At 38.1% G+C, this 144,179-nt stretch overlaps 1 protein-coding gene across 6 annotated transcripts; it reads left to right on the top strand.

The window, feature by feature from the left end:
- The first annotated feature begins 38,082 nt into the window (after positions 1 to 38,082).
- Positions 38,083 to 134,166, top strand: epha3 (eph receptor A3). 6 transcript variants are annotated; one of them, XM_078939809.1, is made up of 18 exons: positions 38,083 to 38,312; positions 47,124 to 47,188; positions 58,561 to 59,221; positions 94,723 to 94,878; positions 97,140 to 97,487; positions 104,265 to 104,389; positions 109,649 to 109,811; positions 110,349 to 110,451; positions 110,904 to 110,968; positions 112,572 to 112,697; positions 115,405 to 115,590; positions 117,683 to 117,744; positions 119,711 to 119,920; positions 121,833 to 121,982; positions 122,332 to 122,525; positions 128,046 to 128,201; positions 130,085 to 130,199; positions 131,751 to 134,166. In XM_078939809.1, exons 1-17 carry the CDS (start codon positions 38,219 to 38,221, stop codon positions 130,161 to 130,163), a joined length of 2,943 nt encoding a protein of 980 aa, XP_078795935.1. In that variant the 5' UTR covers positions 38,083 to 38,218; the 3' UTR covers positions 130,164 to 130,199; positions 131,751 to 134,166. The 6 variants fall into 6 exon arrangements, with proteins under 6 accessions (XP_078795935.1, XP_078795934.1, XP_078795933.1 ...); XM_078939808.1 differs by having other exon boundaries at positions 130,082 to 130,199; XM_078939807.1 differs by having other exon boundaries at positions 110,346 to 110,451.
- The last annotated feature ends 10,013 nt before the right edge of the window (positions 134,167 to 144,179 follow it).

The raw sequence follows: 144,179 nt of genomic DNA, 5'->3' as shown, positions 1-144,179 counted from the left end.
GCTGCGCATGACACTGTGATCAGCGGAATGAACGTGATACTGACGGTGAATGCTTTAGTTTAAATATCAGCAGTAAAGACGTGGCTCATTAGGGCACTTGTTTTAAGTAAAACTAATAAACTTTAAAGTCATTTTAAATGAGATGGAGGAGTCTCTCTCACACACACACACACACACACACACACACAAAAACTCTGTAGTTTAAGCAACCAAAAAAATGCACAGCAGTTAGGGAAACAATTGTTTTAATGGTCAACTTCTTGGCATTTTGAAAGATTTATTGTTGCTATGAATCACAACAAGATGCTTAATGTTTTAGAAGTGCAAAACGAAATAGGAAACAGCTTGGAGCTGCAAATACCAGACACGTTAAAGCCTGGAAGACCTCCAGAGAAATCTTTCAATTATAGAGAGTGAATACTATTGTGCTTCAAGGGAAAGATGGATAAGTTAGAGAATGGGCTGTCAAAGAAGTAAACTACATTATAGATTTAATTAGAGTAACACATCTGGGAGCTTATACTTGCTTTAAGACGTCTGCATCGTAACAGACAGTTGGACGGCAAATCAATGCCATGACAGGAGGGCTTGTGAAAAAGCGTTAAGAGACAAAGTAAGATGGAAGAACACAAAGAAGCTCTGAGGCAAGATTGTTGGTCCACCTAAAAGCTGCTTCATAAAATCACTGCATTACAGCAGTATTTTTAAATGACCATGAATTTGGATGAGATTGATTTTTTTTCTACGCACTACCTATAAATGCTCAATTTCTTGTGAGAGTTTTGTTGAGTCCACGCATAATTCCAGCTGACTCCCAGCTTAAGAACATGATATTGATGCTGCAGAAATTAGAGTTTAAATCTGATTTAAGAATAGAAAAGTGCAATACACAGCACATCTGGGTTTGCTTCATGTCTGGCAAATTAAGTGGAGGCTTGGTCAAAACACTGGTATTTATGTCACTGCACTTTTAAAATGTTTTTAATTACAATAAAGTCATCTCAGGGGTTTATTTTATGTTGTTGCAAATCCTAAATGGTGCACATGTGTGTTTAGTTGTGCATGGGATCCATAAATTGCGCCTATTCACATTCAGCTTGTTTACATGCTGACCAAAACAATCTGTCGGAAGTCATGCAATGACAAAAAAAATGTTCAAAAAATGTTCAAAAAAACGAATTGCATCTGATCAGCAGCTGTAAATGATCAATGTCCCAATGCTATTTATTTGAGCAAAATGGGCCAAGCATGAATCTGCTGCCTTACGTCAGTAAAAATGCCTGGGTGTTTGGCTCTGAAGGCTAGCTCGTCATACAGTGACACATTCTAGATGAACTTTATTTTTAAGTTCTCTAGGAGGTTACTTTAGAGCTTCACTTATTTAAGAGAGATTTAAGACATTTTTGGACTTGAATTCTAGCAAATGACCATCCACAGGGCATATGTGAAATAAATTAATACAAAACAGATAAAAACTAAACTGCGTAATTGTCTTTTACATGAAATACAGGGTTTTCTTGAGCGCGACACCCCTGAGTAATGTCAAAATGGTGATATTGTAACATTTTTTAAAAGCTTTTGTAAAACCAGAATTCATGTTAAAACAGCTGCTCTGGTTTTCGCAGGTTTGCTTAAGAAAATGATTGATGAGCTTATAGCTCTGTCTACTAAATAACAAATACAGGTTTTCCAAATTGAAGTGACTAAGATTATGTTTAGACTGCTCTTTGTGTCCCAATTACAGCAGTGACGACCATTTTGAAGAACAAATAAATCTCCCATGCCACAGATAAACTGTGATTTCTGAATTGCCTTGTGTTACACCTACAAGACTTATGATTATCAGTTTAAATAAACATTTTCTGTAACGCCCTCCAAAATTCTACTGTTTAACACTTTTAAAAACTCAAATTTTTTGCATGTTAGCCAGCATCCCTATCAGGTTGTCCAGCACTTGATTTGTGAAAGAACAGCCTGTGAGTGCACTCTGTGGCACTTTCTGTCAGACATATGGTTCTCATTTCACAGATTAACATAAAAGTGGGAGTGTAACAGTCCTCCCATTCAAAAGCTGGCCTGAGGCGAGAGGAGGAGAGGCCACAGCTGGATTACCTCATTTAGGATCCTTTAGAACACTGTTTACCTTGCAAAGTGTGCATCTCAATGAGGTACAGAAGTGACAGCAGCATAACGGGGTCAGTAGGATTAACAAACAATCTTCTGGAACAGATTATTTTACCTGGCACAAGGAACAACAGCTACATAGCTGGGACTCATTGGATAACTAAGGGTTTTATAAAATGTATATGTAGTTCACCATTCAAACTGGAAACTAAGAGACAAAACTTTAAATCTCATCCTCAGTCACTCCAATGAAAATTGTGTTTTTTGTAACATGTTATTGTACCATATTTAAATAAAATTAGGCTTAAAAAATGCATTTCTGAGTCATTCTTTAATCATATTGGGGTGAATCAGGAGCAGACAAAAAATACTGTTTGAAAAAGAGCATATTTGTTGCACAGAAAACATACTGGACAGGCCACGAGCACCCTGCTCCATTCTGATTCATCTACTTGTAGACAAATAGATCAATTTACGTCTTTGTTTACCTTCTCTGTAACGGGGTGTGAACTAGCAGGAGAGCTTGTAACCCTTGTGCTATCCTAGGCACTTTAACATTGGGAGTTGGGTCATGTAGACCCACTAGACAGTGCGCTGAACCTTTCTTCTTCAATGATTTGTGAACCTCACTGCTGTCCATGGATTACATGAAATCATTCCACCTTTATCCACATTTGTCATAGAAGGGAGAACACGTCAATGTAAGGGTGGGGTCATCTAAGATAGCACAAGGCAGAGAACTCTCAGCAATGGGGAGGGGAAGGGGAGCGGGGGTGCTCCGTGCCAACAGTCCCGCCCTTTAACTAAAAGGGGAATTTCTAATGAACTACTGCTGCTCCAGAAAAACTAATAATTTAAAAAACCACTGGGAATGTCTTTAAAATAGCTCATTTTTATCCTTAAACTTTATGGCCAAAAAAGAACCACATTTACAGATGAGATTCATTTTCCTGCTTTTGTCTTGGTGCAGGGTGGACCTGCACGAGGATCTGCTGACTTGGAGGTAAATCTTCATGTCTATACAAATGTAATGTTTGTTCATAATTTGAAAGCAAAGCAAACATTTATACATGTATGGTTGACTGCGAAACAACAATTTTTGTCCGTAAGGAATTTTGAGTTCTGTTAGAACCACAAATACAGAAGCAGTTGCTTGGATGTGGCTACATCTAAGAAAGTTACATCTAAGAAAGTTTTTACCAATTTGATTGAATGTGTGTTTTCGTGCCACATCAGCCTAGATTATTTGGGAGAGTTGTACTTTCAAAGGTTTAAGCATAAAAGTTGTAGAGGTGATCAAAAAAGACAAACTGGAAATTGTCCAAGAATCAAAGGGGAATCATAGACAAGTAACAGGGCTAATTAGGGTTCTAAAAATTATATAATTTTTGCATGTCATAAATCTATGTAAATACACAAACAACATATTCATCCACATAAAAAAATATATTTATAATTTGTACTAATGACCTTACCAAAATGTCTAAACTGTCCACTAAAATATTTGTCCCTGATGCCTTAAACCAGATGTTTCCACAGGTTGTGCGGTTTCTGTCAGATCTTGCAGCTGTGCACAATTGGGCGTATTGTCAAGTATTGTCAAGTAAACAAACATATTAAAAAAGACAGGGCCACCCAGAGACAAACAGTCCAATTCACTCATGTAAGTCATTTAGTCACGAATCACTTTAGAGCATGCTTTTCATGTTTTTAAACATGGAAATGTGCCTGTCAAGGAAGGTCGATGCCCTGCACAACTGTCATTAATGTTTGCAAGCAGCAAAAAAAGTGCAGTTTTTTGGTAGTTTCTTATGTGTCTTCTCTTTCTTTTAATACTTGCATCATGTCAAGATTTACAGTCCATATTCATAGAAATTCAGACACCCATGAATTTCACAGTTTATTGCCAGTTAAATTAATTTAGTTAATGCTGTCTCTCATTATTGAACCATGCAGTTTGAGATAACATGTTAGAAAAAGGATAATACATGTGTCAGCAATTTATTCATGACAATAGTAGTTACATGACAAAAACTGAATCCTTTTTTTCAAGAAAATATGAAGTCAGACGTCATTGCTATATTTGACCAATTAATTGTTTTACTTATCAAAGACTGATACAACTTCAATAAATATATAATTTTTCAAACCATTAGTTTCTTTGCTGCAGAGTTTCTGAGTCAAGGTGGTACAGATGGACAATAGAAAAAGGCCATGCAAATGGACACCTTTGGGCAGAGGAAATTAATACAATGCCATGATTAAATCATAATGCAGGTAATGAATCTTCACCTTTCCTATTTCATTAGTCACTGCAGTCATGCTATCAAGTCCTAAAAATAGCATCATTATAAATTCAATTTCTTCCCTTTGGATTCAGATGAAATTTACCGTTTTGTATTAGCTTTATATTTCACTTTACTCTCCATGAACTGGAAGACCTCTTCTCTTTCGTTTTTTCCATTCTCTCATTCCATCTCCTTGAGTTATAGCCACCACTCACATCCACTAAGAAGATAAAACGTTCCTTTGGCACTATAATTGGAAATAGAGAGCCAGGTTGAAGCATTTAGATGAAAGCTTCAATTATTTTGATGATTGGTTTCGCGAAATGTTTCTCAATAATGCCCATCTAGTTCCCACAATATTTTCTGCTCTGGCTGCAATTTTAACCTCTTTCCTGGCATGATCTTTTCTAAAATAACATAGCTCCCCTGGTCAATTGAATTTGAAAAGTTTCAATATTTTTAACATTTTTAATTTATTTCAATGCTTCGCTCACGATCCATCTGAAGGCGAATCTCTCCTGCTCAACATAACCCATTCCATTATGCTGGGTCAGTCTGTAATTATGATCACACAGAATGAACTTGAACCCTAAGTAGGGGCAGATGATGTCCTAATCAGAGTCAATGAGCTAATCCATGCTGACAGCAAGGTCAAAGGTCACAGATGAAACTCCGATACCAGACAGGCCTAATGAATAACAATAGATGGATTAACGAAAAGCCAATCCCTTATTGAAAGGAGCGTTGGTCAATAAAGTTCTACAGATTTTCATGGTTAAAATAAAACTAATTGAGTCCTGTAGACTGGAAAAGGTCCTATGTGGGGATTTTCTTTTAAAAAGTATTCATAAAGCCCTATGCTCCAGGCAAGGATTGGCTATTGTTGGTAATCTGTTTTTTTGATTATCTAAGAAAATCGTTACAGAGATGAACATTTCGGTCCATCTTTTTAATTTACCTGCTTTATCCTACTCAGGTTTGAGGGGGCAGGAAGAATCTATTGCAGCTGTCATCCAGAGAGAGACAGAGTATACTCAACACACTAAACTAGTATATCACAGCTAACAATACACTAAAATTATTATATTTTACAGGTGCACACACTAGAGACACCAGGATAATCTAAGGATATTTTTAAAAAGTTGTTTTATTGTCCATTATCACAAAAACTGGATTGAATGTTTGATCTAATTATTGGTTAGACCTGGATTTACTAAAGCTTTAGTTTAAAAAAATCAAATCATGTCTTTTTTTCTTTTGACGATTTAAAGGTTTGTGTTAGATATTGTAAAAGCCAAACTATTGTATTATGTTACTTACACACCGGGCACGTGTGGCGCACTGAAGAATGCTCTGAACGTGGGTTCTTGAATGCTCTTGAATGCATATCGTGTTCACAATGGACTGTCACTACTCGTTACTAACGCATCTACTAACAGTTGGAAGAGGCTTGATGCGAAATGTCGCAGCAGTGCAAATTTTGTGAATCTAGCTCCAGGCTTTTTCTTTCACAGCTCTATTCAGATATATAAAAGACTTGGTGTCATATAAGTCTGACCGGGCACAAACTGCAATTATTCATTTCTCCTTCATAATCTATTTCCAACCTGTTGGCAGCTTCATGTTTTCAATAGAACACTACACAAAGGTCACTACCAAATACGAGTCCTTGATTGGTCAAAGCTCAATTGGTTAACTTTGAGGAGCGATCAATTGTACGTTAAGCCTGCAAACTGACATAAAACTTGTTCAATAGCTTCTGAACAGGAGACTTTTGTAAGTTTCAAAAACCTAAACAACCCAAACCAGTTCCACCTGAGTCGTTAACAGCTGAAAGAGATGACCAGTTTGGGGAAGGAGTCACTGGCTCCCCAACCCCCAGCTGAGGACAAAGGACTCTTAACGACCCGAAACCATGTAGGCTAAGTTGACAATACCATCCAGTTTCAGGTCTGACTCCTCCCCCATGAGCGCATATATACCAGCTCCTCGACCAGCTATTTCAGAATTGACAAAGCCTCTTGGATAAGAGGTGAAACGTCTTCTAACTTTAAAAACTAAGTCCAGATGACAGCCCCTAAACCTACTACAATGGAACCAACCTGGATGAATGAGAGTCTTCTTAGACAGTACAAATGAGCCTCGTTTCCAGTGAGCGGTACAGTACAGTCCGATCCGGTATAGTGTTTCCATTATAAAACAAACCCATTAAACTGGAAAGAATCATACCATTTTGGGGCCCCCATTGGTTGTAGGTCCTGGACAGGTTAGGGCGGAGCTACTTTTGAAATCGTTGATTGGCTGAAGGTCATTACAACAAAAGAAAGCTTCAGGAAAGTGACTGTATTCCTCTTCGCCGCCAGCAATCTTCTCTCAAGCAACATTAAATGCTTTATATGTACGAAGTACCAAAAGTCAAGCAGTCAAGCTGCTGGACGACATCCATGCATGGGGTGAAACTTCCAACTTTGAGTGGAAATGCTCACCTCATTTGCCTGGACCTTTCTAAACCAGACCGGAGCGTACCGGTTAGTGGAAACAAGGCTATATAGTATGTTCAAAACACATTCATGTAAATCGTTGTGGACCCTATCCCACAAGTATAGAAGACCAATGAAATAACGATTGGAAATATATGGATAACTTATTCAAATGAATAAGTCAATTCATATATATTTATTTCATAGTTACTGAACCATAGTGTGTATTTGTGTGACTCTGTCCTTATCTAAAATCCCCCTCGAGGCCTCCTCAGTAAACCTCACTGAAGGTCATTGTGGGGGAGGACACATGCCCTCCTTTAACCCCTTAGAGATGTGAGAGGCCTGTGTGATGGAGATACCGGGAAAGAGTAATAGAATCATAATATAAATATGTGATATATGCACAAATCCCCGCAGTCAAAGTGTTTACACACTTAGAGCAAGCAGGCCATCAAGCCGTTTGTGCGTGCTGTTGTGTTTGCTTTGTCTGGTGGCTTTTGTGTGCAGTAATAGTAATGCTCAGTCCAACAATAAAAGCTGCGCAGTTTGCCAGAAGCCCGGTGGATGTGAAGCAGATAATTGTCTTTCTATCTCCATCTCCACACGTGTCAAAGTAAAGCTTTAAATCCTCAAGCCAAATAGTACTGCCTGTTTATCATATGGTTCATATACGATTAATAATTGGAGATACTTCAGTGTTCGCCATCGGTTAATTTGATGTCACTCTCTATCCAATTGCAATTCGACAAACAGAATGTAAACATTTCTCTATATTTAAAGAAGCAAAGACAACTAAAGGGAGTTGTTGCAGTATTAAGTTAAAGCTTTATGAAACATTAAACCAATGGGAAAACATATAAATAAATATAAGACAACATTCAAAAGTGTTTTTGTGGTTTTGTTTGATTTGAAAACAGAAATGCAAATGTCTAAATGTTTTACTTCCAATAAAGAAGAGAATAAAAAAGAAAAACTTGTAAACATTAGAATACAATATTATGGTGAAAACTAATGAAAATCTCTATAGAAAGAAAAATCTGAATGTGGTGTCACAGAAGTGGCACAGAAGTAATACTTTGTTTTAAAGACTAAAGAAATGAGCCAAAGATCCTCTGAGATATCCTAATGAAACAGTTTTACACTTTTAGATACATTTAGATCTCATCGGCCTGGGTTTTTACTGTCTCTGTACAATTGAATAAATTGAGTTAAGTAAATCTCTTATTTCCATACAATACAATGATCACATGCAGTTTGATTTCTAAAGGGTTGTTGGTTTAAAAAAAAAACCTTTATTATAAAAAATAACACTACAAGTAAACTTAGATTAAAAGTATTTTAAAAGTCCTAGAAGTTAGGTCATCTTCGTAAGCAAGGTCTTCCCTACTGAGCATCCATTAAAGCCCCACTCTGATCATCTTTTGATCTATTGTAAAAGTTTTTTTCTGTGGTCTTTATTATGGTTATAACGTTTTTAGCCAAAATTAAAAACCTGTAGCATTTTCAAGGACATAATTTCTGCAGAGCAGCAGTAGTACATTAGAAATTTTCATCTGAGTTGTGGGCAGGACCATTGGCGTCGATCAAATTGTCCCATCATCCCTTTGTTAACACTCTCTTTCACTAGCTTACAGCCCCTCACATCAATAAAAATGGCAAGTAACACAGGAGCTATCCAGCTCCACAGTTTTGAGCCAAATTCCAGCTCAGAAAAAGGACAGTGAAGACCTACATGGATCTATTCGACTGCAAGTGCATGCATCGGAATGGAGTGTAACTGGGAATTGTTGCCTTCAGACTTTCACTGCCACAAGTTATTTCCAACAGCATTTTTTCATCTGTGTTCACAACTTGAATAAAGCAATTCTCAGAAAGCCACTTTTAATCTTAAATGAGAAAAACTGCTATAAGAACACCAAAAAAAACCCACCAAAATCCCAAATTTCATTTGAGTTGGTCTACAAACAGACTTCTGAGGATACATCTGCTGATGTCTAAAACTGTCACTTTAGGCTAAAAATGCACAAGATTTGTTCTCTTCTAACATTTCATGCATAGTAATATTTCATCTGGGAAACAGAAGAGATTGCATCTGTATCAACTTAAAAACAAGCAAACAAGATGTGTTGAGTTAAAACTAAATCATACCAAGACTGGCAAATTATATACAGTATATTATATGACATGTCACTGGGAGCCGGTTTAGCTCGTGCTAGTTTGCGGCGCCTTACGTCCGTGACACCAGGGTTCGAATCCGGGCTGCTCCCTGTTCCCTTCTCTACTTCTGTGCCGGTCCCAAGCCCAGTTGCTTTGAGAAGGTTGCGTCAGGAAGGGCATTCGGCGTAAAACATTGCCAAGTTTACCATGCGACTTGTTCGCTGTGGCGACCCCTGATGGGAAAAGCCGAAAGAGAAAGAAGATTATATGACAGGGGTCGGGAACCTTTTTGGCCAAGAGAGCCATAAACGCCACATATTTTGAAATGTAATTTCGAAAGAGCCATACAATAATGTAGTGTCCCTTTCCCACACTGAGGCACGGAGACTTAACCTCTTTTAAGGTTCTTTATTCGGGTTACTGCAGACCACAACAAACGCCGTACAATTAATTCAGCAACTCCTGAATCTCTCCCGCCGAGACGAGACGAGAGCGCGTCTCCCAACTTCATATTCCCCTGCTCCCGCTGCAGCCCTCCCATTTCCCTTATTCGGCCCATAGCTGAACCCCATTGGTCCAAACTACCTAACAACAGGCTGAGCGACAGAACTGAGGGCCAATCAGATCTCTGCTTGATCGATGCGTTCCATGAACTCCAGAACTTTTAACGCGGCCCAACAGCCATCCAACTCAGTCCGCGACAATATGTTTAAAACTAAAATACAAGTGAATGTGTGCATTTGATGTAATTTCAACCTTTTTAAAGTACAATAAGTCTGTGGATTCTTTTTAATAACATTGTTATGCTGTTTCTAATAAATGATGAGTATTTCTCGTGGTAGTTTTGCTGATGGTCTAGTCTGGTTTACGTGGTGAGTTTCTGCTTCATGCAGGCGTTGAGACTTTAAACGTGATCTTAGGTTGGTATGAATGTTTTGTAGATGTGAGACAGACTGCTCACATGCGGACCTGGAGCCAAACACACACTCACACGCTGCAGTGAGTGACAGGCAGTGGGTTTTACCTATTTACAATCCCTGCGCGATTCACCTGCTGCCTGTCCCCACAACCCCTCAGCCCCACCCTCTGCTTTCTCCCTCACACATCCCGTCCCCGCAACTGCGCGCTCTTTCTCAGAGACGGGAGCGCGCAGTTTTAGGCACGGCAATTCACAGGTTTCCGGGTGGTACAAACTCTGTGAATTAATAGACAATTTTAAACTTATACTAGTGCTGGTGCAGATTTGTCTCTCTAAGCACCACTACTACTGCGCGCCTCTGCCATCGCATCGCGCACGAGAAGGACTGGTCTAATGAAGAAAAAAAATTTGAATTAAAGATTTGTCTGCGAGCCACATGTGACCATCAAAAGAGCCATATATGGCTCGCGAGCCATAGGTTCCCGACCCCTGTTATATGACATGTCACTCTTGGTATGTAGTCTGAAACTGCAAGCTTAAATATATGTGTTTAGTTCACCTGTAGAAAGCAGTGGAGAAAGAAAAGGTAAAAAGGAAGCTTTGGAATCATTTGCATTAAATGTATACATGCCCCATGAAGGACTGTCCCTTCTTATGTAGAAAAAAAAATAGTTTCCTCTCTAGAGGCACATAGCAAACTATTCAAGTTAAAGGATAAAACCTGCAAAATACTGCTTCCATTCTTCTGGGAGGTACTTTTCTCTGTGGAGTGCTATGACTGTAACTGGAGGAGGCCACCCCTGAGTCAGTTTTCAATATGTAGTGCTTGAACCCTGCTGTCTGTTTATGTATGTAATGCACTGTTTCCACATTAAACTCACTGGGATCCCTTTGCTCTTGGTGGAAAGTGCAGCTGAACTTAATAGATTTAAACTCCAAGAGATTCCAGTGCTGCACCAACTTGACTCATGTTGGACTGCTATACAGTCCACATGTGCACAAGATTTACACATATTTTCTGCATTTACATATAGACAGACAGACAGACAGACAGACAGACAGACAGACAGACAGACAGACAGACAGACAGAGAGATAGATAGATAGATAGATAGATAGATAGATAGATAGATAGATAGATAGATAGATAGATAGATAGATAGATAGATAGATAGATAGATAGATAGATAGATAGATAGATAGATAGATAGATAGATAGATAGATAGATAGATAGATAGATAGATAGATAGATAGATAGATAGATAGATAGATAGATAGATAGACAGATAGATATTGATTTAGATATTTAGCAGCAGTTCTCTCTCCGCTTGGGAACTCTCTCCCTACGCCACAGCCGTTAAAGACATCCCTGTTACAGACAACCAAGTTTGCTTCTCAACTCTTAAATAATGGACACAGGAGACATTTCCCTCTGAACCTGAAGTGACGTTCCCCCACTCACTTCGTCGTCACTATGATGACAGGTTGCGCCTTCCTTTTTATTTTCAACTGCATGTAAGAACATTAGCGCATGCTTACGTAATAATGTAATCAAACAAAGATCGTCCATAGTGACAGACATTGTACTCTAACACTGTGTAAAATACCTAGGGATTACCATCACCAAAAACGAACATAAGAGACGTTCTTCAAGTTTCAGTCCCAAGAAAACTAGAAAACGTTTCAACTCATAGGTTTTAACTTAGGTCTCTTACCTGAGCCTAAAAGGCAGAGTACTGCTATCAAAGGCAGAGGGAATCTCTTGACCTTCTCTCAACTCTCTCGCTCTATCTATCTATCTATCTATCTATCTATCTATCTATCTATCTATCTATCTATCTATCTATCTATCTATCTATCTATCTATCTATCTATCTATCTATCTATCTATCTATCTATCTATCTATCTATCTATCTATCTATCTATCTATCTATCTATCTATCTATCTATCTATCTATCTATCTATCTATCTATCTATCTATCTATCTGTCTGTCTATCTATCTGTCTGTCTGTCTGTCTGTCTGTCTGTCTGTCTGTCTGTCTGTCTGTCTGTCTGCCTGCCTGCCTGCCTGCCTGCCTGCCTGCCTGCCTGCCTGCCTGCCTGCCTGCCTGCCTGCCTGCCTGCCTGCCTGCCTGCCTGCCTGCCTGCCTGCCTGCCTGCCTGCCTGCCTGGACGGACGGACAGAGATTTTTTTTAAGTTCAAAAACCAGAACAAAATCAAACCAAAGGAGTATAACAGACAACCATTGATGTCATGGTAAACAACACACAGGATAATTTTCTGTTTGAACAGGAAAAACATACAATTAAAGTGCAATTGTGTTATAAAACTTTGAAAACATCAGTTTTATGACAAAAGGCACCTATAAAATGCAATAGTCCTCTAATATTTTATTGTTAAAGCCTTACAACCATCACAGATCTATCTGAAGACAGCTTTTAAGCTTCTATCTATCTTTGATGCGCTTAGCAAATGGTATTAGAAAATGGCTTGGCTTTATTTCCCAACCTTAAACAATATGCAGCACCTGCAGCTGACACCCACAGAGTTCGGCATGCATGATGGGTTGCGTAGATTCCAGGAAAGCAGGTGAATAGATGGACTGAGATAGACAAAGAACATGCACCTCATTTATTGAGATGAGGAAGAAAGAGGTGTGTAAAATAAAACGCAATCTGGAAAACGTCCCAGATGGAAAAGTGTGATGAGTACTGAGCAGATGGAATAAATAAACACAGGCAAATGTTGAAGGCATGCTAATTGGGTTGGACAAGCTGAAGTCATACGCAACTGCAGGGAAAGGGACAGGAACCATCCTCCTTTCTGCATGAACCACAGCACCATAAGTAGGTCAAATTCTAAGGATCTTGTTGCTAAAGAATTCCTCTGGTTGCTTCGGAAAAAAAAAAGAAAGAAAGACAAGGACAATGCCAAATCCTCCCAGGTCTGTGTGGTTCATTGTCAGCCCCATGACCCCTAATGTAATTGCCTCCACTGTACTGTTGTAGGAGAGCAGTGAAGCCGAAGCAGAGGGCCCTGTCTGCAGCACGAGAGTATAATGAACAGAAGTGTAATGTAGTCAGCGTGTTTAGAGACTGTCATGAATTTGAACAAGTATCATTGTCTATAAATTCTGGCCTCTGTCAAACACATGGTATAGCTCAAGATTACAACTTTGAAAAACTAAAGAAAGTTGACAAAAATTTTCATGGGAAGCATGAATTTGTTTGGTAAGGGAGCTAAAATTGCCTTGACTGAGTGTATCCTTGGGCAAGAGAGAGTGACCAAGTAAATACCTATCATATGTAAAGACAGCTAAATACAGTTTTCAGCATTGCACATTTGCAAGATGGGTTGTTCCACAGGGTACCGCATACTGACTCAAGCATGGCACTCAGTAAGTGTAACAAAGGATATAAAATTGACAAAAACAACTAGTGCAGTTTATTGCTGCTAGTCATGAAAAAAATTTTTTAGAGAAAACCAGACTGTGTAAATCTAAGTGACTTATTGTATTTAATAGACTGTGCTATTGAGTTTTACAATCCGTATAAGTGCAGTTTACTGCCCATGCTCACAGCTTTCTAAGCTTTTTACTTAAGAGATCAGGGGACTGAGTCAGAGAGTGTCTGAAAGTTACAGCCTTTGTTTTAAAGTGGCACAAAATAAAAAAGCACAGAAAAAGCCTACAGTATTAATCAAAGAATAAAAAAAATTATGAGTGGAGACATAATGAAAGTCATGGAAGGCAGATTTTGTAAGACAGTGGTGAGATGTTAGGTGTGACAGGGGAGATCATGGTGGAGGTTGGACTGCACCAAGGATAAGCTTTAAGCCCCTTCTTGTTTGCAGTGGTGATGCTCAGACTGACAGATGAGGTTAGACAGTAATCTGCATGGACTGTAGTTTTTGGAGACAACACTTTCATCTGTTGTAGGATCAGGGAGCAGATGGAGAAACATCTAGAGAGGTGGAGGTTTGGAAACAAGACAGCCATAATGAGACAGAGTACCCGTTTGTTAATGAGAGGAACTCAAGTGGAACGCTGGGGTCACAGGGAGCAGAGGTGACAAATGTGGAGGACTTTTGGCACTTAGGGTCAACCGTCCAGAACAAAAGAGAATGAGGGAACGAGGTAAAGAGGAATGAGCAAGCAGGTTGTAACAGGTGGAAAAATGTTCAGGTGTGATGTGTGACAACAGAGTGAGAGCAAGAATGAAAGGAAAGGTGTACAATTCTGTGGTGAGAACAGCCATGTTTTTGGTTTAGAGACAGTGCCTTTGAGAAAGTGACAGGAGGCAGAGATGGAGGTAACAAAGATGGAGGTGTTGAAGTTCTCTTTGGAAATGACAAAGACAGAAAAGATCAGGAATGAATACATCAGAGGAACAGCTCAGTTAGATGTTTTGGATAAAAAGACAGATGTCAGATTAAGCTGCTAGAAAGAAGGGACGACCGAAGAAGAGGATCATGGATGTAGTGACACGGGGTAGATGGTGTAAGAGGGATGCAGAGGATAGGGTCAGGGGAGGCAAAGGATTCCGTATTGCGCCCTCTAAAGGGAGCAATACGGAAGGAAAGGCTAAAGGAAAGAATGTGGAATACAGTCATTTTCCCACAAAAACATCAATCCGTTGCTCACATCTGACTATGAATCTATTCCATGAAGTTTAACTTGTAGTCTCACAATCAATCCCCTGTCTGGGGAAAGCTGGTTTAAGGCTGCAGCCATACAGAAAAAGTCACTGACCATTTTAGTCATTCACAAGGAGAGTGTTTTCACTCCATCATCTGAATATTTGTAAAGCACTCTTTCTTTTTTAAGGAAAAAAAAACTTGGTCACTTGGTAAAGTGGTGAAAGTATATGATTTCAGCTGAACTCGACACAATGAGAGCAAAAGCTGAGGAGAATTTGTAAGCAGTTGAAATGAGATACTGATCTCTGTTCACTGAGCGGCATTTCTCTCTCATGCTTTGCACTTACCCCTTCGTTGCAAATACAGACAAGCACAAACTCTGGACTAATGCCAGTCTAATTGCAGCACTGGGCCCCTGAATCATCTCTTTGACAGTTTTTCAGGAAACTCAATCGTGTGGACGGGCAGAGTGAACTAATTATCTGCATGCTGTTTTCCCAGCCAATGCTAGTAATTTAGCAGCAATTGACCTCCTGCAGTTTGCCAGCAAATGAAAACATGTACGCCAGTCTGCTAACGAAGGCTCTGAAGACCCTGGGGTTTGTTCCTGCCCTGCTCGGCACACTGGACACAGAACCCCTCACTTCACTTCCAATTTACCTCTTTACCACCTCAAGGCAAGACATCACCATCCTCACACTGTGTAATCACTTAACATGGCTGCAGCAGACCAAATGCCTGTTGTGAGAATAACTCAATACCACAATTGTAGTTGAAACAGGAAATACTCTCTGACCATGCTAGTGCTCTAACAGCATGTGACTTCCATTCCTTGAGCTACACTTTTTTCCTCAGCAGTTTAGATCGTTAGTAAAATATTGTGACACATTTTTGTTGAGATTAAAGAAAAAAAAAAACGTTTTCCTTATCTCAATTTTGCTTTTACTTGCACATTCCTATTTTTTAATACAAGTCCAACAATCCTAACTCATTGGATTTTATTAAACCTATTGGTGTAACTAATGAACATACAGTGCCAGACTTTTACTTTGTTTTTTTTATAGCTATGTCATTTTAATTTTAGTCACCTCTAACTTAGCTGTTCTTCCCACCGCCTTCCTAAAAGTCAACATGTACTTTAACCACATACTTTGTTTGGTTCAGCCTGAGTCTAAAACCAGCAGAATCAGGTTTTTCCAGTGTAACTGTTTCTGCCGATGCAAGATGTTTTCTGAATACTTCTTTTCTCACGAGGCGCTATTCACCACTTTGCCAAGGTTCACAAAGCCAATTTTTTTAAAAAAAAGCAATGAATACATTATTACAACATTTTTTTTAGATCATCTGTCTTTTTAAGCCAAAGTTAAGAGATGTTGCAAAACTCCTGAAAAAACAAAAATAATCTTTGAGAGCACAAATGGAGACAACAGCAGTCTTTCAGCTTCACAATGCAAAGAAGTGAAACATTTAGGTGACCTGAGTCCATTTTTTTACTCTTTTTTTTCTTCCCATTTTTGATGTAATTTTGGTCATGTTAAATGATCTAGAAAAATCAACTTAGGCTATTTAAAATTACAATGAAATACATTACACAAACAAAACAATTGTTTTTTTTGATAAATACATATGGTAACAAAAGTACAACATAATGGAAACACTCTGATTTTATAAAGGGGAAAAAAAGATTAAATTTAAAATTCTACAATTCCACACCAAGTGTTTTGAAAAAAAATGTAATAGTTTATTGCTAAAAATCATAATTTACAATAAGGTTTTGGAAAAAGTTTTTTGGATGGAAGTCGAGAACAGTCTGGCTTCTCTTTTGTTGTTGTTTTTGTACGTTTTCTTTTTATAATGACACCTATCTTGTTATCACCAAAAAACACGTATTTTTCTTATAACAGATAACAGATCAAGTCCGGAGTAGCACATAGTCCCTTTAGCCTACACCCCTCCTGCATCATTCTGTAACCAAGTAAACAGCCTGATCCCCTCTTCTGGTCACTAATGAAATTGACAACAACCACAGCATCCCTAAACTGCAGCCGCCTGCGCAGCTGCAGTTGGGCCACTCTCTCCTCAAATGAGGATGACTGATTTGGACATTGTTTATGACTAACAACATCAGCTCAATCTCCATCTGAGTAAGACCGTGATTAAAGTAATCAATTACAAAATGATCAGCTCTGCTGGTGTTTGACCTTTTCTCTGACAAACTGCTTTGTTTTGCTGCGGATTCTAGAAAAATGTAAAAAAATAAAAAAGCGTATTGTGGATGAATGAGTAGGGCTGAGTGGTTGTTGGGGTCCTGCTAATGTTCTATGTTTCTGAACTCAGTGAACGCAGATGCGATAGTGCTCAGTTATTGGATAAATAAGGGAAACGAGGGGTGGGAGGTTGCATGAGACAGGGAATTAAGACATTTAGGGAGCATACTTCCACTAATAAATCAAGAATTGACTTTCTTTTCCTTCTGTAAACAGTGGATGGGCAAGCTGTATGGCATTGGTTGTTTCCTACAGTAACCACAAAATGAAGAGACCTAAAAGAGATTATGTATCTGTGTCTTAAGGTACGCAACCAGTTATTCTAAATTTTTTGCTATCTCATTTTCATGAAAAAACGTAATTTGTTTTCACGCAATAATGCAATATGTTATTATTGCAAGGTGGGGTTGGCTTCCGTATGATTGCACAGTCGTAGCTTAGGACTTTCACCTAACACTGAGAGGTCCCTGACTAAAATCACAAAAGAGTCTTTTCTGAGTAGAATTATCATGTTCCCCTTGTGTATCTGTGGGCTGTCTCCGTACAGTCCAGGTTGCGCCCACAGTAAAAAAGAAAAAAGAAAAAAACTTAATTAAATCAGTTAGAACACTTTATTTCTTTTTAAATCATGTGTAACAAAAGTACAAAATAGTGGATTCACACTGAATCTTTCATGACAATGAAAATTGTCGAGTCACACTGAAGGCATCAAAACTGCGAATTAACACACATAGAATTATATACATAACATAAAAGTGTGAAACAAACAGAAAATATGTCATATTCTTCATTATAGCCACCTTTTGATTTGATTACTGCTTTGCACACTCTTGGCATTCTCTTGATGAGCTTCAAGATGTAGTCACCTGAACTGTTTTTTACTCCACAGGTGTACCCTGTCAGGTTTAATAAGTGTGATTTCTTGCCTTATAAATGGGATTGGGACCATCAGTTGTGTTGTGTAGAAGTCAGGTGGATACACAGCTGATAGTCCTACTGAATAGACTGTTAGAATTTGTATTATGCCAAGAAAAAAGCAGCTAAGTACAGAAAAATGAGTGGCCATCATTACTTTAAAAAATGAAGGTCAGTCAGTACAAAAAATTGGGAAAACTTTGAAAGTGTCCCCAAGTGCAGTCACAAAAACCACCAAGCGCTACAAAGAAACTGGCTCACATGCAGACCACCCCCGGAAAGGAAGACCAAGAGTCACCTCTGCTGCGGAGGATAAGTTCATCCGAGTCACCAGCCTCAGAAATGGCAGGTTAACAGCAGCTTAGATCAGAGTGCAGGTCAATGGCACACAGAGTTCTAGCAGCAGACACATCTCTACAACAACTGTTAAGAGGAGACTGTGGGAATCAGGCCTTCATGGTAGAATATCTACTAGGAAACCACTGCTAAAGAAAGGCAAAAAGGCAGAAAAGACTTGTTTGGGCTAAAGAACACAAGGAATGGACATTAGACCAGTGGAAATCTGTGCTTTGGTCTGATGAGTCCAAATTGGAGATTTTTGCTTCCAACCACCGTGTCTTTGTGCAACGCAGAAAAGGTGAACAAATGGACTCTTAATGCCTTCCCACCGTGAAGCATGGAGGAGGAGGTGTGATGGTGTGGGGGTTGCTTTGCTGGTGACACTGTTGGGGATTTATTCCAAATTGTAGGCATACTGAACCAGCAAGGTTACCACAGCATCTTGCAGCGGCATGCTATTCCATCCGGTTTGCGTTGAGTTGGACTATCATTTATTTTTCAACAGGACAGTGACCCCAAACACACCTCCAGGCTGTGTAAGGGCTATTTGACCAAGAAGGAGAGTGATGGGGTGCTGCGCAAGATGACCTGGCCTCCACACTCACCGGGCCTGAACCCAACTGAGATGGTTTGGGGTGAGCTGGACCGTAGACTGAAGGCAAAAGGGCCAACAAGTGCTAAGTATCTCTGGGAACTCCTCCAAGACTGTTGGAAGACCATTTCAGGTGCCTACCTCTTGAAGCTCATCAAGAGAATGCCAAGAGTGTGCAAAGCAGTAATCAAAGCAAAAGGTGGCTACTTTGAACAACCTAGAACAGGGGTGGCGAACAAGTTTGACACCAAGAGCCACATTTTTTCACTGTGAGAGTCAAAGAGCCACACCACATACTGACCTGCCAAGACGTACACACACAAACACGCAATTAAAGCTGTATTACTTTCCATAAAACACTCCTCTCCCTACAACACAACAGCAAGTATTGTACTTGTGTTTATTTCAAAAAAGTGTCCACCCTCAATACACACATCAAACGCAGCTTAGCCAGAGTTAACACAGCGACTACCCTGGAGGTCAGATACCCCCTCCACACACACACACACTCCCTCTCTCTTTCTCACTCTTTTCTCTGCCTTTATTTGACACACACAACTACTCAGTGACGTACAGTGAGGTTGATGGCTGGTGAGGCACCTACTCATCTTAAGTCAGATTCACGAGGATAAAAACGGAATATTTCACCGTTCATCCAACAGCATTTAACTGGTAATTCTTTGTATCTCAACATTTGTCTTTCAATGTAACTTACACAAACAAATACGCAAACATCAGGACAGAACATCCTTCTGGTGTCTGAATAATTTATAATCAAAATAAACACATTAAAAACATTACATTTCAGTTATGTACAGCACAAACTAATTTTTATCCTTCAGTAAAAAAATGTCATAGTTTATTTTTTATTTAAAATGTAATTATTGACTTTTAGCATGTAAAGTTGATAATTGATAAATGAGACAATATTGTAATGACTCAGCTTGATCATCACTGTTGCGGGGAAATAAGCAATGAGCTGCCTACCATCTGACCGTATTGACAAGCTAGCCGTGCTCCTCCCATCCTGTTGTTAAGCCCCTGTGTTTAAAACAACCCACAGACACACAAATAGCATGGACCTGACTTCTGCTCATAGCCCCCTCACTCATAGTTTTACACCCAAGATTCCCCACTTCCCATGGGTCTTAGGGGCTGAAGGCGGGGCTACCCCCCCCCCCCCCCCCCCGGTCGCCACACTATTCACACAATCATGCTCAGTCAGGTGTGTGAGCACTTTGAAAAGCTTTAACTTGTTCATAAAGGAGAATACACTTTGTGTCAGATCAGGAAGAATTTTTAATTTTCTCCGGGATACGTTTTGTTCTTTTCTGCCATGAACAATTTTACTGTTTCCAAAAGCTCATAATAATAAACATAGTGACTTTTCATTCTGTTCAGTAAAAAAGTAAAAATCTTCCCATTCTTCCAGAAACGTCCTGTGTTTATCTTTATACTCTGAATTTCGCAATTTTGACCATGAGGGTAACGGTCTTCACACACATCAACTGTTTAGTAATTTTTTCCGGCATTGGGCGTAACTTGCCCAAATTATTAACGGTCACTTACGTGTCGGGAGTAGAATCAAAACACACACAGTGTTAATTTACTCAAATTTATTTTTTATACCCTCTGATGGATTAGAGTGTAGATCTAAAGGGAAAAAACTAAGAAATGAGGCACATTGTTTAGAAAATAATGTTAAGATGCAGCCACACACCACACAAGTCCGCCCAGTCACAGAAATGGAGAAGCAAATATAAAGGCAAATTTCATACTTTCCTTTCCAACATCAATGCCTATTAATTAGAACAAGATTTCAATTAGCAAAATAGCATGAACCTGACTTCTGCTCATAGCCCCCTCACTCATGGTGAGGAACTTTACACCCACAATTCCCCACTTCCCATGAGTCTTAGGGGCTGAGGGCGGGGCTAACCCCCGGGTCGCCACAACATGATGAGACGCAAAGAGCCATATGCTTATTGGTCAAGGGCTGCGTGTTCGCCACCCTTGACCTAGAATGTGCCATGTTTTCAGTTGTTTCACACTTTTTTGTGATGTATATAGTTCCACATCTGTTAATTCACAGTTTTGATGCCTTCACTGTGAATATGCAGTTTTTATATTAATGAAAATAAAGAAAACTCTATGAATGAGAAGGTGTGTCCAAACATTTGTTCTGTACTGTACTGTTAAAAAAATTAATCACTCTAAAAGTTTAATTTGAAAAAAATCTCGTAAAAATTAGGTTGAGTTCCACTTGGTGACACTCCGAGTGTGTTCAGTGAGTGACAGGGACTTATTTGGTGGGCCTCCTCTGATTTAAGGTCAGTTTCATACAGAGACACATGCAAAGAACGAAAGTTAATTTTGTTTTGTGGCTGCTAAGGTAAACATTGTTGTCTTGTTAGGAGCGAGGAACTGCACCACAGTTGATGTGTTAATGTGTCTGTGTGCGTGTGTAAGCTAACCACAGATCTATGATTAGTGGTGGAGTTACTGTGACTCTATTTGGGAATATTGCAATGCCAGTAACTGACGGAGACAGAAGACATCTGTGGACAACATGTGCAGAATTCAGTGGTACAGAAGAAAGATGAGAACTTGACAGGGTTGCTAGATGAGGATTTCTTTCCCAAATGAGTTTGCGAACGTTGCTGCTAAGACCTCCACACGTGTGGCTTACTACAATTGACCAATTTATGAAATAACTTGACATAGAAAAATAAATGATTTCAGTGTTTTTAAACCTGTCTACCTAAGTAACTGCACACACAGTATAATTTGACCTTTTTGGATGTAATTTCAAAACCAATTCTGGAGTACTAAATGGCAGCAAGATGAGTTTTAACCATGTTATTGCTCTATATTCTGCTGCCTGAAGTAATATCATGTCAACCCCTGTACAATTCTTTACAAAAGGGCTGAACACGGCCTTCTGGTAGAATCAACTTTGCGTCGTAAGACAAAACAACACAACTTAAAATGAAAAAATAAAATGTTCAAACATTTTGTTTGAAATCAAGTTTGTTCTCTGACCACTTGGCATACAGCTGCTTACTCTTGATTAATATCCAACACTTGACAATGATGTTCCTGATCTAAATGTTATGTTTTTAGCCGAGAAAAACAGCAGAAATCAGTCTGGCTGCCTCTACACTGCAAGCCAAAGTGACACAAATACAAATTACATTGAAATGTTTTGGTCATATTCAATCTTTATAGGACAGTCTAACCAGTCCAAGTGACTTGAACCTTATTGTTTCAAGCCCAACTCCATCCCAAGTTAAAACTACATTATACATGTCTCATTAAGCTCTGTGTAGTGCTGCTGTAAGAAGCTTGACGTGCTGCCAACTAGTGGCCAGGGGGTTTAAGAGGGAAACAAAAGTAAGAAGCTGACTTACATTTTTTTTAGAAATATTTAATTAAATATCATCTTGGATACATTTTAAATCAATAGAAGTATGGTCAAATATCGCAATGTTTCACTGTATCATTTTTTTCCCCCTACACTTCTTTGTGGCCCCTGTAGGCCATTGTGAATGCAAACACCAACAACTTTACTGAACACATTTCCCAGTCCCTCATCATAGGAACCCAATAGATGCCCCCTTCCCCCCGCCCAGACCTTTCTACTAATACACAGGTCCAAGTCCTACCAACAAAACCGATTGACAGACTAACAATCAAAAGGAAGTAATAGGAACCTCACCAAAACTCATATTACAGAATTGGAAAAAAAAAAAAAAAAAAACCTCCTGACAATATTGAACACATGAATAAACATATCAGTCAACAAGCTCAGTCAGATACAATATTTTCAAATCTAATGTGAGCAAAAAAAAGTCTTCAAATATCTTCAGTCAATTTAGTAGTCATTATGTGCTGCTTAGATAATAATTTCCACATCAAAAGAATACAGCAGTGAGGCAGATTGTACACAGGATGTGTTGTCGTCACAATAATCAGAATGGTTACCCGAGGACATATTCCATATGTGTTTGAAGAATATCCTACACAGAGCTGTCACATCCAGTTAATTTTGATTGACTTCATTTGTTCTTGTTTTCTCCATCAATCTCAGCACCTCCCTCACTGAATCCTTTTGTGCCAGCAAATTCCCTTCCTCTTCCTAATAATACTGATGATGTTTATGCTCAAATAAGATGTTGATCAAGTAACATGATTAAACAGCACTAGTTTTATGCAAGATAAATTGTTTTTTTATCCTTCAACCCATAACTATTAAATTTATTACAGTACATTTGGCTTTTGAAGAAGTCTAAGTGAAAACCTATACCAGTGTGTTGAGAGAAACCTCATGAAGGAGTGCGTGGACTCAACTTTTGGCATAAAAAGAAGGCAGTCTTCCATGAATGCCTCTGGGGTGATGAGGTTAAGGGTTGGCAGAGAAAGGATAAAGGGAGGAAGAGCATGTTGGAGGGAGATGGCTGACATGTGACTACGTTTCTCAGACCTGGCATGTCTTCCAATGGCCTTGGCTCAGACGAATAGATACCAGATAGGGAGGACTGGAAAATTCAACGGGGGAGACCATAAGTGGAAAAAGAAGACACTGTTATCCCGCTTCTTTTAACCGTAGAGAAATTCTTTGTATTTACAATGACGTTTTGCCGGGAACTGCCTGTGTGATTCAGGCCCAGGCAAACAGTCAACCATGAATAGTTGAGAAGTGAGGAAAGACAGTCGGACAGTGGCCGTCTTGGTGGGTTGTCCAATTGGGAAGAATCTAAACAGTGCTGAAGTACTCTTCCAGACAGAAAGGCACCTCAAGTCACAGTCACTCAATCCTACATTGAAAGCCTAAGCCAACTTTATTACCAAATTGAACCTATGTCTTCCATTTTGTAAGGATTGTGTGTTTTCCAGAGATAAACCTGAGTTTTTTTCCATGGTAACTCTACATCAAAGTTTTTAAAAATTAACTAATTTTACAACAAAACAGTGAAATTCCAAGTTTTAACACCTGGTGAGAAATTTTTATCACCTTTTGAGGACATGGTTAAAGAAGATCAATAGCATTTGTTCTTTTTCTTCAGAGCCATGGTTTAGCACTGCAACAACATGGGCTAAAATGAAACTTGACCTTAAAGTTTTCTAGTTTAAAGTTTCCAGATTTCTAGTTTTTGTTATAACCCTGTCTTCTTATTGAATATTGTTCAAGTAAAAAATATTTTTTAAAGGTAAGAATGACAGCAAATTTGATCAGCATCTGACTTGTGTTCTTGACAGTACATTCTATAAATTTAAGAAGGCTTTATAAGTGTAAGTTTCAAAACAAAAACAGTTTTTACCCTTAACATTATTTTTTGAGGAACCAAAAAAAGGTGTTTTTCTGGGTTTCAAAAGTGAATTTGACTTTCCTTTTTGTCTGTTCATTTAGAGTAGCAGCAATTAACAGTGACCAAAAATGTTAAAAATAGATAAATAAATAGAAAAAAGCAATAAAATAAAATACATAAATAAATAAAAAATAATGGCCAAATGGGGTAATTACATTGTGTTCCACACAAAAAAGAAGAAAAAAATTAATATAAATTATTTGTAAAAGTCAAAGATTTTTTTCTTCAAGTTATAATCTATTCATTAAATGTCGACTTTCTCAGTAAAGCCATGTGACTAGTTAAAGTCCTTTAAATCATTTCTGTATTTTAAATAAAACCTACAAAGAACTCATTTGAAGTTGTGATTGGTGTGAAGTTAATGTGTGTAGTTTTCTTGTGCCACAGTACAGATTTAAAAAAAAATAATGTCCAAAACTTAAAAAACAAAAGGGATCATAAGGGTTAATGAAAGGATGCTATTGAGGAAGAAATGACAACCACTCTGAAACAAATGAAAAATTCCAATGTTTGGCAAATAATGTTGTTTACATTTGGGCATGAAGAGTCTTGATGTTAGGCATTACTGTCAGTGGATCTGTGCCACTGAGACGACATCATAAAGCCTTACACTCAAGCATGCAGGTCTATATTAGATTCATCACACATGCATGTCGGTTTGGCCTCCGGCCAGACGGCAGAGGAAAGTACGTTTTCTTTTCTTCCTTGTAGCGTTATAAAGTCTACGAATTCCAAACCGAAAAGAGATTTAAACTATTTTTACTGTATTTCATGGCACAAAAGCCCTAGGTTTCGTGTGCTGTTTCTTTAAATAAAAAGAACAACAAAAACAAAACTTTGTGCAAGTATGAATGCTTCGGAAACCTTTTATCAAAATATTACCAGTACGCCACCAGCTTAAGTCTGCTGCAGCTCCCTTGTACTCTGTAAAACTCATAGCATCCAAACTCTTTAAAGCCTTGGTGGGGTAATGCCATCTGCTTATCTGAAGAGACAACTACTCATCCATAAAACCTCAGAAAGAAATTAAAAAGTGTTCCTTGATTAGTCCCAGCTTCTTAAAGTTTTAGGATTTTATTCTTTGCAGTAAAAGCGATTTCAGCGATCCACTCGCACTTTAGAGGAAGAGCTGTAAAATCATATGGTTCAACCTTTGAATTACACTGTGCTTGAAACCATCTATGTGTTATAACCAATCAAAACTTTTCCCCATGATCATTTCACATATACAGCAATCATTCTTTGATTCATCTGAATCAATTGCAAAAATCCCTCTTATACAGCTATCTCATGTTTTTATGAAAGGGAAAGTTTTGTGAGGACCCTTTTCATAGAAAACACACATTGCGCAACATGATGTTGTATGACAGAGTTATCCAAGCTGATGAATTCTGATGATGAGATTGAGAAACAGCCGGCTGCTTTGAGTCATTTTCTGGGCTGTTGTCTTTCCGATAGTTCTGGCTCTGCCCTACGGAGTGAAGACATCCACGCTTGCAAAGCAGCAGAGGAAAGCGAGGAACAGGAGAGTCGAGGTGAAGTTCATCTAAAAAATTTCTCTATTACCAAAAAGAGCCCGGTGCTTTACTCTACAGCTATCTTAGCAATTATAGGAGTTTCCCACGGGCTCCAGCAAAGAGCTTGTAGCTAACATACTAATGAAGACAAATGGAGGTAATCCCTCTGTTCTCAGGATGTCTTTGTTGCAGAAAAAAGTGAGCTGAAAAGACCAAGGAAGAGAAATGGTGAAAGCTTAATACAATCAGAGGATAATAAAGGTCTAATATCAGAGTTTATGTACATTTCCAGTCAGCACTAATAAAAGCCAGTGTCTGAGACCTGCCCTCTTTTTACGTGACTTCACAATTGTTTGTAAAAGCAAAGCAATGCTTCATAATAGTGCACTAAAAATGATCAAAATGTTACAGGAAGAGAATCAGACACTCTTTTTGGGAGAAGCAGCTGCAGCAACAAAGACCAATGAGCGATTCGTCACTATGAAGCACTTCAGATGGATGTGGTACAAACAAACAGTTCATTGCGCTGCTGTTTTGTGGACATTGCGTGTCACAAAGCAACGCAGTCTAATAGCACAGGGTCTATTATACATGATGTTTAAAGTCTAAAAAAAACACTGTGGTTTTGTGGTCAGAGTTGTGCTGATGGTAACCATGTGTTCAAGTGGATGTTCATGTGTAGACTGTGCTAAAAAATAATGAGCTAATGGACACTGACATACCTGTGAGATGATGAAGCACCATGTGGCTTTTACTGGAACTGAGTTGGGAGTAATGAAGAATGATTAAATGACTTTTTTGCATTCAGTTCTGCACTGGAAGTATTACATACTTTCCCTAAGTTGAGGCACAAGAATTGACAAATACTTGGAATGGATAAAAAGTTGTCGGGTATGGCAGCTGGGACCTTAAGCCAATGGATATTCCAACGCTAATAGTTGCTTAAGTCATATCTGGTTCGGTTGTTTTAAAATGTAGAATATTTAAAATTGCATGGTCAAACGCTGACGTACATCTCTGACCTTTTAACCCCATACTCTTCGGTTTGCTCCTTGAGGTCTTCCAACCAACATTTCTTAAGCATTCCAAAAATCAGCTTTGAAATTACACGAGATCTCTCCTTTTAAGCGTTCGCTTCTCGTCTTTGGAACTCCCATTCTTTTTGTGTCAGATTCAATCGTTTAAGTGTTTTAAATCCCAGGTCAAGGCATTTTTATTAAGAAGAGGCATTAGCTAATTTTAGTCCTTGTTATAGTATGTTTTTAACTTTTAATATTGGATTTTACTACCTACACAGTGTTTGGTTTTTATTTTTATGCTGTCTTTTGTAAAGCAGTTTATGATTCTTTCTGTTAAAAGTGCTATAGAAATAAAGATATTCTATTCTATTCTATTCTATCTTGTTTTGTTTTGCTTTTCTTTGCATCATTTGGGATAGACTGTGGTAAAACAGAACAATGTCCAATTTATACCTTTTACTAAATTGATAAAGTTTCATGTTCTTTTTTTTTTTTTTTTTTTTTTTTTTTTTAACCTTGTCCTGTCCAATAGCTGGGCAGACAGATGAGAGCTGAGGGCCTCTTGTGTTGGACATATTTTACTTTAACAAGAGGGGTTATTAATCTTCAGACAAACCAAAGGTATGTCTGAATAAACCCCTTTTGTAATTGAGGCCAAACTTTATTAATTTCAAACATGTTTGAAGATCTTTGGTGTTGGACCGGACGGAAAAGGAAAGAGGGGAAGAAGAGAGAGGGACGTTAGAAAGAGGGGGGGAAGGAGGGTGATAGTAGGAGGGGAAGGGGGATAAGACCATGAAGCAGCATAGAGCAACAAGTTTACTGGTTGTTAATCACCATGGTAAGGCTCAAATGCAGTACAAAAAGGGCGGAGCCTGTCCACACACACACCCAAGTGTCAAACACACCTGCTAGTTGCAAAAATGTCCATCTGTCGACATGTACACAAAACAGATAGTGCTCACACGCATACTTATGCCTTAAAACCAACTAGTGTGAAACATTTCAGTCATTCAGTCACGCAAACCGCCAGTGCAAAGGTGAGCCAACACCCGTGCTCAGGTGAGTGCTCATGTTCTTCTAATATGGATGGTGGAATGTGTAAAGAAGGAAGGAGAGCGCCCAGCCATCCCCACCCCAAGACCCCCACCGCAGCAGCAGCGGCAGCCGGAATCCCCCCCACGCCACACGGAAACCGGCAGGGAACAACCGCCGCCCGGGCGACCAAGCCCGCCACCCAGGCCAGGGCCAGCAGGACCGCCGCAAGGCCCCCCAGAGCCAGAGAGCAGGGAGGCACAGAGGGAAAGAGAGGGCCGCCCCAGCCCAACCAGGAGAACAGCCCCCCCGCCGCGCCGGGAGAGCCCAACGCAGGGCCCCACCGGAGAGGGACGCCCACAGCCCCAGACGAGCACCCCACCACCACCCAGGAGTTCCGGGCATCCCCCCGCCCCAACCCCAGGTACGAGCCAGGACCCCCCAAGGGAGACCCGCCCCGCACTCCAGGCAGCCATCCGCCCGGCCCACGGTTGGTCCAGGGAGGAGCAAGGCAGGGGCCCGCCGCCCCCGCCCAGGAGGGGGGAACCCCGGGGAAAAAAGAGGGCCCACAAGGGGTGTTGTAAATATGGCCCGACCAGGCTCGGCCACAGTTGGAAGTTAGGCGGGGCCCAGCGCTCAGGAGCAAGGACCAGAACCCACCCCCCAGGGACACCAACACCCCCGGCTCAGATGTAATGTGAACCCCCCCACCGCGCGGAGAGAGCACCGCCGGGCCCAGGAAGCCGGCACCCCGGGGACACGGCCGCCGCTGCAAAGGGGCCCGTACCCCCCACCAGGGAAGAGGCAGGGGACAGATGGTCCTAGGTCCCACCTTCCTTGCAAAATGTGTGTGCGTATATGTGTGTTTAAGAGGGTGTGTGTGTGCATGTGTGTGTGTTTATGTTGGGATGTATATATTGAGGGGGGAGGGGTGTGTGTACTAAGGGGGGTGCAGTTAAAATTGGCGGGTAGGGCACTAAGGGGACATCTCCTGATTACTCACAGTGATGTCCCCTCACCCTCCCCACCAAGGGGCCCTAAATGTCTAAGGTGCGGTTAAAATTGGCGGGTAGGGTGCTAGGAGGACATCTGCTGCTTGCTGGCAGTGATGTCCAAGCACCCCCCCTACCAAGGGCCCTACATGTCTAAGGTGCAAATAAAACCGAAAGAGGGGGGGACCACTCCATACGGCAACCATAGGAGGGGGGGCCACTGCCTAGTAAACCCCCCCCCCCAAGGCTCATCGCAGGCTAATCCCCCCACCCCCTCACCCTATTATGAGGTTATATGAGGAAGGGGGTAAGTTGGGGACAGCTGGTAGACTGTCCCCCGGTGGTCAAACAGCTGTCCCCCGCCCCCCCCCCCCAGCAAGGGGGCCAGGCCCACCCAGCCCAGGGGCCCCACCCCCGGAGGCGCCGACACCCCAGGCCCAGCACCACCCACCCCACACAGAGGGAGAGGAGCCAGAAAGCGCCGGCCCCCCCCGGAGCAAGCCCAGGCCCCCACAAGTTTCATGTTCTTGTATATATTTGCCATTCTGGGAACCCAAATGCAAAAGTGAATTGAATTAAAATTATCTCATGGCTTTTGAGATTCAAAATGCAATTAAGTAGATATCACTTGTATTAATAGAAATTTCATTTAAATAATATGTAAATATTAACAGGAAATTTTAATAAATGTTAATATAGGAACTTTAAATAAATAAATAAATAAATCCAGTTTAGATGCTATTTTGTAATTGATAAATATTAGACATGAATAGTGAATTTTAAAGTAAATGTTAAATCTAAATCTAAATGTTAAAATAGAGTTGTGTTACTTAGGTCAAACTCATATTTCGGTGGACATCTACAGATTTTGCGCTTAGATATGCATTTACATTTAATATCTAGACATTAGAAAGTAACCTTCAGTTTCTAGATCTCATAGTGAGATATACATATGCTGAGCAGTTACGGTCATACTAAAACTTTCTGCATTTCACTTGCATTTATGGCCCTATTTATTTTATTCAAATTTTTACTTGTGATGAAATGATTATGAATGTGATGAAAATTACGCAGTTGTGAAGGAAGTTGAATCTGATGAAGTTTTGGAATATTCTTACTTTTTTGCAATCAGCCTCCTATAGCACCAGATGTAGCTTTTGTTAGGTTGTTAATATATCCCTGGGGTGGGACGAATTTCGGGTAGTACTGTTAACAAATGAAGTGCTGCTTAAAATTTGTCAGGACATTGTGAAATCAAAAGTTAACTTAGGCTCTTTTGTTTCCTTTTAAATTTATGAGACACCAATGAACAAAACTTTAGAGCTTATGGCTGTGAATTTTCCTTGAGGCCAAAGGGTTTGACTACCTCAGTGAGTAATAAATAACTGTGTGAACGTTCAGTTGTGTTTCTAGTGGGCTTGTAATTTTCAACATTTGCATAGCAGCACACCCGAGTGTAGCCACAAATAAAACAACATTCAAGACAGACTTCCGCTGTGGATTCATCATAGACCGTACCAAAGTCTTAATGCCATTTCTTAATAATGTGCTTGGGATTCAATTTGCAGCTCTGCACCACCACACCCAGAGACTCGGTTTGCACTGTGCTTGCCAAAATGTCCAGAACTGGCAAGAGCAAAAACCAATGACAAAAAAAAAGGAATTATAGAATTTTGTTATTATTTCTGGACTTTAGAAGGTTGATCTTGTTTTGCTGTTTATCCTAAAAGCAGTGGAAGAACAGAGTAGTGGGATGATATGACTTGGATGACTGAGAATTAACACAAAAAAACAACAAAAACCACACAAAATAATTTACAACGTTTTACGAAGACAGAGGCAATTTTCATTGAAGGCCGCCTTGTTGCAACTTCAGCCTCAGACCTCAAATGCTTTACATCCTTCATCTGAGAGCACATTAATCCTCACACAGTTCTGTGTCTACACAACAATTCCATGTCAAACCCTTATCCATTTTTCCCTCACAAATAAACCAGCCATATACCACTAATGAAAACATCATGCTCCAATGGCAGGGATTTAATAAGGTGTTGAAAAAAAGGATATTTATATAATATACTTTAGTAAGTCATAGAACAAAACTGTGTCACTACTTGATTACCTTTTCCCTTTTTTAGACAAAAATATGACATTTACTCATTTATCTATGTGCATTTTATAATAAAGATTATTATAATGTGCCTCTTGTCTTAAAACCACAATTAAACAAAAAGATGCTTTGTCTAAAATGAAAATACATTTTTTGTCAAGTTTACGTTACAAATACGTACACCTTCAGCACAAACACCAATAGACACACGCGCGCCTGTTAGTGGATAAAAATGTACATCCACTGGTAAAACTGTAGCAACAGTCTGAACAGCCAATGAGAGAGAAGGATCCACAGAGCTTTTGGCCAATTAGCTTTATTGTGGAAGCTGTCTCGTGTTTGCAACACACAAGTACGCATAACTCGTGGGCCTGTTCTCCATCATCTGTATAATTAAGATGCTTTTCTTCTGAATATTTTAGATCAAATTTTTTTCACAACAGAAGCCACAGACCTTACTATCTTCCCAATGAAGCCGATTCTCCCTGTTATCCGACTGTTAGAAAACATGGCATAAATGATCAGGGACAAGTAATGCTTTTTGGATGACATTATATTGTTCAAATATACGTGCATTTTCATTCTTTACAATTGATGTTTAATGCATTATTGTGTATATTATTAATAGGGCGCATGGTGACCCCATTCCTGCCAAAAAGAAACTTGTTTTTAAGAGTTTAAAAGCTAATAATGAAATATACTTGGACATCAGGAGCTCTCCTGCTGTGGTCCTGCTTGGCAGACATTGTGTGTTTGTGTGTGCATAGCTGGGTCGGGTGAATGACTTTAATCCAACAGCAGATGGAGGAGGAGGAATACAATCCAACACAACACTGGCAGTAAAAATGGCAAGTTGGGTGGAATGGAAACCTCAGAGACTGTCCTTCAAACATTGATGGCAGCTGATTCGACCACATATTCTCATATTTGGGAAAAACCCCAGCAAAGGAAACCAAATGCTTCCATTCCACTCTTGCTAATTACCTCAGCCGACTTGGCTACAGTTGCAATGTTGCAACACGGTGAAATTAGTTTACAATTACAGTAATAGGGACATTTTATTCTATACCTCCAGAAATTATGTCTCTTGGGTAAAATGATTGTAGTTTTAATTTGTCATAGTTCTTGACACAAAACTGCCCCTTTTTATTGTAGCGGGCCACTTTTTATGACAATGCAAAGCTAAAATGGTTAAAGCTAAAGTTGAGGGATTTCTACGGTGGCCCTGAAGTTTAAATCACATCAACAAATCACTTGACACAAATTAAAGATCACAACAACAATTAAAAAACAAAACAAATGATAGAAAACAAATAACATTTAGAAATCAAAACAGAGTCCCAGAAACCAAAACACAATTACAAAAAAATGAAAAGAAATAAAAATGACATGCTTTGGAAAACATAAGTATCTTTTAGAAATCAATATGCAATGTTAAAAAAACAAAACACAATTGGAAACCAGAAAATAACTTATTTTATAAAGATTTTATGATTAGTACATGGCATATCCACTATCAATTCATGCTAAATAACTTTTGGTTGAAATGATGCACAAAACTCATTATCTAATCAGCAATATCCCATAGTACCTTTAAGCAACTTGGAAAACAAAAGTAATTTCCAGACATCAAAGCAAAATATTAAAAAAAGGAAACAAAAGAAGACACTGGAAAAGGTAGTTATTAAGGGACATCGTTGATTGATTGATGACGTTTTTTCATCATTTCAACAGAAGGTTATTAGGCATAAAGTGATACACAACATGATCATCCAATTAGCAATGTTCCATAGTTCTTACCTTTTCAGGTTTCTTGTTCTCTTTCATTTTTTAACATTTCAATTTGACTTCTGGAAATTACTTTTGTTTTCCCAAATGTTACATAACTATTTTGTTTCATATTTTGGAATTGTGTTTTGCTTTTTTAAATATTGTTGTGGTCTTTAATACGTTTTTCCACTGAGTGATTTGTTGAAGCAATTTGTACTTCAGGGTTTTAGCGATATGCAGGAACGGTTTTTGGTTAAATATTCAAAAAATCTATTCGACTGAGTATCAACACTCTGGGCGTGTGTGACTGCAATGGAGAGGATGCAGATTCCGTCAGCTCGCTTGCATTTTTGTTTGTGCTTTTTAACAAAACCTCACAGCCATCAAAGAAGCCGAATGCAGTCTCCCGCCTCTAATTAACAGCCTCCATGGTTTAGCCATGTTTGCTTTAGTGTGTACAGTAAATGAACCCCTATGCTTAACTGTTCAGTTTCAAGCTTCACTGGATAAATACATTCCCACGTGAAAATCACTTATTTCATTTTTTTGCTCTTTTTTCCGATAAATAAAGAAAGTAGAAGACTGGATGACTCCGATGTGATCATTTTTTTTTTCTTTAACCGGTCCTTCAAACAAAAATATTCATCTTCCTTAACATAGGAAATGTCTGTCTTATTTTGTGGTTCATCACCTCATACTGGTTAACTTGACTATACCATCAATCAGCTGCAACTAATTGAAAAATGTTGTATAGCTGCCTCCCTTCATTTGACCAAAGCAGCTCTGACCATAGGAGTATGACTGCTAGTTCACTGAAAGTGAGCCTTTGAGGTTCTGTTCTTTGAGCTGACACTTTTGACTCCTTTCTGAGCTCTTCCTGTCATTCCTGAGTGGTTTTTGCGGTGTGGTGGGACACTTTATCATTAGGTTGGAGGTTGTTGAGAAGAACTGTCAGTGGGGACGGCCTTGGCCTGCTACTGTGTTCGTGGGAGGTAAGGCCAGAGAACCACCACCACACTAATGATCTCAGTCTATCTGAGAGGTTCATTGTTTTTCTCCCTTTTAGCCTTCAGGATGACTGTCATATGTCCACCACGTAAACACCCTCTGAAGTAGATTTAAATGCATTCGATTAAATTTCCCATTGATGTGTCTTGGAAACACAGATGCTAACATTCAATCTTTTTAGTTGATTGATGAAGCTGAGACATGTGTACGATCAAATTCCATAAACATTTTACCACAAAATTCAATTCCACAGTTTGTGCCATTACTAAACCTGTTTGAAATTGTTTTCTTTTACCAACAGTAGAACCTCAGTAAAGCAAAGAGCCCTCAAAGCGTAACGTAATGTGTCGTGTTTCGCATTTTTGCCAAAAGAATAGTGTTTCAACTGACAAAAAAAACACATTCTCAAACAGAACTTTGGTTGCCTTTGTTTTTACGGCTTCCTGTCAACCGCAAAGCAGTACAAATTTTTTTACAAATGTATTAATTTTGATTTGATTAAAAATCCAAGCCAAGAAAAAACAGATACCTCTGTTTATTTTTCATAAAATATGTAGACGACTTTTAATTTCATTTGGATTTTTTTTTAATATTTCTAACCCACACCTTAACTGAAAACAGAATATTCTCTGAAATTTTACAAGATCTAGAATTCTACAGAAAATAAGCCACTTTTAAGAATCTTAATAAAACCAGTAATTAAAAATTGTAAAGGTTTATATCATTCTTTTTTTTTACTTTTACTCCAATTATATTGAAAGGATACCTTAGGAAATGCCGTTCACTGAATTATTGCTACTTAGATAAAATATATATATATATTTTATCTCCTAAAAAGAGTCACATTTCTGCATTCTGTCAAAAACAATTAAAACAGCTAAACAAAAGTAGAAAAAACGGAAGTCATAATTACTCTCAACAATATGATGGATGTAGTAACTTACTTTTTTTTTTCCAGATTTCCTGATGAGGAGAGTCCACTCTGTCAACAACTAGAAATTATATTTTATACCCCCTCCCTTTTTTTTCCTGTTTATATAAAAATAATCCTATAAACCCCTGATCTACACCCAGCAAGCTTTACACTTTGATCTCTGCCAACGCCTTTCCCACAGATCTGTAACAATATGTGAATGTGGCTGGGGATCGCAAGGCGCTGTGGATGGAGGCCCAGCTCTGTCTCAAACTGTTATGGCTGCTCAGTCAGCTCTATCAGGACCATCTCTCAGTGGGTGAGAGGGGGGATTTGCCTCATGAACCATAACCCAATTAATCATTGGTGCAAATACAGGAAACGGTGGGGCTCTTTGAGATTTTGGTGTAAACAGTATGACACACAGTTGAGCTCATTTTTCAAAAGAAAGACCCCCTCCCTTAAAAAAAAAAAAGAAACTATGAGGCTCATTACATAATTCTGAAATCAAACCATTTTTAGAATTAACCAGAGCACAGTTTCCTTCAATGGAAACATGAAAAGCTTTGTTAACATTGTTTCCTAGGAGAGTGATCCTAATTGCACTTTAATGAGAACAAGGATCAATTCATCCCACTGTTGAAGGCATGCTTTAAGAAAATGAAAGGACTTTAGGATGGGTGAAGAACAGTGGCGCTGGCAAACGTATGAGATTGTCTGTTGTACAATGTTTGGTGTGTGTGTGTGTGTGGGGGGGGTGTATTACAGGCCAGAAGCCTACTGGTTTTTGTCCCTCTCTGCGTAGTGAGTATGGAGGAATGTGCCGCTGAAGAACCACAGGGAGGAAGAAAGGACTGACAGTGAGCAACCCAAGTGTTTGTTTGTTTGCGTCTTACTGTCTAAGAGGACCCAGTCTTGGAAACTATGAAGTTGTTCTTAAATAACATCTGTTCCATGAGTTTGGAGTTTCTCTGTTCAGCCTGGCCGCCTAAAAACTTCTGGCTGGAAATCAATATTTTCCTTCTTTTTGTACTGGATTGTTCCACTGGCAACAGATCAAGATGGACAAGCACCCATTGAGAGGGGAAAAAAAAAGCTTGGAGTGGATGTAGATGGGAGGGGACCATCACATTTTTCCAATTCACCACAATCAGAAACAGATTTTCCACAATTAGTCTCCACTGACTTGCAGTTTATTGACTGAAGCACACAATCACTGTGCTTCTTAGACAAGCAAATGAAAACAATTACTACTTATCATTGTGTCCGACTGTCAGCATGACAATCAGACATATTTTACAATAAAATCAGAAGTCCGTGCATAATATTGGATCCTAATATGTCGTCTGATCATCTTTTTTTATTTTTATTGGGTGGCTTAGAATTAAAAAATTAATATATGTTATATTTCTCACCTTCTAAAGTCCTTGTTTTCAAAAATAAAGGACAGAAATATTCAGTAAAAGGAAGATTTCCCTGACATGCGGATTAATTTCTCCTCTGTATTTAAATGAGAATACCCTCCACAGACATACATCCCATAAAGTACAATCCCACAATGGCCGTCATCTGAATTGATTGCTAGCTGTGGAGCTACTCGTATTAATCTTTTTCAGTGTGTAATAAGTGAATTAGTGGGATGTAGAAGATGATGTATGACAAAGGCTGGCACGGCTAAAACCCGCTGTAAATCCACAGGCCATACTCACTCAATAATGTAGCTTGATGCAGCCTGGCATCGCTCCTTCCTGCCGACAAAACAATGAATCTCTGAGAGCCAATCAGTTATTTGTTCTGGGGGATTTACTATAAATGCAGTGTGGAAAAAAGTAAATAAAATACTTAAAATAATAAAAATCTTTTAAAAATTGGATTTTAACTGAAAACATTGAACTCTACTTACTTCTTTGTTGCCAGGTTTGATAAAATTGAGACATAAAAGAGAAAGTTGAGTAAAATATCAGACATATACAATATTTTAATAGTAAATTTGTTTGCTGGTGTTAATTTTGCAGCACAATCTAGCATTTGCAACAGTTTTGCTACTTTATTCGAATGGCTGAATGATATTAGCTTTATTTTAACTATGTCTGTCCTGCTAAATCCATTTCCATACGACTGAAATTTGCTTGACAGATTAGATCCAACTCAAGAGAAGAACATTCTTTGACATCTTCCACCGTTTAATGTGTAACACTAACTAATCACATGGATATTTGGTCAAGGCTCCATCACACCCCCTGCATTTCTCCAATGTGCAAACACAAAGTAGTTTACGGAGGCATTTCAATTCAAGAGCAGTTCCTCCAAGTCTAAACGGAGCTATGTTGTTGGGCCCAGTGGGCGCTGTGTCCTTTAACTTTTCTCATACATCACATGCCTTCCTAACCTCCAGCCTCCAACCCCCCACCACAACAGCTGGTGTCTCAGTGAGGACCCTGACGTTACTGTGCTGCCACAGTCGTTCAGTTTATATGAAGCGTTGCGGTGTAGGGGGCCTCTAATGGCCCACTCAGAAAAAGCCCACAGTTGGACCAAATGCATGGCATATCACTTGTCCTTCAACATAATGATAAATAAAACTTTGTCCTTCAGTGGGTGATTAGCAAAACATAGAAAAAAGCTTAAACAGATTTTTTTAGAGCGCAAATGAAAGCTATTCATAATAGAAGTGTTGAACTTAAACCTGAAATCATGTAATAAAATTTCAGTTTGTGCAGTAATACTGTTATCAAAACAAAGCACAAGGTTTTCATGCATGCACTCCCTTCTCCTGTGAGGCCTTCAGTGTGCTCTTGTGGCCCGAATAGTATTTTCTTTCCCTGTGGGGGCTCAGAAAGGAGATTGAAACCATGACCGGATATTGTTCATTGTTCCAGTCTCAAACCAGTATAAAGCAGGAGCAAAGTTCTAATAGAGTCAAATCTGAAATAAAAAAAAGAAATAATAAAAATAAGAAGAAATAATAATAATAAGAAGAAATAAGAAAAATAAATAGATTAAATGTTTTGCACATTTGCAGAATTAGTTATAAGACTATTTATCCAGTATTGTAAATTTATTTCTTTTTTTTAATTTATGCTTGTCCAAACATTAAATCCCAGTGGACTCTGTTATTTTCTGTTTATTACCTACATGAAGAGTACCACATAGTAATGAAACAGAATATAAGCACACACCTCTTCATGACAGGAAAGGAGAAAAAGGGATAAAATTCTCATTTTCTGTTTTAGAAGTAAGGACACTGCAGCTGTGACAAAAAAAAATAACTTGTTTATTTATACATTTATTTATTCATTTGTTTGTTTCTTTCTTTATTTACTTATCCTAACTGTGTTTTCAATACAAGAGAAACTGTTATTTTATTCCAGTAAAAACTTTAATTTAAATGTTCCTGTTATATTGTTAAATACCATTTTAATTAAACATAATTTTATGCATTTCTATATATTTTGGGGGGTGGGTGGGGGGTGGCATAGGAAATAAAAAGATGGACTAAAGTGAAGGAAACACATGAAAAGCAACTGGATAAATAAGTAAAGTAATAAGTCAGAGCGTCACGTGGTCCAGGCTGCAGGTTGACCTGTGATGAACTTGAGCGGCTAGCTTTCGCTCGTCGTCAGACTCTGTAGGACCCAGCGGAAAACTGCTCCAGCTGGAGGGAGCCGGAGCAGGAGAGGCAGCGAGCGCCGAGTGGAGAGTAGACGTTCCCAGACTAGTCAGTGGCTTCATGGAGTTATGCACCTCTGATCCGCCGCCATGGATTGCGATCTGCGATCTCCTCTTTTCTTAATACACCTTTTTATGTCCACCTTCCTTCCTGCCCTTTGCGTCATTTACCCCCTCAATGAAGGTAAGAGGAACTCCGGAGCTGCGCGGATTTCTGCTTGGGTTCACGCTTGCTTGTCTGTGCGCGTGGGTTTGTGTGTGTGTGTGTGTTTGGAAAATGTGCGCTTCGGCGCACACCGTGGTGCGCTTTCCTGTTTCACTCACTGGGATAGGAAGAAAAGAAAGATTGCGAGAAGGTGACAAGGTGGCACCACAGAGCACCAAATGAGTAAATTCTCAACCTAGGGACGGATCCCGGCAGGACAGACAGAGACTCATTTAGGACAGTATTTATTTATTTATTTTCTCTAAAAGAGAGGATCATCTTAAACTGGGATGAATTATGTTAAAATGCCAGAACAGCTCGCAGTGAGTTTATTTAGAGATTTGGGGGAACTCTGTGCGTCTCCATCGGTCCACGCTGAGCTGTCCGTCTGCCCCACTTCCCTGCGTAATTGTCAGACGAACTCGATTGGAAGGAAATGTTGAGCACTGACAGAGGGCTGCAGGGAAACGCCGTTTTTTCACCGTATTTAGGCTGTTTAGTGACTTTTGACCTCAAAGTAAGACTTCGCTTCTCTGATCGTGCGCACAGGAAATCCTTAAATGTTCTCCAGTCTTAAAATTTAAATTTAAACTTCATTTTAAACTTAAACTAATTACCTGATCAAAAATAAAGAACGCCTTTTTCCTGCCTTATGCCTTTTCCGTGATTTATTTTAGGTTTTTGTGCGTTTGTTTGCACTTTTATTTTAACCCACACAGCTCCACACGGGACAGCCATCTTCAAAGTAAAAGGTAACAAAAGTTGTTGAATTAAACGTTATTTACTATCTAAATTAATAGTATTCAAAGTGCTACAATTTATTAACTTATCAACACCTGAACGAGGCTATTGTCTCACTTCTAAGTTAAAGTTGAAGATGGAGATGCTCCTGTCTCTAAGCTCCTGCTAAACACAGACAAATGACTTGGTGAAAAAAGGTGGAACTCGGTGGTACTCTAATGAGGCTGCTAAAGAAAAATGCAAGTTAAATTGCTCCTCATAAAAATACAGCAGAAATCAAATCTGTGCTGCATTTATGAATGCATTAGCTGTGGTGCAGAGGCAGGCAATGAGGTGTCAGCTTGTAACTCAGAAAGTGATTAAATGAAAGCAAAGATCCTATATGTTAGAGGCGAGGCACCGGAGGGAAAAATAAAAATAAAACCCGAAACAAAAAAAAAATGACCCCAGTTACACTCCAGTGTGTTAATATGGAATGTTAAAGAAAGGCAATGGGGGGGGGGGGGGGGGGGGGGGGCAGGAGTCCTCCACACAACTCTTTTATTACAAAAACAAAGAAAGAAAGAAACATAAATGAAGGAAAACTTTTGCTTTTAGGAATATGTATTTTCTATAACCCAATTTGAGTTTTCAATATTAGCTTCCTCAGCAAAAAACTTTTTAAACTGAAATTTGAAGAACAATGTGTGTGCGTGTGTATGCGCACCGCAGCAGTTCTAGCCACAAAAAATCAAAACCCCAAACAAATCAGTTTTATCTTAAGCCCGTGGAGTTCATTTAATACAAATAAAAATCAAACAAAAGCAAAATACAATTTATTTAGATTTGACTTTAATTACTTTCACTCTCCACGCTGTGATAATAGACGAACAAGAGGATACGACATTGTAATATCTGATTTCATCGCTTCTCCATCCTGAGCCGAACAGCCGCGGCGCATGGAGGGATAGAGCGGATGTTAGAGGCTGATGGATATCTTTAAAATGCGAGAACACTGAAAAACTCACCCCCATAGTCTAAAATGCTCCGAAGGGTAAGTGAGGGGAGTTTGTGTTGTGTTTGAAAGTTGATGTGAGTGAGGAGGTAGAAAACTGTGGAGCCATGGAGAGAAGGCGCGCGCACATATATACGCACACACACAGGCAGCTTGGAGAGGTAAATCCTCTTAGGAACGGAGTTAAGTATCCAAAATAAAGAACAAATCAGACGATTCAAGTGACATTCTTCACCTGCTAGTCCACCAGAGAGTGTCAGTGTCAGTGTCGCTTTGGAAATCAAACTCTCAACGCTCATTGGATAAACGACGTGCAGTTGCATGTACTTTCTGGAGCCGTTTTGACGCAAACGATGAGCCCTTCTTCTCCTGTCCGCAAGGCGGATGCTGTTCAGCAACCAAGACAAATCCCCTCGCCCCTGCCTTCAAATAGTGCGGACGCACACCATCAGAGCCACAACGGGGCAAATACAAGTGATACAAAGTATTTGCTCAGTCAAAAAATGTCCAGGCCACTTCACAAACATCACTTAAACGAGTTTTGGGAAGTCTATCTGTTCAGGAGAGCATGCGCAAAAGTGACTTTATGTCCCAAATGCGCAAAAACCCCAGATGAACTGTCACGCCAAGCTGTATTTATTTTTCCTTACTAAATGACTTGCGTGTTTGTTTTTTATTTCTTTATTTTTTAAAAAGTTTTTAGAGTCAGGGATGATTACATTTAGGAAATGTGTGCATTTATTGCTGAAGAGGTGTCTGTCTGATCATCAATCTGCGGACAAATATGTACTGGTTTGAAATGAAAGAAAGTTGTTCAAAAATAAAAACGGAACTTTGATCACCGTGATACTTTGAATTTTACTCTAAACTTTACTTTACTGATACTGAAAATAAACCGTTTCATATCAAAAAGCGATTTTCTGATCATCTTGCCCCTTTAATGCTAAAATTCAAGATTACAACCAAAATCAAAATGTTCAAATTAGTTTCTTTTTTTCTGTTATTAGATCATAAGTGGTCAATCATTCAAAAACGTCGGGTGGAAAAACGGCGAAACGGGGGCGCGGTTTTTTAGTGCGTAACAGTTTTAAGTCTATGGAGTGCAGTTCTTTTTTTATTTCATTTTTTTGGGTCATCTGAGATTGTGATCTGGAAAACGTCGCAGGTAGGGATTTGGAGGCCTCGGATATTTAAAACTGGTCGAATTGGAGATCTCACTGGAGCCGCCCAGCTGTGCTGATGAGCCTCCGTGTGCGTTGACAGGCATATTTTACAAAGATTGTGGACCTTGTACGAAAACAAATACATGTTTTGAACCACCCTACTTTGGAAAGGTTTGGTTTCCTACCACCAAACACTGACCTAATGTTGAAGACTCATTATTCATTCACAAAGGGTGTTTAAGGCTCTATTATGGGGCATCCCTGCAAGTTTTTAGGCACAAAGACATAAACCAACAAGGTGCTAAAAGTCTGAATTCATGAGAATGAGGAGTAAGCCTAGAAAGAATGGAAACAGAAAGAAAAAAGAAAGATATATAGAAATAGGGGCAGAGGGGCTGGGCAAGGAACAGCAACATCAGACAGAGCCACTTTGCTCTTGAATAATTCATAATGGGAGGTGAACACTTCACCCTTTAACACAGACACAAGTCGCCGTGCTTTGCCTGCACTGCGGCCTGCCAACCCTCTCATGGAGGATAAGAAGACTTCCACTCTCCTTTTTAGTGCAGTAAATTCTATTCTATTCTATTCTATTCTATTCTATTCTATTCTATTCTATTCTATTCTATTCTATTCTATTCTATTCTATTCTCAGCTGCTGTCTCTTCCTGGTCTTGTTCCACTCATCTTGATTGTGTCTTCTATGTTCATCAGCTGTGAAAGGGTTGTTGGAAGTGAGGGGCCGGTCCAAAATGCGAGCTGGGAAATCAATCGTGTTGGCTCAGTGGTAAATCATGAGAGGATAGTCATCTGAAATGAGTGTCCAGCTCATTTTCTTTCTCTGCTCTGGTGGTCAACATACGATACTAAATATATGATTGTACAGCATGTATAATAACTACATATCCAGTGTTGCTGACGACTTTCATGCGCCAGGTTCAGCTTTCTGCCGTGGGTTTTAGACGATGGTCTCGGTTTGCTTTATTGATTCACCTGTTTCTACCTCTGATGTTTTGCTCTCTCTCAGACAGGCTGACTGCGTTTGCTATTAATACTCCTGTTTAGAGACGCTCCCTGATGGGGTAGGGGCTATCTGCTTAGCTGCTTGGGTTGCTAACTGTGTGTGTTACTGTATGTGTGTGTGTGTGTGTGTGTGTGTGTGTGTGTGTGTTTGACAAAAAATAAAAGAGAGAGACTGAGTGAGGGCTGTCAGCAAATGTTAGTGAATGTTCATATTTTGCACCCGCTTTAATGTGCGTGAGTGAGTATAAGCAGGAAGGAGTTCAAGCATAGATTCAGCTGCATATATGCCTTTATTTTCAAATTGAATCTTACATTTGCATACATGATTTTGACATGATTTTGATTTTGACAAGTCTTTTCATGACTTTACTTCTAATCTAAGTTTTTATGCACATTTTTCAGTGCATCTGGAGGGGCCGTCCCTCCCCATGCGACATGAGAGCTGTCTAATTTTCTGCTCACAAATTCCTTCACTCAGCTCAATTTGAGTGGTGGGCTTGGCTCGTTGAGAAATGTAAATTGGAAGCAATGGCCCTGGACGCCAAGCTGCTATTATCTGACATGAACAGATAGCTTCATTTGACTCTAATAGTGATGTGTCTGCTGCCACTCAGCTACCTGACTGCCCTGCCATCCCACAGATAAAGTTTGCATTCTTTTAAGTGCTCGGAGTTAGAAAATAAGCCATCACTTGTTTTCTGAGACTTTTGTGTTGGATCACCATCGAAAATTTAGCTCATGCGAAAATAAGGGTTATTTAACTCCATCTCTTATTTTGCTCCTTACTTTTAACCCACAAACAGGAGTCAGTTTTTATGCCACAGTGGTGTCATAGCGACCCTTCTTGGCTCACAAAAATCTTTTGACCTGAGATTTGTACACTTTTGTGTAGCTAATCTTTAAACAGGAGAAAGCAAATTTAATATATTTCTAAGAATTTTCACAGCTCCAGGGCTTGATACACTGCTTTACTTTGTTGTGTGTGTGTTTGGACTTGCCTATGTAGAGTTACTTTGCTCCCAGCAGAACAAGGTTCAATAAACATGTAAACTTTTCACATCCTTTTCATTTAAGCCCATGATGTGAAGACACCAAAATATATATATATATTTTTTCTGTACATTTTATTTAATTTTTATTGTTTGTTAAGTATTTAAGGAGAGCTAGCACATCCGCTGAAAGCCTGCATCCCACAAACTGTTACACAAGTGTGTCTTTATATTCGTTTGTCTTTGTCTTAATCTTATTCTAACTTTATTGAAAGATTAAAAACATATAAAAATGTTTCCTTTTTTGGGGTTCTGGGCCTAATGCGCAGCCACAGCCATTTAAAAGGACATGCCTTGTAGGTGTACACAAAACTGCACTCACCTTTGTTCCTTGTGTTTCAATGTGTTTTTATCATTCATTTCATTGCTTGGACTTCCTCTGAAAGACCCACTCCAATGAAAAATGCATTTCTGAGTATTTCCTTTTTCAAATTGGAATAAATCCGGATCAGTTTAAAAAGTGATGTGTGGAAATGCCCTCTTTTGTGAAATGGGCTGGCCAAAGTCTCACTCCTGCGCTCCATTCCGATGCATTGAATGCAGACAAATAGATACATTAACGTCTTAATTTTCCTCGTCTGAGCTGTCTTCTGACTCAAAACTCTATTGCTTGGCTTTTTTTGTTATACTGCTGATGGGATATCAGCGGCGGCTAACTTCAGTGCCAACTCAGAGGCGAATTTCTGATGAACTCCTACTCCTCTGCACAAACTTTGTCCTAGAAAACAACACACAATTCTTTTTCTAATATTATGCCTAAACTGGCATAATCATAATCAAAAGACCACTGGGAATGCTTTTAAATTGATCAAAATGTGTTTAGAGTGGGACTTTTAAGTGTAAGAATTGTCCCAGTTCCTTGCTTAAGCCCATGAAGATGCTTTATGTCAGAGTCTATTTGGCCAACACAGCACAGGGGCTTTTGTACAATAACCCCCAAAATTTGTTTTTGAGTTGGCATACAAGAGCTCTACTTGACAACAGGACGCTATGCCAGCTTTAGTTTTGTAAACATCTTTATGAGAAACCTGTTTCTGTGAAGCCTCAATCTGGAATTTCATCTCATTCAGCTTCTTGTCTTGCTTTTATCTGTCAACTTTTCTGTTTCCTGACATGGCTTTTCTTTCTTTGGTGCCTGAAGTCTGGATATAGTTTTTTTTTTCTTCTTTTTTTCTTGGCAGCATACGCACAACTAACTTTATTGGCATTCTTTGTAAATTAATTTATATTATGGTTGAAGTGTGGCCAATTGAATTTCTGACCACTTCTGAAACAGCTGATTGCATTTGAATTTAGATTTGAAACAGTTGTGCTTTACCTGGTTACAGTCAATTTGTCATGGATGAGTTTGCAGCTGCGTAGAAATGGGCTTTGGGATCAAAAACCAAGTGTCTTTGAAAATAAATGCATGTTTTGGTTTTTGAATGACTGGCTTCATTTTAGTCAGTTTCAGGATATCTTGAGATAAAAAAAAGACCCAGCATCAGCTACAGGATATACAGTGTGTAGATATGGATGGCTGTTTGAATACATTTTTAATTGTTATTTTTGCCAGACAAAACTAAATTTACTGCTGAAGTCTGGCTTTTGTTCCCAGAGGCGTAAATACTCAGTCAATAAAAATAGGAATTATAAGAATTATGATTAGCTTGATGGAAAACCTCAACATTCCCTGTTTACTAACCTTTAGAGGCATTTAGAGTACACCAGCATACAAATAACTTGCAGCATGTTTATACCTGAAGACATCCCATTGTGTTGTTCAGTGTTGTTTCCTGGAGGAACAGGGAAGTATGTCTTCACAGCCCCTAAAGGAACAATGGTAGTTCTAACTCTCGAAATTAGCTACTCTACTTCTGCAGTTTAAAAAAAACATGTGTATCATATTTTTGGACAATAGTTACTCCAAAGTTTAAGTCTTAGTAGCCATAAAATCCACAATAAAGAAGAAAAAAAACACATATAAGTTGTATTTTTGGGAGAAATGTATTTAACAAAATACGAGAACAGGAACAGACATTTCATCTTGAAACAGAAAAAGAGACAGAACCAGTCAACAAACTTATTTATATCACTACAAATGACTGAATCAATTAAATTCTTCCCCGTGTGTTGCTTTGGAACAATTCTGCCAAACCTGGCATAAGACTTAGTTGCGCATCTTCTTCGGTGTTGCTGTCAGTAGCAAATACTGATACACATACCTACACTGCCCTTTAGCGGTTGTTACCATGCATTCTTGAAAAATCACATTCAATGCTGCGTTCACACAGCACACGCGTGAAACGTGTCCTTGAATGCATGTTGTTCACACAGGACTGTCGCTACCCGATACTAGTTCATGTTTGCCACTCATAGTTGGAAGAAACAGTGCAAATTGTGAAAGCGGTGCAAATCTCACGAATTTTGCTCCAGTCTCTTTTTCCCACATTTGTATTTCAATAAATAAAAGACTTGGGCCCCATTTACACTGCATGGTTCAAGTGACCCAATTCCGATTTTTTTCCTCTCATGCGGCACAGATCGGATATGACCGGTGAACGTGTAAGCAGGAAAAAAAAGCGCATGGATTCCGTTTTTCTCAGATCGGATGCAGGCCTCATTCATATGTGAAAATAAATCGGATACGAATCGGATAGGTGCATTTGCGTGTGCCATGTAAGCATTTCAAATCGGATATTCCCCAGTAAATGCGAGTCGTACGTCAGTGACATCAATTCAGGACACCACCAACTGAGATCACATGACTTATTATAGGTGCTTTTGTGCGCTGATTTTGCTGTTCGAGGACAGCTGGACCCCATCAGCGTGTTACCTTTCAGCCTCAGGCTTCAGACCGTAGTCGGAAACCACTATTTCCGGTCCGTACCCGGTCAGGACGCAAACGGTAGCTAATCAAGTGGGACACCTTTGCTCTGGAACAGGCATGAAGCCGTTTGTTTTTTTGCTTGGATCAAACTGTTAGTGCACCAAACGTCTGCAAAGACTTCCTCATTCAAAACTCAGAGAGGGTACACAAGCCTGCCTCATCCAGGAGCAGTCACACAAAAGAAACACAACAAAAAGGGGAGGGGGGGTAAACAAGCTTTTCTTGTGTCTTTTTCGCCATGCTAAACATTTGCCGTTTGGACCAACACGCATCTTCTAAATGTGCTTTTATTACTGCTATGATTATTATTAATCGGATGCTGAAGGACGCTCATAAATAATAAATAAACATTGTCTTGACAACAATTTAAATTGATACAAGCATCACCAAATGGTATATCACAGAATCCAATTGTCTCTGCACCTCTAGTAGCAACACATGTACGCACAAATTTTGAACGCAGAAACCAAAAACACGCATATACACACGTTTACATAGACCTTTTATTAAAAGTAGTCGCTTGAACATGCGGCATGTGAACATAACTTAAGTGGCACCTGTGTTAGGTATGAATCGTACCCCCGGCTAAACTATCCAAAAAACGTGATACATACTCCAAAATACGGTATATCAATTTAATTGAAAGATACTTTTAAAATCTGATATAGAGCTTTTCATTTTTTGAACAGTCAATTCAAGAAAGCTCTGAAATCATTTTTTTTTTGAGAGGGTAGAAGCTGCATAATATGTGAGATTGACAGAGTTAAGGGTTAAATATATGTATTGAACTATCCTTACAGAGACAGTTATCTGAAATTGAGTGTGTGAGTTGCAGCTGAGTAATCAATCTCTAACACTGCTTAAGGTTTATGGTTGTTCAGTTACATGTAAGCAAGTCACCTTGCTAAAACTAAACATTTGTTTCCTGCTTCCTTTTTCATATTTTCACAGTTAACCTGTTAGACTCCAAAGCCAGCCAAGGGGAGTTAGGATGGATTTCCTACCCGTCACATGGAGTGAGTACATTTCACCTCTATGCCTTTATTCTGTTTGACTTTGCTCATTTTATATTAAATAAAAGTTGGTTTTTGCCTTAAAAACCAGGACTTTCACCTTTAAGTGGATCCCACTTTGTCATTAAACCACCGAGTCAAGTGAGGATTAACCTACTTTTTTTTTTCCTTTAGTCGTTTGTCAGTTGTTTGTCTCACAGGTTAAAGGTTAAGTATTCAAAGTGTGCCATATGGTTAACATGTTCAGAGGAAACCATGATGCGTCCATGTGTGGTTCTTTGGTTGTTTGTGTTTATAGACAGATTTAGGAGGTAAATATTTGTAAGATATGCTCAATCCTTCACCTTTAATTATAAATAAACACAATGTCTTTGTAGAAAATGTCATTTTGACAACAGATTTTTTATATGAACTTTTGAATCCCACTGTCTGACATTCCACTTTATAATCCATGTTTTAGCAGCATGCACTGCTTTGTTCTGTCTCTCAAGCCAAACCATTTTCTATTTTGACATCGTAAACACTGACCATTCTTCTGTCAGACCCCAGAAAGGAAACCAAACAGAAACCAAAATACACACACACACAAATGCAAATACACAAAAAATTGTTTTACTGCATCTGTCCGGAGGAAATGCAGTGCAGATTTTCACACGTGCACTAATATTTACTGACATTTACCAAATTGTTACGTCCACATCAGTTTCTGGGATCGTAACACAAAATGTATTATCTAAAATAAAAAAAATTGTGGTGCACTAAAACATTACAAAAATGGTAAAATAAGCAGCAGGCGTACCATTGAAGTTAGATATGTTGCACTTTTTATTCCACAAAATATAATTTAAAAAATAAATCTGATTAAATACTAATTTTTCCCAACCTTTGTGCTATCCTAGGCACTTTACCATTGGGAGTTGGGTCATCTAGACCCACTAGACAGTGCGCTGAACCTTTTTTCTTCAATGATTTGTAATCTTCACTGGTGTCCATGGATTACATGAAATCTTTCCACCTTTATCCACCTTTGTCATGGTAGGAAGAAACACGTCAATGTAAGGGTGGGGTCATAGGAAAGCAAAAGGGTTAAAGTGCCCCAAAATGAAAATCATGTTTTTAGAGTTGTTGCCTTTTCCTATGAAACAAAAAAAAGAATGAATTTCGTTTTTGCATTTCTGAGTATTTCTGATTAAATTGGTGTTACTAGAAATGTTGCAAAAAAGCTCTGTTTGAATTAATGTGACATGATTTCACAATGGCCCAGGAGTGCATGCACAAGCTTCCTGACCTGCCCCATCTAGCGTGCACAAGCTCAGGTTCAGTAGAAGAGAATATGGCAATGTTGCATTGCCCGCACATATTTTAAGTGCGTACAAGGCTTGATTTTGTATTGATTTTCGTATTTAAATTTAAACTTAGAGTCCCATTAGCTTTCACTCGTGAAATGTGTTCTCCACATTTGTGCTCCCTGGCTTGCTGTCCCAGAGTGGGTAAAAATAATAACAAAAAATAAAACAAGAATAAAAATCAGGGGACCTCTTTTATTATTGCCTCGATGAAAATAAGAAAAATATAATAAAGTTCAGGAGGCCAAAGCAGGCTGGCTCACCGTCCTGCAGCGGTTCTCTGTTGGGCCGCCAGCTCGCCTCTCAGGAGCCGGCATAGCAATCCCGATTTCTCCACCTCCATGGGCCCTGTCTTAAAGCCATGGGCCTTAAGACAGGGTGTGCCAGCCTTCAACCAACAATAACCGGGACGGGCTCCGGAAAACCCTGCTGCCCCGAAAGGGATACTGCAGGTTAAGAAAATGGATGGGAGTTATGGAAAACTATCGGGTTGATCCACCAAATTGGATGTGTATTCTAGCAGCTGTCACTGGAAACATCACGTACCCAAAGTTAAGTCCTTGATTGGTTCATGCAGTGCAGCGACCTCACCAGAGTTCAGATCTTTGAACTCTTACCTGTTGCTCGAATTGTGCTGCTGCCAGACCTTCGCGCTGTGCCCGCAGCTCAAATTGCGCCGCAGGACCTCAGATTGCAACTGTACCATTGACTTAAGATTAAAGCATGCTGCCTCTGAATCACGTTCTGCCCCTTTTTGTCAAGCTCTTCACTCATGCAAGACACAGCTGTCATCATCAGAAAGGGGGGCCCAAGGGCGGGGCTACTCAACTCAGCACCAATGGCTTGTAAAGGAGATTTTGGAAACGGAGGCTTCAGCTAAACATGAAATATGGCTTTTTAGGACATTTAGATTGTGAATTTTTGGTTAAAAACTTTGTAAACATAATCACAACACCACTGGGAATGTTTTAATAGAAAACAAATTATTGGGGGAATTTAATGCTTTGTGAAAATTTAGACCTTAGGCCATATTAACGTAGCAAAACTTACTTATATAGTCAAGAAAAAGCTTGAAAAATTACCTATGTATAAAAATGTGCACATATTGAGATATTTTGCACACTTATTTCTCCATTTAGTGATGGAATTTTAATAAAACAAACAAACAAACAAAAGTATGATCCTTGGTAAGGGGTTAGTTTAAACCTTTAGATAAGTTTAGATTTTTCACTTGTACTGGCACTCATTTATAGATACATTGATTCTTAAGGCCCGTACACACCGGGACGAATATTCGCCAGGCGTTATTCGCCAGTGTTTTTCGCCACGTTTTTTGTGTTCACACCCAGGGGATTTTCGCTGACGATGAGCCGAGCAAACATGCAATTTCATTCCCTGACATTAGATGGCGCTTAATGTAAAACAGAAATACTCCTGTACACAAGTTGGCGCTGCGCAACTTTACGCTTCTTAAAGTCACTTTTCACTCAGAAGAAGAGAGCAAGTATTTACGCGCTTGTCAGAATCAAACAAAGAAAACATGAATATTTCAAGCACCAGTAGCTCCAACTGGTGCTTGGTTCGGGGATATTTTAGAATGTCCCTCATTATTTCTTCGCGGCAGTGTAGACTCTACTGGGCGTCTATCTTCTTCGCTGGTATGTGTGCTCAGCAAGGCAGTTTTGTGTTTGAGCGCCCCCAAGTTGTGTTTTACTGTAACTTCAGAAGCTCCAGACACGTGTGCAAAAGCGCCACTCTCATTGGTCGAATAGATTTCGACGCAACGCGTCAAAAAAAAAAAAAACCCGAGGCGTTTTTTTTTTTTGACGCTTTGACGCGTGGCGTTTTTTCGCGTCGGTGTGCACACTCTCATTGGTGCCCTTTGTTTAGTCACGAGGCGTTAAACGTCGGCGAAAATCGCGCGCATAATTTGTCACAGTGTGTACGGGCCTTTATGAATGAATTTGTTTTAAAGCCATAAATAAAATTAAAACTAAAGTTGAAAATTTCTCTCTAAAATAGAACCTTTATGAATATTTTTTATAAAGATAACCATGACAGTAATGATGGACTTATAAAAGCAATTCTGCTCTTCAGTCTCTCTTTGCATCCTAAACCCTGTGATGAATTCTTCTTCACAGTTTATTTGTCTAACCTGCTAGACTCCTGTGCTGAGTCTGTTATCTGTCTTTCTCTTTCTCTGCTGTGCACACACACACACACATTATAGATGCAGATGTTTTCTCTTTATTAAGTGTTAGAATTACTCCTTGGCAGGGGCTTAAGGTAATCCAGTCATTTGTTCCATGAAGCTGTCAAACTTTGTTTCCGTATTTTGCCGTGGCACCATGACGCTAGAGCAAAGAACGCTGTTTCTTCAAGAAGCTGAACCACAGCAAACATATTCAAAGAAAACCTTAAATAGTTACCGGGTGGGGGGTTATAAAGCATTAAGTTGGCAGTTGCAGCTGCTTCACAAAAAGTACATACAGAAGAGGATTAATGGAGATGCAAACCAAAGTCATTCCTTTACGAGGAACTTAAAAAAAAAAATCTCCAATATTAGGTCCTCGATCCAGAAGTGGACATTGGAATGTGTGACAGAGGTTATGCAGTTTGCTCAGAGCAGTCTGCTTTATTTCAAGTTTTTGCTTTGAACTAGCCCGGACAAAGTGTGTGGTTATCCAGTTCATAAAAATGCTGCAGGGATGAGAGCCAAAGCCTTTCTTTACTGAGAGCAAGTCCAGTGAGGAATAGAAGAGAATGGGAGAAGGATCAAAAAGAAGAAGAAGAGAAAGGATAAAAGAGGAAGAGGAAGGCGCGCGCGGGGGGGGGGTGACGAGAGAGTACGCAGAAACAAGCGAAACAGACATATAGATGTATTGCTGTTGATCAAGTCCTCAAGGTGAATCATCTGTAATTACTCACGTCATCCACTGACTGCGCTCCGATAAGCTCCGTGCCCTGGGAGACCGCTGCTCACAAATGATTTCTCATAATGTGGTGGTGGCACCGAGTCCCCTCTCCCAAAGACATGCACACACAAACACTCACACTCACTGATGGCGAGGCCGCAGCTATTGGCCTACTGAGACACAACGGGCTCTGGTCAGAACAAATTAAGAGCTTAGCTTCCCCAAGATGTTCACCCTGGAGCCACCGAATGGACTGATGGGTGTGGGTCTGTGTATTAGAGTGCCTGTAATTCAGATATACTGTTATCGGTCTGGGAGGCAGGCTGATTGCTTTGCAATGTCCAGGGGACTCAGCCCACCACTAAAGACTGTTAAAGATTACATTCTTGCATGCTTTGAAAGCATTCTTCAGCAACAAACCAACACCCTAGACACCAGCTGTGCATGCAGAATAGAATTAATGGGTATATACAACGTGAGCTCGATTCTTCATGGCAACAGGGGATACAAAGTTGCTGTCTTTGCCAGAAACTGTGTACAACTACAGCATTTGGAAACCATCATTTTTGCTGCAATTCATTATCAAAAGATAAATTGATTTTTTTTGACAGGCCTGAGAAACACAAGTTTTGTTGGAAACTGGTCATGTCTTACATTTACATGCGCACATTCTAGGCTTGAACTGTTCTGTTTAAAGAGTTGTAGTTGAGATGACAAACGTTCAACTTAACTGTAATGAGCACCGATCTCAACTGTTATGAAATCTCCTGTTTTTTGGTTTTTTTTTACACAAACACATCACAGTTCATGATATTTTTGTAGCAACAGTCAATGAAAGATTTGTGCTTTTTTATGCATTCTTGACATTTTTTTGCAAAACATTGGCATTTTTTCTGCATACTTTCCGCATCAAGTCATAGATCCTGTGAATAATTTAGGTTTCACACAACAGTTTTCTCAGCAATGACAGTTTGTGTTATCCAAACCTTTTCTTGATACATTTGTGAAACTAGCAACAGCATCTTAAAATTGTAACCTTCATTTAAGGAGAGATCATAAGAATGCAAATAAAGAAAAAAATGTGTGAAACAAAAGATGCACATAAAATAAGTCCATAGTCTTTGGTGGTTAGATTCTAGGCTCATGAGGTCCTGCATGCTGGTGGGATAAGCTCAGACCATAGATGAATAAACTCCAGAGCCTAAACACTGATGGTGGTTTAGGGCCAGATAATGACATCTGATAATGACAAAGCATTGGACGGGGTGGGGGACGGCCAGCAAAAGCATCTAAAATGTAGAGAGATATACATCCATGGATTTAAAATCAAAAATATGATTGTGATTGGAAAAAAGAAGGTAAGGAATTTAGCTATTAGTTTAGAGTAAAAGCTTAATTGATGAATGGCATGCAGATTGAGTGACGGAAAAACCTAGCTTACCATGAAGTAGATCTTTCTTATTGAAAGCTTTACAAAAAAATATGACTTTCTATGTTTTTTGGGAAAAGTTGGGGTGTATTCAGTTTGTGTATCCCTTGTGCTATCCTAGGCACTTTAACGTTGGGAGTTGGGTCATCTAGACCAACTAGACAGTGCTCTGAACCTTTTTTCTTCAATGATTTGTGAACCTCACTGGTGTCCATGGATTACATGAAATCTTTCCACCTTTATCCACCTTTGTCATGGTAGGGAGAACACGTCACTGCAAGGGTGTGGGGTCATCTAGGATAGCACAAGGGTTATAGTGAACTACAGTTCATTTCCCCCGATTATCCGGAACAAATTTACAGTTTGAATGCAGCCGAGCAAACCCTGGTCCAGGACCAGGAACCATTCTAGGACCCATCTTTCAAGGTGGTCTCGATTCATTTCCATTCGCATTGAGCTCCGGTTCACTCTTCTTCTCCTCAGTCTGAATGGGCTCCGTGCTCGGAGGGGAACAACAGGATCAAATTGGCCCCATAGCCAGGCGTTACGGGATGTGAACAGAGCTGTGGACAAAAGTGGACCTTGTAATTCCTGGCCAGTGACAGAGGAGATCTTCAGTCATGTGCTTTTGTTTACAAGCTTTGGTTCAAAACTGAAAAGTCCGGTTGAAGGAAGTCTGAATCCAAACCAAACGTAAGGTTCAGGACTCGATCCAGACCAATTTAGGTTACAAAATTAAGTCCAACAGACTTTTCCATTCTGGATGCACCTTTAGATGAAGGCTTAGATTATTTATTTTAAATCTGTACATAAAACAAAATTTCCCAAAGAATTAAAACCAGCCATTAAAAGGGTTATCAAGCAATATTAATTTGCCTAGAAAATATTAAACCAAACTTACAAAACAGAGTAGAAACAAGAACAACAAATTTCAGAATTACATCGGCTGAACTTTATTGCTCCTATAAACAAAAAAAAAGAAAAAACACAGACACACAAAAAATACATGTCTTTTTAAAATCCTAGATAGAGAAAAAAAAAGAAGACTTTGAATTAATTAGTAAAGAAAACAAGAGCCTCCCGCTGGAAAAGTCCTGCGGTGATTAGTATGTTGTGTCTTACCTGCTACAGACTGTGGTCAGCGCGTGCTCTGGTTGGAGAAGCAGGGAGGAATTCTAACCGCTAACAGGCTAACAGCCACTCAAAGTGGGAGCCAAGCAAGCAAAATTTAACCATTAATTGCTGTTGAAATGAAAACATTCTCTTGTTACCCTATTTTGGCACTTAATATTCTTTTGCTGTGTCATTACATTTTGTAACTGTAGAATATACTTTCAACGTGACAAAACACTTAGAACTGCAGTATGGAAGATATATCCTTTTTGAACGAACATATTACCAAACATATCTATTTTAAGTAATAAATTCAAACAAAAATTTTTACAAATTGTTTTGCATTATATTTCTGAGTCCTCTATTTTCAGAACTGATTCCATTGCCACACTATCAACAGTCCTTCCAGCATCGCAGGGTGATTGCTTTTGAGGTATCCAGCACTGGAACATAAAACATAGGCTGCTTATAGAAGCTCAAAGCTGTCCACAGAGAAGAAAAGTGAAGTATGAGGTGTGCATTCACTTTTCTTTTGGTAAGCCCTGCTGATGAAATGTCCTTTAATGTGCTGCAATTGCCTGTTAGCCCACAGATCTCTTTGGATCCCACAAGCCAGCTGGATCTTTATTTATTGTAGACGTTCCAGCTTTTAAAAGTAGTTTTCTGACACTGAAAGTCATAAAGAAAGAAAAAAAATTGCTTTGCACCATTACATTTAAGTAAATAATAGACAGCAATCATCTTTATGAATTCTTATAAATTAAATTAAATGGTTGCATGAACCTCTAGATGAAGTATCACTAAAAAAAATATTCGATACCATTAGATTCTCATTATTTAAATGGTCATGATTTAGCTTTATACAATGCCAAACTCTTACTTTACTTAAAGTTCTCTTTCATTTTGTTCTACAGAAAATAAATGAAAATGATCTGAGGTGTATTTATAACATCAGCAATCTTTTAAGCCTTTTTAGCAGCACAAAGAAAATATCTCCCACCAATTGTTGGACACTTTAGATACCAGTGAGATGAAATCATTAACTCATAAAATTGAGAGTTATTTGTCTGTGAAAGAAAAGTAAGCAAACATCAGGAAGGTTCCAATCAGTTTACCAAGTGATAATAAAAGATTCTTTACAAATAAGTTCACGAACAGCCATCAACTGACCCTACATTAGAGTTCCCCAAATACATGTTAGCAGAAAACATAGTAATTTAGATTTCCTTAGAGCTTTATATTCTAGAAAATTGTACAAAATATGAAAGACCAAGACATATGCTTTAAAAAAAACAGAACTGGACTGAACTTTTCACCCTTCCACTGGTCTATGTCCACCGACCTCAGTATCTTTGAGGTGTGTGATCTACTGTGCTGACTCAGAGACTCTGAGCAGCTCAAGTTAACACACATCATTTTACTGTCCCTGTAGCTGCTTCACCTACAGCGCAGATCAAAGTCACAAGGGCAGTATCACACAAACCTGTGCCCCAGCCGTGACCATCAGAGGTCAGGGTCAGAGGTCAAAAGTACTCCTGTAGAGTCCCTGTGTTATTATATATCAATTAGAGAACAGAGGGAGGGGAGTTACGTCCCTCTGGAGAAAACCCTTGGGGTAGCTGCTCACTTTAGACCTTTATTTATCCCTGCTGACGTTCAGTTCAACACATTCCCAATGGGGGTTGTCTCAGTTGGTGGCAAAACTTTCCTGTGGAGCAGAAGTGGGAGATGTTGAGATTGTAAGGTCAGAGTAGAAAAATGTCAAAGTTTAGTTCTGGTACTAAGGAGTTTGCCTGTGGTGGACAGCTTCTTTCCATTTGCCTGTTGGATTGTCAGATATATTTACCTTTATTATTTATTATTTCTACTACTCTACTCTAAGTTTATTTAATTGCAATGTTACTAACTGTACATGTAAGGTTTATTATCAAAACTCAGCGTAATTAAATTTTTATGCTTTTTCTTTAATTTTTTAGTCTAAAACAAGGGCTTTTCTTATGTTAAAAGAAAAAAGAAAGTACAGTAGTTTAGTATCTTTTCACTAACTGGTGGATCAAATAGCATTTATCCACTTTATGGTTGATTTGCAACTTAATAAGTTTGACGTTTCAGTTTCAATCCTGTAGATGTAACCTTAACTCCATATTTATTTTCATTTTGAAATAAAAACATTTTTTGAAAAACTGTTAAAATGCACTTTGTATTGTAGATGAACTCTGAAATTAAATTATTTCTATGTGAACTAAACAAATAACAAGAGTCTTAATTAAATAATTGAAATCTGAACTGAAGTGTAAGGAATACGTGACAAAATTAAAAAAAATCATATTTCTTTCCACATTACTTCATAATTCAAAAGTCAGCCACCCAGTAACAGACCTTTACAAGATTAAGTGCTCACAAGTGCTAAAAAAAACAACACGTTTCTAGCTTTTACTATTGTATTCCAGCATATATATTGACACATCAATGTCAACAGAGCCACTTATTTCAGTGGCAGATCCTCTCTCCAAGTGGCTGTAAATTGTGCTAAATTCTGTCATCAAACATTTTTGTGTGTCATCACATCATTCCATGTTTAAAGTTGAGCTTTTAAACTTCTGAATCAAGTCATGTGAAACATAAAGTTTAGCCCAAAAGCTCCATATTTAGCCCTTCTGAGTCCTGTAGTCATTTCCTTGTTATGGTTAGACCTGCCGGGAGCTTCAGCTGCTTCCCTGATGAATACGGTGACGCCAGAGAAAATTTGATGGGGAGACTAAACACAAAGTGAGTCTTTCCCTTCAGTTGTCTTCCCATTTTCCCCATTCATACTTCCCTTTTTTTTTTTTTAGCTCTGTGTCTTTTAGTTCTTCTGGTTTTTCTCTTTTGCTCTCAAGCACATGCCTTTCACTTCATTATGGGACTGAAAGAGGCCATCCTTCAGCTCAAAAGCTAAAATGCACACACACACACACACTGACAGACATGAAGATGTAGCAACGTTCTTAGCTAGTCGTTGATTGAAGTAAATGTGAAGTATTTTGAACGTTTGAACATGATTCTTATGTGAGAGTATGTTTCTGTTTGTGTTGAAGCATAGGTTTTTTTGTGAAATGAGAGAGTTCTTTAAAGACCCACTCCGATCATCTTTTGAGCTATTTTTAAGAGCGTTCCCAGCGCTGTTTTTAGCCAAAAATAATTAAATAAAAACTGCTGTTTTCTAGGACATAGTTTCTGTCGAGCAGCAGTTGTTCATTGGAAATTTGTCCGCCTCCACTTCCCATCATCCGTCTGTTTACTGGCTCTCTAGCTTACAGGCCTCACAACCCTAACCTAGCATTACTCAGAAATGGAATTTTAAACTTAATTTTCTTAAGATATGTCCTCCATCGTCAGAAAAATGCCACAAGAACATTTTGAAAACACTAAAAACATGATTTTTATCAGAGTGGGTCTTTAAATCTGATCAATGAAGACCGTCTTTATATGTACATGTCTGTTTTAAAAAAAAAAAAAAAGTGTCATCAGCCACAATTCCATTTAAAATAGAAAAGCCTCCATTAACAGGTTTATTTGCTTAAAAAAAAATAAGCATAAATTTAACCACTATGAGTCCACTGTTTCAGGTGTTTGTCTTTTCCTCATGGCTGTGAGTCAGTGTTCCCTTTCCGGGACTGCAAAGCCGGAGTGCATGACCAATGAGTCTTCCTGCAGTGTTGAATTCAAAAGGAATGACCCAGCTCTCTTTCTGTTTTTTTTTTCCCTCTCTTCTCCTCTCTCTTTGCTTTCTCCCAGTGGAGGGAAAATGTAAGATAGACACGAACGTTCCTGGTATTCACTCACATCTGTCTATAAACGTCGTAGCTTCTTCTGTGTCATAGTGGATTCAGCACGTTTCCTTTTTCGTAGAAGTAGTGTTGTGATGCAAATAACCATGACTGCAGCTTGAAAGTCCTCACTTTTAGAAAAAAGAAAATGTTAGAAAAAAGGGTGGGGAAATGAAAACACTACAAGATTTTTCTTTTTGTGTAACATTCATTAAGCATTCTGGCATCCATTTTTACAATAAAAACCTAGAATAAAAGAACTAATTGCAATTTTTCTCACGGATATTGTCATCGTAATCAAGGAATTTTAGCGATGGCAGCAAATTTGCTTCTAATTAATTAGAGCAATATATCTAAGATCTTGTAGTGTAATTTTGTTCACCCTTAAGATTTTATTAGATACTTAGAATCATGCAACAGTGACTCTGGATCTGAATAATTCATCTCTAAATGCTTACAGGGTAGAGATAACTTTGTTTTTCTCTGCTCTTCCCCCCTTCCTTTTATTTCTCCAACCCTTAATTTTCCAAATCTTCAACCCTCTTTAAATCTTTTAACACCTGCTGTCCTGACTTCTTATTTATTTCTATCCAACCTTGTAATAACCCCATCGTTTTCTTCACACAACCACTATTTTCTGTACAATTTTTCTCCATCTCATCTACTTTTCTTTAATCCGGCTTCATTTTCCTCATGTTTGCTCCTCTCCTGCCACCTTCCTCTGTTTCTCCTTTCGACCTCTCCTTCCCTATTTCTTTTCCAGTGGGAGGAGATCAGTGGGGTGGATGAGCACTACACTCCCATACGAACCTTCCAGGTCTGCAATGTGATGGAGTACAGCCAGAACAACTGGCTTCGCACCAACTGGATCCCTCGGCAGTCGGCGCAGAAGATCTACGTGGAGCTGAAGTTCACTCTGAGGGACTGCAATTCCATCCCTTTGGTCCTGGGGACATGCAAGGAGACCTTCAACCTTCTGTACCTGGAGACAGATGATGACCAGGGAAGCCATTTTAGAGAGCATCAGTACCTCAAGATTGACACCATCGCTGCTGATGAAAGTTTTACCCAAACGGATCTTGGGGATCGCATTCTCAAACTGAACATTGAGGTGCGTGAGGTGGGGCCCTTGACCAAGAAGGGTTTCTACCTCGCGTTCCAGGACGTGGGGGCCTGTGTTGCTTTAGTTTCCGTGAGGGTTTACTTTAAAAAGTGCCCATACACTGTGAGGAATCTGGCTTCCTTCCCTGACACGGTGCCCATGGACTCCCAATCTCTGGTTGAGGTCAAAGGTTCGTGTGTGAATCACTCCAAAGAGGAGGAACCTCCAAGAATGTACTGCAGCACAGAGGGGGAGTGGCTTGTGCCCATCGGGAAGTGTCTCTGTAACCAAGGATACGAGGAGAGAAGCAGCACCTGCCAAAGTAAGAACTTTAAAAAAATATTTCCCATCATGAATTTCAGTTTTTGAGACAAAATAACCCAACTTTTTCTTTACCCATCATCCATTGTTTTATGTTTATGCCTGTCATACCTATATCTATTTACCTCTTTTGGTCTACAGATTTAGACTGTTTGATGTTGAGGACCATAGTTCCTATCTGTCAACTCAAGAGCTTTAATGTGGAAAAAAAACCACAGTGTGTGTATGTGTTTTTCTGTTAGCATGCATTCTGTATGTGAGACGTTCAAACAAACCCATGGATCCCTGAGTGTCTCTGGATGGGTTGTGTGCTTGAAAATGATGTTTCATCCAGCAAAAGGATGCTGTGTAGAGTGCTTGAACAGCAATCTTCTCTGTGACACATCATTACCTCTGGAAAGATCTTAACCAGAGCTGCAGAGATGGGTCTGATAAGGCAGAACAAAAGAGCGGCTTGGAGTGTATGGTGAATCATGAAGCAATGGCGGTGATGGTTGTGGGTGCTGGTGAAAGTATGAGTGGGGAGTTCTTTAAGATGGTCACAGATGTGTTTGTCTTTCATTGTCTGATCCCATGGCTGCTCTGTTTGAGAGGCAGTGTCTTCTTGCTGTTGATTGTTGGAAGGCAAGGAAATGCAAGCTGAACTACAGTGTTCACTTTGTTTTTGACTTTTGGCGCTGAATTGCTGAATTGTTGAGATAACTTCCAGTGAAAAATGTCTGTTTTTTATGTCAGTCATTTCAACCAACACTGATTAAATGAGCCTCCAGTAGGAGGTTTAAGCCTCCCTTTGGATTTAGACGACCAGTGAGGTCAAAGGCTAAGCAGAAGTTGAAATCTTTTTCTAGCTACTCAAGTTTCCCCTGTTTTTTCCTTTAAGATCTTTTTTTGTTTTTGTTGTTTAACTTTGGTTTCACAAAAGCACTGAATAACAAATTTGAATACATGGCATTTACAAAACGCTTAAGAATCCAAGTTTTTATTTGAACACAAATAATAATTTCCATTATAAGTAGAAAAAAAGACAAAGAGATTTTTCTTTTCTGCCAGAAAACTTTTTTTTGCTGAATGAAAAAATGAAAAAAACAAGCAAAAAATCAAATCAAAACTGCACACTGGAGTGATAGCAATATTTGTCAAAAAGGATGCCTTTGCTTTTGCTCACTACTCTGTATGTCTTGAGAGTGATCTAGCTCAAGATGAAGCTGCGCCGTCTTGACAGCAGCCAAGGTCTCACATTGAAACTGGTGTAAAAGTTTTGCAAAAGGGTGGATTTTTACCATTTTCAATTATTGCAGCTTGTTCCACATGGTCCCTTGTTCCTCAACTCTCTCCTCTCCAGAGGCATGCCCAGTGTTAATTAAAGATCAAAGGCGCTTTACCGGGTCAAGCCCCTGCTGTCAGGGCCGGGGGAGGCTCTTTTTCTGGAGCTGTGGACTCCAGACGAGCCCGTCTCATTGTCCCAATCACAGGATAAACATAGAGCTGTCAGATGAAAACCGTGTGCGCCAAATTCAAACCGCAACAAAAATAAATATAAATGTGAAAGGGAGTTTATTTCGCCACACATTAAAGTGCCCCATTTTTCTCTTAGGTAAATAAAAAAGGAGGGAAGGGTTACCGTTGATCATCACTTGTATATTATTACACATCCGGCTGGGTTTCTGGATTTTCCGTCAAATCGAAAAGAGGGCAGTTAAAAAGAATAGAATGACAATATCCAGACAAATGGCAGACACCCTTCCACCACCCTCCTTTCACTTCCTGCCTCTTGGTAAATTGTGTGAATGTTTGGATGTATTTGACAATCTCTTATTAGTTTCAGAGTGCTCTAATGGACTCTAATAAGGTCTTATGTTACCATGGAGTGGGACAGCTGCACCAACAGGCCCCCACAGCCCCTGTATGCAGCCGTCAAGGGCCCCACCATGCAGCTTGTTCTGCAGGCCCCCTGTGTTAACAGATAGATGGCTGAATGTGGCGTGCTCCCCACACACACACCAGCAGTGTGAGATGAAAACCTATATACGGTGCCACGGCCAACTAAAACGGATAGAAACAGATGCTTGAGCAATGTTTTCTTGAGTATTTACATGTCGCTGACCTTCAACGCACACATATGGGCCTTCAAATGTGTTAAGGGAAGCTGCGTTGCGTAAATAATTAGCTTATTGGATCGTTTATGAAGAGAAAAGTTTTTGTTTTAAAACTAGAATCCATTTTATCTTAGTATGCAACTGTAGGTTCTATTGTAATGTAGTCTATATTTCTCACATGAATCTATTTTTCTTGTGCATTTCTTTGAGTTTGAGAGCAGTTGTGTTTGTTTATACAGGCTTCATGGTGTACAAGGGCTTCAACAGAGTGCATTCTTATATTAGACTACCACTGTTCCTTGCTGTGCTGTTTGAGTGTGTTTTCCTGAAATATTGCTGAAAGGGAGAAAGCTGTTTAAAAATAAATAAACAAATGAAATTTGTCTGTCGTAGACAGTGAGACGTCAAGAGTGCGATGCACTTTCCTGGTTGTGTTTCTGTATCTGGTGTGAATGACCGATGAATCACACAAACAGTAAGTGTGTATTAATATAAATACATGTTGTTGTTGTTTTTTTTTGGTTCTCCTAGTTACAGGGAATGCCTTTATAAATGTCACTGAAAGGAGTTGATATGGAGCTCCGCTAAAATTTGAAAGGTATCGTCAGTCATCATCTGGATTACTGTAGGTTTTGTGAGCAGCCTTCATCCTTTCCACACCGAATGTGAGGCCAGATCTAATCTCTCTAAGTCGGTCTTTCATCTGTCATTACAACAGGCTGGAGCAGGTGAAACCAGCTCCTATCTACCATCAGTGTGAAATTCTTGCAACCCTTAATTTGATCCTAAAACAGCAAACGGATGCCTGTTTTTGAAATGTGTGTGGTGTGTGTGTGTGTGTGTTGCACCTATAAGCAGCTGCTTCGTTGTATGCCGAGGAGAGACGCAGGTTTACATTCTTGCTGGATTTATCAAGACACACAATCCTCAAACTTGCCAGGCCAGTAATGCCTATTATAAAAAGTGTACAGAAAAAAATCTTTATGCACAACACAGAGAAACACATGACAATGTCACTTTATACTTTTTATTTCCTTTTGAATGCTTGTTTTCTTTTTTTTAATTTGGAATAGGAGACAGGAAACATTTGAGGTTTTATTTATTGTAAATCAAGGTTTTGGATTTTCATTTCCAGAAAATGACCTATTTCACTTGAGTAAACACAAAACACCCAAAGGCCAAATGTTCAGCCCTTCAGCTGCACTGGATATCAATGCAATGAAGTAGTATGTTTATTTATTTATTTTTAAATTGGCAGTCCTATGAAAAAGTGGGAATAGAATGATATGGGTAATTAGAGTTTTTTTAGGTGCAAACAAATATTATTTTAGTTCTAGTTTCAGAAAACTAGATTTTAACCAAATAAATAAAGCATAGTTTTATCTTGCTGCATTATGTGAAAATTAAAACATTTAAGGTATGATGATATACTGAAAAACATGTTTTTTATTGCCTCGGTTTCAGTAAATAAAAGTTGCTCTTTTTGTTTCTTGTTTGCTACTGTCCTCTCATCCCAGCTTCTTTGTTCATCCTATGCTATACTGCTTGTCTCGGCTGCTTGTTCAAAGCCATTCGTCCATTTCATGTCAAATGTTTTATATCACTCTTCACCCTCCAGCTTAAGCGATTTAACTGCCGCCCTCGTGCACAGAGTTGCTTGGCTTCCTAGCAGACATTTTGAACCGGAATTATACATCTTCCATTTAGGCTGTCACGCAAACCTCCATCATCCAATCAAACAACACAGGCTTGGTTTGAACTGGGTCAGCAACTATTTTGGCTTTAGATTGTAATTAAATTCCCTGTTATTAATGTTTTACATGCACACTACGGATAAAAGGGCCTCTGGTGGTGGAGTTGCATGTCTCAATGCCATTTATTCAGACCACACATCAGTTGGACTCTATTTGGTATATTTTTTTATTAGTTTGTGTTTGAGGCCCTTCCCGTGTGGTCAGAAAGTTTTATCTGCAGCTAATTTCTTCCTTAAGTTGATGTTTATTTGTGATTTATTAAAGCTCATTTAAATCTTTACATAAACAATAAGAATGCATGAAGATCTTTAAAGAATAAAAAAGTTTTTCAACATGTAAAATAATTGGTTAAACAAAATTAAAAAAAAAAGAAAATCGTTAACAACGTTTTTCTGTAAATAATTTCATGAATTTACAATCCTAATATTTACATTAGGCGTGCTGAACTTTAATTTTGTGAAGCCAACATTTGCTTCTGATTTCCTGCAGAAAACCCCCATTATATCACATCCTTGCTCTCACAAAAAAAAAGGTTAAGCACACTCTGGCAAACACACTGAAATGCACAGATCACCACAAAAAATGAGATCTGTGTCCCATTCATTGACATTGTTTGGGCCTTTGTGCCTTCTTTCCCATCAGAACCCTGCTGTGATAAGACATTGTGTATACTGTAGCTGCACACGCTTACACCAGGAGCAGCATGGTATAGTGCAGAATAACAATAGCCTGCTACTGTTGGGTGTTCCTCTCTGAAGGGCACCTCTACCTTTAGTGCATGAACAGCACAGATTCCCCAACACACACATTTGCAAACCAAATCCGAGCAGTCAGATCAGTTAAATGCATCCAGTGTGTGTTTTCCTGCGTATACTCATTATACTGTACATGGCTGGGTGGTAACACTAGTGTTCTGTTGCTCAAGTCTCCTCTTCTCTTGTCAGTTTAGTTTAGTGTAGAGGCTTCTGTTGGGCCTTTTGAGTTGTGTGCTCCCTGGCATTTAGCCCCTTTGGACCTGGAGAGGAGTAGAGGAGCTGGAAGTAAAGAACAAGCCCTGGATCAAGAGCTCCATGGAGTAAGCTCTTGAATCAAGATGCTAATGCTGCACTTTAGTGGCCTGATAAAAAAAAAAAAAAGAATCTATGACCCTTTATGCATCAGAAATCCACATCAAAATAATTGTTTACAAATTAAACTGAAACTTTTTCCTTAAACAAAAGCAACTGAGGAGTCACGTTGTAATACTTGTTAGGTATCACTTCCTTAAAACTTTACCAAATGTGAGCAGAACTAAAGGCAATCTTTTTTGTCATTTTTCAATTTTTCTGTGCAAGGCTTTTCTCAAAAATAATTTTTAAATAAATAAAAATATCATTTTTAATTTTAATGGTGTCTAGGTAAAAAAAAAAAAAAATATATATATATATATATATATATATATATATATATATATATATATATATATATATATATATATATATATATATATATATATATATATATGTGTGTGTGTATTTGATTTATTTTACATAAATAAAATGTTCATTTGTTTTTGATATATAGTAAATGTATATTAACACAAAATTCCATTATTTTATGTCGTGCAGGTGGAACTTTTGCAACAACAAAAAAAACAAAGTTTTAAATCGGTGTGTTAATTATTTACTGTCCTGATGCAAAATGTGTATTTTTTCATGTTTGTTAAGACTTTGCTTAAGAAAGGGGTTTTAGCTCATGCAAGTCTTCTATTGTATTGAAAAATACTGCATGACCATACATAGTCAATAAAGTTTTTGAGGCTTATCTATTATTTTACTTTTATTCGGCCAAAGTTTCTTGGAGTCAATGAAAATGTGTGAAGCAAAGTATTTTTCTAAAGTTGTTTTTTATTTTCTTTTGCTTTTTCTTTCTGTCATTTCAAAATCAGTATTGCCCAATGAGCCTTTTTAGGATTTAGAGTCTGTTTTTGCATAAGTCTGAAGTCCAAAAATTTTTTTGATTGGTTTTAATTATAGTTTTTTTTTTTTTTTTTTTGCATCATCTTTCTTTGGGAAAGATGAGTAGAATCTGCCAAAAAACAACAACAATATTTTATTTTTATTTTATATTTCACAAGAACATTACATTATTTTAAGAAAAGAAAATGCATTCAGAGAAAAAATAAATGCTTAAGGTTTGCACGTCTGAAATGACTTTCTGCCTTAAACCAGGATCTATACAGATTTTGTTGATTTAGTTGTGTGTATGCGTGTGCGGATGCCTATATGCCAGCGCGCGTGTGTGCATTTCTGGCGTGCACAACCAAAGAAGCATTAGCCAAGGATGCCGAAAAGGTTCGCTCATTCCGGGTATTATTGCCTGTTTGCTTTTCTCTTTATGGGCTTCCAATGCAGACTGGGGGTAGTGGGTAGGCCTGTCACCCCGGGGCCCTGGTACTGTTGAGACTTCAAAGCTATTGGTAACCACAGGCTCAGGAATTCAACTGAACACACACACATGCACACAGAGGAGAGCCTATATCAGAGTGCTGCAGAGAAAGAATATCTCTTGCAAACTCTCTCTTCTCGTCAAAATTATTTCTATACAGACGTATCTTTACATAAAGTCTGATGTGTGCATGCATATATATATATACATATACATATCTTGTATATGAATATGCACACATGCATAAGCAGAAACACACAACTAAATAAGGATTACTAGTTTCTAGTAGAACTGGAAATGGTTAAAAAGGGACGCAAACTATTTTGTCAGTTTATAAAATGTTTTTATAAAAAGCAATTTTCTTGTAATCAAAGCTATTTTATCCCAATTTTACATTGAAATTTTATTTTTAGCTTCAGTTCATTTACTTTCTGTACTTGTCAATTTTTTTGCCTCTTTACAAAATGTGTGTTTGATATCAAGAAAACAAAATTTTACTAAAAAAAAGAAAATGTCTGAAGTAGTTTTGCTTGACAAAAAAAAAAAAAAAGCAATGAAAAAAATGTTTTTGTGGTCATTGAATGCCAGGCTTTTAGCTTCATGCTTTTTTTTTCTGTGAGTGCAGTCTGGAACACATGTGCCAGTTGACATCCAAAGACACAAGGATGGAAGCACGGCAGGAAACGTGCTGTTTGACAGACAGAGCGTGTTTGGAAACACATGTAATGTGACAGAGCAGAGAACCATTGGAGTGGCGCACAAGACTCACCCCATCATTTCTCCAAGATGAGAAGGAAATAGTTGGGAAGAGAGGCCAAGGAGGAGAAGGGTGAGATAAATGCAGCAGAAAGTAATAGAAACAGTTTGTCTTTGGGATAGAGACTCCAGCTGGAAGCACTGGAGGCACACATTCCCCTTTAGAAACATTTGTAGACATTGACATCTGTTGTCAAGTCATCATCAGCTTTCTCCTTTTTAGATGAAACCTGAAAATGGATTCTTTAATTATGTTCTTGTTGTTTTGCAGCTCGTTTATCTGTCACTACTTCTCAATGTAATACAAATTCCTCCAAAATAGCAGCATAAAACAACAGAAAAAGTCAAATGTTTTCCTCATCATTTATAAATTCGACATTGCTGGATGAGCAAAGCAGCCCATAAATACAGTATAAAGTAACCTGCAGTTTCCTGCTTGATTCTGCTGCCCTTGTGCTGAAGATGTGTCGGCATTCCTTTGATACTTTCAGAAGCTGCGGCTGTCAAGTGCCTCACTTATGGAGGCACGCGGTTGTACGGCGACGCCGTGAGTACTTGTCAGCTGCATCATCTCTTTGTGGTGATGTGTTGATTTCAGCTGAGAGACCTCTCATTGTCGTTTCAACCTGAAAAACCCAAGTGTCGCTACGTAAGCGTCAGCGCCGCGGCATCTGTCTGATCTTCCATTTTGCAACGCAACACACATCGACACACATGAACCTAAGCATTTTTAACAAACACAACATTTCTCTAATAAAAGCAAGCACTGGGAGTTACAGCGCAGCGTGGAAATGTTACACAATTTGACAGATGTTTGTCGAGGAACTTTGCTGGGTTTCCCTTGTAACTCACCACCGGATCATATCTGAATTGTTGCATTCACTTGTGCACTGGTGACCTTGCAGAGGTAACCTTTGTGTTAATGTTTTTAGTGTCTTTCATTTCAATAAGGTTGTCAAGAGTTGAAGCATCTGAGTTCCTTTGGGAGTCTTTTTGTATTTTTACACGTGTTTATAAAAATAAGACAGGAAGTAATTAGGGCACAAAAGAAATTTTAGTAGCACATTTGACAATATATACAAGTCATTAGAAAGCCAGAGGTGAGAAGATTAAAGGGGAAGATTACAATGACAGATTACAAAATGTTAACTAGGACAGGCCTAAATTTTTCTCAGCTCTACATACTTTTAACCCTGCATAACCATACATATAATTTTTGATAGACGCATTTCTAAGACCCCTATTTCATTAGCATGATCCAAATTTTCCTTAAAAACCCATTGTATATTAATTGGTTCAGATTTTCTGCCCTCTAGTTTACTGTCATTCCACTAGAGGCAGTAGTAGGGCTTTTACTGGTTGTTCTAGATTGGCTGCTTCCATCAAATCCCAAAAATCCTTTTGGTGGGAAAAGTTAAGCTCATTTTCAAAACTATATTGGAGCTCATCTATTGTTTTTATTATTATTATTATTATTTTTAATGACTACTTGCTGTGTTGAAAGAATGCTAAATTTGTTGAAAATATATTTCTTTACAATACAGCTACGCCATAGCTGCGTTTCCATTACACATATGTGGACAACTTCATCAGATTTTTAGAAATGTCAAAAAAAAAAAATTTGATTACACTGTTAAATCATAATTATGTGAAGAAACACAAACCAACTTATGCGAAAAGTCATTTAAAAACAGGATGACAGATGTGAACAATACTTTGATTTACAGCAGATACATTCACTAGCGCTCATCATCATCCATCAAAGGAGACGTCTGCATCCGTCTTATGCAGGTCATGGAGCAGCAAGCTCCTTACAGGTGCACGTGACTATGGAGGAATCACTAACCACGATTTTGGAAACTCATGGTTAGTGATTCTACAGGGGAGCTGTTCGATCCAACAATTTGCTGCATGACACGCTCAACTTTTGAAAAGCTGTGTGATGCTGTGGGGCCTCTTGCGACATCCACTGTGCAGTGTCCAAGGCGGCCAGTTCCTACCAAGGAAGCGTATTGTCATCCGGTTGTGGTTCACATGACACATTTAATTTGAAAAAAAGTGTTTCCATTGCGGTTTTGCAAAATATTTCAATTTTGATTCGCCTCAAAAACCACCTCCAAGTGCAGAAACTTTTTTTCCAAAAATGCAAGTTTTTTCGAATGCAAGAGAATGTTTTATTGCAAATCCAATTTGCAAGATTTCATAGGTAAAGGAAATGCAACTCGTGTTAAAAATGTGAGAATCAAATTTGAGAAAGTGGGTAAATAAAGTACTTTTTCCTGAACATTCATGTCAATATTTTTTCTACTGAAATGCATTTTTTACCTTTATTACTAGCTTGCATAATTTAAGGAGCAAAATTAGATGGAGGAGATGTTTTTGGTGAATCTACAAATCCAGAATAACATTTTATTTTACATTAAGATTTCTAAGGCTCAGATTTCATGGCCTAATATTGTTTTGTTTACACTTCCGTTTATGAAAGACCCACTCCGATCATGTTTGACCTATTTTAAAAACATTCCCAGTAGTCCTTGTTTAAATTATGATTATGTTTGTAGCCCAAATAAATATATAAAAATTGTCATTATCTAGGGCATAGATCATACAGAGCTGCAATAGTTCATTAGAAATTTGCCTCAGAGTTGTGGGTGGGACGGTTGAGTCGGAGTGAAGCAGGGAGCTTGTGGCCTGTCCAGCTTATTTTTTACAGAAAAAAAAAATCCATTTTATGTTTTCGTCTGCTACTGATTTACAATTATTTGAATATTGAAATACTCCGAAATGCAAGTTTGAGCTTAATCTTCTTTTTATATGCCTTCCATCATCAAAAAGAAAACATTTTAAAGTAAGCAAAAACATAATTTTCATCAGAGTGTTACTTTAACCCTTGTGCTATCCTAGGCACTTTAACATTGGGAGTTGGGTCATCTAGACCCACTAGACAGTGCTCTGAACCTTTTTTCTTCAATGATTTGTGAACCTCACTGGTGTCCATGGATTACATGAAATCTTTCCATCTTTATCCACCTTTGTCATAGTAGGGAGAACACGTCAATGTAAGGGTCTAAGATAATACAAGGGTTACAGAATACATGATTTCTAGTTATACCATTCTAAAAGTAAAACGTTAACTTGTTTTATTTTTATTGTAAAGTTTACTAGTTTTTCAGAAGCTGTGATAACTCAGAAAAAAAAAAGACAAAAAAATTGTTTACATGGAAGTGTACACAAAAGGGATTTCTTCTAGCAGAGATGTTCACATGCACATTCCTTATTGTGTGGGGACTCTGTAGCCTGCTCAAATTACAGATATTCCAGTCGGCAAAGTTTCCCATCTTTCAGAAATGATCAATGGATTCCCTGCGTCCTTAAATTTTGTGCTCCAACTATTGATGAAGGTAAAAAAGAGGTCTCCGCACTCATTTATGCCACACTCCAGCCATCTCTATCCATCCACAAGAACCCGAGCGATGACATTTCATCTTCATCAATCGCAGTTAACTTGGAAATGATGTCAGATGAAACATTGTGCATGAGTGCATGTGTGGATGCGCACATCTGGGAGAAAGGAATTACCTTTTGTGCACGCTAGTGAGCGTGTGTTGATTAAAGGCGGTCAGGCTTCAGTGGTCAGGCCTTTAACTGTCCCTTCACTCTGAATGCCAAACACAACTGTGCAATCCACAATGCAGCCAAGTGTGGACATTTCAGCACTTTGGACGACCTCAGAGAGCCTGTGCGTGCATCTTTTTCTATTTAGGTTTCAGATTCTCTCAAATACTGTGAAACAGTAGGGAAGCATGTGTTTTTGAGGCTGCTTATGATGTTCTGGATTCCCTTGCCTTGCTGTGGACAATGACCTTTTTTAAATGCACAGCTGCATTTTTTTTTTATTTTAGTCAAAATTTTGGTTTAAAAAGAGGCTGCCAAACTAACATTGTAAAAGCAAATCAGTAAAAGAGTGTTAGAGGTTTTATTTTCTAAAAACACTGACCATGAAGGATTGTGGGGGAAAAAAATACATTGACATCATTTGGAAATGAGTGAATTTTAAATCTGTACTTTCTAACATCTAACATCAAAATACTTGTTTTCTATAAAGATGGAAGTCATGGTGTGTGAGCGCAGAGAAGTAGTTTAAAAGAATCTAGGATAATTTAGCATCAAAAGCACACATTGTTTTTAAAAATTTGACTAAATGATAAGGAAAGTAACACTGAATTTATTGATTTGATATATTTGGTAAAAACAAAATAAAAGAAAAAAAAGGGGAAAAAAAAGCTGAAATGAATTAAAATTTAGTTGGAAAAAAATGTAGGATAAATATTTGTCTTTAGGCACATGGTCATAGATTTGAAAATATGCATTTATAACCACTTTTTGAATCCCTGATGCTGAAACTTTTAACTAAGGAATCTGAAGATGAACGAAAAAAATAATTAAATTTAGAAATATTACTTTGATTTCAACTTGCATAAGGCTGTATTGGCTGATCTATGTAAAGAAAAAAATGCTGAAGCTGCAGCTTTATAAAATTTGTCAACAAGACATTATTTTTAACACCACTAATTAAAAAGAAAGTAGAACTTTGCTGAATTTGTCATTGCTCTTCTCATTCATTTTCTATCAAATATATCTCATATTGTGTACCATGGTAGATATTTTTTTTTTTACTTATCATTATTCTATGCTCCGAATGCTAGTATGTTTTCTTTTTTCTCACCAGCGTAAGTGTTAACAGGCATTTAAACTGGCAAGAGATGTTTCTTTGTGTGCCTCTGTGTCATCTTGTAGTGCCTTGAATGAAGTGTCATCCATGCAAGGACAAAGGATTCAACCTTTAAAGGTTGAAAAGTGCTTTAAAGATGAGCACTGACCTTTCCTGTGGACTACACACACACACATACATGTATTTGCTCATTCAAAAATTCATAGGTTAGGAGCAGTGTGAAGATTAACAGAGCAAAATGGCAGAAAGCAGTGTCCAACAAGATTACTATACTCATCATCAACAGATTTCCCACCCCCACTATTTCATTTCCCTCCACCTCTGTCTGTTAGAATGGATGGCACCAGACATTTGTCAAGGTGAAGGTTGCACGGCCCACGGCCTGAGATACAACCAACCAATTTTTCCATTTCTTCTGCTCTGCTACTCTTTGACTGTTCACAAGTCGTACTGATTAATGCAGGACCTCTGCAAGGACACATAACATGTTTTTCCTTAGCTTCTTCCACAACCATCTTTTCATTTCTACTATGTTGTTGCGATTCTGCAATTCGGAATATTTATCTATTGTGTTTTTGTTCTTTTTTTCATCCTACTATTCCAAAGCATATTAGTGCTTTAGCCACTTAAATGTCACTTTAGGCCTCTCCATTTGAAAACGAATGCAAGGTAAAAAAAAAATAAGAGGATAAAAATATAAGTATTTCTGAAAATAGTTGATTTCCTTTGGGATATTATAGATAAAAATGGGAGCAAAACTACTTTTAACAGAATTATTAATCAAAGCCTTTCATGTGTTTCTGTCAGTGCATGTGCATCTGTGGGGGGTCTGCCTGAAGATGACATCTCAGTGGCAGGGGTAATTGAGATGCGCAGTATTGATGAGACCTCAGCTGTAATGAACTTTAGCCAATTAATCCATCAATTTCCCTGTAAATGATTCGTGAAAGGTTACTAGCTTCGGTTGCCATCTGCATGTACTTATCATGCTAATGCGGCGTTGAGTGACACGTTGACATGCGCCCAGAAATTCATTGGCTGGGACATGGAAATTGTGGGAAATAGTGGCCTGACTGTTTGAAAGATTGCACTGAATAGCATTATCGCCCAAATACGGTGCTGCTTAGAGTGAACCGCAGGTGATCACACCTTTTAATTAGGAGGAAAAATCTCCTCAAACAGCATGTCTCACATCCCCTACATCTCTGCATGAGTGCTGTTTTGGGATCTCTTTTTGGAAAAATAATTGATTATTTTCTTCCTCACAGATTCTCTTTTCTTTCTCTAAATAAAACAGGTTAAAAATACATTTGAACTTGTTATTAAGTTGTTTAGAGGACCAGATAGTTGAAGAGGAAAGTAAAAACAACCCAGATAGTGATTGTTTTTTTTTCTTTTCTGATTCCTCCAAAGTCTAAGGTGGGGGCAGCTCCCTTTCTCTTCCATGTTAGACAAGGAGAGAAACAGCAAAGCTGCCCTTGTACAAAAGTGAACAAGCATCAATATGACAGACCTACTGCTTGTATCACATTCAGCATTTTTCATTAAAATCATTGGTGGTGAGTCCACCCAGACAGAGCCTGGGGGCTTGTGGGATTGATTCCATGATCAGGCCTTGTCATGAACTCAGTCCCTCTCTGTCGGCACTCAGGAACAAGACTTAGATTGACTTTTATTTTAGAAGTTGAACCAAAACTGGTTTTTGAGCACAGCTGTGGCTGCTCCTCACCTCTCCTTCAGGAGGTGGTGAATCATGAAAAAAAAAAATATAAATCTTTAGGCGTGTGACTTTAGCTTTTTAGGGAGGGTTGCATGAAGAAGCAGATTGGTGAAGAGCCTGCAGGAGGAAAGAGCAAGGGTTTAGTCAGCACAAACAAGCTGACCTACTTGAGATTTACCAGTTGAAGACATAGTCCTAGAAAATTTGTTTTTTTGTTGTTGTATTTTTAATCTGTTGGCATTTATTTGATGATGGAGGACATATATATACAAAATTAAGCCTAAAATTGCATTTCTGAGTATTTCTTTATTGAAATTGTTGTTAATCAGGTATTTATGAAAAAGATTGAACTTGTGATGTGGAAGCCAGAATCAGAAGGCCACTAGCTCCCTGCACCACTCCATTCTGATGCAGCCACTTGCAGACATAGATCCATGGAGGTTTTGGTTTTTCCTTGTCTGAGCTGCCATCAGGTCCAAAACTGTATGGCTGGATAGCTTTAATACTGCTCACCAGTTTTGTTGCTCCGCCAATGTTAGGTTAGGGGTGTGAGGGGTTGTAAGATAGCGAGCTTATTCTACAACAACAGTGGAGGTCTTTTGATTTTGGTTAAAAACTGCATAATCTTAATTAATTCAATTCAATTCAATTTTATTTGTATAGCCCAAAATCACAACAACAGTCGTCTCGATGGGCTTCGAAGTAAAACATGAAATCAAAAGGATCACGAATACAAAGAGTTCAATAGGAAAATACTAAAATGAACTAACAAACTGACTAAGCTATACTGGCATCCCTGCCCTTAGACCCCCCTTCGCGGTAAGGAAAAACTCCCAAAAAAACCGGATTCCGGAAAAAACGAAGAAACCTCAGGGGTGCCCACATGAAGGAGGGATCCTCCCCCAGGACGGACAGGCGATTTACCAGAAATCTTAGAGAAGAATTAACTTATCTAAATCTACAACTACATATATAAAAGTCCAGCAGACGAGCTTCATCCAGCCGTGGTTGTGGGGACAGTCAAAGGCGCGAGTCGAGCCGGAGACAGGAACCACAGCCAGGTGTAGGAGCAGGAGCAGAGGCGAGGTACTCGGTCAGGTACAGAGCAGAGACGAGCCAGAGATGAGCCAGAGGCAGGATCCACAGCCAGGTGTAGGAGCAGGAGCAAAGGCGAGGTAAACGGTCAGGAACTGGAGCACGGATGAGCCAACTGGAGTCTGGAAGCACTCCCACTCCCCAGGAGGGGAGAGGAAAAGAGGGACAATACATGAATCGCACTGTACCAAACAGAGGCATGGAGAACTAAATGATAAATTATGATCAAGAATAGAGGAGAGGAAGGGTAGAAGTAAAAACAGGAAAGAGGACAGAACCCCAGTGCACCATAGTTACCCCAGCTTCAACTTCTAGCAGCCTTTTAAAAGAAATAGTTATTATTAAGTTTAATTTAAACAAATTAACATTAAGTTAAATAATCTCTGAATACTAACTAGTCTGTTAATAAGCCTGTCCAAAGAGGAATGTTTTCAGTCTAGCTTTGAATGTAGAAACTGAGTCGGCCTCTCTTACATGAGCTGGGAGTTTATTCCATAAAACAGGGGCTTGGTGGCTAAACGCTCTACCTCCAACCGTACTTTTACTAATTCTAGGAACCACAAGCAGTCCTGCATTTTGCGAGCGAAGTGTTCTCATTGGATGGTAAGGGACTATGAGGTCCTTAATATAGGATGGGGCCATTCCATGTAAGGCCTTATAGGTTAAAACACCACTGGGAACACTTTTACAATAGATTAAAAGATAATTGGAGTGTGACTTTAAATGAAAGGTTGTTCAGCTGGACTGGCTTTGCATCAGGCAACTGACAGCAGGAGATCTGAGCCTGACTCAGTGACAGGTCACAACCACCGCTTCGATCACTAATCTGGCCAGCAGCTCCTGAGTGTCAGCAAGCCACTTGTTTCATACCACTGTGTATTCCCTCTGGTTAAGACTTTTGTTAGAATGAATGTCATGTTGCATACATTAACCTTTAAGTGGACAAAGTGTTTAAAGAGAATCTGTCTTTTTTTCTCCAAGTATTGATTGAGTCATGTGATCAGAGAGCCAAACAACACGGAAAACTTCTTGGATTGATTTCCATAATGTAGTCTTGTTTTCCTTTCTAAAGAAGCTGCAGTGAAATATAGCTGCTTCTAGTTCAAAGGCAACACAGGACCGAAAGAAAAAAAAAGTATTTTCCTAAAACAATGTGCTATGGCAGATATGTGCTATCAGCCAGCCAGGCTGAGGTTCAGTGTTAATTACCAGAGCTCTCAGCTTAACTGAAAAACTCAATGCATTGTTCCCATGTGGCAAAAGAATGGGCTGCAGCTTTTTCGTTTTCATATGACCATAATTGAGCAAATGATGATGATGAATATGATGGGTTTGGATTTTTTCTTCCTTAATATTTGTTATCGTTGTATGCATACAGCGCCTTGATTAGCTCGACTGAGCTTTGTCTGTCCATGTGTGCATGTGAATGCATGTTTGCACGTTCCTGTGCGGCAAAACCGTTGGCACGCGCAGAGACACGCAACTTCCAAAGCCAACAGTTACTTTTAAGTGAGATGTGCTTTGTCCTAATGATGCCATCGATCATGCCTTTCATGTCTTCATTCCTAAATCCCCTCACTTCTCCATCATTGTCTCGGTGGCCTCATTAATTTAGCTTGCACTATTTATGGGCCTATAAAAACAATAAGGGAAGAGGAGAAAGGTTGTGCTGGCACTGAAGATACTTTTCATTCATGGGAGACTTGAAGAACTTTGCTTAATTAGAGGGTCCATACCAAGCCACTTTGCAGTTAATTGAACATCTATTTATTATTGGGGCAGAGTATTTTTATGCTAAATATATGTGCTTTGGACCAACATCAAGTTTGCTTCATTTTTAATATTCTAAATGAAATTGAAAAATAAGTATAATACTTTTCTAAAGTAAAGCCCACTTCATGGGCTGCTTTAATTCAAAAGTTTTTTTTTTTTTATCTGTTAATTACTTCCATGGCATTTATATACCGGTAAATATCTTTAATTTGAGTTAAAGATATGTAACTTGTTGTGGTTTTGTTATTTTCTTTTTTATCCATGCCATTTTTGTGGCGGATTTTTGTCAAGTCACTGTGTTTTCTGTTCAGTTTTTTTGTGTGTGCCTATTTTCCCATGAATCTACCTTCAGTCTTCCATCCAAGCATAACACTGACTTATGCCATTAAAACAAATCCATCTGTGCTAACCTAAGCAAAAATGTTTAATTCTAAATGTTTTTGGTAGATTGAAGGATTACAGAACAAATACAGCCTAATTAATCTCTGCCACTGTCTGGATTTTTCTTTTGTGTAGGGAAAACGGGGTCTAAAAAAATATTTTTAAGCTATTTTTTAATGTTTACTTATATATATATATATATATATATATATATATATATATATATATATATATATATATATACATAAATCTCACTTATATTAAATGTATCTCTGTCTCAGCATCCTCGACTGCAATCATTAATTTTTGGATAGTGATTTTTGAACCTCTCTGCTACAAAAACACTTTGATTTAATATTTTCCTTAATCTAGCTACATTGTTTTGTCTATTGGGCTACAAGACCAAAGAATGGGTGGTAAACTGCCAGCAAAAGAAAGAAAACTGATACCAGTAAAAATGCTCCTACTATAGATAAGCCAGTAAGACATGTAAAATTGCTAGGAAAATATTTTAAAATCGTAATACAGCTAAACTCTGAGCTATAGCTAAGGTGGACCCTCATATAATCGGAAAATTAAGATAAAGTGCCAATCAAACCAGAACAAATTTTGATTGGCATTTCTATTTTGATTGGTTTGCTTAGTAACCCAACTTACTGGTCCAAAACCTCCAAAAGTAACACTATTAAGGAAGTGCTTATTTTATCTGTGTTTTTTATTTTGTGAGATGAACATGTTGTTGTAAACTTCAGTTGTTTTGAGGTTGTATAAAGTTTTCTTCAATTGAATAAAGTGCAATTTAATCCAGTAACTTTTGTTTGCACTTGCCTAAGAGGATCCCCAACGAGGCCAACAAATGAGGCTGCAAAAAGATTCTTCTATTCAGTTTGATTTTGTTTGTGTGTTTTCAGTTTTGTGTTTTCTGTCAGGTTCTCTTTTGTGTTTTTCTTTGTGTTTTCCCCAGTCATCAGCCATCTTACCTGCTCATTTGCCTCCATAGTTTTCTTCAGCTAGTTAATTATCCCACAGTATATTTATGAGTCTGATTTTCAGTCAATCTTGGTCAAGTCATCTTTTGTCACTTTTTTATTCCCTACTCCCATTCTCATTTTATAGTTGAGCTTTGTCATATTTGAGTTAAGTTGATTATGTCAAGCTTACGTTTATTGAGTAAAGTTGTAGTTTGCTCCCAAACCTGGTCTCCTGCATTTTGAGACCACCACCAATTCAAGACTAAAGCAGGTTTAAATGCTTCGATGAACCATATTATCTGCACTATAGGTTTCTCTGGAGTAGAAGTTGCAATAGCAAAGAAATGTGCAAAAAAGAAGAAACATTGCTATATTAGTTAGACTTCTGAAGTTAATGTATTTAATAAAATACAAGCCAGAGAATGGATATTTCATCTTGAAAGGCAAATCATAATAATGTAATAGATAATATTAATAGACTGAACGTATGCACGCTTCACTACCGTAACACATTGATGCTTATTTAGCTTAATGAAACACAGGAGGAATCTAGTATATTAGCACAGCATATGAACACTTATTCAGATAACCATAGTGTAAAGAACATGCTAATGAGTCAACTAAACTCTTTATAACACTTTAAATCATTAAATCCATTGAATTCTGCCTCCTTTGTCGATTCTTCTGAATCTTCAGGCTTTTTCGTTCACAGCTCTAATCCGATACATGAAAGACTTGGTGTTGTATAATTCCAGCCGGGCACAGACCACAACTGTTAATTTTTTTCTTCATGATTCATTTTCGAACGACTGGCACTTCTGTGAATAAAAATTGACGCTTTTCATACGTCACTATCAAATCCGAGTTCAACTGCTTTAACTTTTGACAATGTACTCAATGGCTTCACGTTTTCTACATAAAGCCCAAAAACAAACCTAGAAACTTTCGCAGTGATGTGTAAAAGTGAGAGTTTTGAACACGGATAAAAGTCGTTTTGTTTTTTTAAATCATATAAGTTGTACCGCAGGCCAAACTTTGCAAAAAACTCATGACGGTACATTAATTATTTAGTTTGGCTACTCTTAGTTTGCCGCACAAAGAATTATAAATAAGTTTATACCACTGTTATTTTACTGGCTTCAGCAGATGAAAGCTAAGCGCTTGGGTCCAGTTTTTTTTTTGCTTGTTTTTTTTGTTTTTTTGTTTTCTCGTGTCCTGTCCGCAAATTTTTACAGAAATCTGTAATCATTAAATATGGCGTGGAGCAAGGGTTAAGCATAAGTATACACAGCTTCCAGTTCTTGAACCCCAACCTTTTAGACTTAAACTTTCATTGTACTTCCTTTGACTCTCAACCTCTAACTCTCACATATCTTAGTCTTCCGAAATGCAGTAAGACTTGAAATGAGAGATCACGTAAGCCTGCATCAAACCCAAGTTCCTCTGGAAAAGGAGGCCACTCACTCACACACACATCATCATTCTGCAGAGGAGAAGCTGCAGCTGCATCATAAGCTAAGGTGTTGCTATGATCTTTCTGCAGATGTTTTTTTTTTTTTATTATTTAGTTATTTGGCTGAAGAAGTGTGAAGGAGATTTATCTGTGCTGCTCTGAGTGATGATAAAGAAAACTGTAGAGCTGAAAGGTTGAGTTCAGTGGAAGCAAAAGTGTTTACTGAGCAGAAGAACCTGCAAAGATCATCACATCTGCAGAGCTGTCCTGTATGTTTTCATGCAACTGTCCCGTATCGTTCATCCCAACAAGCACTTTTCACCAGGTTGCTTTTTAATGATGGAGTAGCAGTTATTTGGATGAGTGAGGGTTATCACCCTTCTTCAGAGTGAAATGCCATGTGTTTGCTCAGCGGGAGAAAATTCCTGCTCGCCCCATGATTTCCTCGGGTCATTCATGCAGTCCTCGTCACCACTGTAAAGGCATTGTGTTGGGGCTCAGCTGCCCTGCCAGGCCCCCCACGCTTCAGCCTTTGGCCTCCCTGACAGCATCGCCCCTCAGCTGCCTGTCATCCACACCAACGCTGCAGTGGTTGATGGGAGAGTGCGAGGGAATGGGGCCAGGGATGGGGCTGCCACTGCTTTCAGATGAAACAATTGCACAGACAGTTTTCATTTCTTACTTCATATTTTTTGTCAAGTTTTAACGGAGTAGTGTGAAGTCCAACAGACGAACAGACAACCTACAAGAAAACATTTATAGATTTGCTAAAGACCTGAACCACAAATTTGTTTGCCAGTTTGGGTTTCACACCTTGAGAGCGTGATGTATGCATTCACACCCTGCTGTTGCATCACATTTTCTCCTCAGGCAACACATTTTTGTTGGCCAAGCAGCAGTTTTGCAACAAGCGGATTTAAGAAGCTCTTGTTCTCCGTTCGTCACTTTTATTTATTGTTCACCATTATAAATAAATAAATACACAAACGCTGCTTGTAGAGCTAACCCGAAGTGACAAAAATGGACCAAGAATGACATCTGCTACTGGTTATGAATTTGACAAAGAGTGCTCAGCACAGAGCTCTCCTTTCTCTCTTCATTCAGTGTGTGAAAAAGGGACTGTTCATCATTATTCAAGGACGGAGCTGATTAAAGGTGATTAAGGCCTGCCCATCGATCACTCTCCTTTCAGCCTGTCACTAGCCTCTGTGTGAAGGGGGGACTCCAACTTATGTTTATGTGTGTCTCTTTTTGCAGAAGACAAAGGAAAGAGACCTTCCGTCCAACTGTGGAGTTTCGCAAATATTCTTTATTTCACTAATTGCGAAGAATTTCTCCAAAAGGAAGAAGCAATATTGTTGAGTTCTAAAAATATGGCTTCATGCTAAAATAATACGCAAGGGTATTCAAATGGTGGTTTGAGCCTAAATGGGCCGTGGCAGCTCGCTCTTTCACTCTTTGGTAACCCTATGATGAATGTCCACTTTCTCGCTTGATGAATGACGACAGCATGTGCTTTTCTTACTCTCACCGTTCTTTAAGATAATGGACCAAAGTGATGCTAACCAGTCTTTTCGGAAAAAAAAAAAAAAAAAAAAACCTGGACGTTTTCCATGAATAGATCGTAATTGGCTTGATGTTTTGGTGTCTGCTTCTTATGGACAGTTGAGCAGTTTAAAACTGCAACAACATCAACAAGCTGCGGACTGTGGGAAAACCATATCAATGCAGCCAACATGGGCAGCTGGCCCTTTCTGCCTTCACTGACTTATCGAGAGATTTTAAAAATACTTTTTTTTTTTAGTCCCAGGACTTGCTTAATAATGACAATTCAAACAATAGCTAAATAATAGAGACAAAGTGAAGCTATGAAAAATATTTATCTCTTTGTCTCAACACACAGACAGCACTCCTGAGACAGAATGTGCTTTGGCATGAGTATCATAGGACACTATAACTCCTGAGGGGTTATAAAAATGGGATGAGGGGAAGTTTCATTGGAACTTTTACAGAGTGTTGAGTTAGGTTTCACTAGCTGTGGTCAGGGAGGAAGCTGGGGATAACGCAGACTAGCCAGGATCAGATTTAAATGATGTGACCACTGTCCTTCTCCTATCTTTGCTTTGGAAGGGGGAATTTCTTTCTACCACAAAAATATATTGTGAAGTATAACCCTTGGTGAAACAGCCCCACCCAGAATAGAGTGTTTTTTGTCATCTTTCAGTCTCTGTCTTAAGAGCACGGGAAGGGCTATAGATGGAATAATAGATGCAAATTGTTTGAATGAGTTGCTCTGCAGTTAGTAAAACTTTCTGTTGACTGACACACTTTCTTATTGATGATGGCTACAAAAACAATAAAATGACACATCCCCCTTCTTTCTCTGGTGTTTATGTGACTTGTCAAGTCAAGAGAAATCATGAAGGCAAAGGAAATTTGCCTTATTTTTAATTACATTTATTTCAATTAAATAATAAAAACAGTTTATGTTTAGTCTTTGTTTGACAAAAGCATCACAAAAGTGACCATGTTTCAAGATGACACACATTTGCACATAGTTTCAGAGTCTAGGAAACCCAGGAGCCTGCTCTTGTGAAAAGTGGAATTGTTGCTTAAGCAGGACTACAATCAAGTATTTGTCTTCCACTGCAGTGAGCTGGGGTTTTTCCCCACAAGCATCAGCTGCACAGGAGTGGGGAGGGACGCACTCAAAATACACTTTTTTGCTGATCCTGCAGTTTTCCAAGACTCAACTTAACTACCCAACATCAACTTTCCTGAAAAAAAGGAGTTTGTCAAAGCCAAAGTTTTCTTTTAAGACAACAATAAACAAACAAGCAAACATTTATCTTTTATTTTTATAGTTTTACACACTCAAAACGAGTGTCTAACATATTGGTTTGTTTGTCTTTTGCTGTCTCTGATAGTTCCTAGCATTTTACACTCTTTTTGAATGAGATTCTTATCCTTTTCTTGCAGTAAGCCTGCAGAAAATATTTAACTATTTGCCTAAAACTACCCTAAAATACAATAACAGCTTAGCAATCCATGGCACCAAAATGATGCATGAGCCCACATTCCCCTTGGTGTTTTAAACCTGCCAGTTGTTGCAGCAATATTTCAACTATGTCAGTGTAGCTTTTCTTATTCTATATTTATAACATCCCTTTAGAGTGTTTTTCATCATGAATAGTTTTCATGGCTTTAATGTTTCTTCTTTCAGACGTTTAGACTCCTCTATTTTAATTTATTGCATCTAGTTTAAAAAAGCTTATGGTGATCTCGGGTGAGTTTTCTGATTAGTCAAGGAAAGGACCCATGTGAGCACTATCCTGTGTCATCAGTGATAACTAAATGTGCCCCACATGTTGTTTACAGAGGGATTCTTCAGTCATTTTCCTGAAGTGTTCTTGGGCTCTCATGTGGATTAAGAGTAACAAATAGCCCCACATGCTTCATGTACAAAACAAAAACAGGGAACTTAGTGTCTATTAACATGATTTATTGTGAGCACACCTTGTTTGTGTGTACGCTGCAGCTGCTGAGGGCGATAGTAGTCTGAGAGGAGAAATAAGAAGGAAGGTAGGGGGTAAGGCGAGAGTCTGGACTCGTATTTGGATCGTGCCGGGATGTCTGGCCCTGTCTGTGGCTCACCTGCGCTGGTCTGTCATTCATACACACACCCGCAGCCACACAAATGCATTTACGCATACACAAACTGAAAGGCAGTCGCATGCACACAATTAAAGGGAAAATTATATTATATACCTGCTATATGTGTAACTAAAATGACAAAATGCGTGTTTCCTGGCCCAAAACAATATTCGTTTTCCTCAGTTACTGCATGAAAGAGTTACTGAGGGCTCCTCTCTCAGCAGCAACACATGGCAGGACACCCGTTGTGAGGTGTGTCATTCACAGAGTGATTTAGTACCGTTTTGCCCAAACCACTGCTGAGACACCTGCCCCAGGAATCCTGCAGCACTTACACACACACACATTGATGCACACAGATGAATGCACATGATGGACACATTCTCATAAAGTAGTTTAGCAGTTCTATAACTACTTCATGCAGCAGTGCCAACAGCCTGATGAGCCTCATTTAGCTATTCCTGTACTTTATGCATCATAAACTAAACACTCAGGCATGGATTCTTGAACTTTCACCATGCATTAAATCCCTTTGCGAACAAGAGTTAACAACAAGCCAGTTGAGAACCTCTCTACTGTTGTCATATCTCATGTGATGAAGCCCTGTCTCATTGCTAGTTTGAACTTATAACAAAAATAGAAAATTACCATAAAAAACATAGGACAAAGCTTTTACGAAATTAACCTGTTAAAGCCGAAAATTGTGTAAACTGGGAGTCAAAGTAAATGTTTTAACAGATCCAGATGCTTCGAGGAAGACAGCTGTTATTATAAATTATGAGCAAAAATAGGAATCAATAGGTTGTATCTTCTTACCCTTTTAGTGCAGGATTGTTTAATATCAAGTCACCTTGGAAAAGACAGACAATGTTCAATAGGAGTCTCATAACAGAAGAGTTTGATTGATCTGCCTAGATAGAACACAAAAGTATAAAAAAAACATTATTTCTGCAGAGATGATTTGTGTTTTCACACATAAATTTACCAGAAAAAATATTCCAGATTAGGCAATAGATGACTCATTTTGACTCAAAAGTATCAATTTATTAAAGATATTACATGTTCCCCTTTTTTGTAAAATCTCTTTGAGCCTTAATAATTCAGATCAAAAGGAAAAGGCTTCAAATGAGGTATGAAGCTGTGAATTCTGTTGTTATTCATTGTTGATCAAATGTTCTCTCAATTGATCTCCATTGGCATCCGAGGAAATTTGCATGTGTTCTACACGTCCACATAAGTCAGATGAAGACATTTTTCTGTACAGATTCAAAATATTACCTAATACTAAAAAGATGGATTATTTAGTGTGATATAAAATGAACTGTACTTGTATAATCTGAATATGAAATTATAACTATAGATACAAACAAATGCTCTTGTTTTGCTTTATAGGGTTTCTTTGATCTGGACTAATAGTGGAAAAAATTACCTTAAAAACATCTTGTAAAAAGTATGTTTTTTATAGGAGTGTGGTAAATACAGCCATGTGTTTTATGGTTTTTATATTACACCTGTTTTTTCTTTAATTAAACATTTTTAAAAACTGGATTTTTAATGACTGATGCCCCCTTACAGCATTTTTGTCTCTACTGATTAACATCTTATGTTTGTTATCTAAAGATTCTGCCCTTTTTTTCACCAACATATTCAGAATTGTTGTTTTTTCTTTTTTTGGGACTCAACAATAACAAAATAAAATAAAAATCAATGAACTATGTCAGTGTCTTATAGTGTGAACTGGGTCACATTATATGCTACCAAACCAAAAAATGAACTATGGAGGTTGCAACATCTTTTTTTGTTTTGCTTTTGGTTAAATAACTCATTTAAAAAGTTAAAAACCACTTTTTATCTAAGGTTGTACGTGGACTATAATAAAAACACTAAGGAGGCATCAATATATTTATTGTGTTGACTGTGTACATTATTTTGTTGTTGTTGCTAACTTCCTTTTGACCTGTTAAGGTTTCGGTTTTTGGCATAATTTTAAAGTAACATATAGATTCTATGCTGGCTTTAGGCAAACTATGCAAATTTGTTTTTTGCCTCCCATCCATTCTCCAATACCATTGTGGAAATGGTGATGCAGTTGCCTATGGTTACCATTGTCACTCATGGGATCATGAGACAATGGTCTAGCCAGCTCAATCTTCAAGATGACGACGTCTAATGTCTTTGTGTGAAAGGGTATCTGGTGTATGTGGCTGGTTAACTGTCAAGTGAAAAGAAACATAATAGGATGAGTGGTGGCAAATGGGTTTAAACACTGGTTTGTGTGCTGTGTTTCCAGGGACAGTGGAATGTCAGTGTGTGTGTGGGTATGTGTGTGTGTCTGTGCGTGTTTTGGAAAGTGAGAGGCCAATAAGAGGTCAGTGTCTTTTTCAGACTCAGTGGCTGCTTACGGTCAGATGTACACACATGCTTTAGATTTATAGAAATAGACAGTGCGGACCTGGTGTGATGAATCAAAATATATATGCTTAATGTGTGTGTGTGCGTGTATCAGTGGTGTATTTTTTGTTTGCTACCAATACCACGTACTATTTAGAAGTGGAGTTAAAATTATTGGTTCAATGGATTTGAGAACTGTTTCAGTTTCGATTGTTTTGTTGGATATCCTGGATATTCTGATCTGACCTGGCTAATCTCTCGAGTGTGGAGTTTGAAGGAAACAGTAAGTGTGACCTTGATGGAGACAGTAGGTCCAGGTCTCAGTATGTTCCTGCAGTACTTGCCTTGTTTCGTCCTAGTTTTCTGACCTTCATGGCGGCTAAGCACACAGGAAGTCACATCATACGTCTCATTGGGCTGTTTTATTTTTACGGCAGCAGGGTAGTAAATGAAATGTTTAAAAACTGTACAAAATCTAGAGAGAAAAATATTTCTGAGGTGGACCAGAAGCAGTGGTGGGGGCTGCTACTCTAAAGCTTAACCTGGAAAATATGTAATTATTCTGCAATGAATAAAAAAGATTAAGAAAACTGAGGACACAGGAAGAGAACACATAGGGCAGAAAGTGTGTTTGATTTTAGAAACAAACACACGTTAAATAAGTGTATAAAAGTATACCTTCAAGTGGAAAGTGCTTGGAAACATTCTAAGTTTGTTCAACTTACACACAGAATAGAAATCATGGTACAGTATATATCTGCACCCTAGAGTGTGACACAATTATGTTGCAAAATCTGGCAGCACTCTGTGACAAAATAAAGAAAAAAAGAAAAATAATCTTTTATATATATTTTTAGTCTCATTTTAAGGGGGGGGGGGGGGATTTGAATTAAAGCATTTCTTGTCACGACTGCCAGCTCAGTCAGTCCTTTGGCTATCTATCAAAAAAGAGTGATCACACTAGAAAGGAAAAAATATGCAATCTCTGTAAACATGACACATGTGATGCAGTCATTACCCATGCTCATTTATCTCGTTTTAATTTTTATTGGGAAACTTAAAAAAAGACTGTTTTGTGTGAAATAATCCATAAATATGAGTTTCAAATTAGATTCAGTTGTCTCCATGGGCCTCCCCTACTTGATGGATCGTCTGATGCTTCACCACAGCAACCCAGTAAACAGTGTATTTTAATGAGCATCAGCTGTGTTGACTCTGCTAATTTTCCCTTGAACTGCACAGAGCTTTTGTGCATTTTAGAGCAGAGTGAATTAAAAAAAAAAGCTATGCAGCAAGAACTGAAATATGGAAGTCAGTATTAGCTGCTATTAAAATGTCATATTGTGTAGTTAGCACTTTGTGGCCACCACGTAAATATTGTGTATTGTTATAACGCTCATGATTGCAATCATCAGCATCATTTTGGTTTCATGGAAGCAATTAAGGGTGGATTTAAGGAGGAACACTGCACCATGATACACATTAACTAGTAACAAAATGCACATTTTTGGTTAATCTAAAAGAAAGAGAGCCCCTTTCATCAACCATTAAAGATGAAACGAGATTGTTTCTTTGTTTTTTTATTTTATGCTTTCAACTCATTCCATTTCCCTCCTCTGTCCTTTTCATCTTTTTCATTTCTTTTTCTTTTTCCTTTACATCAGGAGGCTTTATAAGGGAAATCCATGTTGGAGCCGATTACATTAATAATCCTTGTGCTACTTTGCTTTTCCAGTTACACAATTGTTTACCCACTAATGGAAACTTTCCCTCACACAGAAAAATCCATTAGTGGTTGTGCTGTAAGGTGATTGGCAAAAGGTTCCTTAAAGGCGTGTACATACATGTACACAGGCCCAATTTAACAAGTTGTAAGATAATGTGTCATAGATTGCAAAATGTCACAAATAAAATATTTTCTTTTTTTGTTACAAGAGCTTCAAGCTATCACTTATTTAATAATAATCTAGAATTGAAGCACAACAGATAATCAAATATTGTTAGATAAGTTTAGAGTTTAAAAATCAGTATACAAATGCTTTTTATTGAGTTGATTTTTCCACATGGAAATATAATGGACTGAGGAGGTGTGGTGCAAACAAGGTTTGTTAGGGAGCAGAAGCATCTTTTTTTCCATGGATAAATATGAAAACGCTTAATAAATAGATTCTCTCTGGGTCATTAGCCTCGAGCACTCCCCTGTGCTGACCTTGCACTCTTAAAAGCAAGTCCTGCTTTTCAGTGGCCTCTGAAAACACAGCTTTTGAAGTCATGGCATGGAGCTGAGTGTCAGAATCAAATTAATAATGTCATTTTGGGGTTTTGTGGGTTTGAGTGCATGTGAGTTTGGATGATTGAGGGCAAAAATGATCTTATAATTTTGCATTCATTGAGTCAGAAAAGATATTTTTTAAAAAAGACCAAATTAGAAAAATGATTAAAATATGTTTAAATATTTATAGCACGAGTCCCAGACTGTTTAATACAAGTAAACTCATGAACTACATAATAAGTTACAAGTTAATATAATAAAAAAGGAAAAAAAATCCCAATTACAATTCAAGGAGATTTTGGTAAGGTTTTGTTCATGCCCAGCATTTTCTTTCTTAAGTAATCTCAGAAGGAGTCAGTTTGGATCAAAAATGAAACACTTTAAACTATATACAGTCCTGTCTTCAATGTTTGTCATTTATACAAATTTGACACTAATCTAAGATTTGGAGATTGTTAAAATCTTAAATTTAGTTGGGGAAAAAGAAGCAATTTACTTTACTTTAAAGAGATTGTTAATGAAAATGCCAGTCAGATTTGATCTGGTTAGAGGTTGATCTCATTTCAAAGGACTAAACAATCCTGTCATTAGATAAAAGGATTACTGAAACTAGATATTTAAGAGGTTCTTAAGGGCAATACTGTATTGAACGTTGTTCATTACTCCAACTCATGTTGTGTCAGCACATAACTCAATTACCCACAGTGCAGTCATCAACAGTTTACCCTTAGAAAGTTTAAAGCTCATCACAGCTCTTTTTATGGCCTTTTTTCTGAAGCTTTTGCACTTTAGAAGTAACTAAAGAGTTCGCCCAGACGTTTAATGGGATCTCCAGTTATGAGCTCTGGAAGTTCTTGTGGCTTTCAAGTGTACAGCATGACTTCTCCTCTAAGTCTGGCAAACATGCGTGCAATCTAAATGTCTTAAGAGTTGATGTTATAAAAAATGGCACAATAGGTGTACAAAAAAGATGGGATATATATATATAAAATACAACTTGATGACTATATTTGTTTTACTGCAGTAAGTCAAGAATTAAAAAAAAAATCACATTGTGACATATTGTGATTCAGGATGCCCTTGTATATGCATTTCTGTTTTGCATTCAGTCTGTCAACACAAAATTCTCCTTTGTGTGTTTGGTTGTCATTATTTTTTTGTCACATGTCAATCATTTTTTTTTTATAATGGCAGAGGAATACACGTTTAAATGGATGTGTTGAAACAAGACAGGCTGCTTATACAAGAGCATTTCTTTTGACTGTATACTACATTAGACAGGGAAGAATTCCCTCCAGATTGTCTCATGGTTTCATTAAAGACTGGCCTGTTTCAGATTTAAAAACTTGTTACTAGTTGGCGCTGAAGGGCATTTAAAGGCAAGCTCAGAATCTTTACTATTGCCATGTTTCCAGTACCATTACAAGTGACTGCCAGCCAAAAGCCTGGGCTGTCAAAGTAAATAAGATTTCCATTTCAAAGAGAAGCATTCCAATTAAGGAAATAAGGATCTAAAAACCATAAAGGGAAACTTTCAGTGAAGAAATGAAAGGGAGACGGCAGAATGTTTGAGGGTGGAGTAGGAAAAAGGAAAGACAAGGAGACAAAGTGAATGTCGTTGCAAACTTGTCAGACAGACAGAGAAAAGGAGTGATGGAGGTAAAGAAACAGGAAATCGCTTGTTGGATTGGCATTTACGGAACCTTGGTGTGTGAAAGAGATCAGGACCAAGAATTAAACATAGACAGAGGGGACAAAACGTGGATGAGGGTGGATAGAAGAGGTGTCCTCTGTACGTGCCATCAATTTCCCTTTAATGAGTTAAAGCAGAGGCCATTTGGAGGATCATGTGATATACAACCTGCTGAGAATATTCACATTTTTCCAATTAATACAGATTAGCCCCATCAAATCTATTAAAACTTCTAATGAGATTATAATCCTGTACTTGTTGGATTATTAACCTGTAAGAGAAAGATTAAGAAGACATCATTTCATTTATTTCCTTTGACAGATTTGAACACCAGACGGAGTTAGAAGTTAAGTCAGCGCAAACTGGAACAAATGACAAAGGCAAAACATCCTTACGTCAGATTAGACCTTTACTTGCATGTCACGACCAGAGTTAACTCATGTGACCACTGAAGCATCCCTCATTCATGTTAATTATTGATGGGGGTGTCCCATGATCTGCAGTATTGATTGGGCATGCTGCAGCCGCTGTTCCTTTTCATCAGGAATATGTTGTGACTGCAGTGTGTGTGAGTCGTTTTTTTTTTTTTTTTAGGATAGCGAGACAGTTTGATGCACTTTTGCAAAACTGTGTTTTACTTCAGCTGCAGGAGACATTTGTGCGATGGAATGTATTGATTGACTCATTGCCACTAGGACGTGCACCAGAACATTTGCTCTCAAAATTTATAATATAAGGTGCATCATGCACATAGATGAAAAGTGAGCAATTGATTTTACAACAATAAAACAATAAAAAAAAAACGTAACAAAATAAATGCAATTCAAATTAGCATTTCTTTATATAAAACATTTTGCCCAACATTATCATCCTTCCTGTCTCTGTGTAATTTTCCCAACTGATTTGATGACATATTTAAAGAAATATAGAGAGTACAAAATAAAACACATTCTTGTTCAAACAAATGAAAAGCATATAGATTCATATATTCCCAGAGCTGCTTTTGAGTCTACAGTCTACTCTAACTTGCACTTTTCCACACTTTGCTTCCAATAACAATCATTTTTACACATTATGTCTTTATATCCTGGTTATATTTTTCCAACTCCAAACTGGAACTGCTTTCAGCTGGTGCTACAGGTGTCCATAGCGTGTTGTTTAAACACTGTGTGGTATTTTTTATGTTTGTGTTGGTCTCATATCTCTTACTCTTGTTTGATTGGGTTATAGCAAGTTGATATAAACGAAATCAATCTTGGTGTAGGAAACCCTAAAGGGGGCAGCCAGACTGCAAAAGGGAAAGAAGTTGCTTGGATTTGGACATAATTTTTGAAATGGTGTCCATAACCTTGTCATACACTAGGCTAACCTAATGATAGGTTTTTGCTTTCGCATTAGGTGAACTTTCACGATACAGTGGTGGAAATAAAAGTATCATGTACGTCTTTGTTTTCATCGTCCGAGCTGGCTTCTGGCTCAAAACTGTACAGCTGGAAAGCTCCAATATTGCTCGTCATCTTTGTTGCACCGTTAATGTTAGATTGGGGGTGTAAGTGGCTAGTGGAAGAGAGTGTAAACAGAGAACTAGAATGTGGGGTGGGGTTGCTCCACACTAATGGTACCACCCAAAACTCAGAGGCAAGTTTCTAATAAACTCCTGCCACTCTGCAGAAAGTATGTTGTAGAAAACAACAAAGGTTTTTGATTTTGGCTAAAGACTGCATAATCATAATTAAAAGACCATGGGGAACGTTTTTAAAAAAATCAGAAGATGATCGGAGTGAGTTTTTAAAGGTTGTATAATTGATCCAATTTTCCTATTTTTTGGCCTCTTACATTCAACTTCTATCACTGAGCCATGGAGTAGAGATGCTAAAACATAAAATTAAATTCAGGGCACATTTTGTATTGGCTAAAATATTAATATTCAAACTTAGTGTATCAGTAATGGGCAAGGACAGTTCAACTTGCATGGATATACAGTAATGGTATTTTTTTAAATATTTTTTTCCCATCCCTATTGCATATACTATGTCTACCCATTTAAGTCCCTATAGCAACAGTTAATGGGTGCACACTGTCTTATCTTTTAATTAATCACATATACTCTCTGCTAGAGAGGGGCAGACTGCATACACACCCACATACACACACATGCTACTGCAAATGCTATCATACACTTGACTCATGGCCTTGTGTTCTCTGATGTCACTTCAGCTCATCTCAGTTCTCTTCTGGATGAGGAGTTAACGTCCTGCGAGCCAAATCTGATTTTACCATCAGTCCTTGTCAGATCTGCTTTTTATTCCGGCAGACCCTCAGAGTGCACAGGCAGGACCATTATTGTCTTTTTCCACCGGTTATAAAAATAGTTTAGAGTTGGTGTCTACAAAATAAAACACATCACTGGACTGTCACATGAAAACCTTATACATTAAATGCAGCTTTAGCTATTGGCTTTCACTGTGCATTTAAGATTTATGTGATCTTGTGTCAGATGAATTCCACATCTGTTTTATTCATTTAAAATATATATGTGCAACTTTTTTAAGCCTTTAGATAAAATGTAAGTATCTTTTCTTAAATTATTGGGGTCTTCATTTGGTTTAGCAATTTATATAAATATAACAGAACTTCAAGCCCTGAAGTAGGCTTTTTCTTATGAAAAAACTTGTGGTTGTCTTTTTATGATTTAATAAAAATAAGCTTCTGTTGTTTGGCTGTAGGTTTGATTCTATTTCTCTTTTTTTTCATCCTTGACTGCTTTGCAAAATGATTTGTTTACTAGTCGGTAAGTCTTAATACAAGGATTGCCCCCATTAATTTGTAGTCAGGCCCGTCTGAAATTTTAAACTTAATGTAAAAACTCTTGTGGGAGCTAGAAAATATATTTTAATAAAGATATATATTTGGCAAGCATGTAAACAGACACATCTAATAAATCATTCTAAACATATAATTTTAATATTATGCGGTTAAGTAATAAAATGGTTCAGAATAGTAGAATAATGTGGTATTAAAATGATAGTCAGACAGACAGACTCATGGTCTTATCAGTAAAAAGGAGTACAGAGACCCACTGCATTACAAATGCACAGTGTCAAGAATACACAAGTTGAGGTACAGTCTATAGTTAATAAAAAATATATTAATTAAAAAGGATAAGAATAATGACCAAGATAAAAGATTACATATACATACCACACCATATAAACATTAATTACAATGACAAATAAAAAGACAGTCCCTCCAATGATTCCATAAATTTGACTGGAAGCGTATGGCACTAAATCTAATGTTACTCATAGCCAAGATGAGAGTATTCTCTGCTTCGATTAACCTGCAGATAAACTTGAACATAAGTAACACAACATAAATGGATTTCCTAAGCTTTAAAATTCACATTTTTATACTTATTTAGTATTTATTCCATCTGAGTGAGGGAAAAATAGGTGAAAATTTTGCGCTCAGCCTTTTTGTCTTTAAAACAATACAACTGGAGAATTTTAAAGGTGGAAACAGGAAAACTGTGGACCAAAAATGCTTTTTGCACAAAAGCTAGAAGGTGCTTAGTTCATTGAGATTCATGCAAATTATTTTTTCGCGTGTGCAAGAGTCCTCAAAATACCTGTAATTCCTCTAATATTTGCCAGAAACTTTATCTCATCAGAACATATAAAACAAAAGCCAGGGCTACATTCCTTCAGACAAAGGTCATCTTTGACGATATGGATCACTTTTTTTCTTTCTTTTCTTTCTTTCTTTTTTTACCCTTTATCTCTTTGAGATTCTTCTTTATTCGGCTGGCATTACTGTAAAAGCCCTGTAACTACCTTGCTGTTCTGCTGCCTGAATGACTGGGGACGCTGGCTGTCGGCTTTAATTTCCTGGTGGGCCTTCTTGCTATGGTTTTGTGTGCGTCAGCAACTGTTGTTTTAGTCGTTTCATCCATTAGATCCTACTGAGCTACTTAGCTCCTCCACATTCTATTACTCTCCCACAGTGTGACACAAATGTTCTCACATACAGCGCTCATGGAGTGAGCATCGTATGCATTTAGTGTGGCGTGGGGACCTTGGCGTGGCGATGTCAGTGATGGATACGGCAGTCGTATCAGCAGTGTTGGCTTTTGCAGAATTGTCCTGTCTACCACTGGGATCTGTCAGGCCTGTTCTGCTGAGCCCACACATTCTGCTGGCTTGCTGCTAGCTATTTTGTTCACAGAGTGTGTGTGTTTGTCAGAGCAATAATATTTGTCCAACAGTGTCATGTTGCTGTCACATGGATGTTGTGGTGGTTTTTATTTTAATTGTCTGTTGCATTGAATTGAATGCACTGCTTTTAAAACAAAATCTTTTTTTTGTTGGTTTCTAAAACATTCTTTTTTTGCAGTTTCAGTGTTAAACTAAAAAAATAAAAAACGACTTTTTAATGTAGAAAACTGGCTTTTGATTTAGTAAAATCAGATAAACCACATGTGTAGGTACTTCAACTAGAACATAAAATGGACCAGTGGTCCCCCAGGCTGCGAACCGATACCAGTCTGTGGGACAGTTGGTACCGTGCCACTAAGAAAAAAACACCACCTACCTTTTTTCATTTTATTTATAATCTGATTCTTAAGGAAGCTTTTTTTTCCTTTCTTTTTTTGGAAAATTACTGGATTCTCTCTGTCCAACATCTGAATCATTCTTCAAATCACTTGGTCACATGTTGAAAATACATCTGCTACTTTCTTAAAGTGGCTGTCCCGACCGCTAAATTAAAACCCTGGAGCAGAGTTAAAAAAAAACAAATGTATTTGGAAAATATATTGAAAAGATCCAATGAGAAAACAGAGGAAGAGCTTTTGACTTCAACGAAAGAAGAAATTTAACAGACAAAACCAGGAGTCTTTACTCCAAATGTGGATTTATTCCTGCACACCATATAATAATGCATAATATTCAGCAACCTACTGTTTAATATGATGATGCTGTTAATAAAACCGCTCAAACATTGGATTCATGTTTATTATTATAATCAGAAAATAATAGTCTTAGTGGCCGTTTTTTTGGGTATATTTATCCATTGTAGTCGGATGAGGCTGAAGTTGGTGTAGGCCTGCACAATATACCGCAAATTTATCGTTATCGCAATATCAAGCTGTGCAATATGCATATCGCAAAAGACAGCAAATTTGCAATAAATGGTTACCTTAGATGTGGCCAAACAATCTTATGGCAGCTTGAAATGTTTAATGGATTGAAAGAATCCCTTTCTGCATTTGACCAATCAGATGGACCCCTTCACGTTGTTAACTAATTGGATGGCGCCCTATTATGTTGTATGTTCGCCTCCGATGTCAACAAGGGTCATTTGTAGTATAATTTTTAAGCTGTTGTAATGGAATGGGAATAATATTTTTGGTTGTTTTGCTAATTGTTTATATACCGCAAATTATATCGTTATCGCAATATTAATTACTAATATCGCATATCGCGACTTTTCTTCATATTGTGCAGCCCTAAGTTGGCGTCTGATTTTTAGTTTCCACTTCGCAGTCATAGGTTAAAGGTCAGGTACTATATCACATTTTAATAGTTCCTACATAAAATCTAGTGTATAAATGAAGTTTCAATCAGCTGCAGATATTTTACAGAGGATGAAGATAAATTATATCCTTAAAAGTTAAGAGAAACTGGAGGCTACGAAAAAAAAAATAATGCCTGACAGTAAACCTGAAAAAGGTGGGGGACCACTGGTATGGATGACAGGAGCGTCTATTTCAAACTGTAGGTCTAAATGACCAAAAGACAGAAAGAAAGGAAACATCTTTTTTATTTTCACTTTGATCTTTTATCCTACATTCTCACATTATTCTACATACAATGTACAGTGGGGGGGGGTGTCAGCCTACTTACACAGATTGCAACAGATTTGTGTTGAGTAGGAGTTAAAAGAGCTGCTGTGTGCAGATTTATTACTAGAGATATTTAAAGAGAACATCCCTTTTATCTGAGGGGACACTTTGCATTATTCATGTTGTTCCTTCTGAGAGCTGGAGATAGGAGAAAATAGAGGCCAAGACGCTTCAGAGAATTATTGTTTCACAGGCAGTCAGTGGACGCCCGTTACATTAGCGGCAGATTTACACCTGAACCTTTTTCCCACACCTTTTGTGTTTATTTGTTTGTGTGTGTGTGTGTGTGCTGGGAGAAAGGAAGGCTAAATGGTTGCTTTCTGTCATTCCCTCCCACCATTGTAACAGGTGACCAGAGGAAGAATGAAGCTATTATGTAGCTGTCCGTATGTGATACTCATGAAACTGTCTTGGGTACTGCTTTGTTTGCAGCGTGCAGGGCGGGATTCTACAAATCTGGCTTCGGCAACACGGAGTGTTCAAAGTGTCCGCCTCACAGCTTCTCACACCATGAGGGGTCGCTGCACTGCGTCTGTGAGAAAAACTACTTTCGGGCAGAAGGAGACCCCGCCTCCATGTCCTGTACCAGTAAGTGTTTTTACCTTTTTACTGGTACAAATTTTGAAGCAGATGGAGACATATAAGTACATTTTTGGTAGTGGTGTGTTGAATACATTCGCACCTCAAAAGTCAATTACACCTATTTACCTATACTGCAAATAAAGTTTCAACTTATGTACGACCAACTTTTTTAAAACCTATCAAATAATGCACCAGAGAAAAAATAAGCAAATCCATCTGTCCAACACCTTTTTCTCTCTTCTCTATAATCCTCCATGTGATGCAAATGGCTTGCAGATGCAGGTGCCTCCTGCAAGCATTCCAAAATGTGTTGACTCTAAAACTATAAATCACTGCATTCCCTGATGTCAGATTATGGATGCATCCGTTACAAATGGGGCCGTGCGGAGAACAGTAGAAATATAAATCAAGGCCTACAGCCACGGACAGAATTCTAATTAGAAAGACAGTCATGCATGGTCCCTGTTGTGATTATCTCAACCTCATCTTGTCAGCTACGCAGATTTCTCCTCACGAGGACAGGCTCAGCAACGCAAATGCTGGAAATGAATAGATGAGTTGTTAGCTGATAATGATCATGATTATCTCAAGAGACTTTTTTTTTTTTACCTGGTAGCAGTCTTTCAAGCTGACTGAGGACATTTTAAGATAGTGTCCCAAAAAGAAAAAAAAAGGAAGAAAAAAAAAGAATTCTAATAAAACCTAAATACTTGTTTTGTTTTTAAAAATATCCTTAAAAAAGTTTAACATTTTTCAATTATGGGTTTGACAACTCACGAATGTTTTGTCCCAAATTCACTTTTTTCTATTTCTCTGACAAAGTCCTCAATACAAATAAAACAGTGACACTTAAAGAACTGATACGGACCATCTGTCCCCTACCCCATCCCTGGTAGGTGGTATTGGTTAGGGTTAGGGCGGCCGTGTTCCTTGGGTGCTGGCTTCCTGGACCCGGCAGCCCTCTCTCCACGCAGGAAGAGGGATCCCTGAGTTCTCTGGCAAGACCAAGAGCCGGGGATCATATCACATCTGAGCCTGGGGGTGTCCCTGTCCCTGTGGTGTGGGTTCTGGTCTCTGACCCTGAGCGCTGGGCCTCGCCAAATTTCCAACTGTGGGCGAGCCTGGTCGGGCCATGTTTACAACACCTCTTGTGGGCCCCCTCTTCCCTTGGGTGTCCTCCTCCTGGGCGGGGATGGCTGGCCTCTGCCTTGCTCCTTCCTGGACCAACCGTGGGCCGGGTGGGTGGCTGCCTGGAGCGTGGGGTGGGTCTCCCCTGGGGGGTCCTGGCTCGTACCTGGGGTTGGGGCGGGGGGATGCCCAGAACTCCTGGGTGGTGACGAGGTGCTCGTCTGGGGCTGTGGCCGGTCTTCCCCCCCTTCTATAATCACCCTCCTATCCCCCCTTCTCTAACATCCCTCTCTCTTCTTCCCTCCTTTCAGTTTCCATCCGGTCCAACACAAAAGATTTTCAAATATGAATTAAAATAAATAAAGTTTGGCCTCGATTACAAAAGGGGTTTATTCAGACATACCTCTGGTTTGTCAGAAGATTCATAACCCCTGTTATTAAAGTAAAATTTGTCCAACACAAGAGGCCTTCAGCTTTCAGCACAGCTGTTGGACAGGCCAAGTAAAAAAAAAAAAAAAAACTGACACGGCAGTTAAGCATTACTATACAGTGAGGAAAATTTGCTACAGCATTCAAATACAGGCATAAATGACACAACCCATGAAAGCTAATATTTTCCATTTCCTCTATTTTTTTTTTGGGGGGGGGGGGGGGGGGGGGGCGCTTTTTCCAAAGTACTACAGCATTTTTGTTTGTCCACAAACAACTTTGATCTGAGAATCTGGATAACTTGTTATCTTTAATATGGCTGTATATGACCCAGATTTTATGTGAAAGTTTTTTTTTTCTTTTCTGCATGCTGATAATTATTTTAGATGAAGGCAGACATCTAAAAAAAACCTTTAACTCGAGTCCAAAGAAATATTTGAATTCCTTACTTATGCAGAAACACAAGGAAAGCAAATTGGATCTACTTTTAGATGTTTTTTATGTCTTTAAATCACATGTAAATACAATCAACAATAGATTTAAGTGTAATTCAATAACTTAATCAATGACTGCTTCAATAATGTAAAAATGCTTAAAGGTGGTAACTGTTTTAAAAAATGGCTGATACCTGATGTACCCACAAAAATTTCAAAAACTTTAGAAATTAAAAGCATATGAGTCACTTTTTGGTCTTTCTCCCTGCTCACCAGGACCTCCGTCAGCTCCCCGAAACGTGATCTCCTCCATCAACGAAACCTCCGTTATTCTAGAGTGGAGTTGGCCTGACAACACTGGGGGACGGCGAGATATCACATTCGCCGTCCTCTGTAAACGCTGCCGCAGTGTGCCTGCTGATGGGAGCCAGCGCTGTGAGCCTTGTAGGAGCAACGTCCGCTTTGTGCCCAGAGCCACCGGACTCTACAACACCACAGTGACAGTAACAGACCTGCTGGCCCACACCAACTACACTTTTGAGATTGAGGCGCAGAACGGCGTATCCTCTCTGGCACCTCAGATGAGGCAGTATGCTGCTGTCACCATCACTACCAACCAAGCAGGTAAGAAGTCACAGCACATGTGGGGGTATCTCAGCAGGTTTTTAGGTTCATTTGCTTAGTTTTGTTTTACTTAAACCTATTTTATTCAGTCAGCCTTAGTGTTGATAAGTCATGATAAAATCCCCTTATGGTTCTGACAAGATTTAGTACAATTTTATTTCTAAATTGGCCCAGAAAAATGGGATGATGTTCCAAAAAGAGCACGTTTGGTTTTAAATATAAACAGCGTGAATTTAACAGTGTTATATTAGCCTAACAACATAATTTATGCTCTTCCTGCTCTATTTCTTCATCTCTATCTACATAATCTCAATCATAAAATCCTCCAGTATATATTTTATACGACTCAGACATATGCACTCCAGCCATCAGCCCACAGACATTTATAAGGTTATCCCGGGCCGCTGTTCACTTCTTTAACAACCAGGATCACATGACGTACAAAAAAATATACAGTATATATATCTTCTACTTTTAATAAACTGTCTTTATATGACGATGAGATCCTAAAACTTATTGCAATCCTGTTATTTAGATATCTCCCCTCACATTCAGGTCTTAAAGTGTTATTGTCCAAAAGGAAATATTGTGGTGAAATTCCAGAAATAAAGTAAATCCAGCTCCAGTAGAAAGTGCCAAACCTCAGGATTCTGTGACTGAAGGAAGGAATGCCTGAAGGTCTAGCTGTAGTGGAGTTTTCAGTGTTTTGTGAGCGATGTTAAGCATTTTGCACCTCCGTATTTCTTTGCTTTTCTTTGTCACAACACAAAGCAGTGTTTCCTTCAAACTGTCTATTTCCACAACCAAATCACTACTCTCCTCATATTTATGTGTTGTTGTATTCCTCCCTGTTGTTTTTACCTCCAAGCCTTGATTTAGCACCTGGAAGGCTGTTTTGTGAACAGATGGGATTTTTTTTTTTTTTTCTCCTAAGTTGTCATCCCACAAGGTCAGGCTACATCACTTGGATGGTTATAGGCAGATGGCAAAAGCTGTGAATTTAAAGTCAGTGGTCAGAGGAAGAGGAGTGCCATGGCTGGGTAAATGCAGTGAGGCGGAGCACTTCAAACCAAGTGCTTGTTTTGATGACAAAATCACCTTTTTTTTTGTGGCATCGATTCATGTTCTTACGGAGCCCGTGTCCTGACATTAAGATATAAAAATATATCTTGTTCCCACAGATTAATATCTTGTTCCCACAGGTTATTATGTCGTTCGCACGAAATACTATTCCGTTCCCACAAGATACTATTCCGTTCCCACAAGATACTATTGCGTTCCCTCAAAATACTATTCCGTTCCCTCGAAATGATTAACTCGTGCGAACGCAATAATTATGTCGTTCGAACGCAATAATTAATCCGTTCGAACGCAATAATTATTCACGTCATAAGTCATTCACGCGGATATGCTCTCTGTGTACGCCGGCAAAAGCCGCTTTCAGCGGTAACTTCCGTGTCTCTGTGACCCATATTCGTTCAAAAAAGGAACATGAAAAACAAAAATGATCACTTTATTACCGTCTCAATGAATATAAGAAAAATATCAAAAGATTTATGATAACTAGGCTGCTTTGTCATACGATAGCTCCTGCTAGGCTACTACTAGCTCCGCCGCAGAGCTCTCTGTCTGATCATGTATGCCGGCATTTGGGCAACTGGCTGGTCTGTTGTCAGACAGCTGATATTGTAGTTTAGGGTCGAATAGGAATAATAATATTCAGGACTTGTCTTTTATTAACTTTAGCAGTCAGTATCTTTACATTCGAAGGCTATTAGGCTACATGCTAACTGACTAGCCGATCATTTCCTGTTATTAATTTACGTCATAGATTTACAGCAGATACCTTCACATTTCTGTCTGTGTGAGAACAGATTTATTTATTTTAAAAAGCACAGAAGCATCCATCGTATTCACATTCTCATCATCTGGTACGCCCTCAGTCATCTTGCTTCAAAAGCCGCTTCCTGCCGCTACTTAGGTATTATACATACTACTAGGTATTTTAGCTTCAAATTAATAATTTTTCAATATTTTGCATTTAAAAGAGCAGAACTGCTTGCTTGAGTTATCCCCTTAAATACATTTTTCTAATTATAGGGGGGAAAAAAAACTTGTCAACATGAAATGGGAACATAAAAAAACCCCACCAAAATTATGTGACTCAGTCTAACAAAAACACAAGCTGACTCACTCAGAGCGTGTCCCTTTGAAGCTTGAAGGGTTAGATGCCATAACAGCACACATGGCTGTCAAATAAAAAAAAAATCTCAATTCTTTGCTGTTGTTTCCCACTAAACTACAGTACAAAGTCATACTTTGTTATTAATATTACTGTTTTTTTGTTGTTGTTTTTTTCCCCTGACTTTATCGAACAGTATATCAAAGTAAAAAACACATCATCAAGAAGATCATCAGAATCAAAAACCAATGTTATCTTTCCAATCAGCTTCAATTATTACTATTACTGCCGAATTTTATGTTTCACTTTCTTTTCATTAAGTTTTCATTAAACAATCAATAAGACATTTTTGGCCAAGTTTATTATTTATCCAATATTAATGTCAAGAAGATCTGCAACAATCCAAGTAATAACAAAAAAATGCTTGTGTGTTTTTTTTTCTTTCATTTTTGTGTTGTTGATAAAACAGCACTGGAATGTTTTTATTTAAAATCAATTTTTCCCAATATCTTACACTGCTTTTTAATGGAAAATCACCAAATTTGAACTTATTGAGTACAGTGTTCCTTTGCTATATTGCGGTCACCTTTTGCAGTTTTTCAGGGCAATTCTGCATCCTAATTGGCTGTTGACTTTGTCAATCCATTTCCTCTGTGCTGTCTCCGTTACAGAATGCGTTCAGTTTGCTAAATATACATAAATCTTGGATTGCGAGCTGATCTTTGTTTTCATTCTATAATACTGGACTTATTTTTCTATGAAGCTTTTAACTTTAAGTGTTGAAACACGAAGGAAAAGTAAAATCCTCCTTTACTGTTCACTCTTTTTGTGCACTAAATTGTGCGTTCACCATTTTGTAGAGCTTCCCGGATCTACAATTCCAAAATCTCATAAGTTTCTGCAAAAAACCAGTGTGCATCGATGCTCATTAGATTGGCAAATATAGACCACAATGCATTGTATTTGATCATCTTGTTTCATGTAAAAGAGTTCATGCGTTCATGTAAAAAAGATGTATTATAGCTTACCTGTCATAATTGTCACCATCAGAACACAGTCGATTCACACACAATTTTTGTAAAATTGTTAATTTATTAGGTTTCTACTTCAGGAAATCAGTAACATCCTAGAAAAAAAATATCTAGCATGGTATCTGAATTGCTTTTAAAATCCAGGGCACTAAGTAGCCTTGCACTATATAGTTTTTTTAGTGGTAGGAGTAGTGAGGGAATTTGGACATGGCCTTGGTGTTGGAAAGGGGGCTGGCTGCAGACAAGAGGGCGCCTGACATCATTGGCAGGGAGCAAAAATTATACAACCTAATCTACTGTATACCCTAACCCAAAAGTGTGTTGAATCGGAAAAAAATAAAACAAAAAATATAAAAACCTGGAAAACCTTTAACTGTTAGGGTCGCCAATTAAATGTATCTAGTTTTTTTAGAGATATGGGGGGACGTCCGGTACCGGTTGAGAACTTCCAGTTCTGTCTGTTAATGTCTGCAGCCAGGTCTTCTTGTGGCATTTTGAGATAAGCAGATATTACAATTAAACATGAAAAAGCTAAAAACGCACATTAATCAAATCTTTTGTTTGTAATCAGTTATTTCTTTTGTGGCTGATTACAGAAGATGATCTCTTCCAAATCTGAAGACATGCAACATTTGATGAAGGCACTTCAACACAAAAGTGTGTTTGTGTGTCACTACATTGAAAAGCATCTCTTCACTGGATTGATGTGAACAGAAGGATCTCGGCCTGTCACATCACAGATCAGTACAAACGCACGCAGGCTCTCATGCCAACACACACACAGCAGCACAAAACACACGTTGACACGGAACGCCATCCCAGGCAGACACACTCACAGTCCCTTTGCTCTTGAACAAATATCTCTGCCTGCAGCTGCACACCCTCCATCAACCCTTAAACTTTACAAGGATTAGGTATGTCAGTGCACCGGCAGCACTTGCCTACACTTTTTCTCAAACACACACACACACACATGCATGTATAGATGCCAAAGCTTTTAAAAGATGGATTAAGCTTTTTCCTTGGGAAGGAGCAGTGTGTCCTGGCTGAGCTGTCAGGGTGGTGTCCGATAGTTCTCCTCTGCCCTCCACCTTCAGCCATAACTTTAGATTCCATGTGTAATCTGGGGCTGACAGTGGAATTTAATCCGGTATGCAGCCAAGACGGATGCATGGAACAGGCATGAAAGAGGTTCAATACAGACATTAACAAATCAATTCTGTTTTGTTCTATAGTTTTGTTTTAGTAATATTTTCTTTCTTTCAAATATAATAATGAGAAGGCATAAGGATTTTTATAAAAATGAAATAAAAGCAAGTCAAATTGAGTCAACATTGCATTATAAATGGACTGTCTTGTTCAAAACTGAGTAAGAAAAGACGCTAAAAAACTATAAGATCTAAAACTAATTCCTAAGAGCACTAAGAGCATACATTTGTGTTAAAGGTAAAAAAAAATATTTTGTTTAAAAATAAATTAATTTTAGGTTTAGATTGAGATCTGATTAATGATAAATAATTAAGCATTCCTTTCTAGTTGTCAGTAAATTTAAAAGTCATTTTTGAACAACTCCATCTCAATCCTAGAGTCAGAGGAGACTGACAAAAAAGTGCCAGTTTTGATTATTAGAGGACCATGTGCTGCTTCTCTTTTTTAGTTATGTCTGAAACAGAAACCAAGTTCCTGCAAATGAAGTGCTCTGCAAAAGACAGTGAGTGAAAGATAGGATGGGGAGGAAAACAAGGAGGGGAGGAACTTGAAACTGCCTTGGAGCCACCCAGACTCAGTAAATCATTACCACCATAAAGCGCAGAGCCAATAAAAAGCACAGCCTCCCCCCACTGTCAGAACCAGAAGGCCAGGAGGAGGATAGGAGAAGCACGGGGCATAGAAACAGATTCTCCTCCATCTGGATTCATTACAGGAGAAAGAAATAACTTCCTGCGGAAGTACATGCAAGTGCATATGTGCACACTGAGACTCATTTTCTCAGCCATACAATAAAAAAAACAATAAAAAAACTAGAACATTTTAAAGGCAAACATGCTTTTTCCTGTGGTCTAATAAAATTAAAAGTCGATGTCTCAGATGCTGAGTTGGCCCCGGAGCTGCCTGGCAATTACAGAGCAGTGAAAAGGGAAATGAATAAGGGAGTGACATGGAGCGGCTGAAGAAAGGAGAGGAGCCGGGCTTGATAGAAAGAGAGATCTGCTGAGTTACTACACTGGGACCTTGTGAACCCCCTGAGGCAAGTCTGCGGGTGGGTAAAGAATTGGCAAGAAACACCGGGAAGACAGAAAGATATCAGGACTGTTGGGCAAAAAAAAAAAAAAAAAAAGATCTGCAGTTTCAAGAAGCAGATGAAACACGTTAATGAAAAATACGGTTGAGCATTGTCAAACTGCAATAATTGCTAACGGCCAAACTGTTGCATGATAGTAAATGATGCAATTGAGGCAATACAAGCTCTGCGTGCTTGCATCGTATAAAAGAATGTCAAGTTTTAACTGTCTAAACTTGTTGAGTTTGTTTTTCATCTGTGATAGCAGACCTGTTTTTATTTAATTTTCGATGTAATTAGCCAATATCGCATCTAAGAGGTTGCTTCTGCATTTTTAAAATGTTTCTGTTCCTGCTCAGCTTTGGTGGTTAATCAGTCTAATCTCACCACTAATTAAATATAATTGAACCACAATCTACAGGTATAAATTACAACATGACAACATGTCCCCGGGCTGTTATCGTGGCTTAAGATGATTTTATTTTTTTGTTTTTTGTTTTTACACTTCAAACTCAAACTATGCACTTAAAAACCTATAATTCATACCATGTCTATAAATTGAAGTTGTAAACATTTTTTTTTCATTGCTCACTGTAATCATTCTGCAGAAAGAATTGGATTAAATTCTGAGTAAAATAAAATAGTTTTAAACTGATTTTTGTCAGGTCCCCTTTGATCTGGGCTGTAAAGAGTTTTTGGACAAGCACAAGAAAGATCCTTTTAAGATCTCTTTAAAAAAAAAAAACTTATATTTGAACAGATTAGTACAGCTTTAAAAGAAAGAGACCATGCAAGAATGTCTTCACCTTTATATTTTTTCTATAAAAGAGATTTCTGATTTATAAAGGAATACTTGGTAAAAAGCAAAGATTGCGTAGAGAAAAAAAAAGCCATTTTCAGCCTTTCTTATTAGTGTCATTAAAAAAATGAACCCTACATGATGGACATTATCATCTAAGAGAAAATTAAAGAACTTTAATTGAAATTGTTAGATGATCTTGGTTTTGGAGTAAGCTCAACATTTTTGAAAGTATCGATTGGTATAAGAGGTTTGTGTTGGTGTTGTGTCTGAACAGGTCAGTGGTTTTACATTACAGTGTATTGTATTGTTATTCTTGCTTGCCAAGGTCAGAGCCTTCTGCATGGCTCCACTAAGCAACAAAGCAAATTAGGGGTTGCAGGGAATTTTGCTGCAGTTTAATGCCAAGGACTGAACTTTCACAGAATCTTGGTTTGCTCTAACTTTTCATTTCATCTCTTTTCTTTTCTCTTTTTTTGCCCAGCTCCTTCGGCAGTATCAGGTATCCGAAAAGAGAAAACAACTCGAAACAGCGTCTCCTTGGCGTGGCAGGAGCCAGAAAGACCAAACGGCATCATCCTCGACTATGAGATCAAGTATTATGAAAAGGTTGGTGTAAAGACCTTGATTGAAAAAAAAAATCCTAGAAATTGTAGTTCCACATTTTAGGAATATACTAAGGACATTTCTTTTTCATTTACTCTTCAGTTTATGAATAAGCCTTGCAAGTTTTTGCAAGGATTCATTAAAGAGAGGTGGAAATAGCTTCCAAACCCACACTGCCAAACATGTGCGTTATTTCCCATGTGCTGTTGGGTTCATGCATCATGCTGATCAAGCTTGAATTTCATGTCCACACTGAAGCCGAGTAGGGCTGGGACATTTTGCAAACAGATTTTGGGTCATATGGAGTTAAGATTTCTTCAGGCTCAGTCCTTTTAATATGATACCATGATTAAAAGTCATCTGACGGATGAAAAAAAGTAGTCCAAAGAAATTCAGAAAAGAAAATTATCAAAACTTTTTACACATACACACCCGCTTTAAAGCCTTTTGCATTGTTTTAATGTACAGTAGCTCTGCAAACTGTCACATAAACCTATCATGACAATCAGCATTTATATTGCTTTCCTTTGCAACTGCAGTCAGGTTCGGTGCCGGCTCAGCCACAAGCAACTAACACAAAACGCTTCTGTGTTGTCCGTTAAGTAAGGGTTAATGGCCGACGAAGTGTGCATTATCACTTTTTAACACACGACGTGAAAGCCTGAACCGTCTGACGCGAAGTGCGTTAAAAGGTGATAATGCACACTTCAAAGGCCATTAACCCGCTTATACTATGGTCACTTACAAAAGAAATAATTATTAACCAGTTTTTGGTCCCTAATTCTTGTTTTTTTTCTGATATGGATCGCTTTATTCACAAAAAGCCGTCTATTTGTGCGTGACAAGGCGCCGTACCACGGCTGCAGTCAAGATTCGGCGAAATAAAGCGAGATATATGCTGATCGTCCCGATGGGTTGAATAAAGCATCAGTTCAGAGAGAATATTAACCGCTTACCGCTTGTTTTTGTCCAGATGATGAAGCAAAACGTTGTTTTAAAGAAGCCGGCGCAGTGATACAGAAGATTTAACATAGGTGACTGGAACTTCTTTTTGGGGCGTGCGGCTATCACTGTGCGTTATCAGTTTTTAATGCACACCCAGCAGCCAATCAGAATCGAGTATTCACCCGGAATATGGTATAATTCCTGATAACGGACACTTTGTTGCGCATCATACCCTACATAAATGCACAGTATGTACGGGAGAACATGCAAACTCTACACAGAAAGGACTCAGCCGGGATTCAAACTAGGGCCTTCTTACTGTGAGGTGGGAGTGCTACTTTGTATAAATGTGTCTGTTAAAATAACTTTTTACTTTAATCATGGGTTTGTGTCCTGTGGCTAACTTTATCTCTTAGCAATAGTCCAGCTGTCCTGGAAAAAAGACGTGTTTTAGTTAACTTTGTTTCCCAGTTCATCCTCAGAGGTTATAGACCAAAAAAAATTTGAATTAAAAGCCTTTGCAACAAGATCCTGTGTCCTGTTACCACAAAAGAAACAAAAAGTCTCATGTGTGTGAAAAGCTTCAATTATAAGTTTGAAAGATCACTCTAAATCACCAACCAAAGAGTTGTGACTTGCTAAAAACGCAACTTTGTAAGATGTAAAAAGACATCCTACACAACTTTTTTTGCACAAATGCATTCTTAATGTATAAAACAATGATGCAGTAGTAACAGAACACAAAGGCACTCCATGGAAATATTCTGATTACCATTGATAAAAAGTAAGGCAAGCATTTATAGTTAACCGTAAATCCTGTTTTGATCATCTTGTCTTTCTGTTGCTGTTCTTCTCTACTCATCCTGCTCATTTTCACTTTACATTTCCTGGTTCTATCTCTTCTCTCATTTGTCACGCTGTTCTACTCTGCAGTTACCTCATTAATAGAGACAGGTTTTATGGGCGTACCATAAATGCATCTGCAGGGTCCCTCATGTCTCTGCAAGGGAAATTAGTGCAGAATGAATGACATCGCCATTTAGCACCAGTGTTGTGTTATTGCTGACATTTGATTGTGAAATCAACCATAGATTGTGGGTTTAATCGCACTGGCAGATTTGGTGTGTGAGAATATGAGCATGCTCCTAGATCAGTTTCCTCGAAGACCAACAGTGGTCTTTACTTTCTTCATTAGTAGGCCGCCGGAAGCCTGTTTCCGCTTGAAAATCTGCTCTCTGCTGACTCATATTTTGCAAAGTGTGACAAGACCAAAACATATTGGACAGTAATGTTGGGTCAGACATTTGAGGTGTAAACAAACAAAAACAATATAAACATAAAAATTAAAAAATTAAAAAGCTACAGAGGGAAGAAAGTTTATGAAATTCTTAAACAGACTTCAAGGATTCTTCTCAGCATGCAAACAGTCTGGATTTCCATTGCAGAAAGAAAAAAGATGAAAAGCCTGGAGATCCGTTTCATGTCCCATGCAGCGCTTGCAAGCGAGCCCCTAGCATGAGAAGGAGCAAGGCCAATGCACCCCAGATTCTCCACTCCACGACCACATTGTGATTCGTTTGAGGAAAAGAGCTTTAAAAGCACATTCGTAAACACACAGAGACATAATTGGATATACACATAAACAGAATGAGGAGCATGTGCACAAAACACACTCCCTAAGATCAAAATGCTGGGCTTTGAATAAGAAAGGGATGTTCTCATTTAATCTATCTACTGAGTGCACAGTCATATAATCGAATAACAACTCCCCAGTGTTTCCAATCTGACTTATTTCAATTTAGAATATTCAACATCCTCGTGTCATAATAAAATCAAGACCAACAAAAGTAGATTAAATCCTTGGTACACAAGTTATTTGTTCAACAAGAAAAATGTACTAATTTCAGCTTCCAAACCCAGAACGCTTATTTTGTAAAAGAAACAGGATATTAGAAAACTTTTGAGACTTTTTTTTCAGCATTAGATGTTTAGATGAGCACTACGAAGAAACTTCACCATAAACCCCAAGCAATTTTCTTGTTGTTTTTTTTTTTGGATGAAGAAAATTTCTGCCTCTTGTCCAAGAGTCACTTTCTGACATGTTTTTATTCCTGAAATTGTTCCCATTCGTACAAACTAAAACATGTCTCAATGTTGTTCCTTTACCTACATATATGGGAATAGTAGGTGAATTCCCAATCAGAGCTTCCATGTAAAAGCTAGGTGGTTGTCTTCATGATCTGTATGTTCTCATCTCTTTGACCTGCTGAATAAAATAAAATAAACCGATGAGGTCCTTTAAAGTGCAGCAAAAAGTTTGTGAAAACTAATTCCTGTGACTGTTTTTAGACACTTAGTCATCCTGATCTTTAAAAGAAGCCTTCAAAGCTATTTTAAATGTAGCAGTTTATTTAGTCTTAGACAAAAGGGACATTCACCAAAACTGTGTATTTACAAGACTTCTGTTGTGCATCTAGGACTGCGTCTGTTATACAAGCTATAATTTGCTACAGCTTTGTTTGGATTCTGAAGGCAGAGTCCAGCAAAGAGGCCTTTTTAAATTCCAGCAGGTCGTTCCAGCGCGTTTTCTGCAAATGTGCAGATATGTATATACACATAACTACGGATTTCATATAGGTGCACCTATTCTACTTTTTTGGGGGATCACATGTCTTGGTCGCTGGACAGAGAAAAGATGCTAGAGATTTGTAGAAGTGACTGAATGGTTTTCCAAACAGAGAGACTTCTGTGTGGTGTGTCTGTTTTCACCTTACCTATAGAGCATTTTTGATGGTTTTTATGCACCGTAACTGAGATCCATTTATCTGTAACCGTCAAATTTCTTTTTGGATGTGTTTATACACATGAGCAAAACTCACACTTCTCTTGACTTCAACACAACTAAAAAATAAAAAAAAATAAAATAAAAAAAGCAAGTTATTTGTACTTCAATTTGATACTTAATGTTATCCGGTCCATCTTCTACCATTGTGAAAGGCTGCTGATATATCATGCATTGATCAACTTTAACATTTCTTTTTCTCAGGTTTTTTTTCCAGCTGTGTGATTTGTTTTAGACATTCTTCGATCTGCCAGTTAACAGGCAGTTTAGTCAGTTTTCAAAAGTTCATACTTGCTGATAATCACCTTTTTATTTCAAATCTGCCCCTGCCTATATGGCCCTCATACGTATGATAATTCTTGCTTGACAGTTGTGTCTGTAAAGTAAGTTTTACTAAAAAGCTTAAACTGATTTATTTTTTTCTCTAACTTTCCGACCCTTGAACAAACACTCTCTGACTTCTTTTTGTTTTTTTAACTTGTTCTGTCCAACAACTGTGGAAACAGATGAGAGCTGATTATAACCAGGGTGTATATTTGTATAAACCCCTTTTAGTTGTTTTATTATTTTTTTTATTTATTTGTTACATTTTATGCTTTAAATATATATTTTCTTTTTTTTTTTTTAACAGAGGGAAGAGAGAGGGGAAAAATGTGAAAAAAAGGGGGGGGGGCACTCTCGCTCTTCAATACATCGTTTGCTTTTGAGTTTACTTTCTTCGTTTATGGGTTTTGATCTGACTGGCAAACATTGGCTTGTAATGTAACGTCAGCAGGGACGGTCGAAAGACTGCATCGCTCTCAGGTGCGAGGTGTTTTGTTGATTGCAGCCGGCTTGACGCTTTAAAACATCATCAACCCAATCACACTACATCCAGACCACAATCAAGTAAACAAACTATTAAATGCTCAAAAAAGACAATTATGTTCCCCGCAATCCAAAGTAAATAATTTTAACAAACAAACAGAAAACTTATCAAAATGACTCTTACATTTTTAAATTCAAGTTTGCTGAGAATCAAGTTGAAGGAAATCATCCATTTGTTTAAAAAGAAGATGGTGGTATTTCTTGAGCATTTATGTTGTTGCTGACATAAGTTAAAAAACAAACAACTCAATTTTATGGTAACTTTCTCTTTCCCTAAAAAATGTTACCTTGTGTGAGAATTTTTTCATGTGTTGGTTTGTGGCTTTAACATCTGCCAACAGTGTGCTGATTTCAGACCTGCTGTGTAAATCTTTCATTACTCGGACAGGAACCGTAAAAAGTGAAGAATGTCATTTTTCAGTTGAGGAGAAGAAAAAGGAGAAGAGAAACTGTCATGAGCTTCTTAACAAAAATGATACTGTTCATTTCCGGTCCATATGATTCTCGTTTAAAATATTTAGCAGTTCTTTATTGTGATGGTTTGTTATCAAAAATGTTAAAGAATGATCCGTTCGCTCATCTCTTACTCTGTTGCTGATGTTGTACAGGAGGAGCAGGAGACCAGCTACACCATCCTCCGTGCTCGAGGTTGTAATGTGACCCTAGGTGGTCTGAAGCCCAACACAGCCTACCTGCTTCAGATCAGAGCTCGCACCGCTGCCGGCTACGGAGCCAGCAGCACCACCTTCCAGTTTGAAACTAGTCCTGACTGTAAGTTCATCTCAACTTTTTTGATTTTTTTGTTTTTTTTTACATTTTTACATCAAATAGTATTTGTGGAAACAAAATAGTTTTATTTGGCTCTAAACCATGTTAGTTACTGAAATAATTCTCTGATTTATTTGTATATGTGCCAACGGCTAATGATCCAAGAACTATTTTAAAGAGTTGCAATTTGCCCAAATTAGATTAACTCTGTTCACAATTCCAACAATAAAGCAAATATTTAAGGTGAAATGTATGCAACATGTTTTCCTGCAGTGTTCATTTGCAGCACTCCAAACTGTTTATACTTTTCAGTTAATGGATATTTTGATTTCAATTTTACTGATTTGGAAAATAAAAAAACCCTAAAGTGTGTTTTATTTACATCACAGCTGAATATACTGAATGGATTAATGTGTTAACCAATGTGTTAAATTTAGTCTTAAACCGAAACATATCCACTTTTTTTGCTCGAAGATTTTGGTAACTGACTTGTTCTGTCATCAAAGTCTAACACAGCTGCTGCTGTCTGTGTTTCAGCAGCCTTTTCAATCTCCAGTGAGAGCAGCCAGGTTGTTTTGATTGCCATTTCCTCCGCTGTGGCCATCATCCTTCTCACCGTGCTGCTCTACGTCCTGATTGGCAGGTCTGTCCACACTCTGGTCTGGTTTCGCAGCTTGTGTTTTGTCTTGTTCAATGACAGCAAGCTGTTTGCTATTCGTTTTTAGTTGTATCCATTCATATTGATTTGTTTTGATATTTTTACAAAAGAAATATAAATATAAACCTTTTCATTTCTGATTTTAAAAAGGCTGCATTCAAATTCCTTTTCATTTTTTATTTTACAAATATTTCTTACTCAGAGTTTTGCTGAGTAAAGGGACCACGTGTGTGTTTGTGTATCTGTGTGATAATTACAAGCCTGTCTTTACCTTAAGTAAATACTCAGGAGTGTTTACAGAGAGGTTACAAATCCAGGGTACGTTATTTTCCCAGTACTCTCTTTTAAACCCTGGGATAACAAACACACAAAGATCCCCTTTCTCTCCAAAAAAGTCAGTGTACAGGTTCTGAACTTTTCTTTGTCGGGGTTGACAGGGTTTGCTGCCGAAGTAAATCCAAACATCCAGATGAGAAAAGGCTGCACTTTGGAAATGGTCACTGTAAGTACATTGGGTCTCTGGTATGCATGAGGAGGGAATAAAAGTATCTTGTTACAGTGAAGTCGTAAAGAAGTGTACACACCCGAAACTCAGTGGTGCACGCCTGAAACTAACTGGTGCACACCCGAAACTAAGTGGTGCACACCTGAAACTAAATGGTGCACACCTGAAACCAACTGGTGCACACCTGAAACCAACTGGTGCACACCTGAAACCAACTGGTGCACACCTGAAACTAAATGGTGCACACCTGAAACTAAATGGTGCACACCTGAAACCAACTGGTGCACACCTGAAACCAACTGGTGCACACCTGAAACTAAATGGTGCACACCTGAGAAGAGTACTATTTTCTTTGTTGTTTCTACTTTGATTTCCCTCTAGGGCTCCATACAGTGCATGTGGTGACATGTTTTTTTTTAATGATGAAAAAATTATATCGGTCTTAACTAGATTTGACCAAATGTATCAGGTATTTTGGGTCCATAGAAGTTTGCCGTTTAACTCTGATTTCTCCCTATTTTGGATGTTTCTCCTGTATTGTGTAAAAAAGAGCCTAAAACCCAAGTTTAGTTGTCATCATACTGACAAAAATCAAATGTAGACACAGCACACCACACAAACAGGAAAAAGTTCAACACTTAAGCTTGTGAAAACCATTTACAGTTCAACCACCTGAGTAAGTCACCGCCTTCTAAAAAAAGAGACAGGTAAGAAATGTCAGAGATGGGTATATGTTTAGCTTAAATTTCCTTCTCTATTACATTTTCTCCTCTCCAGCCTTGTCTTTTTTATTTGCCATTGTCCTAGCTTTAACCTTCACCTAGTTATTAGCCTCAGAGCTCCCCAGGCAGTGAAGAGCCTCTGCCCATTGCTTCATGAATAATTACAATGGGTCAGAGCAGTGCATAAATTTTAGCATCATTGAGCTATTAAAACATAGCTTTATTACACAAAGGGTAGGCTTTTCATCCAAGTCTGTGATAAAACAACTCTCAGACGCTCACGCAACCTTGAAGACTCTTCAAATAAATAGTGTCAGAGTTTGACATAAATGACTGAAACATATACAGTACAAACATGTATAACAATGGACTTTTCTTTGGTCTTTGTTAAAGTGTTGGACATCCAAACTAAACCTGTTTAAGAATTTAATGTTTCTACACTTACAAATATTTATTTTTACTTTTCTAAATGTTTCCTATTATTGGCTTTACATTCATTCATGTTTTTAGTAATTCTGCAGACAGTTGTCTGAAACTTAAAAGTATAGTAGAAAGTGTGATTTAAGAAGTGTGGCTAATTATTTTTAACGACACATTCTTTGTGTTTTGAAAATAGTTGATGAATAATTTGTTTTTATGTTTCTGTGTGTTTACAGTTTATGTCATCATCGCATTTGCATCACTGTGTTTAAATCAAAATAAGATCAATAAAAAATTCAGCTCTGTTTACATTTCCTTGAATGCTCTGTACAATTTCAGTTTTAAGCAATTGTAAAACTTACTGCATCAACTCTATTAAAAATCAATCATTTGGAAAACATCAGATCAGACTGTAAATTTTATTAAGCATCGGCTGCACTTTTCCCGTTCTGCTGCAGTGCGCCTCCCAGGGATCAGGACATACATAGACCCCCACACATATGAGGACCCAAGCCAGGCTGTCCATGAGTTTGCCAAGGAGCTGGACGCTTCATGCATTGCCATTGATAAAGTCGTGGGAGCAGGTAGGGGCTATTAATGTTTATTTATGGATGCATCATACCTCACCATAAAACAAAATTTTCACAGTCAAAGCTAAAACTACAGTCACTTTTAAAGCTGAAATGTAACTTGTTTTTTATTCCTTTTATTTCTTTTATCGTTGCTATCCTGAAAACTTCCACAGAGAGTAATGCATTATAATTTATGTCAAGTTCACACAGGAAAGAAATGAAGACTAAAGCTTATAATATGTTACTGCAGACTGGTCTCCAGAGTGGCATCAGCCTTTCACACTGTAAACCTGTCAGGATGACCCAAGAATTGGCTACTTGACTACACACTGGACAGTACCACAGTACAAAATGTTGTTTTATCAAACAAATCAAAGGGACTTGTAGTTTATTTATATTGTCATACCAAAGCCTGTTTATCCTTTTGGTCAAATTGTAATATTTTGCAAAATATATTAAGATTTTCCTGAATATCCATTATTATTATAGTAGGACACATCTTTACATTCAAGATTTGAAAGTTTTAAAAAAAGATATTATTAAACATCTCCATATGCTAGAGTTATGAAGAACACATACCTTCAAATATAGCTTAAAAGATGAACCATGTTTTCTCTAATTAGATCCAGTTGATTATACAGTTTTGCTTTTTGTATACATCTATTGCTGACCCACAATATCTCTTGTTTTTCCTTTTACATAAGATGTAAACATTATTTCATGTCAGTGTACCACTTAGGCGTGGGTTTTGAACACTATACAGCACACCTCTTCTTTCTCCGTTTAAACTTCAACCCCATCTGTCTTCATTAAACACACTAACGGGACTTTGATGTTTTTGCCAATTGGTGATTCTGTGTTAAGAGACATAAAGCACATGCTGCACTCTGCTTACATGGCCAGCCCTTCACATCAAAGTGGGTTACCTCTGTTTATAAAAGGAAAGGACTTTGTCCTTAATCATGCCTTATTAGACAACAATCTTCTCCTTTAAAGTGACCACATAAAAAGGTGCCAATGCCTGGTTTGCCTGTCCACTGTCGAGGAACAAAAAAAAAAAAAAAAAGGAAATCAGAACACAGGAGAACAGGCGTGCCTTGGTGGGACAGGTTTTAATCATTCAGGATTAAGTTCTTCCAGACACCGGTCCTTCATGTTCAGGGTTTGACCTTTGCTCTTTGATCCAGAGCTGCTGTGGGATAAGACTGCTCTCTATCTGCGCATCTCAGCTCTGACTTCATTCAGCATCAACACATATGGATGTTATGGTTTGACACACACTCACTGCATACTTTGCAGATACTTTATTCGGATTTTGTAGTCTGGCCAAAAATGTTCTACAAGGTTTCCCTTTGATGTGGACACACCATAAGGTATAAAGTAAACTATGAACACACACAAGCGCAGACACACACACCACCAGTAGGGAAGCACTAATTGAACTGTCAGAGGGCGAGTTGAGTCATGCTGCTTTCTAATTGGACTTAAAGGTAAAGCTAAAAACTCCAACTACAGTCTGTTCAGGAATGAACTGATATTTTGTTTCAGGTCCACCGATTTAGAAGCACAAAGTAGTGTCAGACAATAATCCTGAAAAACATCTGTGAACCTTGACTTTGGCCAAAAATAAAGCACCAAATAAACTCCTGCTTTGAATTATAGTTAGCACTCTTTTCAAGCACAACCCTGAGTCGTGCACAGGTTACTTTTAAAGACCTTTTAAAAAAAACAAGTTAGTACCAATCTTCCCTTTTGTCCTTTTTATTGAGCTCACAAAACAGCAAGCATTGATAACAGTGGACAAGGTGACATGAAAGCCAGTTAGATTCTATTAGCAGTTCCATGTTGAGATAGCGAGAGCAGGCAATGCTTTTATTGAATCAATTTTTCATTTAATTGTACTTAAAAGAACTTTAAGACTTAAGGAGAAATGTAATAGTGGTTGTTTATCTCCCTTTACACATTCAAGTTTTATGAAAATGTTTTCCATTTGACTTTAAGTTGAAAAGTCAAAAGATTTTCTCAAAGACCCACTCCTATCATCTTTTGATCTATTTTAAAAACATTCCCAGTGGTTTTTTAGTAATGATTAGCCAAAATCAGCAAAAAAAAGGGTGTCATTTTCTAGGACATAGTTTCTGCAGAGTGGCAGCAGTTCATTAGAAGTGTGGCTTTGTGTTGTGGGTGGGAAGATTGCTGCAGAGCAACCCCACTCCACCTCCCCATTGCAGAGAGCTCGGAGCAGAGTGCATGTATTTTCTATGTTTTACCAACGTCACAAATACGCTCTTTTCAAACTGCATTTTTTTCATCTGTATAAAGAAACATTCAGAAATGTTATTTTGAGCTTAATTTTCTTAATTTATGTCCTTTATCGTGAGAAAAATGCCACAAGAACATATTAAGAACACCAAAAACACAATTTTCATCTGAAAAGTCTTAAAACGGTGCATAGACATCTGCATGAGCCGAGAGCATTACTTCAGCTTTTCTCCCCCAGAATTTTAGAGCTTTATTTGCTAATTCGGACATTGCAAATTATCAACGCAGCACAAAATGTTGTAAAAGCATGTAACCCACTCACAATTACAAGGCAAGACTCCCTCCATTAGGGACAACAACAAAATAATTCAAATACTTAAATCTGATACAATAAATGATACAGGAAAATATTGATCAGAAAACTGACGTTTTTTTGTCCTTAATTTGCTGTTTACAGGTGAGTTTGGAGAGGTGTGCAGTGGTCGTCTAAGGCTCCCCAGCAAAAAGGAGATCTGTGTGGCCATCAAGACTCTGAAAGGAGGTTATACGGATAAACAAAGGCGGGACTTCCTTGCTGAAGCATCAATAATGGGGCAGTTTGATCACCCAAACATCATCAGGTTGGAGGGTGTAGTGACTCGCAGTAAGTTCACTGATTCATGACACAAAAGCGCATTGTATTTTATTATAAAATTCCTATGAGCCAAACAGCATCTTTTCATTTTTTGTTTTTCAAAAATGTATTATAATTTTGAGCACAACAAAGATCCTGGATTCCTATATTACAAGATGATATGCCCTCATTTCAATTTTTTTTAATGTTTTTTTATTTTTCCAGAGTTGTTATTAATAAAAGTATTCCTAGTCATAACAAATTCTTCAATGACGGATTATTCTGTGAAAGGGGGCAAATTTCATTGAGTTGCTGCAGTCTAAATCTCTGCAGATCAATGCACAATGATCAAAGCTGGTGTCCAACACTTGCATAAATCCATAAATCCATATCTCTGACTTGCACCCCTCTGGGCCTCTTCATAGGACTATCATTAGCACACAGAAAGCCTCTTTAAAATGGAATGAGTGCAGAAAAAGGAAAATAATGAGCCTGAACTTTGTCGCTAAGAAACCTGCTTGGCCTCTGTCTCTGCCTGCGGCACTTGGCTTGTTAAGTAGTTCTGCTGCTACGGTTAATCTAAAGAAGAGAACAAAAAACAAGAACTTTTTAAAAAATGTTTTTCATAAACTCCTTGTTCTATTTAACATTGAGTCCATTTTCGGGGAGAAAACCTTCCACATTTACTGAAATATGGTTTGTAAGGTTACTCAACATAAGTATTTTATTGTTTTATGAAGGCAAATCTTGAAGAAAAATAAAATTGTTTTCATGATCTCATCCTTGATTCAGTTTGTCATACTGCTAAAAAAACACACACAAATGTTGTATTTGCTGCTCTATGGTGGCAAGGGGAAGGCCGGCACTGTCTCTGCCGTGTGTGTGCATTTGGAGGGATACCCTGAACATGTGCATTCGTTGAAACAGCACAAGTGCAGAACATACGTTTTTGGAGGGTCCATTTGATATGCTGCTGCACACACCTCTGCACGCACACACACATCGCTGAAGGGTGATTTATTAAGATGCTCTTGTTAATTCTTAATAATCCTGAGACTTTCACACCCCATTTACCTTGCTGCTGCTTTTGGTTGATCCACAGGCTGCATTTCTGTAGGAACACATGCACGCTCATGCACACAGGACTTAATCTGCACACATGCGCAAACACACACTCGCGTGTGAGTTAAGAGAAAAAAAAAGATGGCTGCAGGCTTTAAAATTTATGGTCATAGTTGGAATGAAAAAGGACGAGCAGAAATAGGGTCGATGTGCTCCTGTTTGCCACCATAAAAAATTCTTGCTGCTGAACAAATTGATTTGTCACAGTTTTTTTTTTTTTTTGAAGGTAAAAGTCAGTTTTGTTATATGAGGAGGATCCATTCTTAAAAGTCATGATGACCAAAAGCTTCTGTCTTCACAGATATTAACATGTATTTTTGTTATGTGTAAGAGAGACAGGAGGAGAGGGAGGCAAGGAATTATGTGAAAAAAAGAAGCAGGCATTAGGGAGTAAAAGGTAGGTCAAGAAATTAACATTAATCTGAATGAAAATGGAACAGAGGCAGGAGACCAGTGTTAGGTCAAGAGTAAAGTAGTAAGAACAAAGACATCTGGGACACAAACACGTCTTGAGTCTAACTCGTCATTCAACAATGAGTGATTTAAAGATTTCTTAAGATTTTCTTTTCCTTTCCTCCTTTGCAATAAACCTTGTGCTGCCTGGCGTCTGATCAGCCTCAGATGTTAACAGGCAACGTAGATTTATGGTGAAATCTTTCACAGGAATAAAGATGTCACACTCTGACAGTTGACCTGCTCAGACCCTGGAACTATAACATGGATCATTTGAATTTTCGGAGTGTGTGTTTGAATGCTCATGAGTGGAAACGATGGAAAAACGCCAAGTTCAACCTGGTCCTTATCTGGGCTCTACGTCTGCTTAGAGTCATGTCACGGCCTTCCCTGATGACTTCCCATGTCTTTCTATGTTTCTGTGAATAAATCTTAACTCGACATGATGTTACAGCATGAAAGTCTCGAGGCTGTTTTTGTGCTGCAAGCTGAGTGTATTATTTGGAATGTGACACTTGGCTGAATTCCCCCCTCCCTTTTTTTGCAGGTAAGCCTGTCATGATTGTCACAGAATACATGGAGAACGGATCTCTTGACAGCTTTTTAAGAGTAAGTGATTAAATGAACGCATCCATCTCACGCGTGCGGAGGTTGTAACTAACATCTTCTGCTTACGTGCTCCTAACACAAGGTCCAAGGGAGTTCAATCTGCAAAAACCTACAATGGAAAATCAATTTTAACAGCATTGTTTTCTGTTTTTTCAGAATAGGATTTTTCAGGATGCAGGGCTGCACAGGAAATCCAAATCCATAACATAAAATAGTGTTGTGTTTAATGTCACCCCTTTCTGACATTACCAATATAGCTGCCTGATGGGAGCAAATTAAAGAGAAGGTTCTGGAGCCTTTTATGTGGGACAGCTTTCTAAATGCTGCAGTTTGGTTTATGACACACTTCTTGAGTCTTGCCTTGGGTTAATAGCTACATTAAAACATTTTTTCCAGCAGTGCTCCTAAAATAGAGTCAATGAGCAAATTACTTTGAACTCCACACTGCAACTCATTTTGCTCAACAAACGGACCAAGTGGTTAAGCCGTACATTATTTCATGCTGGTCTACCTATTGAGAATGCAGTAGTTTCACAGTGTATGGAATTATATTAGGCCATTTTGTCTAATTTTGCTGAGCATCTGCTGTGTTACTTCCCTCATTAATTCCTATACATCAATGTACATCATAAAACACATATTAGGTGTATAACAAAAAAGATGAAAACATATATTTTTCAGTAACAGGCATAATGTCACAATTTCTGTACATTTTTCTTCTATTTTTATAAACTGCAAATACCCTAAAATAAGTCAGAATAAGACAGTTTTTAAAATTGGAACAATTTTCTTTGAATAAGCAAAAAATCTACCAGAACTTTCATTTTAAGAAAAAAAAAACACATTGTCACTAATACACATTTTCTAAAACAAAGAACATTTTAATATTGAAAAACATTCATGATGAGATAATCTTTCTGGTGCAACAGAAGATAAGACAATTATACTTAAAATAAGGGCCTTTAAAAAAAAAAAAAGATTCACTTTCTGCAGTGAATCCTGTGTATGTAGATAAGAGGGTCCTTACAGCTCCCCCCAAAAAATTACAGAATAATGTTTCTCACTGACATAAACAAGTACAACCCGAATCATAACATTTCCACCCTTCTGCATGACTGCTGTCATATTGCATTTCAATTAATAGTTGTACTCTTTAAATTTTATGGCTAATCAGATCTTTTCAATCCTATTGTTTCATAAAGAGGACAATAAAATCAGTATTGTAGTCTTTACAGACTTTTACTGTGATGATTGTGAATGAATGGAAATGCAGCTAAACTACAACCAAACTTCCAGATTTTTTTATTTTTTTTGATTGATTGATGGGTTCAATTAATTGTTTGGAAATTGAGTTCTAATTATGCCCTGATAAGTGGGGAGCACTTTTAAACCACTGTTTGATATCTCTTTGCCCTTGGCAGAGTGTTAACTGACTCCTAATGCACCAAAAAGGTGAGAGAACCTGAATTTATGGAGATAGTTTGACATGTTGATAGTCAGTTAATTAAGAGCATTAGAGCAACACCAGCTGACTGCCAATTCTGCTAAGGTGGTACCTTCTATTCAGAGTGAAGAAGTGTTACTTTTTTTTGTTAACTGTCTTTTCTAATATTGAAAAAAAGTCATGGTAAAATATGTCATCAACCATGGAAGCTTTTTCATTCGTTTTGGCACGTACATGTAAAGTGTTAGGATGACTTTTGGTTTCACACAAATACAAAAAAATATTGTCATATTGAAAAGAAAATTTTTCCCCCTTGGTTTTTTGGTTTTATCATCAAGCTAAACGTGTGGGACAGAATGTCAAAGGTTACTCTTAAAGGTTAATGAAAACTCTTTGTATAACAATGAGGACAGCTTTGATTAATGCAAAAAATCGAAAAGGTCAAGATTTCAATTAATATAATATAAGCTAAACTACAGATGTTGAATGTTCTTTTGTCTTTTTTTTTTCTTTTTTTTTTAGAAACATGACGCCCAGTTCACAGGAATTCAACTGGTTGGGATGCTGCGGGGCATCGCCTCAGGCATGAAGTATTTGTCAGACATGGGTTACGTTCACCGAGACCTGGCTGCTCGGAACATCCTCGTCAACAGCAATCTGGTGTGCAAAGTGTCAGACTTTGGTTTGTCCCGTGTACTGGAGGACGACCCGGAGGGAGCCTACACCACCAGGGTAAGATGAAACACACACTAGTATTCTTCTTTGGTGGTAAAACTGAATATTTCGTGAACATCTTTATGTTTTTCCCTCCTGCTCTACCTTGAAAACGTTTAAAAGGTTTACTAACTAAAACCCAGAACAGCAAGTTCAGAAAGTGGAACACATACATGAACTAAAAAGAAGCCAAATAAACATAAACACCAACAAATGGTGAAGGCAAAGATGACTCTGAGCTCCCTGTAGACTCAGGAACTTCAGCACAGCAGGAAGAATGTTCCTGTGTTAGTCACATGCTTTGTTTTCCCACTCTCTCTGTCAGCATACATGCCATTACTGTTCTCACCACACAAGCCCATATTGAGAACATCTATAACTTATCAAGTACTATAAATGTTCCCCTCTTAATCAAAACCAAAAAATGCAATGGGAATTGCAGTTGTATGTCACTTTGAGAGATGTTGTACTATTTTGAATGTAGTGTTTTATCTGGCAAAGACGTATAGCTTTCTTTTTAATTTTTCGTTATGTTTGCCCTCAGAAAATAAAACTTTCTTCTACTGGGGAAATTATAAAAACAAAACCTTTAAAATATATCTTCATTTATCTTTATTTTCTTTTAAATGTTGTTTCTTAGAATCCTGAGAAACAACAAGAATCCTAAAAGTACAAAAAGTTGATGAGGAATTTAAACGATAAGCATTTTTGCATTTTTCCTCTTGGTTACTTCTACTGTTGATCATTGTGTCACAAAATGAGGCATAACAGGAGCTTTGTAATTTTCCAGACCCTCCGGTATGTACGATCCGCGCACGAAACTCCTTTGAACGAAGTGTAATTTGCTGGCTGGGAATCTCTTGTCAAATAAACAGCTTCTATGGCTTTTGCTTTTCTCCCAGAAATACATAAAATAAAAAAAGACAGGATAATAAACTTTCCGTTCTTCCAGTAACTGTCAACCCCCTCACACTTAGCTGTTTCACACACAGCTTTCACTTGGACTTTACTATATATTTTTTTCCAGTAACTCTTGCTTCTTTGATGAAAAGTCTTCCTGTGACAAAGAACCACCCATGTGTGTATGGGTGTGTGTTTACATGTTATCCAGTGAGCGAGTCTGCTGTTTTTGATCTGTACTCTCTAAGGTCAACATTTGGTTATTGTTTAAGTAAGGGAGTCTGACTGCTTATACTGGGTTTCAGTGCACGGTGATTCATTTGTGTGGCCGTATTCTACACTTTAGTACATTCCTGAGGGGTTCCCATAGGGACTGGGGAGTATAAAGGAAAATTGGATAATTTAGATAAAACTGGATCTGACTGTGTGACTCAACACACACCACTCATGCCTCTTTTTGCTTTTGACTTCTGTTGCCGTACTTCATTCAGTTCATTTTTTTCTCAATTTGCCCTGCCTTTTTTTTCTTCGAACTGTAAATGTGGCCACACTTTGAAGGATTCCACACAAAGCTATGAATTTTTTATTTGAAAAATGTTTTGATAATCTACGACTGAAACTGAATCTGATCCTTGTTTTTCTTTAAAACCAGGTAGGTCTTTCTGGTGGAGATGCAAAACCTCATTTTGATGTCAGGTTTCAGCTTTACAAATTCTCTTAAATGTGGTTAAAACGTATGACCCAGATCCAGATTGCTTGTATAAATAATTTTTAGTGGAGAACACACCCAAGGCTCCTTCAGATCTGCATTTTGAAAAAGCTTGGAAAAGCAAATTGATGAAAGCTTACTTATGAAGCTAAGGTTGTATTTTTTACTTTTAACTCAAATCTTATATTTAATTTTACTTACATTTAGAGATAATGTAAGAGGATGTGATGTCCATGATTTACTGACTTGTAGATTGACAGACAAGCACAGTGATTCACTTCCTACTGACCTGATTCATTTTTATCTCTTGCTGCGACTCAGGGAGGAAAGATTCCTATCCGGTGGACAGCCCCAGAGGCTATCGCCTACAGGAAGTTTACATCAGCCAGCGATGCTTGGAGTTATGGTATTGTGCTCTGGGAGGTGATGTCATATGGAGAACGACCATACTGGGAAATGTCAAATCAGGATGTAAGTGCCGCCAATTTGTAAATGACTTTTCTTGGCATGGGGTCCAATTTTGTGCACCCACTTATTTGCAGTGTAAGCAATTTGCACAAACATCATTACAGGGTGTGAATGAAAAAATTAGCTCCTTGTGCAATGTTTGGTGCGCATAAAAAAAAAGCTGGTGCCTGATTTTTATACCCATAATCATTTTGGGGGCTGAAAATATTAGGCTGTATGTCACTCAGACTGGGTATTTAAGTGTAATCTTTACTTTTAGAAGGATAAAAACAGGCTAAAAACACAAACAAATACAGCAATCATAATTTTACCAATTGCCTTTTTTTAAAGTCATGTCTCTTCTTACAAAAAGGTAATCAAAGCTGTAGATGAGGGATACCGCCTGCCTCCACCTATGGACTGCCCTGCCACCCTCTACCAGCTGATGTTGGATTGCTGGCAAAAAGAGAGGAACAATCGACCCAAGTTTGAACAGATTGTCAGCATTTTGGATAAACTCATTCGCAACCCTGGCAGCCTCAAAATCACAGCCAACACAACATCCAGGTACCAAAAGGAGATTGGCCCCTTTTTTTAAACTTAATTGTCTGTGTTTGTTTTTCTTTCTTTTTTTGTTCTATATACCAAAAAAAGCCTCAAAAGGTTGCCGTAAAATGTTATATCCTGATCCAGGCTTTTTAGAACAACTGAAAGTGGTTGTTTGAAACTATAAAGGCAGCTTTCTTTCCGTTCCGCCGTTTTCTCCGCTTTGGCTCCCACCGATTGGATTTCACAAGTGTTTTCCATTGTATCTTCAATTCAATTAAAATAATGGCACAATTAAAGTTAATGCAAACCGGCATGGCTTTTTCTGGTTGTAATGGGTTCTACTGTTTAAGCACAAGACATGGTGGTAAGAATGACAGGTCCAATTTCTTTTTATGAATGAAGCTCAGTTTAGCAAAAAATAAGTACCACCAAAGAAAATGTGGTGCATGAAGTCACATGATGATAAGGGAAGAAAAGAGCAATTTTTTTGTTGATATCAACATAAGCAGAACTTTAAAATATAACTTTCTCAGCATTAAAACATTTTTTCACATATATTTCACTTTCAATTTCTGTTTTTAATTCCATCAAATTGTGTTGTTCTCTTTGTCTGCTCCTGTGCCTCTTTTATCAATCCTTTCACCTTCACCTTTATTTATGTCCTTTGTTGGAACTTCCTTTTTTCCCCATGAGGATACGGGGAAGAGGAACCGTCTCTGTACAGTTGTCAGTTCTAGGTAGCAAGCAGAGCAAGCATGGGGTCTGCAGCAGACTGCAATAGCATTATGGAGATGTCAGCGCTCATAACATTGACTAATGATTTCTTAAGAAAGTGAAAATAGGTCCCTTGGAGTTTGCATGTAATTTTCTTGATTGGCTTTTAACACTGGGTGAGCACAGCCTGGCCGACAGAGGCCTGGGAGGTGATTTATTAGAGCCCTGTGTCCGGACATGTGCGTGTGTGTTGTGGCGGCAGTAGCAGTTGCACAGCGGGAGCAGCTGCACTCAGCTCCACACACCTCGTTTGTCTCGGGGCTGTCCTGGTTGGCTAATGTACTACCCCCATCTTCAAAGCCCAGTAAGCCCAAACCAAAGCCTGAGACTAAAGCATCTGGAGACTTAAAGGTGGGACCAGGTCAGAGTTTACTGCCACTGCATGGTAACGGAGAAAGACTCAGGTCAGTGGGCCAAGGTTGGCTGTCAGATACTAATTATGGGCCAACAGGCGTCCAGTGAGGCCTGGAGGAGACTGTTTCAATTGCTTTTCAAGATGTGAAAAATATGAAATTGCGGATTTTTCAGTTTTATTACATTTTTCAAAACCTTTTTTTTTATTGTCCTTAAAGAATACCTGTATTCTGTAAAACACTTAAATCTAATAGATTTATTTTTAGAAAGCAATTATTTTGCTGTAGTGGGTGCTGAACAACTACTGTATGACTATAGTTTGCTACAGCCCCTCAATCACAATAATAATAATAAGAGAGCATTTTTCAGTTTAAAGAAAGATTTGTTACGTATTTAATCAGAATATTGTTAAGTTCTTCCACTGTTATTCTCAGGATGCTGCTTTTTTGTATCCCATTTCTTCTCTGTCAGATTTTACTGTTAAATTAAGGCACAGTATACGGTATTGTTGTTTACTGTATACACAACCACCTTTCAAAGTTCATTGAATCTTAACGACTGGAAGCACATGTCTGTTTCTATATGAACCGTTGACTGTTTAAGAAAACTGGACTGAGGGATCCCTCCCCCTCGCGTTCCTAATAGAAAATACCTGCAGGCTTCAAGAAGCTGAAATCCCATAAACTTAATAAAAAGCTATTATTCAGTAATTCTATTTGTCAGAATAACCTTTCTTGCTCTGATATCTTTGTAACATGCTCTTGCTCATTTTAATTTTTTTACGTTGTTTATTTTTTATGGCAAAGTATTCAAGCTATAAACAGTCCAATCAGATGCCTCTATAAAAGCACATGCTGCCCGCTGGCCCCCACTTCAATGTTTGATTAACAGATTCTCCCGAGCCCGCTTTTCTCTGGAAGGGGTGTTGACTTCCAACAAGCTTTTGAAAAAGGGCTGTGTCACAGAAACCAGAATGTAAAAAGAAAAAAAATCCAAGCAAATACAGAAGAAATGTATGTGCCAGAAACAAATTAAGACTAAAAACAAGCAGACAAATGTGGTAAAATAACCAATCTGAGAGTATAAACACAGTTTAGCTCACCAATAAAAAAATTACAATAACTGCTTTAAAAGCAAACACTTGAGATTTTCTAAATGTGGCTGATAAGTAATACTTTCACGGATAAAACTTACTGATTTGTATTGGCTCCAGGGACTGAATTGAAAATTTGTCTGAATTGTTATACTAAATAAACATTTTTATGAAAAAGGAAAAGAAGAACAGGCAAAGTAGAAATGTTAACACTGAGAGACGGGGAAAAAAGTGCAGCACAAAAAAATAAAATAAAAACATCAATTAAAAGAGGAAAAGCAAAACATTATTTTCCACACCAACATTAAAGTGCTAGAATCTGGCATTAAAAGGCATCATAAAAACAAATAATTAAATTGAAAGGGTGGCTGTACACATCTGGCCAAGCTCTAACGGATAGACTTTGGCAATTGTTCAAGTAACAAAAAAAGAAATCCATTCTTCCTCCAGAGTCCTCCTAACATGTGCTTTACCTCTTCAAGCTCTTCTCTTCATCCATATCACCTATCGTTCCAGTTCAGCCCCATAAACAAGATACTACACAGCCCTGGTTATATAGAGGTCACGGACAGGGTCCGACAGTTTTTTTTCATTGGCTTATTTATATTTCCTTCTGTTCAAACACTAGGTTTTCTCTGTTGCTATATGCTGTTACACAAGAGATTTAGTAGCCATCCTCTGGCATCAAACATATGCTCTCTTTTTTTTCTCGTTTCCCACAGCTCTCTTTCTTCTCCAATCATCTCGTCTCTTGAGTAGTGATGAGTTGTTGCTCAAAAAAGAGTAAAAAGAAAACACGGAAAATGATAAGGGAGGCGAAACAGGGTCATTTGCAGTTTACGTCTCAGTGGAAGCAGCAGAGGGGGGAAGCAGAGCGAAATATAGAGCGAGGAGATCATGCAAGGTGGTTCAGCAAAGAACAAAGAGGAGATCGATTTTCTTAAAAAAGTGCTCCGGATTTCATTCTGCCTACCTAAAAGTTAAGATGATTTTAGATGTACAGTCATTTTGCGCAAAATTTGTTGATGGGAGATTTATATCAGCAAAGTCAGTTCCTCTATTCTACTCATGCAAACCTCCCCCTTCCATTGAGCCTGAAATTCCCTTCATCTCAGACAAACCAGACTTTCCAGGGGTCCTGGGGGGCACTCAAAATTTTGACAGGCCTCTGATCTGGCAGGAAAAGACTCAATCATTGTAACAACACCCACTCCACCACCTCAAGTGTCTCTTTTTTTCTCCTCCTTTTTCTTCTCCTTTCCTGTCTCAGTTTGAGATCCTGTGTCCCTTTCTTCCTCTGGTATGCTGTCTGGCCTCAGTGTGATGCTTTTGACCATGTGGTTTAACGCTAGCCTGGTTGGTTTATTAACTACGTGCTCCGTCACAAAATGAGCTCTGCCTTTGTCATTTAGAATTCATTCTTCATGATGTGCCCCTTTTGTTTAAAGAATGGAAAATAAGCAACAGCCAGTTTTCCTTTTTTTTGGCTTAATTCCAGATCAAAAAACCTTTAAGGGTTTGTCACTATGAAGGGACGTAAAAGTTTTCTATATCGGATAATCCCCAATGTAAAGTAAAAAACATGTCTTAATATGACAAAATCACAGTTTTACACGTTATATTGACTTTTTTTAATACCCAAATAAAATGGTATGATACAGTGATAAGAATAAAATAAAATAAACAAGCAGCAATTGAGAAATCCCTGGCGCTTAAAATAATATTTTTGGAGAATTCTGTCATTTGTCTGATCATTAGTGTCGCCATAACATTTTTTTTTTCTTTTCAAAACCTTTTTCCCCCAAAAAACACTTGACCACATCACACATAATGCCTTAAATGAAATGCAACTGAGTGGAGGTAGACATCCTTAAATCCTGCTTGTTTACTGGATGCTACCATGAATAGGATTCCCCAAAGGAGAACAATAGTTTTCTTTTCTCCTGTTCTTACATTAGCAGTTCAATACAATCTTTGGATTTATAAATGTAGCTCTCAAATAGAAGAAGGGTGAAATAAACTGAATGATTACTAACGCCACTATGTAAAGTCCAAAACAGACAAATATTGTAACTATTACAAAATTTCTTTGCACAGAAAATGCACCTCCTTACTTTTTAACCACTGACTCTTTGCTCGTTAAACATGAACTGACATTGCAAGTGTCGAACTCTTGCCACTTTTATCTCCTACCACACTCTTTACCTCTCTTCTGTTCTTGACAAGTATTTCTACCCTTTGTCACTCTTGAAGCCGCCTTTAAGAAACATGAGTCAGAGGCAGTCAGAGAAGTGCCCGAAGCTCTCTTCCTCTCCGCTGTTGAAGCTGCTAAAGCCCAATACCACAGCGCTTTAAGTCTGATTTGATCCAACTGTAACCATTCAGTCTTATAAAGCCATGTATCAGGCGCTAGAAAAGTCCCACAGGAACCGGTAATAGAAGCTGATGCTGCTTGTGTTAGATATTTTAAACAATTAAAATAAAAATAGTTTCAGCTGCATTTGTTTAAAAAAAAAACAGAAATATGTCTTTCCATATCAGATTTCTTTCGTTTTCCTCTCTTTATTGGTGAAAGAGGGTCTCTTTCTTGATGGACCACATCCATGACACAATTATTAGGTGCACAGCTATATTTTAAGTATTTCTTTTTATCTGTGATATTCTGTTTTAATTTTGTAAAACAATGTCATACGATTCTGATTCATTGGAGAAATTTATATTGACATTTTTTATAATTGTAATTTTTCACTCAACCCAATCACAAGGCTTCTAAATGTTCACTGATGGCAGGCTGCTACCACTATACATTTCAATTTGTGTGTAATCAAGGTTTTTTTGTGTCTTGGTCAACAGTAAACTTGAAAATCCTGTTAGCTGTGTCTCCTATATCTCACACTTAAATTCATCCAGATTTGGTCCACTGGCATTTATATCTATTAGGTCACAACTGTGCCTGGCTGCTGCAAGGCTTCTGTTGCATCATACATCACCAGTCCACACTTTTTGTCAGAAGCTGTCAGAAATACTGCCACTCCGCCCCCCTCTGCTTTCCTTAGGAGGGGTTAATACAGTTTAATGGCCCCCGGTGCTCATCTGTGCCTGCATGCTGTGTGCTTGAGGGGACAGGCTTGGGTTGTACACACTCAGTTTTCAACCAGTCAAAAGCTCACGGTTGATTGCTAGCCAGGCAGCCGTATACCAGATTCTCAGCTGTTTCTTGAAGCCATACAATAATTTCTTATTTTTGTGCAGAAATGTATGCACATTTGTGCTTTTCTTGGGTTTTCTTCAACTTTGTTTATGTTTTTTCATTTTAGGCCAGCCAATTTATTGTTGGACAGGAGCAGCTTAGAGGTTCCCTCTATGGGGACGATGGGGGACTGGATGGATCCGATGAGAACCCTGCCCTGCAAAGAGGCCTTCTCAGGGGTCAGCTACAGCTCCTGTGACACAATAGCCAAGACCTCCACAGAGTAAGAAAGCATCACACACATCTTTTAAGCTGTTCTGTCTCTTATAGTGGCGTTTGCAAACTCTGCATTAGTGCAGATCAGACCAGAAAAACCTAACCTATAATTTGCAGAAAATATGGTAAAATGGTAAATGGCGTATACTTATATAGCGCCTTTCTTCCTACAAGGACAAAGCGCTTTACAGTCACAGACCCATCCACCCAGTCACACACACATTCAAACACACATTCATACACTGGTGGCGGTGTTTACTCATAATGACAGTTTAAGCCATGTTTTCAATACAGTTGGTACCACCAGCATAGGAGGTAAAAATATAGAAAAGGAACAAATGGGCACTAATAAAAGAAGAAATAATGATCTTGAATTCAAACTTTAATGATGCTTGACTTTTAAATTACCATAATTAAATAAACCTATTTAACTTACAGTTCACAGTTCAACTTTTTCTAAAAAAAAATACCATCCAAATTGTGCTTGTGTTATAACTTTCAACTCCCTTTTTCCCTCTTTTCTCCACTAAACTTAACCTCTGTCATTCACGCCCCTCTGTCTTCCCTCACCCCTGCTGGCTCACTGCTGCCTTAATTGGTGTGGAATGTGACGGGGTAAATAATTGGACATTTCTAATCATTGTGATCAAAGCAGCCATTCACTGTGTTGATGGCAGCAATGGAGCATTTAGAGAAGAATGCAATCCTCCAGGCAGCTGTAACTCAGAAGCTTATCAAAACAGGCAGTAATTACACAGTTGGGCTCACTGTTTTAGAAAGAAACAATCAGTAAAATACAACCATTATTAATATTATCACAAGTTATGATGGTACAAAAAAAATCTAAAAATAGAAATAGAATTTTTTTGTAAGACACCACTTTTTTCTATAACAAAAATTCTTTACCCATAATAATAACAAATTGTTGGAAAGCAATTTCAGTTTCTTCAGACTTCTTGAACAGTGCAAGCTATTTATCCTGCTTCTTTTATTGCATCCTCTAAATCTTTGTATTGATAAAACCAATTTTGGACAAACTCCAGCCAAAGACATTTGGACTCCACATCATGTATTAGTTTACATCACCTTTTCCATGAGTAGATACTGTGCAAAATTGAATCAGTGCAGTATTAATCCTGTGAAGAGGTCCCACATTTAAAGCACCCAAGCTCAGCAACATGCCTAACAGCCTTGGCCCGTACTACAATATAGATTGTTGTATTGATTTGTTCAGCCTTAATCTAGTCCTTGATATTCAGCACAAGGAGCAGTCATCATACTTGGTTGCTGTGTGCTGACTCATCTGCTGAAGTAATTGATTAATCCTTTTTCGAATATGGGATGGACTGACAGGAAAACACTGCATCATTTGAACTGAATACTCTGTCTGCCCAAAGTGCATCCAAGGCTCATTGGAATTATTTGAACGAGGCTGAAATAAACTCAACCAAACTGTCAGACAAGCAGAAGTCATGAAAGAGCAAAAAAAGTCGACATAACTCAGCAGGTGTGCAGCTCTGAGAAAGTTCCTTCTCTTAATTTCTTCCTTGTTATACTAAAAGAAAATAATCATTTAAACTTGCATTTCAGTGTTAAAATAAGTACTATTAGTAACATTCTTTCTAAATATGTTTAAAAGCATAACCAATATGCTAGATCAATTAACAGCAACTATAACAGTATGTGTTATATTTTAAGTGAAAAGAATGATGGAGAGTAAAAAGGATGCGCTGCTAATTTTAGAAGTTAATACAGGTTAACATTACAAAAATACATGGATTTTAGGAAAATATTACAGTAAGAATGATTTAACACAAGGCAGGGCTTTTAATTTCCATCCCATTGTGTCACGGTTTGTTAATTTTGCTGGGCCTGACCTTGTTTCAGTAGAGTGGTTCTGACGGAGGTCCATGTAACACCAGCCACATGCCCAGAATGGGAGCCATCCATGGGGATCACCACCCTCTAACACCCACTTCTTTTCCAGCTGCCCAAGCTCTGGATGGTGGGTGGAGGATCGAAGCTCAGTTTCTGTCTGAGGCTAAAAACTAACCTCCAGAGTCATCGCTCCTCTTCCAACTATAAAGGGATGGTTACATTTAGTTTAAGAGTCTCAGTGACAGCATTTACGTTTTACAGTGGTCCCTCATTATATCGCGGTTCACTTTTTGTGGTCTTACTATTATGCAGATTTTTTTACTGTATTTATTTTTTCACAGTCTACTGTTTTCTTTAAGAATTTAAACAAGAGAAAAAAGTGTGAAAATGTTCATGTCTGTCTAAGAAAAGTGTATAAAGTGTGTAGTGAGGAGTTTTACAGCCTTAAAACATCTGTAATCCTACTTCACTGACTTCACCTATCGCAGGTTATTTTTACAGTCGAACTTCCGCGATAAATGAGGTACCACTGTTTTCTACACCACTTTGTCTTATGATTGGAAACACAAGACAAAAAAACAGTCCATTTTCTCAAAAATCTTTTTGTTAAAAACAGTTTCAGAAAGGAAAGTCTAAATCTGAAAAAAGAAGAGGCAGTTCTTTTAACTTGCACCAATGTTTTCACTAAATAGAAAGGATTTAGTGGTGGCTCAATAAAATGAATTACACCAAAGTAATTTTTTTGTTTTTATCAATTTCATTACGTTTAAATAAAAAAAAAATGGTTTTTTTTTGGAGTAAAATTAATTGCTGACTTGCAATTGTAATGATGACCATCCCTTTGTATTGGAGCACAGAGTGAAGCCAGTTGTCTGACTTTAATGTCTTACAGTTACTCCCCTGTGAGTGTATGTTATGCAGGTATCATAAGGTATAACTTTGCTTGTGTGGAAAAAATTAAAGCACTGCTACGATAAAATATCGCAATAACAAAGCTATAATTAGACAAGAAATCCGCCTGCAACTTTAATGCTTTTACTAATGGAATATTATAGTAAGGAGGAGTCTTAACATGTGCTGTGACTGCTTGTTGCTTCTTTTTCACAGTTTGAGCTGCTTTTAGTCTGTGGCTGAGTTGTCCCAAACAATAAATTAAGTCAACTAACGTGACTACTTTTTTTGTGTTCCAGGTTTACTGCAAACCCAATAATACCAATCAAAATGTATCTCTTCTGAAGAAGAGGTATTTTTTGAATGCATGTAAAGTAACAGATCTTCTACAAGCTTTTGCAAAATTTACAAGTTAAAGTTAGTGTTGAGTTGTTCTCCTTCCCCAATGCTGCTCCTCTTATGCTCGTGCCCTTCATTGGTAACTGATTCTATTTTAGTGCGGTTTAGAAAACTGGACTAAGCCCCATCCATGCCTTTGGTTTTCCTTCAGACAAAGTCACACCAGCAGCAGCTGTCTGCACAGTCTCCTGAGAAATATCCCACTTTGGGGATGACACTTTCATAAGAAAGTGAAAGGAGCAGCATTGGGAACGTGTAAATACTGTCACCTCTACTGTCAGCGATACATGCTTGGCATTTTTCCAACCCGTTTTCTCATCTGATAGTTGATTGTGTCTTGCCCCCTCCCCTCCCCCCCCTCTCCCTCACTTCTTCTGTCTCAAACCAGGGATCTGAAAAAGGTTGGCGTGACTATTGTTGGACCACAGAAGAAGATAGTGAGCAGCCTTAAAGCGCTAGATTCCAACACGAAGAATGGCCCGGTACCTGTTTAAAAAAAGATAAATAACAATGCAATGGATGAAAAACTACAGAGATCTGTGCTGACTCAGCAGATGCAGGAACTGGACTCAGAGGGAATGGACTATGTTAAATACTATTTGTCTTTCATTCGTTTGGTGAAAGACTGAGAAAAGGTGGAGTTCAATGCAGATCTGGCAGTTAGGCACAACCTTCTTCCTCCCTGCCCAAGTTGAGATGCCTTACAGACTAATAGAGGAGTCAAGCGATGAGGATCAGGTAAACAAACTTGGACCATACAGGGAAACAGGGTGCGGATTGAGACAAAGCTAGAGCTCTCCATAATTCTGGCTTAGCCACAGAATGCCAGACCTGCAATCTGTGGAGCGTGGTGGCGAAATGGCCTAGAGGCTGCATGAACACGAGCACGGTTAACCAGCAGCAGCTGACCTGGATGTGGAACCTCCCTCACCCTTTTGGATTGATGGAAGTTGAGGTTGTGGATTGCAATGCAGCTGTAAAAACGGGGGAGCTGGACAAACCTAGATTCTAACCGAGCCATTGTACTTCTGTAGCTCGAACCTAAAGCATTTTCATTCAGTAAACATGCCATATGAAAGCAATAATGATGTAATCCTTCAAGTAGAGTCATCATCTGGAAGCCATTGGTCTGCCACTTGTGTAATGTACTTAAAGGGTACAAACTTCATAACACACTTCTCACACAGGATTCAGTGACATCTGGGTTCTCTGTGGGAATGAACATCTATTGAATTACGCATCCCCACCCCTCACTTGATGACCTTTGTGTAAAATCTCAGGATGTGTTCATTCTTTTTTATCCTTCAATTTAAGGAAACTATAGGTGATGAACGAGCAAAGTCAGCTATTGAGAGCAAAGATCTGAAAGAAAAGAGAAGGAAGTGAAATGATGGCAAACAAAACTTGAAAATTAAGCCATCTCAGCTGTCATTGGTGAGTGCTCCGCAGGTGTTTTTGAAAAAAAGGGGTTTGTTGCTGAGTTTCGCCTTTTGAGCATAAGACGTTCGCACCACCACCTCTTCCCCACAGCAGGTATTATTTCAGATCTCTGCAGCTGGTGGAGTTTGATGGAGACCACTGGTTTGTATTTGAATCAATACCTTTTGTGTCAAAGCTGTGTGGATTCATTTATTTTCTTTATTGATTAAAGAAACTTGGTTGGAGAAAAATTTCTGAGCTAAACTAGTTTCTATCCAATGAGCAAAAAAGAGGAATGTTTCCCGTTGTTGGGTCAGAAAGTAATGGGATCACCAAGCTAGAATTTTTTTTTTTTCAATTTTAATTTCTTTTTGTTTCTTTGCTTTATGGTTAAACAACAAAGTATGAAAACACCTTAAAGTGTTGCCACCATTTAAATAAACCATCGTGACAAAAATAAGGAAAAACGCTTTTTTCCTATCAAATTCACGTTTTCCTGAAGGCACCTGAACATATTTTGAACAAGGAAAAATAATAAATATTCTGTTTGGATCAGAAAGTGCAAAACTTACCGAGTATTTTTAAAAATGCACTTCCCTTATTTTCTGCTATTGGACAAAAGAACATTCACCTACAAGGATTTTATCGCCATGCACTTAGTATACAGTGTTGTAGCACTTTGAATGGGAATAGTATTGCCTTGGCTGTAGACTAAGCTTGAGATATTGACAAAGCTGATGGTGCTTTTGGGAAACTCAACTCAGTGAATCCGTTCTCTCAACATTTTTGTTCTTGGTCTTCCTGTGGATGCTGCTGTTGCTGCTGTGCGTTCTAATTAGCATGTACATATTTGAAATCATCTTATTGGAAGCAACCAGCACTAGAGATCCCACTGTATGCTAATGGCCATCCCTTTTTTTGTATAAAATGTCTGTATGTATAAATGACTTAATAAAATTGTGCAACCGTTTTACTTAAAAAAGAAAAGAGACAAAAATCATTTGTATTATATTTTATCTCGTTTGGATTTATATTTGACAGTTGTTTTCTCTTTTTTACAATAAAAAAAGCAGTTATGACGACATTATTTATTTGTTAACATTTACAGTGCATTGTTGATTTTTTTTTCTAGCATAAGATAAATTATGTGTCAGTATGAATTGTGTTCAAATTAACATACTTTAAAAAACACAAGACATCTGAAAAAGCAATACTGTATGGACTTTATCCAGATCCCCTAATTATATGTCTCAAGACTGATCTGTGTGTCTGTTTGAGAGTTTATGTTTGCAAATGTAGATGGCCTTGTCTACTAATGTAAAATGGTTTGTAGTGGAAACATTTATATTTTTATAATAAATATTCACAAAATATTTTCCAACAGATGGATGGTCATGGAGCTGCCTCTGTAATTTATTTGTAAGGTTGAAAGTGCAGAAAAGTCAAATTAATGTACAAACTAATGTTGCGACACTACGAATGATATGGATCTAAGTCAACAAATTTCATGTTTAACTTTTTTCTAAGCTTTATTAAATTTTTACAACACATCAAAAACAGTTTTTTTTTGGTCTAGTGAGTTCTTATATTATTTATGAAATGTAGATTTTTCTATTTCTTTTCGTATCAATTCTGGCTTTTAATTAAAAATTAAACATTTACAGCATGGTAGTTAAATAAAAGAGGAACTATGTGGAAAAAAGAGGTTTCCAAGGAAACTTATACAACCTGGGAGAGGAAAAAAGTTTTGAATGTTTAAGATCATTATTTTTGTATTGTCAAAATTAACCCTTTAACATTTCAAATGTCACCGGTGACATCTCAATAACAAAGGTAACACTTGCTTTTATGGTATGGTACTTACTGGGTGTTTACATGGTACTTACAAAGTACTTGCATTGTACCTACACGATATCTTCTGATATCTTCTGGGTAATTATATGGTACTTACGTTGTTCCCACATGCTAGTTACATAATACCTACTGAGTTTTTATGGGGTACTTGATGTGGTAAGTTAATGTTTCTCTGGGTAGTTGGTATTTACGTACTACTTTTGTGGTCCGTTATTACATGTTTTAATGGTACTGTGATATGTAAGAATAGAGTAGGTACACAGAAAGTACCTTTTGAGTACCTTATACCTAGTGCCAGAATACCACAAAATGCCCAGTGAGTAACATACTGTAAAAGGAAGCATTACTACCATAAAGGATGCTCTTTAATATACCATAAAACTTTGACCATTTACGTGAATCAGCTGATTCTGACTCAAAGAAAAGCATCTTCTTTGTAAAATAATCAGCTAATTCACGAGGATTGCATGAGCACTTCATTACTAAAAGGTGATGCTTAACAGCCCAAGACTGCTTTTCTGCGCTTCAGAATCCATTGGAATGACATTATTGGTGTAAACAGTTGAAGAGTAACAATAGTTGAAAGAAGAGTGAAGAGAAGTTTTAATTTATTTTAGACCATGTTTTAGTTTATGTAATAAATTATATTAATTTATGAATGACATCAATGTTTTGACTTCAGCATTTGGGTCCTTAAAACCACTAATCCTGAGGACTTTACAAGTTTTAGATCTGCATTGAGTCCACCATGACTATACATTTAAGCTCAGATGGATTACATTTGTTCATGTGTGTTCCTTAAGGCTGCTGCAAAAATGTATTTTATGGAAACAAAGAATAGGCAAAAAGTAATAAATAAAAATAACGACATATTTATTTTAAAGAGTTTAAAATATATTTTGGCCCGTGTTTCAGGAAATATTCATTTCAGTCAAACAATTTGTTAAGTTTGTTAACTTAGTACATTTCTCTAATTATTTTCCTTCTTCTAAGTTGTGAAATCTGGAGTGTAAATCATGGTAGATGTCCTAGGACTCACTGACAACACTAACACTGCATAAACATCTGTTTTTACATACCCCCATACTAAGTTTACCTTTTTTTCTTCAAAATCAACAACATCTGTTCCAATGTATGCTTGAACTTTTTTCGTGTCCCTTACTCCTTGTTTTCCCGGCTGAGTTTAATAAAGCATTTTGTTTCCATCATCCATAGTTAAAGCTGATTTGTTGTGCGGCTTTAAAGTAGAAGAACAGTAAAAATCAATGTTTCTCTTTTTTTTTTTCTTGTGGAAAATGAGATGGGACGTGTCAGAGAGGGGAGAGACTGATGGTTTCTCTGCTGAATGTTGAAAAGATGACACTGTCCAGATGTTCAACTGCAGATGTGCACACAGACACAAAAGCAACTGTCTTCCTGAAGTCTGGAAACACTAAAAACAACATGTAAGATGATGACACCAATCTACTCTCAATCTTATCTATTAAGCTAAACACAGAAAAATGGAAATGAGTAAGGACAAACTTAATGCATGTAAATACCAAAGAAGCTGTGGGTTGATGAAGCATGTGAAGACTGGGCTGAAGTGTGACAGCTCTGTTCAAGTAGATAGGAACTTCTTGAGCTATGGAATGCTATAACGCAATAATGCAGAAGGAGATTAGCTGGCACCATCTATCATCCTGCTTCACGGCACACCATTGAAATGCACTTTGCTCTTGCAGATGGGAAGAACATGATTCCAATTCGAGAATAATGACAATGAGAAAACAAAACTGCAATATGTAAAGCTAATGTCATACTTAGGACAGAAGAAAAAGGAAAACACAGTTAAAAACATCTGGTCTTTTTTTTTCTTTCCTCATTTTGAATGTATTAGTATTGTGTTTATTTTCCAGTCAGGACTGTTAGAGCATGCTCTCAGATGTGAACATGCGAGGACTGCTGCTTTGATTTTCCTCTATATTTATTTTAACTTTTGGCTTAACTTGAAACTTACTGTTTATTAATATTAATCATCATTTGTCTGTTTGCTTTCTTAACTAAGATGTGGTTTTATTTAAACACAAAATCAACACAACAAATATTGATGATTATATGGTCATCTCAAGAAAGCAGGTCAGATGTTCAAATCCCTTATAGACCCACACTTGATGAAAGTTCTCTTTTTGGTGTTTTTAGCATGCTCCTGTGACATTTTTCTGACGTTGGAGGACATGATATCAAGAAAAAGATGCTCAAAATTGCATTCTGGGTATGTCTTTATTCAAATTGTTGTGAATCCGGAGCAGATGGAAAAAATGTTCCATTAAAAAGTTTGTAGGTGAGAAACATAACCTACAATGCATGCTGTAATATTCTAAAGCTGCTTTTTTTAAAGTGATGAAAAATTAATCAGCCTTTCACTTCCTGCTTTAAGACTTCATTGATAAAGGATTAGTATGTCTTAATTATGTTTATCAAGTTTATTTTTCCGAATTGGCTCTTTGTGGAGGGAATACGTCCAGAAAGGACTTTAGGAATCTTTTACTTAATGCAGCATCTATTCTTTTTTTAACCCTCCTTTGCTTGACCCTCTAAACACTGTAACTAAAACTGCCTTTGCATTGTCCCAGCATTGCATCTATAGCTCTGAGCATTTGTTATAATAGAACAATTAAGCATCTGTTACAATGAACAGCCATAAAAACGGTGCAGCAACCAAAGCTCTCCAAAGTTAAAGTAAATCCCAAGTTCAGTAATGTTAAAAAGTGAAGTGTTGAAATTCCATCCGTAAACTCAGAGGGCTGATAAGAACTGTAGGAATGTGAGGAGTGCAGCTCTGAGCCTTTCACAGAGACAGAAAAGTCCAGCACAAACATTATATGAAATTTAGGACATAAAGGCTCTTCTCAACAAACCGCAACATTTGAGAGAGATATTTCAGATGCACAGAAAGCATTTATTTACTTTTGGAGGATATTATTTTTTAAATTACACATTTACACATTTAGATTAGTCTCCAGGATTTTTTTTTCATGATATTTTACTTTTCTTATGCCCAAATCCCATTGACTGTTGATGTTGATCCGAGTTTTCTGGATTTCTTTAATACTTCTGTGTCAAGACTTAAACGATTGGGTGGCCTAAGGACAAATATTAGAACACTAAATTCTTTGTTGGTCACAGCTTCATGTCGTTTACACATCTAGTGCGCTAAAATTCCCATTTTACTACTGCTATAGGTGATATATTTAATTGTTTTTGATTTATATTTCTGTGCTCTCGTAAAGCCAGCTACTGTGTGAAATGGATATGGGTCAAAAAGAAAAGAAGGCTCAAAAACACAAAACTTACATCCCTATACCTCATGAGGCCTAACATTTTACACTGCTGCATTCATTGTCCAGACATGTGATCAACTTTATCAGCTGCAAGCTTGTATCCTTCCTGTGTAACCCTTGTGCTATCCTAGGCACTTTAACATTGGGAGTTGGGTCATCTAGACCCACTAGACAGTGCGCTGAACTTTTTTATTCAATGATTTGTGATCTTCACTGGTGTCCATGGATTACAAGAAATCTTTCCACCTTTATCCACCTTTGTCATGGTAGGGAGAACACGTCAATGTAAGGGTGGGGTCATCTAAGGTAGCACAAGGGTTAAAACATCTTTTTAAATTTATCATGAAGTGTTACACTGTGAGCGATGATGTTTTATTATAAGCTTATCAGTTGTTTTGGACTACATTTGAACATTTTACACCAAACCGGAATCTCTGTCTAGAACGCAGATATCATACGATAATTGTGTGCCCCAATGGTGGTCGTGCTGATGTATTATGGTTTAAACAGATGACTTTGGGACTCATCTGGAAAAAGCCCAACAGAGTTTTGAAGGCTCACAGTTCCTTTTTTTTTTCAAAAAAAATTATTCGGTTCATTCAATCTTTTAATTTCTACATGATGTCATGCAAGCTGACCTTTGTGTTTGAAGGTGCATCTTAAAATACATTTGCAGATGTGCCGCCGTTTGACTCAGATGACATCAGTTAGTCTGTCGAAAGCATCTAACGCCAAAACATCATTGTGTGGAATTCTTCCAACTGAACAAAGCCACAGCAAACTCTGAGCATTCAAATTTCTGACTTTGAAGAAGTTATAGATTTCCGTTGTATATTTAAAAAAAAAACTTTGATGTTTTTTTTAAACCGTAAACACATTAGCCTGTTGTGAAGAATAGTTAGAAACTGCCTTTAACTTTTATTACACTAATGGTTTCAACTTAATTCACTGAGCATTTATTGTCATCTCAAAATTATATTACATTTGAAGAAAGCACAGCCAAACTATTGTTCTAACAGTTTCTTCCCATACTCCCTCTTTTCTGTGCATGTTTTCTGCTGAGCAGGCATCAGACTTATCTTCACTTTAGCCTTGGAGCTTCTCTCCACCAGTAACCTGTGGGCGTGATTTTCACACGAGGTCCATCGGACGATCTTCTGAATATGCAAATGCAGGGTTTTTATACCAAACCCCATCCCTGAGCTCGTTGGTTCGGACTTTGAATGCACCATGTTCATCTGTCTGTCCCCTTCGTGTTTGTGCGAAGTAAAACCTCCACAAAAGCTAAGTAACTGTCTCTGAGTCATTATTCATTCATTTCTGTGTGCTGGAAACTGAAAAGGGAACGAACCAACCTAATATTTTTATTAATACAGTCCTTTCTAGAAAATCCAGTTTCCTCACACCTGTAGTAGGCCTGCACAATATACCGCAAATTTATCGTTATCGCAATATCAAGCTGTGCAATATGCATATCGCAAAAGACAGCAAATTTGCAATAAATGGTTACCTTAGATGTGGCCAAACAATCTTATGGCAGCTTGAAGTGTTTAATGGATTGAAAGAATCCCTTTCTGCATTTGACTAATCAGATGGACCCCTTCACGTTGTGAACTAATCGGATGGCGCCCTATTATGTTGCATGTTCGCCATCTATGTCAACAAGGGTCATTTGTAGTATAATTTTTAAGCTGTTGTAATGGAATGGGAATAATATTTTTGGTTGTTTTGCTAATTGTTTATATACCGCAAATTATATCATTATCGCAATATTAATTACTAATATCGCATATCCCGAGTTTTCTTCATATCGTGCAGCCCTGGTCTGTAGCTTTTTTGTCTGCATAGAAAAGAACAAAAGAGAGAGTTCGCTTGCAGAATTAGCATACGATATCGTCAGCTCAGATGTTGACAGACGAACACGACAACCCAATGCATTCAGGGCTTCCTCTGGAGATTCTAGCCACACCTCTCTGTCTGCTACAACTTTCCAACAGTCTGTCAACTTATTTCTTATCTTGTTGCTTATCTGGTTATTTATTTATTTCCACCCTCCATAATATCCCTTTGGGGATTAATAAAGTGTTATTCAATTCTGTTCCATCACACCACAGGCAGCTCTAAGCTGTCACAACACAGCATCTGCCTCCCAACCAGCAAACATTCAAAGATGGATGTCGGTTCTCTGGTTTGGTAATATCTAAGTTCTCTGTGGAACCTGCAACAAACACATCTCGACTGTTTAATCATTAATATAACATACTGTGTTATCAGCGCAGAGTACACTGGCACACAGGTCCCAAGATTGCAGTGTTCACACCGCTGCTGTCACTGTAACAAATGAAGCCAACAGAAAGGAAACAAACAGTATCAACACAGCTTCCTTGATTATAGTCCCTGCATGAGCAGACAACTGCCACAAAATGTGTGTTAAGTGGAGCACAAATGTATGAGTGTGTTTGGTCTGAGCTTTGAAATCTGTTATCAAGATGTCTGAATTGTGAGAAATAAAATAAAATGTTATTGACATTTTTTATTGCAAAAACTGCTTAAAATTCTTGTTTTAATAGTTTTGTGATCGGTAAACAAAATGTCCCCATGTCTCCTTTACTTATTACCCCTTTTCCTGCCTTTTTTTCTAGCTTGTAGAAGAAGCTACTTAGATATAATATTCATTTCGAAAGTTAAATAGCTTAGCTAAAAAATGAGTCACTTCACATATGGATGCTGTGGCCTTACCGAGACAAACACGTGGAATTTATTATTAAGACTATTTAGCGAGCATTATATCCAAAAAATAGTGTGTATTTGATCACATTCTCATCACAAATGGATGAGAAATCCTGGAAATAAGTGAACTTGGTTTTCCTCACTTCTTCAAGATGTTCATTTTCTTAAGGATTTTTCTGCTATACAGGGAGATCATTCTGGAGACATGCAGTAAGTGAAGGAAGAAATTTCACACACCCAATGGTATTTTATTTTTATTTTTATAAAAGTCTTTGTAAATAGTTTGATTTCAAACAAAAAAGGGATTTTAAAGTATATAATCAAGACTGTACCCAGTAAAACTTGAAAATTGCCCAAGTGTTTATTTTTGACCTTGTCCTATTTATTGTCACTAAAGAGGATTTTCTTTTTAGCGTTGAATATTTCTTCAAAGTCACACTTACGGTGGGACGTTATTCCTACACCCCTGTCAAATGTTTTAGTTTATTGCTAATTAAAGACATTGCAAATCTTGCTGGTGACTGAGTGTTACATTTTAAAGTTTAATGCATAAAAGTTGTGACAAGAAATTTTAGAAAAACATGTCTGGATTTACAGAAAGTGGCTCTACCTGATGGTTTTATGTGATTAAAGTGCCCACTGGAACACAGCCCAGAATCTCAAAAAATAAAGTTCAGAGTGAGCGAATAATAATAATAATGAACCTGAAGAGGCGGTGTTATTACCACTCTGTCTCTCTGGTAATGGCAGAAAGTGAGGCTCCAGAGGCTGGTCTTGGCAGTGTTGTCCATTCCAGAGAGAATTGATTTTCCATGAAAGCTGAGTGATGTGGAGGTACTGCTGGTCCTCTGATGTCAGCACTCTGTCATGTCTCCCTGTTTCTCTCCCTACATCACCTATGTCACTGTCCTTTCCCATTTTCTCTCTCCTCTTCCCATCACACAATTTTTCCCTTTTTTCTTTTTACATCACTATTTTGACCATACTTTTTACCTTCCAGGGATCTTCCCTTTTCCAGCAGTGAGATTATCAACATTGCTAAACAGGAGTCTGATTTCCATTGGTGTCACACTGCTTGCATTATTCAGACCATTTGACACAGCTCAGTGTGAACATTTGATTTAGAAAATGGTGGTTTTTAGGGGTTGCATTTTGTAGTTTTTGTTTAAAAAGGCTATGCCATGCTAATTTTGAGCTATTTGACCTGAATCCCATACCACCTTAAAGCAGCATGATTGTTTAAGTTGGCTAAAATTTTACAACTGATCCTTTGCCTTTACGCCATTATAATCATGCCCCACCAATGTTGAGTGGATGCCGTTCTATAATAGCTCTTGTTATGAATCACAGTTCTTTGTTTTCATCATAAGTCAATGATAAATCTACACCACAATAAAAAACTGCATCAATTGCAATAGAAACACATCAGTTAGCTTGTTTTACTGCAGCGTAATAAACTTCAGAAGAACCAGAAGGATCATCTGGATTTAGAACAGATTGAGGCTTGAAACTAAAAGGTTGACCAGTTGGACATCAGCACAGGAGTACCACAATGCCTGTACTCTCACCCTTCCTTTTTACAATAGCCATCCCAGATATTACATACCAATAGGAGTCCTAAAATCTGGAAAACATAGATGGGCGAACTGAAAACTGGGGAAATAGCTTCATGATATGGTAAAAGAACATTTACCTGAAGCTGAACATGATTAAAAAGGTGATTGTGGTTTTTGTAGTAAAAATAATATATAAAGAGGTGGTATAAATTATTATGGTATAAATAATAAATATCTGGAAGTTAACTTGGACAACATAGGAAGCAGAAGTGAATTGTGATGCTGTTTTCAAGAAGAGTCAATGTTTTTTTTCTCTTTTCTTCTGAGGTTTATTGCACTGAAGTTAACTGAGTACCGGAGTGATGTGTTCTCGTCTGGTTGTTCCAGTTACCTGTCATGCTGGTGCATTCTAAACTAACTGGGAACAGTTCAGTGAACACCGGAAAACAGAGAATTACAATAACAATTCGCTAAAAGGCGTAATTGATCAAAGCTCATTTTGACAACATTCTCAATCTGTTTGACAAGTTTAAAATAGCTGTCAATGAGAACCCCTAGATTTCTAACAGCAGTAGAGTCAGCTGTGGAGGTGTCACAGTGACAACTCTCAATTTTTGACTCGTTTAAACACAGAGAATTCTGGCTCAACCACTGTTTTATGTTGTCAGTGCACTTTGTTCAAATGTTTTGTAACTTTGTTTTTTTTTTTTTTTTTTTTTTTTTTTTCGGAAACTGAGGGATAGATATATCTGCAGATCATCGGTGTAACAATGAAAAGAGACAACGACAGAAAAAAGTGGAAGCAGATATAAAGAAAAAAGAGCAGGACCAAGGATAGAACCTATACCCTATGCCTTCCGAAAGTATTTGGCCCCCTTGCACTTTTCAACCTTTTGCCATATTCCAGGCTTCAAACATAAAGATATAAAATTGTAATTTTTGTGAAGAATCAACAACAAGTGGGACACAATCCTGAAGAGTAACGAAATATTGGGCATGCCAAATTATTCAGCCCTTTCATTTTTAGTGCAGCAAACTCTCTCCAAATGTTCAGTGAGGATCTCTGAATGATCCAATGTTGACCTAAATGACTAATGATGATAAATAGAATCCACCTGTATGTAATCAAGTCTCTGTATAAATGCACCTGCTCTGTGGTCGTCTCAGAGGTCCATTTAAGGTGCAGAGAGCATCATGAAGAACAAGGAACACACCAGGCAGGTCCGAGATCCTGTTGTGGAGAAGTTTAAAGCCGGATTTGGAGACAAAAAGATTTCGCAAGCTTTATACATCCCAAGGAGCACTGTGCAATCGAATAATATTGAAATGAAAGGAGTATCAGACCACTGCAAATCTACAAAGAGCCGTCATCCGTCTAGATTTTCAGCTCAAACAAGGAGAAGACTGATCAGAGATGCAGCCAATAGGTCCATGATCTCTCTGAAAGAAATGCAGAGATCTACAGCTGAGGTGGGAGAGTCTGTCCATAGGACAAGAATCAGTCATATAATGCACAAATCTGGTCTTTATGGAAGAGTAGAAAAAAGAAAGTTATTTCTTAAAGATATCCATGAAAAGTGTTATTTAAAGTTTGCCACAAGCCTCCTGGGAGACACACCAAACATGTGGAAGAAGGTGCTCTGGTCAGATTTTTTGGCAACAATGCAAAACGTTATGTTTGGCATAAAAGCGACACAGCTCATCACCCTGAACATACCATCCCCACTGTCAAACATGGTGGTGGCAGCATCATGGTTTTGGCCTGCTTTTCTTCAGCGGGGACAGGGAGGATGGTTAGAATTGATGGGAAGATTGATGGAGCCAAATAGAGGATTATTCTGGAAGAAATCAGAATCAGAATTACTTTGTTGATCCCACACGTGGGAAATTTGTTATTTACCGTAGCCAATGATAGCATTGTAAACATAAGAAGAA

The sequence above is a fragment of the Oryzias latipes genome, chromosome 21, assembly GCF_053564925.1.
Source record: "Oryzias latipes strain Hd-rR chromosome 21, Olatipes_Hd-rR_3.1".
Classification (NCBI taxonomy): Eukaryota; Metazoa; Chordata; class Actinopteri; order Beloniformes; family Adrianichthyidae; genus Oryzias; species Oryzias latipes.
Note: the sequence above shows the minus strand (reverse complement) of the source record. Positions and strands in the feature narration are given on the sequence as shown.

What these genes read in the sequence shown, in the direction of transcription:
- epha3 (XM_011489639.4), top strand. Translation starts at nt 38,219, where the DNA reads ATGGATTGCGATCTGCGATCTCCTCTTTTCTTAATACACCTTTTTATG. An exon ending in TTTCCTACCCGTCACATGGA is followed by an intron (nt 47,189 to 58,560) that starts GTGAGTACATTT and finishes TTTCTTTTCCAG; the next exon opens with TGGGAGGAGATCAGTGGGGT. An exon ending in AGATCAAGTATTATGAAAAG is followed by an intron (nt 104,390 to 109,648) that starts GTTGGTGTAAAG and finishes GATGTTGTACAG; the next exon opens with GAGGAGCAGGAGACCAGCTA.